At 57.9% G+C, this 140,466-nt stretch overlaps 1 protein-coding gene and 1 long non-coding RNA gene across 2 annotated transcripts; both read left to right on the forward strand.

The window, feature by feature from the left end:
- The first annotated feature begins 15,271 nt into the window (after positions 1-15,271).
- LOC141574331 (tensin-3-like) lies at positions 15,272-104,746 on the forward strand. The gene is given in 29 exon segments (XM_074349092.1): positions 15,272-15,350; positions 18,844-18,896; positions 20,217-20,388; positions 22,017-22,067; positions 24,877-24,999; positions 27,766-27,830; positions 30,503-30,658; positions 36,219-36,331; positions 36,670-36,730; positions 37,608-37,683; positions 45,396-45,525; positions 46,328-46,624; positions 56,807-56,833; positions 56,836-58,047; positions 69,375-69,544; positions 70,354-70,480; positions 70,571-70,647; positions 72,173-72,179; positions 85,287-85,449; positions 86,604-86,884; positions 86,887-87,240; positions 87,785-87,871; positions 91,158-91,289; positions 94,182-94,277; positions 94,576-94,653; positions 98,974-99,142; positions 100,567-100,635; positions 100,723-100,749; positions 101,950-104,746. Coding segments are annotated over 27 exon segments (4,443 nt in total). The 5' UTR covers positions 15,272-15,350; positions 18,844-18,896; positions 20,217-20,238; the 3' UTR covers positions 102,095-104,746.
- Positions 77,267-83,204, forward strand: LOC141574403 (uncharacterized). The gene is made up of 3 exons (XR_012501483.1): positions 77,267-80,149; positions 81,072-81,260; positions 81,429-83,204. It is a non-coding gene; the product is annotated as an uncharacterized LOC141574403 (long non-coding RNA).
- Positions 104,747-140,466: the final 35,720 nt, after the last annotated feature.

Genomic DNA, 140,466 nt, shown 5'->3' on the forward strand with positions numbered 1-140,466 from the left:
TCAGTGCAGTCCTGGCTCGGTGCTGGGGTCCCCTCCATTGTCCCCATGTGCCTTCTCCTCGGCCAGGACCTTAACTTTTATCCTGAGTATGAGTAAATTGAAGCAAAACGTGCTCCTTCACTCACTAAGACCACCGGGCAAGTTGTTTTCCACGTTACCTGCCAGACCTGACATCCAGACAGGTCCTTCCCCAGAAGCACATGGAATTCCGGGGAGCAGCGGGGGTCCTGTCCCTGCCGTGGGACACCACCTTTCAGGTGTCCTCGCCTCCCGGACCCACCCAGGCAAATGCCAGCTCGCTCCCCGCTGCAGGTGATTCCAGAGCCAGCCCTGCTGCCAGAACACGCTATCTGTGCTCTGCAGGGAGTGTCCCCCAGCTCAATGGGATGGTCTTCCTTCACTGTCCCCCTCTTGTAGGGACCTGGGTGCCCCCCACCCGCTTTATCAAAGCCGCTCCTGGTATCTCTTGGTTCATGGCCCCGCATCCCCCAGGACGTGGGATCCGCATTTCACAGCCGAAGAAGGCTGAGTTCACAGAGCAAGGGCTCCTCGAGTCAATCGGGCAGGGGCGCTCCAGAATTTAAGGTCCTCAGCCTTTTCTGTTGTATCCAGCTGACTCTGTGGCACTGGAAACTAAGCATATATTTGAAAATCAACTTTATTTAAAATTGAAGCCCGCATTCAGAAAAGTCCCATGTCCTAAGTGTCCAGCCCAACGTGTTTTGATGCTGGACGCACCTGTGTGATCAGATCCCAGGTGGAGAAATGGAGCATGCCCGGCGCCCGGAAGCCCTTTTGCGCCTCTGTGGACCCCGCCCGCTCGGACCCTGCTTCTTCACCCTGGAAGCAGGCGGGCTCCCGGGGAAGGGTGTGCGCCTCTGCCCTGAGTGGGGGTCTTTGTGTCCCCCTCCGGGCCCTGTGTCTCGTCTCTCTGGGCGGGGTGACCGGAGATGCCCCAGGGGGCTGTCAGAGACGGCCACACTCCTCCTGGAGAAGGAGCCCCACATTGGCCCTGGGGCATCCGCAGCACGGTGGCTCCCTCGGAAGCCAGGTGCAGGCTGCGCCTTTGTGGGGTGTTCACTCACTGTCACACACACAGTCACACGGGCAGACTCACTCCCATTCCCCGGGGCACGGTTGCTCCTGCCTGCAAGGCCCCCTCTGTCCTGCCCACTGGCCCACCCGGCAGCTCCGGGGCAGGCTGCTGATAAGGGCAGGCAGCAGGCACCCTGCAGGCGGGTGCGGCTGGGCGCAGCCCTGTTTGTTTGTGGTCGTCCTTGGTAACGGTGACTCGCCCCACGTGGACCTGTGATAGGGCCATGAAGTGCAGGCCTCTGGGGCCCCCTCTGCGGCTTCCTTAGTCACTAGTGGGCACTGGCTCTGCCTCCTATCCCATCCCTCAACGTCGCCTCCCTGACACCCTTACCGAGGCTTCCATTCCTGTCGGGAGGAATGTGGAGTTTGGACCCAGCGTCACGCCTCCTCCCTGTAAGACCAACCTACGTGGCCCAGACGGGACGCTCAGCAGCTTCCCAGGTTGTGCAGCAGCCAGAAGGGCCTGCAGGTGTGCCTGGACCTGTTGGGACTGGGCGGAGGGCATCCCTGTCCACACATACCGAATTGCACATCCCGGTCCGAGCGTTCGTGCAGGTGCATCCCTGTCCGTGCATCGCTTGCTGCATGTGAATCTCGATCCCTGCATCTCCGTCTGCGCATCTTCCACGCGTCTCCCACGCATCTCTCTCCTCGCGTCCCTGCAAGTGCATCCCTTCCGCTCCTCTCTTTCCGCACATCCCGGTATGCGCATTCGTGCAGATGCATCCCCAATCCCTGTATCCCCGTCCGCTCATCTCCCTCTGCGCATCCCTGCAGGTGCATCCCCGTCCGCGCATCTCCGCATCTGAGTCCCTTCTGCGCATCCCCATCGGCTCGTTGCTTTCCGCGCATCCCGGGCCTTGTGGCTGCTGGAGGAAGCTGTCCTCATCCCGCCACTTGGGCAGGGAAGGGGCTGCTCAGGGGAGGCGCCTGCCCAGACCCCGAGGGGGTGCCTGGTGCCCCCGAGCACACTGGTCTGGCGCTTGGGTGTGTGGGCCGCACACACAGGATGGGATTGAGGAACAGAGCCGCGTTGGGACCCCCACCCTCCCCGGTCCTGAATGTGTGCTGGCTGCCCCCTTGGTTTTCAGCCCCATCAGTGAGTGGGGGCGGCCCTGCAGAGGCTGAAGATACTCTTTCATGCGGAGGGTGCCCAGGCCGCCTGGAAACGCCTTAGCGCCTTGGTGTTTCTGTCTGTCCCATGAAAACAGCAGGAACCCAGACGGCACTGTGAGGCGTGTGGTCACAGGTCGCACCGGGGACCGGAAGGGAAAGCCGTGAGCTCGCGCCGCCGCTCCTGACCCGACCTGAACCCTGGACAGCCACCACATGGTTACTCGGGGCCTCCATCCTGAGAGAGCACTGCTTCCGACTGGGAGGCAGGCAGGGCCTGGAGGTCAGAGGGGCAGGTGGGGAGCCTGCAGCTGTGTGGCTCCTGGGTCCCGGGAGCCCGGTGCTTCTGTCTCTGTGGTCAGGATGCAGAGCTGGGGGCTGGGGGTCGCCTGAGGCTCCAGGAGGTGCAGCCAGGGCGCTGACTGCACTCTGCTCACGCCTGTAGTGCCTAGCACAGTGGTCCAGCTCCGGGTGCTGCCAGGCTGTGGTCAGCCACCCCTTCTTCCTTACCAGATGGGAGGACATGTCATGTGCAGGTAATTCCCATCCTGGGGTTCTTTGTGCCATGTGGAAGGAATGGGTGTCCGTGTGTCCAGTGGTCGGTGGCCTTTACTCAGTCAGGTGTCTGCAGTGCTGATGCAAACATTAGTTTTCTCCTCCTGGCCAGTGGCTTCCCCCCAGACGCCCTTGTCTCCAAGTCAGTATGTCCTGTGCATGGTCATTGGCAGGCATTCTGCCCCGAGTCCTTTCCTCAGACGTTTGCTGTCTGCCTTGCACAGCAGTGTGTGTGAAAGACAGACAGGAGGGTCGGAGTCGTTCCTCTGGCCCCTTTCTGGCAGGAACCCTGGGGAGTTTTGCTCCTCTGAGCTGGGAACCCCGCTCACCCCGCCCCACGCCCAGCTCACAGAATGACGGAGGGGACAGTCCATACGGCGGGTGGGAGAACTGCCTGCTCCCTGAGGGCTTGTCCATTTGTGTAGTAACGTGTGCCCAACAGGAGAAGGCACTCTGCAAAAGTGATAAGACTGGTGCAGCTGGCACAGCTCTCAGTGACGTGACTACAGCCCAGACTCACTGTGCTGGCCGGGGAGCAGGGGGCCCGGGGGTGCCCAGAGCACAGCACCCTGCCTCGTGTTCTGGAGGACTCCCTAGGCCGGGCCTGCACCCCTGCAGCCTCGGGGCAGGTCCCTGGCAACCTCTGATCTCCTTTACCGTCTCCACGGTTGTGCCTCTCCCAGACGCCACAAAGTTGGACTCATTCAGTACCTTGCCTTTTCAGGTTGGCTTCTTCCATTTAGTGAATCAGCAGTTGAGGGTCGTCCAGGTCTTTTCATGGCCTGATAGCACATTCATTTTTATTGCTGAATAATATTCCACTGTGTGGAATTCAGATAGTGATTTTTTCAAAGATGGGAGCTCTGATTCCTTGCACGTTCCTCACCTGTGTCAAGTGTTTAGTGAGGCACCAGGACACAAGCCTGTACCAAATGAAAACTGGACAAAGGATGGAATTAGTCATCCTGCTCCAGTAACCATGGGGCTCCTGGTCTGACTGCCAGCACCATCCTGTAACACCCTGCTTTTCCAGATTGTTCCTGCTTCCCGGGAATTCTCAGTGTCGAGCAAAGCCAACTGTTGGGTCAGCCACTCTGGGCAGTGGGAGGGGCTGTGGAGTGTGTGGGGAGGGGTCTGCTGGGTGTAGGGGAGGGGATGGGGTCCCAGGTAGAGGGCCCTGCCCCAGGCGAGAGCGTGAGTCAGAGTCCTGGGGGAGTAATGACACGCCCCAGACAAATGAATGACTGTGTGTCACGTTCCTTGAGGAACTTGGTAAAAGAAGTTCCTTGGCATAGGAACTATAAATAGTTGTCGTGGCAGGAGCCAAGGTCACCGGCTGCACACTCCAGCCCACAAGGACAATTCGTCAGATCCCTGCAGTTTCTCCTGCTGTGCACACTTTCAGAAAAGTCTCTGAGGATGGGGATGCAAGGAGTCCTGGGGGAACAGAGCCAGGAGGCAGCTCATGGGAGCTGGTCCGTCTTGCAGTGCCAGGATCTGGGCCTTCTGGAGCCGCACGAGCTGGTCCCCTCCCCTGCCGACCGCCCCGCCTGCCTAGGGAGGCTGCCCTGTTCTGAGACCACAGGCTCCTGCTCCCTGCGGCTCTCGGACCATGAAGTCGAGGCCCAGGGTGATCAGAGCCCAAGGCCCCATGGCCAGGAGGGGGTGGAGCAGGGGTCCCACCTGCTCCGGGGTCTTTATCTCCGTTAGGTCTGTCGTCCCAGCTGCCGGCAGCCGTGTCTCTCATGACCTGACTGCAGTGGTGGCCTCATCACGCTGGCCCATGTGTCTTCCTCCATGCACTCACATCTGCAGGGGCCGGTGGTGGTGGCGCCAAAGGGACCCCCTCTCACCGGCTCATGCTTGGAGCTCCAGCCTAGGGTGAAGTGTCCGTGCTGAGCTTGCCTCCCGTTTGACTCTGTTTTCAGCTCCACTTGTGGAAATTGTTCTAAGAAAGGCGGTCGCTTCATGAATGGGAGCCCTGGGTGTGTTTGTGGGGGGGGCGGGGGGCGGCTGGAAGACCCCCAGGTGGAGCCCCGCCTCCTTCTCCTGGCCCTGCTCCCCCCACTGCTGGGTGAGGAGGGCTGGCACCAGCTGGGAGTCCCCCATGTCCCCCCCATTAGAGATGAGGGTCTGTGTTTACGAGCAGTGGGCACTTCTCATGGGGGCAGGCACCCTGTTTTCATGCAGTCTCCAAAAAGCACCCCGACTTTACAAAAGAAGTGAGCAAAAGCTTGCACTCGCTAAGTCGGGTCTTTGTGTCCTGTGATGCTGGGGCTCTGGGGCCGTGCCTGTGGTCGGGGTGGATGCGGGCATGGGAGCCTCACCTGGCCGTGATGCCTCGTTTTCCCTGGAGAGAGAGGACACACCTGCTGACCATGTTTCTTCTCCCTCCAGGTGGTGAGTCCCCACTGTGCACGATCCCACCTGGAACAGGTAAGCCCTCAGCCTCTCCTGGGGCTCTTCCTGCTGTGCCCTCTCTGGGGAGCCTCCTGGTCCCTCGAGGGTCCCGTCCGTCTGGTTAGCTGCAGCTTCCACTGACGGGGCTCGCAGGGATCCCGGACCTCCCCGCACTAGTCACGTGCACACCATCCTGAAGATGAGCGAACCGTGCACACCTCCGTAAGAGCACCTTTTGGATCCGTGAGTTACCTTCCAGGATTCAGTCCCTGAGCCCGAGTTCCCCGGCCATGACGTAAAGATGCGGCTTGCCTGTTTCTCTTAGTGATAAAGGCGTGGGCAAAGCCCTGTGCCCAGGGTTCTGTGTGGGTGGCACGGTGCCGCGGCTCCGGAACAGGACGCTCTGTCAGATGGAAGGTAAACACAGCAATGACACTGTCTTTGGCAAACATGAATGGCTGTCTGCTTTTTAAGTGGAAATGTTCTTTGAATGGCCTGGTCCCTCTGGGTGCTGTCTGCTGACCCTGATGGTTGGCGACCGGGGGTTCAGCCTGGTGTGGAGGACTGAGTGGGGGCTCCCAGGACCAAAGGATGGTGGATTCCCACACGTGGAGGTGACTCACCGTGGGGGCACCTGCCTTTCCCAGCCTCACCTGTGCGGGGAGGAAACAGGTGTGCCCGTGTCTCCTCCGGGCCACCTGCTGGGTGAGTCCTTGGTGCTTCCCAGAGAGGATGCGACCCTGCGCCCTGGGCCCCGGTGTTGCCATGTACAGAACCAAAATCGTGGTGGAACTTTGCCACCTGCCTGCTTCCGGTGCCTCTGATGGCTGAGACCCTGGTGGCCTCTATACCCAGGGGGGCCTTCCCTGCAGCAGCAGTGGATGCCTTCCAAGGGGCTCAGCTCTGTGTCCTGGGTGTGGCTTCCTCCCGGAAACTGGTGGGGTGCCTGTCCCTGCTGGAGGGGGAACGGTGGGACGGGTGCGGGCAGGGTGGTGTAAGCGGCTGGCTGTGTCTGGTGGAGATTTGGGGACACCCACACGGTGTCACTTCTCGGGGCAGAAAGCACAGAGGCAGCCTTTCCCTGCCCGGCCCTGCACCGGCCAAGAAACTCCTGGTGCCGTGGGCCTGGCATTTAGGATCAGCACGGATGCACCTCCAGGTGACGCCAGCCTTCCGGATGCCACCTTGGGAACCACGGGCCCGACCAGGCCACCTGAGAGCCTGGTCCCGCTTCTTTCTCTGTTACCTTCACTGAGTTCCTGCACTGCCCCACGGAAGGCCACCTCGGCTCACCCAGAGACGGGGGCACAGGGCTGAGAAGGGTGAAGGGGGCTCCCCAGGCCGCAGACCCTGAGCGGCCATCGCCTCCGGTCTTGGCCTCTTTTGCTGGCCCCTGGACGTTCGAGGTGAGACAGGCTTGTTGGCCCTGCTTCTGAGTGTTTGAACCCCACAGGGACACCTGAGCAGGGACCACTCTGTCTGTGCGGCTGGAGAGGACGTCGGTGGTGATTCCATGTCCCCTGGGCTCCAGACCCCAGCTGCCCTTTCTTTTTATTTTTTAATTCAAAACTGTTTTGAAAACTTACTATTTCTATACCTGGAAAGACTGCTTTTTGTTCATGTTAACATCCACGCATTTTGATTTTACTTCCCTCATTTTTAGCAACTGTAGCATTTTTTTGAGTACTTTTCACGTTTGCTGAACACGGCGTGCAACGTCACCGTGTGAAAATGCCCCGCGGAGATGAGGGTGTCAGGCCTCCCCAGCCCTCAGCCCAGCCCTCAGCCCAGCCCTCTTGGCTGAGGCGCACAGGGTCCGTAGGGACCTGTCCCAGTCCCGTCCCTCCTGTATCCACAGTGGTCGCGGGCAGCCGTCCACCTCCGCCTTAGGGAGCAGGTGTCCTGCCTCCTTGACCCCCGAGGCTGCGCTCAGCAGCCGGCTCTGGGTGTGACTGTGCCTTCCCACACGTCTGGGTCGGCCCCCTGACCAGCTGCATCCCGTCCCCTGCGGTGCGGGGCCCCTTCTCCTGGGGGCGCTCCGCTGCTGTGGGATGTCGCCGCGTGCAGGGAGCCCTCCCGGGAGGTGGCGGGGCAGCTGCACCTCAGCTCCCTCTAGGTCTCCGAGCCGCCGGGTCTGTTGAATTCCTGGGGCGTTGGCTTGCGGCACGAGTGTTCGGACACCCCCAGTCACCGTTCACCGTTCCGGCCAGAGCGGAGGCGTTGGGGGTGCCAGCCGGCTTCCTGTGACTGCGTCGGGCCTGCGGTTCTGCTCTGCCAGGGTCTTTGTCAGCCAGGCGGGTGCCCTGGGGACATGCGAACCAACCAAGGACCCTTCCTCTGCGGGTCGCATCCGCACCCTTGGCCGTTTGCCCTGGTGCCCGCTTTTCTAGAATGTTCCCGGTAGCAGGCCCTTTGGTTTATTTCGATGGTGTAAAAATTGGGTGTGAGGTTCCAGGAACACACGGGCTAAAAATGGAAACCTTTTGGATCCGTGACAGTTACCTTCTGGGATTCACTCCCTCTGTGAATGGAAACCTCGCTGATGAAACGTGCTCCGGCTCTCCTTGGAGCCGCGCAGCAGGGACGCGGGGTGATTGGCACGTGCCTTCACAGCGCGGAGGGGGAGACAGTGCCCCGTGGGAAGTTATGCCCTCCAGTGTGGGCTGTGCCGGCGGGGACGGGTGCTGACCCGCAGCACCCAGATCCAGTCCAGGGACTGTTTTGGGGGGCAGCAGACACAGGCTCTGTGGCTTTACGGGGCTGGATGCTCTGCTGTCTGTCTGGGTCACACCTGGGGGCCTCGCCCGGGATGGGTTCTGCCAGCTCGTGTGGCAGGTGCATCCCTGCTTTGCTGGGTGACTGTAATCTTTAGCGATGGGTGAGGGGGCAGGGTCGCCAGGACCGAGTCCCGCGTGTGTCCTGGCCGCTCTGGAGACACGCACGCTGCTCACACACACAGTGTGCAACAGAATGAGGGGCCGGAGCCCGGCGGGTCCCCCCTGCCCGTGACCGTAGGACAGCGAGTGACCCTGGCCTCAGTCCTCTCGCTCCGGGCACCACATCCCTCTCCTGGAGAGTGGGGCCTCTCCCACGTGCCCCACGGGCCCCTGTGCGGATGGGGGCAAGTTCCAGGTGGAGATTCTCAGCTGGGGCTGGGCCCCCGGAGCTGGCACCGTGGGTGGCAAAGGGCCTCAGCTGGGGTCCGGTGGCTTCGGGAGGGCGGCCCAGGGCTCTCAGTCCCTGTGGCCTTCGGCATTGGAGGCTTGTTTTGGATCATTGCTCTTCTGCCGTCGGCCCAGACGGAACCAGTTTGGTCAGTTCCAGAGCGTGTCCTTGGCTGCGGGAGGGTGAGGGCCCTTCCAGACAGAGGCCGCCTGGAAGCCGATGGAGAGAGCCCGTGGGAAGGATGCAGTTGGTGGGCGGGGGCGATCGCAGGGCCTTTTATGACGCCGGCCTCATGACGCGCCAAACGTGGCCTGACAGCTTTTACAGACTTTCCAAAGCAGGGCTGTTTGTTTTTCCACCTTATCTTTGCCTTTTCCCTGCTGCCCGAGGGAGTTGACTCAGTGCACCAACGGAAACTCTGCTGGGGGGCAGGTGTCGCTGTCACTGGGACCCTGGGTCCACGTGTCTGAACCAGCCGCCCAGCCACACCCACGGGCCACCCCTGGGGCTGCCGTCCCCGGCAGGAGAGGTCCCCGGCAGGAGTGGCCCCCCGTAGCCGCCCCGCGCGAGTCTGAGAGGTGCACGCTCTTCAGAGCAGCCGCCGTCCTTGAAAGAGGCCGCAGGCCACGTGCAGGAGGTGGTCGGGGCGGCCCAGGGGCAGCGCAGGCGCAGCTCGGACGCAGGTGTGGGCCCTCACCTGGCGCTGGCACTGGCTCCCCCATTGTCTTTGCTTGGTCCTGGCGGTTTCTCGCACTGGAGGAGAGGTTGTGCGAGAACAGCTTCTGAAATCTGAGTCCTCCGTTTACCGAACGCTGATGGCTGTTTGTCTCTGTTTAATTAAAGTGAGGACAATGGGTAGTTTCTGCCAAAGGTGACACCTGGAGTCAGGTTACCGTCTGAGGCTGGCATGTGCAAGCTGGGTGCTGGCAGCTGCGTGTGTGTGTGTGTGTGGACTTTGTCCAGCCTGGTTTGCTTTAACTCACAAAGGCAGAGGACGTGACTGTGAGTGGCGAGGTTGACCCAAGGGCAGCGTGACTTAAGGACACGTGCCCGTAAGCACGGGCTGTCAGGGTCACCTTTCCCTCTGGTGGCCCATGACCCATTCTCTCCGAAGCACTGAGCTGTTGCAGCAGGAACACCCACCCGACTACGTGATTGGAATCGTGGGATGGAGGAGAAGGCATCTCCTCAGAGCACGTTCCCTTTATTTTATTGCAGAATTAGGTAGAAACAGCACCGTTCCCACGGTCCACCTGTCCCACCCTGATTTGTAAGGAAGTGTCCCTGGGGCTCAGGGAACCCCGGTCTCCCCTGCTGGCTGCAGCCACGCAGACTGTGCGTGAACTTCTTGTCCCCGTGGTCACTCAGTGCAGGTGTTCCTGGGGTGCTGGTTCTCCTGCGGCCCCTGCAGTGAACTTCAGAAGTCTTGAGGTGGGGTGCCTAGACGGCAGGGTTTCAGCTGAGTGAGAAGCGCTGTGTCCTGGGAATCACAGCCACGTGGACACGGGCTGTCCAGACCCGCGGCCCAGCTAGGGTGGGAGGGGCATGCTGGGCGCACCTCTGCAGGAGGGGCCCGGGTCACAGGGGTAGGAGGGGGCACATGTGAGGTCAGCGTGTGTGGGCCCCCCTGCCCTCCCAGGTGGCTGGAGGGCCTGTGTTTGCTCTCAGGGAGCCTCTGGCCATTTCTCCTGCTGCCACTTCCACAGACGCTGGCTGGTTCTGCGTCATCTCGGCAAGGACGGACGGACGGACGGGTGCACAGAGTGTCCTGGGATGCACAGCTCGGGGGAAGGGCGGGGGCGTTGAGGATCCGGTGAACCTGAGTTTAGATGTGGCCTGGGGGCTCCGTGTGCCCAGGGCCCCCTCGGTGGTGCTGACCCCCACCCCCGGCCGTCCCAGAGCAGGTGCACGGGCTCTGGGGCTGGGCTGGTGATGTCACTGCTCCACTTCATTTCTCAGTTGTGCACTGGTTGTCATGAGTCCTCTGTGGAGGTTGGGAGCTGGACTGGCGTCAAGTCCCCGTGGGCCCCGGTGGGGCAGGGAGACCCCTTCCCTTCCTTCCAGGCCAGACTGGCAGAGCCCAGCCCGTTCCCATTAGGGGAGAGGGCCTGACCTTTGCCCTGGCCTCTGCCTGCCACTGCGTGGTGGCCCCCTGCCCCCACACACCCGGGAAGAGGCACGTGCCTCTGCCCTCCCCTAGCCCCAGGCCCCGCTCCCTCCCACACCTGAAGCAACACCCTGGCCTGCGACCTCGTTCAGCCCCGGGTGGGGAGAGTTGCCCGGGTTTCTGGGAAAGGTGGCAGGGAAGGGGCCAGGCTACGTCTGGTTTTCCTTAGTGGGGCCTCCCTCCAGGTCGGCCATCTGGAGCCTGCCCTTATGTCTCACTTCGGAGGCCGAGGGACCGCCCTCCACAAATTAAGAAAAAGCCCATTTAAGCTACCCACCTTGTCCCGGGGTTTGAAGGCCGGAGGGCCACCTGCTGTTGGTGGTGGCCAGGCCCACCCGCAGGTGTGGGGACCTTGAGGAGATGCTTCAGGGACACCTAACCCGTGGGCAGCACAGAGCCCAGCTGATTATCAAATCCGCAGGGACGCTCACCCTGTCTGTTCCCATCCCGTCGGCCGTCAGCGCCCCTGCCCACCCACCGCCAGGTGGCCCACATGGCCCCGCATCCCCCATCTGCGCTCCAGGGTGACAGCTTCCAGAGTGGCAGCTCCCCCCAGTAAAGGGCCGAGGAAGTGTCCTCAGGGGACTGGTGGATCTGCCCCACATCCAAGGCTGGACGTCTGCAGCAGGTGGAGAGGAGCAGCTTGGTGGATCTTGCTTTCCCTCACAGCCTGGGTCCCGTGGCCGTCGTGGGGGTTAACCGTGGGGGTGCATGGAGACCGAGGTTCTGGGTGATCAGTGGTGGGAACTGCAGGACTTTTGAAGGGAAGCCACTGCTGCTTTTTTTAATCCCCTAATCAATCGGGTTCCCACAGCACTTGAATTACCAGAGTGTATTTTCACCCACAAGAGGTGCTCGTTCAAAAAAGCAGACAGCAGCAAGCTCCCCAGAATCTGTCTCTACTGGGGAGCAGCGGCCGGGGGCCGGGTGACCCTGCCCGTCCATCTGGGAGCCCAGAGGGGGTGGAGTTAGACACCCCCAGGGTCTACGTGCCCCGGACCACCCCCTCCAGCCCTGTCTAGTCTCCATAACTGGGTCTGGAGCAGGCGTGGAAGCCGGGATCAGGGGCCCCCATCCGGGCTGTCACAGCTTCAGCTTTGTGATGGTGAGGCGTCCTTCTCTGACCTGCACAACCTAACAGGTGCTTAAAGAAATGACAAGTCCTTGTTTGTTACCCTTGATGGGGTGCTGGGGGGCCAGCTTGTGGAATTGGGTGCAGAGACGCAGAAAATGTTTAAGCCTCATTTCTTGCACAAACAGCACTTCAGGGTTAAAAATAGATGAAGAGAGAAAGTTTTCGTTTGGTGAGGAATTCCGCCGGCTGCCGAACGTTGAGAAAGCGGTGGACTGAGACCAGCCCGTGTCTCAGACGCTGGTCACCAGACCGTGGGCTCCAGGCTGTGACCTTCGGTAGCCTTCTCAGTCACAGAAGGAAGCAGGTGAGGTCACGTGGGCCTCACGTGAAGGGCAGTCTGCCCGTCCGCTGAGTCCCTTCCAGAGAAACCAGAACTGCAGCGAGGCCAGGCCCACCCTCAGCTTGCAGGAAACGCAGGGCCGGGGTGACCTGGGAGATAATTCCGGTGTGGTCAGTGGCTTCCAGAATGGGGAAATTCTTACTCGGTGAACAGAGCCCCTGTGGTTTTCAAATAAATTGCCAGACAAGGAGGAGGAGGAGGAGGTCCCTGCATGGTAACGGGACTGAAGAGATGGATTAAATCAACATGGTGGGACTTGATTCCGAATCAGACGGTCAGACCGTAATCAAACAAAACCAGAGCGAAACTTGTAAGACAGGGACCTCTGAGCACTGATTACACATTTGTGTGCAAGTATGATTGCGTGTTTGGTTTTCATTAAAGAGGGATGGCTAATGTATTTTGCGGTTGTATTTACAAAAGAAGTCTGTTTCCTGAAGATGCAAATTGAAGCGTTTTCAGATGAAGTCACGTGATGTCCGAGGTGGGCTTTGCATGTGAGCTCTGGGTTCAGGGGCCGGGGATGGAGGCCCAGCGACTGGGAGCTGTTTCCCATTGTATGGTTTGCCCACTGTGTTTCACGGTCCACAGACAGCTCACTGGCCTGCACCATTCTCTCTTCCAACACCCGATGGCTCAGGACTCACCCGCGAGTGGCTGGTGTGGCCGCCTCAGGTTCCCCTGTCCTGTTTTTGCATAATGTCCACCCACGATGATGCCTCTAAAAGTCCCGTTTGGGCGTCCCCAGGGCTTTGTGAAAGCTTAGAGGGACCCTGGAGGTGATCTGGCTGCACCAGCCCTCTGGGTCAGCTCCCCACCCCGGGTCTACCCGACCCGATTGGGTCTGAGCTCCGCTGAACAGGCCTCCTCCCCTCCCAGGATGCAGGGCTGACCAGCCAGGGACTGATGGGGGCCTGCAGGGCTGCTTCGCTGGGACCTCTTTATTTGGTTCTTGGGGGCAAGACAGTTTAATTCCAGTCAGCAGACCAAAGGACCCAAGCTTTGACGTGGCTTTTCTGGCTGCTGCAGCCAAGACCCGCTTTCCATTTTAATGCAACATGTGTCTGTCTTTTCTTGAACGTAATCCCTTGTCATCCAGCCTTTAATTCCAGTTTCTGTTTACCAGCCCCCCATGGTAAGCATCTCAAACATGGGGAATACCCTCACCTGTCAAAAGGGAGCCTCGTTTCAGAGATTCTCCCAAATGGCAGGCCTGCCTTCTCCGGACCCCTGGTGTGCACCCGACCAGGGCTCCCCGGCCGCCCTCTGCAGGGAGACCCCTGCTTGGGGAGGGGGCGTGGGGAGGGGGCCAGCGGCCTGCAGACCCGGCCTTCGGCTCCTGGGCCTCCCTCAAGGGCCTTCCTTTATTTCCACAGACACACGGGCCCTGCTTGGGACACCCTCAGTCCTTGGAGCTGGCGGCCAAGCCCATGGGGCCTGGTTTTGATTTGTGCACTGTTTGTCCAGGGCCCGCCCGGCAGGGGCTGCCCCTCGCTGTGTGTCACTGGACAGACATGTGAGAGGACGGAGGCCCTGGTCTGCCTCCGTGTGTCCAGCGCGTGGGGCTGGCGGGGACACCTCTGCCGGTCTCTTCCCTGACCCACTCTGAGCCCGATTCCTCCAGCTGAAGTTGGTCCGTGGTTTGTCCTGGAGCCCAAGAAGGCACTGTCCTGTCCTGGGCTGCATGGCCATCCCAGCAGGGCAGGCTGGTGGGCTCCTTGGGCCCCTCCCGGGACCCTGAGCCCTGCGCTCAGGACAGATCCTGGCCCGGGGGGGCCTGCCCCTCGGCCCATGCTGTTGGCACCTGAGGGTCTCTGGCTGTGTGGGGTGGCTTTGCTGCCCCTTGGTTTCAGTGGGGCCATCCTGGTGGGAGGCCTGGGCTGGGGCAGGGTGGGCCTGCAGGGCCAGACGCTGCCCAGCTGGGCCCCCTGGAGTGGCCTCACCTCCCTGCTGCAGATGCCCTCCCTCTGCTGAGAGCTGACCTGGCCCGGGGTGAGTGATGGACGTTCTAAAGAGGGCACCGGGTCTCTGCTGGGCCACAGGTCACCCCGGTCTGCTCCGAGCATCCTGCGTCACTCACGTCAGACTGGGCCACTGTCCGGAGGCTGCTGTTGGGAACTGGGCATGTCTCTGAGAGCCGGGGCCCTGCCCCACGAGTCCTCCATGCCCAACATCCTTGGGGCACCTCATCATCGTGATGTGAAATGCCAGAGTTGGGCTGAGCCCCCTTCCCGTCCCATGCCGCGACGGTGAAGGGTCGGGCTTTGTGCTCTGGGACTGGGGCCTCTGGACCTCTCCACCCTCCCAGGAGGCCTGTGAGATGGCCACTGCCCGCCCACTTCACGGGGCTGGGAACTGATGCTCAGAGGGGTGGAAAATCCCGCTGACATGGAGGTAAAGGGACGGGTGGCCCGGTGACTCCTCGCCCCCACAGTCCCACTCAGGAAGCCCCTGCTGTCCTGCAGGGATGGCGCTGGCCCAGGTGGAGACCCCCGTGGTTTCCTCCAGAGCCCCCCAAGGCCGTCATGCCAGGGGTGGGTCTGTGAGGGCCACGTGGGACCCCCGCCCTCCCCGTGGTCCTTGTGGGAGGAAACACCCCAGTAGGAAGTACTTGATACAAAGAGAAACCTGTGTAAGATGGGATTATAGAATGAGCCATATGCATCTCCCTCTCAACTTAGGGGACAAGCCCCTCCACCGGCCTGCAGTGTAGACAGCTGGTGGGGGCAGGTCTGACAGCAGGGCCGAGACTCCGGTCTGGGCAGCTCCCTGTCCCCGCCCGCAGCTCCGGCGTCCAGTGAGCCGGCTGCGTCCGGCCCCAGGCAGGTCGGGTCACCTGCAGTCCTCCTGGTCTGACGTGCATCCAGGTGCCACCTCCCTCTTGTTTTCGCCGCCTGGGAACCCGGAGCCCGAGGAACAAGACGTTTCTGGATGTAACGGAGGTTTCACAGCACCCGCTTTTCCTTTCTGGTCCAGTGATGAGCTTTGTTCTTGTTTTTGTGTTTGCTTCCTGGTTCTGAGCTTGTTAACAAGGACAGAAGGCGGGCGGACACCTGCTGGGTTCTGGGACGCCTGCCTCCCAGGATGGGGAGCCAGCTCCCCTGGAGGCGGGGCTCCCCTGCCAGCAGGACACAGCCTCCCGCTCAGTGCGGGGCTTGTGGGTCCCTCTGGTTCCTGCAGGGCCCTGGCAGGTGGCCCTGAGCCTGACCCGCGTCCCTGCCCTGCACGCCGGGCCCCCTGCTCCCGTGTGCCTGCAGCTCCTGGTGTTGGAGCCCCGAGCCCGCGCTCCCAGCCTGGCCACCTGCCCTGGGCCCACGGCAGGGTGTGCGGGGGCAGCTGCTTCTGGACAGGAAGCCCCTCCATGCCCCCTTCCCAGCACAGTAAGTTCCACCCGAGGGGGACCTGCAGCGGCCCCACTGCATGCGCTTGGCACTGAGCCTGTCCCCGGCGCCCTCCTCCATTTGTTTGCTTCCGTCCTCGTCCCACAGCAATGGGCGGTGACGGTTTCCTGGAGTGCGTGGCCTGCCGCTGGCCCCTGCCCATCACTTCCTGGGGGCGGCCGCTGCCTGGGACCTCTGCCCAGCCAGCCCCTCTGGGGACAGAGGAGTTGACGGAGGAGCTGGTCTCCGCCACCTGTCCTGGGGACACCTCCCTTCCTCCTTCCATCAGTGTCTGTGTCTCAGAAATCTGAGTGTCTGGGGGACACATCAGCACAGACAGAGCCTCAGCCTGAACCAAACCCTCACCATGGAGTCGGGGTCAGTGAGCCATCACTGTAGCTCCCTAACTTCGGGGCGGGGCATGTACTTTTTTTGGTAACCCCCGTGATCGCTGCTCACATGTGACAGCATTAAGAAGATAATCAGTTTGGTCCCCACGTCCTCGCTCTGGGGGACACGGTCTGGCTGGCCGGGTGCCTTTGGGGACAGTTCCCCCTGAGTCTCACAGCTCTTGGCTGGTTACTGCATTTGTGGTGGAAGTTGCCAGTCCCTTCTGGCATCCACACACGGGGCGTGGTGTTTATCTGTCACGTCCCACATGCCAGGGGCTTCTCTGAGCTCTGCGTGTGTGTCTCCTTCAACCCTCCAGTACCTCCATTTCCCAGATGAGAAAACTGAGTCACAGAGGTCGCTTCCCGAGGTCAGGCTGCTCGGGCCAAGACCCAGGCATTGGATTCTAATCAGGGTGCTCGACCCCAGCCTGCGCCCCTCCAGGACATGTCGTGCGAGCTTAATTCTGGGGAAATTACAGAGCAAACCCCGAATGGTTTTCTGGAACCTTCTAGCCGAGCCAGGAGAGGAGCATTTGGCCAGATGGGGGCTTTAGGGGGCTGTGTCGGCAGTGACGCAGGAACCCCTCGGGCAAAGCAGCGGCGGGGCGGCCTGGTCACGTGGTGGTCAGTGATGGGACATCACAGGTACCCAGGCCCCTCCACTCCTCGGGGTGTTGCTGTCTCTCCTGCTTTGCTTTGTCCCCATTTTTTTGCACAACCTGCTGACGAGAGTTTGCAGCTCTTAATGAAGACGCAGGCAGTTTGGAAAGGACCAGGGGACGGCTCGGTCCCCCCGTGCTGGCCTGCCGTTGCAGGCGGCGGTCCCCATCAGTGCTGGTGGCCCCTGCAGGGCTGAGACCTGCTGCTGTCTCTCGGTGGTGGGGCCTCAGGGAGGGCCAGCCGCTCTGTTCAGTTATGAGTTACGCACAGGGCCCACTGGGCAGACGTGTTGTGTGCGCTCCTCACACACTCAGTGTAACGCAACACGGTGAGCGTGGCTGCTGGACCCGAAGGAACAGCAGACAGTAGACGGTGCTTCCAGGAGGGCACCCGAGTCCCGTGACGGCAGCGGGGAGGCCAGAGTGCCACGCTGGGAGCTGGAACTCCATCTGGGCCGACCCTGAGGTATTGTGCCGCCTCCTGCCAGCTACAGAAGTAAACTGTGCTCTAAGGAGGAAAGGAGAAAACGCCCATAGAGGAAAAAGTAAGGAAAAAATATAAACGAACGTTCAGAAGCCAACCGCTGCCCCGTCCACCCGCCGTCTGGCCAGATGTTTCCGGGTGTGTGTTCGAGTGGGAGTGAGTGTAGGTGTGATCACCCACCCTTCCCCGGGGAGCGGGCTTGTGGCCAGTGGGGGCAGGCATCACGGCCCCTCTCGGGCCCCCATGGGCCTCTCTCTCGGCCACATGGTCTGTCCTGTGTCACTGAGGCATGTGGCTGCCCTCCCAGCCATGTTTCTCCCACGTAATCAAGGCATGTGGCCGCCCTCCCAGCCACGTGATTTGTCCCATGTCACCGAGGCATGTGGCCACCCTGTTAGGCTGTTGTCTGTTTTGTGCTTGGTGCAGTGAGCACCCTGTCCGTGTGGACTTAGGGATTTTCTGGTCATTTCCTCAGGAGTATCCCTCATGTTGCTAAGTCACCAGCTTCAGGCCTTTTAAGGGATTTTTATATGTACAGACACGCTGTTTTGTAAAATGGATCAGCTTACGTTTCACCAATACTTAAAAAAAAAACAATTTAAGATTTTAATCTCTGCTGTTCTAATAGGAAAAAAATCTCATTATCGGGGCCTGTCTAACTGGAGCCCACCATGGCCAGCATTGATTGAGCACCTCCTGTATACAGGGGCAGTCTGAGCCATCAGTGGCAGAGCCAGCGTGGGGCCCCGGGAAGGGTGGTCTGCGAGGTCGGAGAGATGCAACGGGTGGAGTGCTTGGTGGTTCTGCGCCCGGCCCAGCTGTCAAGCCTGCAGGGAGCCCCCAAGAACAGTCAGCCCCGTCGGTCCCCAGCCCCCTCTGTTAGAGGAGACCACCTCGGCACATGTCTTTGCCAGGGAAGAGTGGACAGCCCGGGGCCCCTCTTATGTCTGCACGGAGGAGGGGGCTTCCGGGTCCTGCATCTGTTTGGGGCTGAGCTCATGACCTCTGGGGTTGGGGACTGGCCTGGGTATGTGTTGTGTGGTTGCAGGACAACATCTGTGACCATCGCTGAAACAGCCTTTATCTTCATCCTCCATCCCTTCATTTCACACCGTGGGGACCACATGAGCCAGGTGCCCAGTGGGGGCACTCACCGGGCTTGGGAGTGGCGTCAGCACAGAGCCAGGGGATCTGTCTACCCACCCGGAGCATGTGTCCCGGGCTGGGCCACAGAGCAGGGTGGAGATGTGGCGGGCAGGCAGGGCTCATGGAGGAAGGCATTCAGGAGAGCCATGACAGGGGCCCCAGGGTTCTCCCCTCCGTCCCTGTGACAAGACCGCACACCCCTCTGAGACTGGGCATCCCCACTTCTGACACCACAGAGGTGACTCATCCTCACAAAGCTGGGGGTGCATCTCCTGAGATACTGTGCCTGCTCCCTAGACTGTAACTAACACAGCCCTCACCACACGCACACACGCGCACACACATGCACAGGGGAGGGTGTGTGAACCAGAAAGTAATTACAACCTGACGCTTTCCCCGCTGTTGGATAAGCTTTAAAAAAAAAAAAGAGCAGATAAAATTGAAAATTCTCTCAGTCATTAGCTGGCTCATTCACGTCAGCGCTGACAATGATGATCGTCATGGTGGCCGGCGTGGACTGAGCGCCTTCTGTTTACGAGCACATTTACACGTGCTGGCCCAGGGCATCACTTCATCCCCCTTGGAATCACACGCTGTTGGTTCCCAGAATCGTGTCCCCTGTGTGTGGAGTCTTAGCACCGAGAGGACCTGCTAAGTGGGTGACCCTCCAGGTGGGGAGGTGGCTGGTAGTGGCGGCTGTGACTTAATGTTTACGATTAAGCTGCAGAGAGGCCACGGCCCCTCCCTCTCCACAGGGCTTGCAACGTGTGGGTGGCGGGAGACTCCAAGTGACCGTGTCTTGTCATTTGCAGGCTCTGCGGGCCCCCTCGCCGGCCACATCTCTATGCTGTGACAGACCGTGCAGGTGAGTGTCGGTCACCCTGGATCCTCGGGGTGCCCCTGGCCGCGGGCAGACCTCCCAGCATTACCCGTGGTCATTGAGATGTCGTCTTCAGTTTTAAGATGAATGCTTGAGGGGGCGTCACGCCATGGCGCTGTCTCTTTTTCTGGGTGTGATCGCCCAGCGTTAGAATCCCTGACTGTGGAAACGCTCAGTAAATAATTACATAGCCGCAATTTGATGGTGAAATGCAATTTGGGACGGGGGTCAGGGGTGAGTTCCAGAACGGACTCCAGCCCACGGAACACGCAGGTGCCCGGGACGGCCCCAGCCAGCACCCCACACGCACGGGCCCCCAGGGAGATGACAGTTGTCCAGGACACACTGCTGTTTTTTAACACCAGTGTCAAAAACCACGTGACTTGGTTTTCAAAAAGGAATCAAAACTCTTTCACATCCATGTCTGGGGCATAAGGTAGAGAAAAAAACCTTGGCCATTGTGTAGATTTGAATAAACCCACTTTGAAAGGTTCATGATGTTGAGTATTTGACCTTGTAGTAGATATCTCTCAAACTTGTCTTTGTTGTTTAGAAATAAATGTAAAACTGTTCATCCCTGAGGCCACCCGCCTCCCCGGGGCCTCTGCTGGGAGGCGACCTCGGGCTACGGCCCCCGTGCAGCGCGTCCTCGTGATGGGAAGCGGGGCACTGCCCGGGCTCCCCGGGCCTCCCCACACCAGCCAGCTCTGGCCAGGGGCTGCCCTCCGCCACCAGCTTCATGCCCTGGGCGTTTCTACCCCCCTCCCTCCCTCCCCAGACCCCATCCTCCGGTTCCTGCCACCTGCCCTGGTCTGCTCGCCCTTGGTTCCTGCAGACGTTAGCTCTCACCTCCCGCAGCTGGGATTCCTCCCCAGCCCGTCCCTGGGCCTGCGGCCCCCACACCTGGCAGGGGCTGGTGCACACAGGACTAGCCGCCGGCATAGATGCCTCCACCACCCACCCCACACGATGGGCTGCTTCTTCGCAGCTCCCTGCCACGGGCCTGATGCCCTAGAGTGAGGAAGGCTCCTCCCTCCAGGGTCCCGGCTTCCTGAACCCGGCCGGCCCGCTGCAGGCGTCTCCATCAGGCCCGCAGCGCTGCCGGGAGCCCCATGTCCTCTGCATACGCCCTGCCCCAGTCTGTTAAGGCCACTGAGATGCGGGCCCTCCCATGATGGGAAGTACTCAGACTGTGGACAGGAACCCTGCAGGTGCCGGCATCAGGTCCGGCGTGCACAAAGCGAACGTCCCCCCTCCCCTGGCCCTGGTCCTCAGGGCCTCTCCTGAAAGCCGCCCCTCCCCCAGGCCTGCGACGTGGAGCCCCACCATGGAGGACAGCCACGAGCTGGACCTCACCTACATCATCGAGCACATCATCGCCATGTCCTTCCCCGCCGGATGCTCCGAGGAGTCCTACCTGCACAACCTGCAGGAGGTGACATGCATGCTGAGGTCCAAGGATGGGGACAACTACCTGGTAAGCGGGGCTGGGGGGGCATTGAGCGTCGGGGTGGGGGGACGCCAAGTGTGGGAAACGCTGAGTGTGGGGACGGGGGTGGACACAGGGTGAACACACTGAGGGGAGCCCTGATCACAGGTTCAGCTGGGAGGACACTGAGTTTGCTGAAACTCAAGGAAGCCGCCGCCCCTGTGTCCTGGGGGTCTCTCTGGCCGTCCATCCATCTTTCCACAGGTTGGTGCTCTGGGACCCATGGGTCATGAGCGAGGTCCCCAGGGAGCAGGACTCACAGGGCCGTGGTGGTCCGGGCAGGGCCGCCCTGGGGGACGCCCAGGTCTCCTTGGGCCAGGGCAGCCATGGGCAGGGCCAGGCCCACCTCCCCACTGGGTTGAGGGTGGTGGTTGGCCTCCCTGGTGTGGATGCCTGCTTTCCGTCCCCCCGAGGTCAGCCTGGAGGACCGAGCATTGCCCAGGTCCACTGTGAAACGTGGGGCATCTCTGGCTGGAGTCCACGGTGAGGAGAAGTGGGGGACAGCATCTTCCCGAACCCCCTCCGTCTCCCCCAACCCTGTGCCTGTCAGTGGCCCTGTGTCTGTGTCCTTCGTGGGTTCTGATCATGACTTGACTTAAATTCCAGCTCCTCGCCTCCCTGGACCTGCCGGGTGTGGCCTCGGGTATCTCCTTGAAGCTCTAATCTTTACCCCAAGCCAACATCCTTATCAGCCCCCTCAGGTGACAAATGGCCAGGCAGGACCCAGAGGCAGCTCGGCCAGGGCCACGCATGGAGGCAGTGTCCGGTCCTCCTCCCTGCGGGCCGTCTCCTCCTGACCCCTCCCAGGCAGTGTACGTGCTGAGCCTGGTCCCTCCTTCCTCCCTGCTCCAACTCACTGTCCGCAGGGGTCTTGCCAGGGCCTGGGGCTGGTGCTGGGGGGCAGGTCCTCCCCTGATGCCAGTGGGGCCTTGTCGAGGCCACAGCCCCCCTTGCAAACAGCAAGAGTGTGGGTCCCCACCACTTTTGGGAACAAGGAACTCAGAAAAATCGGAGGAAAGACATGCAGTGTCTTCTGCAACTCTAAGGACCCCAGACTGCACCTGTCTTCCCCAGGGACATCTGAATTGTCTGCTCTGATAGGTGACTGCGGGGACAGAACGTCCCCACCGGCACACTGACCCTCCAGGGTGAGGTGTGTTAGCCCCAGGCGCTGGCCCTTCAAGGGAGGTGTTAAAGGGCACATGTCCCAGGGCATGGGAGGCAAAGAGCCAGGACCCAGGTCTGTGCTGAAGTACCCCCTTGTTCCCCTTCTGCTTTCCCAGGGGTGTGGTCGGTTCCACAGACCACACTGGTCCAGGGGCGCAGCATGTGGCCCTGGGGTCTCCCAGACCGGTCCCCTCGCAGCTCCAGGGCAAGGACAATCTCCTCACCCTGCTCCCATCCTCCCAGGAACGCCACGCCCTCTGGGTGTGTCTGCCGGCCTGAAACATCCATTTGTTTTGTTGGTTTTTCATTCCGTGACAGTTACACGCCGTACACCTCAGTCTTCCGTCCTCCTTGATATCTCAAAGGCAAATGGCGCTGAGAAGGCAGGTCTCTCTTCTCTGACCCCTGAGGGTGACAGTTTGACTAACGGCTGCTTCTTCCCCCCGTAGGTGTTAAACCTTTTGGAAAAGAGATGTGACCTGACAAAGCTTAACCCAAAGGTAGGTCCATGATGTTTGTCCTGCTCATATGAAAGTAGTTTGTGGCAGTGCTGCAGAAAACGTGTGACAGCTCAGTTGTGACAGCAACCTGGATCCAGGCGAGAGACCAAGCAGCACTGGGAGGGGTGGAGAACTCAGGTTTATTACACCAGCGGGCCCAGAGGAGTTAACACTCCAGGCTCTGGACCCCGACTGTAGGTTTACACAGGTATTTATAGGCTGCCAGTTTACACTTTGCAACATCATATGCAAATAAGGTATAACGAAAGTTGACTAATTAGGAACAAGCTTTGTAAAAATGGACCAATCAGGAGGGAGAGAAATAACCAATCAGGAGTGAGAGAAATGGACCAATCAAGAGTGAGAGAAATAACCAATCAGAAGTGAGCTCCATGCAAAAGAAATACTACACATGGACCAATCAGGAGTGAGGGAAATGGACTAATCAGGAGTGAGAGAAATAACCAATCAGGAGTGAGCTCCATGCAAATGAAGCACTACAAATGGACCAATCAGAAGTGAGTTCAGGGAACCAATAGAATTTTAGGGGTAAGTAACCTGGTTCAGAGGCAAAAGGTGAGACAGAGCCTCTGGGATGGTGCCGGCACCCAGATGGTGCCGGCAGGAGAGCAGTGGCCCTGCCTGGGGGTCCTGCCCATCTTTTTATGGGGCTTCCCGCCTCAGCAGGTCTTTGTGGGATACGACATAAGAAGGGGTGTTAGGGACTGTTCACATCCAGGACTAATTTTGTTTCATCTATTTTTTTTGAGAGGGGGAGTTAGGTTTGTTTATTTATTTATTTTTGGAGGAGTTTGTGGGGTCTGGACCCAGACCCTCATGCACGTGAGCTTGTGCTTTACCACTTAAGCTATATCCTCCTCTCTATGACTAATTTTTTTTAATTAACCTTTTTAGAGTTCAAAATAGTTATAAACTCCCAGGAAGTTGAAAAAAATAATACAGAGAGATCCCACAGAGCCCTGGCCCTGTCTTCCCCGGGGGTCATGTCTTGCATAACTCAGAGTCAAATATTAATGCCAAGAAGTGGACCTTGGTACCATCCACAGACTGCATGAAGCTTCCACTGGGTTTCCCTGCAGCTGTGTGTGTGTGTGTGTCTGAGACCACCGCCACGATCAGATCCAGAACACTTTCACCTCAAAGATCTCCCCCCTCCATCCATTATTCTTTTTTTTGGGGGGGAGATAATGAGATAATTGAGTTTATCTATCTGTTTAATATATTTAATATATTTACTTAATGGAGGTCCCGGGGGTTGAACCCAGGATCTTGCGCATGCTAAGCACGTGCTCTACCACTGAGCTAGACCCTCCCCTCAATATTCTTTGTTTTTGGTACAGTGTTCTTTTTAATAGGCAAGATTTAGGGGACATTTTGTGGATTGTTGTAAGTGTAAGTTATGGTATATATGGTGCATATATATATATATATATATATATATATATATATATATATATATATATATATATATATATATTCCACATGTTGGGATATTTGGAACCATTGGAATACAAAGCAGGGCACAGTGAGCTGCCTGTGTCACTGCTGGTCAACAAGGCAAAAGCGAGGAATTAAGTCTTAACAGGGATTCAGCTCTGCACAGTGTGCACAGAAATGCAGTGCAAGGGGGTCATGGCACCGTACAGCTGTCGGCTCTGAGTGGGGAAGGGGTGTGTGACTTTCTCTGCTCCCGGCCTGTTTCTGAATTTCGCCATCACTTGGCACAATTTCTATTGCTTTTATAAGAAGTCAGAGCTCTGCCTCCCCTCCCCACTGAAAAAAGGAGAGGAAAGCAAAGATGACACCCTTGCGCCCGCGGGTGTAGACCGGGGAGTGTGTGTCTGCGCACAGACCTCGTCACATGACGATGGCTTTCTGTGTTTCTCGGTTGTGACCCAGGTTCGGAGGCCTTCCTCTCTGTGGGGCAGGGCCCTCTCCTCTGAGGAGAAGTTATCTGCCCCGTGAGTGGGCGCAGGGGTGGCTTGTGAGCTTTCCCAAGCTGCCATTGCAGTCTGAGCAGAGGAATCTTGGCAGCGGCTGGGGCCAAGCACCCCTGACCCAGGGCCGGCCAGGTGGGGCTTCTCCCTGTGAGCCAGGCATTCAGCGGCTCCCGAAAGCCATTCCCCGAGTTGCCCTCCCAGCCGCAGAAAAACAGCTAAGACCCCGGGGGAAAACACAATCTTTCATGTTCTTCCATCCAGTAAAGCAGCCTGGCCGCAATTCCCACTACGTTTTAGAAAAGGAACAGGCAGTGTTGTTCTTGACTCTAAAATGAAATATTTTGCTAAATTAAAAAGAAAGAAAGAAAGAAACACTGTTGACTGGAAAAAAAAAAAAAGCACAACCTAATAGTTGAGAACGAGGTTTTATTCAGTGGAAGAAACTGAGGACTGAAGCCCGGGAGACAGCTTCTCAGATCTATGGGAGGGACTTCTCTGAAGAGGTAAGGGAGGAGCCAGGATATATGAGATGTTGCATCAAAGACGGGGTAGTTGGAACATGAAGCGATGCCTGTTAATTAATGAAAACCAGGCATCTCAGGTTAAGGAATTTAGTGCTTTTTTATGTACGGGAAGATACAAAGTCTGGGCTCATTGGAATCACCTTGGATGTGCACCTGAGCTCTCCAGGGCCAGTGTCCTGTCCACCCCTGTCCTGAGTACCCCCGGGCACCGCCGGGGGTGGCGCAGCGGCTGACGGCTGGACGGCCGCGGCATCCTTTGTTCACTGATGCGGCGGGGCACCCTTCTCATTCGCACCATCATCACCTTCTCTATGTGCCTCGCAGATCCTGGACGTGGGCTGGCCTGAGCTGCACGCGCCACCCCTGGACAAGGTGTGCACCATTTGTAAGGCGCAGGAGGCCTGGCTGAACAGCGACCCCCAGCACGTGGTCGTCATTCACTGCAGGGTGAGCGCCCGCCCACTGGGGTTTGTGGGTCGGTTTTCAGAACCCATCCTTAGGGGAAAAAAAACCCAAGAGTCCTGCAGCCTCCCAGCATCCAGCTTCAGCACGTGTGGGGCTGAGCTGCACGCAGTAAAATACCACAGGAGAGCGCGTGCCTTCATTTCCACACACTGTTATCAACGGAAGCCCCTTCTCCAGAAGCAGGGCACTGCTACGACACGGGCCATCTGCTCTGCACGGCCGAGCTGGCTGGACACGGCGGACAGGCTGCTTCCCCTGCAGGCTCCCGACGGGACGGGATGTGTCCACCCTGGCGTGGGCAGCATCTGGGCTGCCCGGACCCACTTCCCTCCCTCCTCCCGTGTCCTGCTTCTGCAGCTTCTCGGCTGCCTTGGAGTGTTCCCAGCGTCCCCCGCAGCCCCCGATTCCGCACGCTTGATCCTTTCCCCAGACACCATGATCTCGTGCCGCGCCCGGAGAGGAAATCTCTGCCCAGGGAAGGTGCGGAGGGCAGGCTCCGGCCCGGAGGGAGGGGCTGCCCCTGCTCTGTGCATTTTACACCGAACTCCGAGGCCATCAGCATGTCTCGTAGGTGAAGACATCTCTGCCTGGAAGTGTTTCTTCTCTCCGACTTGGCACGCTCAGAAACTGCACAAAACCCTCTGCATCAGGGACCTGCATTTAAAAGAGCCGCCCCTTCGTGTTGTGGCCCCGCAGGAGCCCTGAGACCGGCCCCTAGGGTGAAACAAAGCTCCCATGCCCCGGGCACCTGACGGTCGCTTGCCCGAAGAATAGCCGCCGGGGGCACAGAAGGCGTCTCTCTGCCTGTCTTTCTCTCACATCTGACGTGATCACTTTGTCTCGTCAGCAGCCAGGTGGTTCCAGTGGTTCTCCTGCCAAATTAACCAAGTTAAAATGGAGAAAAAACAGAGAAAAAGTAGTGAAATCAAAAGCTGCGTCTTTGAAGAGACAAGCGAAGCTGATCATCTCTGGACCACAAGGGACTTGGCATGCAGTGACCTCCAGAGCGTGCCCTTTCCTAGACAGCGCTTGGCTCTCCAGACACATCTTGTTAATGGGATTCACCAGCAACACCTTGAAGTATCTCAAGAGCAGTTTGCCCACCTCACGCTGTCGGGGAGGCCGTGAGCCCTTCCCGAGACGTTCTAGGAAGCATGCTGTGGGGGAGAAGCGGCCTCGTGATTGGGACCTGCAGGCGTGGATGCTGAGGGAAGTCGGTCACCCTGCTGCTGGCGGGATATTGCGGATGTCTGTCCAGACGTGCTGGGCCTGCAGGTGTGCCCCTCCTCCCAGGAGAGGGCCCAGTGCATGGGGCCGACGGGCCAGCCTGCCACAGCCCTGCCCAGGTGGGTACATGGGGTGGCGTTTGCGGGGATGTGTCCCCAGACCCCCCTCACTCGCCAGTACCGGTTGAGCAGAACCACCCCGCGATTCTTCCGGACGGTTTTGCCCCCTCTGCACCGTTGAGTTTGGAGTCGTTGGAGAGGAATGTTCACAGCGAATCCTGTGATCAGTGATCCGGATGAAAACTTCAAGTCCCAGAGACGGTTGTTTGTGCTTGAAGACTTCCTGCCCGTCAGCAGCGCCCCGGAAACAGTGGCTGGTGGTTGGGGACAGCCGTGCGGAGGCCCCCGCGGATGCGGACTGGGCGGAGGTGCTGTCTACGTGCAGGGATTGACAACAGAAGCCCCCCGGGGGGTGCACGGTTCCAGCTGCAGGCGCTGGGGTCCATTGTGGACGGCTGGCTGTGCGTCTGCCCGAGTGCACTGAGTGTCCACGAGGACACAGGGGTCACGAGGCCGAGGGGAGGATGCTCCTGATGCCGTTCACACGTCAGGATCCAGCCCCAAGTGTCCTCCGTCCTCCCTTGTCCAGGACGCACTGGGGACCTGCGTGCTGGTGGCACAGCCGTCTGGCACACGTGATTCTGGACCAGGTCTGTCACCCACTGTTCTGGAGAGACCCAGACGAGCACCCACAGCTCTGGGCCCCATGGGCCCGTCACACCTCCTGTCGCCGGTGGACACAGCCCCGAGGTTCCTGAGCAGCCAGGCGTGGCCGTGTTCTGACAGAGTTTCCCCGGGGACACCGACGTGTGACGTTCACGTGACTTTATGTGTCATTGGAATGGCATCCTTTCGGTTTTTCTTCAGCTGTTTGAAAGTGTAAAAACAGCTCTTAACTCACAGGTGGCCGGTGCTCCGGGCATGGGCAGAGGTGGCTGGTCTGCCGACCGCTGTCCGGGGTCGTGGCGGTGTGTTCCGGAAGGTGGTGGTCCCTGGTTCCACCAGGGGGAGGGGGCCCGTCACGGAGCCCGGGTGCCTGCAGCCAGCTTATGGTGGCAGCAGAGACCTCGGTCCTGCCGGGCTGCCCTGTCCGGGCTCCTTGGTCCTCTGTGATGCTGGCGGCTGGCTGGGCTCGGCTTTCCTGCTCCTCTGGGCCATGTGTGCAGCCCTCCAAGCCCTGGGCCTGTGCGTGGGGCATGAGTCGTGTCCATTGCTTCTGCCCCGGCTTCACTGGGACACGGGGAACCGAGTGGCCGCCTCTGTGCAGACCAGCCTGGGGGGCGTCCTTGGATGCCCGGGGAGCACCTGCTTCAGCCGGCTGCTGGCCAGCGGCCTCCCGTAGGCGTGTGCCCCGCCCCAGGGCAGGTCTGCACAGAGGACGCTCCCCTCCAGACAGGCTCCATGCTACGCCGCGGGGTGAAGGGCTGCGCCCTGCTCTGACCACCTCTCTCCCCTCCTGCAGGGCGGGAAGGGATGCATCGGAGTGGTCATCTCGTCCTACATGCACTTCACCAACATCTCCGCCAGGTAGGAGGGCGTCCTCGCTGCCCTGGGCATGGGGGGGAGGCGGCGCGGCCAGGACCCGACCCGCAGGCCGAGGCCAGCCGTGTGCTCAGCGTGTCCTGGGTGCCCAGAGACCCGGCCGCGAGCTTGGGGCGTGCGGCCATGAGAGAGACGCTTTCCTAGGTGTGGGGTGAGGGTCACCCCGGGTCCTTCTGCGGGAGATGAAGCGAGTTAGCAGAGCCAGGGGAGGGCCGTGTCACTGCTCACCTGCGCTCTGTGCACCATCATGTCAGGGCAGTCCTCGCTCCTACTTCAGAGGTGAAGACACTGGGGCCTGGCGGGCGCAGGCAGCTCGCTCGCAGTCTCATGGCCCATGAGCGGGAGGGGTCCAGGCCCCTGGGGACAATGGGGTCCACAGGGTGGGGGACCACATGCATGTCCCCGTGGGTTTGCATCTGCAGCTGAGGCTGCGTTCAGCAGCCCCTCGCAGGGCATGAACCCCTCCTTTCTGACAGGATCCAGGCCCATTCACATCGGCCCATCAGCCTCCCTGTCTCGCATTTGGGAGTGAAACCTGACTTTCCACGTGTTTTCTCTGGAAACACACTGGGGGTGGGCCATGCTTGCCAGGCAGGAAGCCCAACCCCCAGATGCAAATCAGAGCCCTTCCTGGGGACACTCAGCACCTGTGTGTGTGGACCACCTGGCTTCCTGGTCACACCGCCTCCCTCGACAAGCCAGGGACTCGGTCAGGGAGCCAGTTCCGCCCGGCGGGCTGCGGGGCACACCTCTCGTCTCTGCCCGCGACAGGGCGGCTCTGTCCGGAGCCAGCATTCCGGCTCCCTGGGCAGGCCCGCGTTTATGGAAAGCGCACACACGCAGCTTTTTCACTCACAGCACATCACCGATACCCTCCTTAAAAGCCCTGCTCTTTCCAAATAGTCAGTGCGTCTCAGCTACGCCTGTCAGGAGGCCCTCGCGGGCGGCTCCGAGCCTCGGGGCCTCCCCTGGGAAGTGGGGGCAACGCTTGTGCCTCGCAGGATGCTGTGACACTAGCCCAGTGGCCGTGCTGGTACCGGTGGGGGTGACGCTGGTGCCCCCTCCCTAAGACGGAGTGACCCACCACGCTCGCTGTAACCCGCTTTCCTCAACGAACGCTCCTTCCTAAATGTCTTTCCTGACATCATTTCAGTGGCTGCACCGTTCACCGCTCGGTGGACAGGGTGTCATGTATTTAAGCATTTACTGACACTACCTCTCCGGGTCGTTTGAAGATTTTCTTTAGAATTTCGGTTTTTTCCTTCTGTGATCTTGTGTCCCTAATGCATGCATGAGATGCATGCGTTCTCACCAGCACATCTTTTTTCCCCCCATTAAAAAAAAAAAACGAAGTGTAGTCAGTTTACAATGTGTCAGTTTCTGGTGCACAGCATCACGCCCCAGCCAGACACACAGTAAGAACATCTCAGTCATTCCTACCGCTTCCTCTTACATGTTCTTCCCAGAAGCAGAGCAGTCCTAAGGAGCAGAAGTCTGGAAGGCCTTTGCCACACACCGTGCGCATCTCAGAGCAGACACTTCAGGTCATGAAGGAGGATGAACGTTCTTGTAATGGCCCCAGGAAGATGAGGGTCGATAAAGCGTCGGTTCTGACGTCTTGAATGCTGGCCACAATGCAGTGTCAGCATTTAGTAGAAGTGAATTCCAGGGGACCGAAGGCTTAGAAATGCACGTGTGGGTATGGAACTCTGCTTTGTGACTTAAAACACATGCACATGCAGAGTCTTAGATATTCAGGGAGCCTGCACCTACCCCTGCCTCCGTGCAGGCCCCACCCAGCCCCTTGTTAGACGGACGTGAGCAGCCCGTCTGTGCACCTATCTCTGCGTGCTTGTCTAGGTCTTTCTGGCGTCCACGTTCCTGCACGCCCCGTTTTCCGGAAGGGGCACGCGCACACACACACATTCCAGGGAAGGGCCACATTGTGTGTGATCAGGGTTTCAAGGAAGCTTTGGGCTCAGGTGATCTGAGGACTTTGTGCATCCTGCCCCTTGGCTTGTGCTGAGGTCAGATCAGGAAGCTGCATGAGTGCCCGTCTGGGGTGAACCTGTGGGCCCCGTGTGGCTGGAGTATAAGGTCCCGTGGGCTGTTGGAGAACCAAGTGGCCATTGTGGCGGTCACTTCGGAGACATGGCCTCTGTCAGCTCTCCACCCCACCAGCTGAAGCCTTCTCCCCGTCTCAAGGTGTTCCTAGACTGGAACTCAGAGTGTCCCCTGCGGGTCCTAGACTTGCCTCGTGGGGCTGGTGGGCGGCACCAACCGCAGGGCGTGCGGGGCCCCTCCTGGTCCAGAGGCCTGGGTGTGCCTGCTGGCCTCCGCAGAGCCCACTGATGCTGCCCCCATGTGGTGCCCATGTGGCAGGAGAGTGGACGCCGGGCCTGAGCCCGCCTGTGGGAAGCAGGGGTGGGCGACCCCCTGCCAGCATGCGTGGGGCCCAGTGATGCCCAGCAGAAGGGACTCAGACCCTGCAGGCCTGGCCCCCTCGGCCCCTCATCTTCTGGTGGGGGAAGAGGCCTGAGAGGAGGTGCTGAGTGGGTGTGCCGGGCAGTGGGGCTCCTGAGGGTGCGGGTCCCTCAGAGCAGCTTGGGGGCCCCCGTGGTGGCCGTGGGGCTAACTCTCTCCCTCTGCCTCCCCAGTGCCGACCAGGCCCTCGACAGATTTGCCATGAAGAAGTTCTATGATGACAAAGTCTCGACTTTGATGCAGCCTTCCCAGAAACGGTGCGTGTTGTCCCAGAGTCAGAGCGCAAAGACCGACGAGGCCTCACACCTGAGGACATCGGGGCGGAGGGGGTGAGTCCTGGGAGCGGCCGAGGCAGGAGGGGTGGTGGTAGGTGCCCGGGGTGAATCCGGGGTGGATCATGACCCTCCCTGGCCGGCTCTGGCGTGGACCCAGGGCCCCTCCCTGCGCTCAGTCATCGGTCCCTCCGTGCACTTGGCTGGTGTCCTGCCTCCAGGACCAGGGGCAGGGAGCTGCATCTGAGCTGAGTGGGGGGCCACGCAGCCTCTGCCAGGGTGGCTGCGGGTGGCGGGATGCGGCCACACGCTCTCCAGGACGAGTGTGGACACATGCAGGTTTGGGGATGGTGGCCCCTGCGCCCGGCATCAGCCTCAGAGGCAGAAGCTGTGGGGGGCCAGGGAGCAGGCCGCACCCAGGTGAGCCACGCCACCCTCAGGCCCGTGGAGCAGCGCCGGGTGCCGGCAGCCCGTGCCCGGCAGACACCCTTTCTCTGCATGTGGGGCCGGGGGGCTAAGGACACGGTCACCGTGTTTTCACTGTAAAGTGAACAGTTACTGAGACGGTTTTCCTGTGTTCATGTCTGTTTCCCCAGGGCCGAGGGCTGGGCCCACAGGTGCGGGGCACAGAAAGTTCCAGCAGCACCTGGGGGGAGGCAGGGCCGCGGGTGTGTTGGTCCAGGGCCGAGTCACGATGTTTACACTGGGGAAGGGGCTTCAGGGACCGCAGAGGCTCCTGCTGCTCCATCCTGGGAGATTCTCATGGCTGGGGCATGCGTTGTGGGTGTGGGACCGCAGGACACGTGAGTCACCGAGGGAAACCAGGATTTTATTAGCCTTTCAGTTAAATGGCCCCGTGTTCTATTTTGAGCCAGCGAGTGTCATTTCTGGGCTGAGCTTTTTCTAAAACGGTGACATTTGTACATGCCCCGGCGGGAGGGTGAGCAGGGGTAGTGCAGCCCAGAGCGCAGTGCTCACTGGGGACGGGTGCTGGTCACCCTTCCCTGCAGCTTATTAACCCCACTGATGGAGGAGGGGAACTTCTCCCTCTGACATGCCCCAGTCATGGTGCATCTAGTGAGGATGGATGCCGGAGCGTTGACGAGTGGTCAGGGCGGCGTGGATTATGTTTGCACTCCGAGGCTCATCTCCAGCCCCGCAGGTCACCCCGCCCAGCGCCTGCCGGGGAAGATGCTGGTCACACCATAATCCAGCTGGTCACAACTGAGCGAAGCAATGCAGGAGCATCTGAGACCTCCAGGAGGCGCGGTGACCATGTCCGCGGGCACAGGCCAGGGTGGGAGCCGTGGCTGTGGCCCCAGATGGCCCCGAGGGCAGGCCTTGCAGGCCATTTCAGGACTGAGCTCAGGAAACCATCTCAAAGCCAGTCTGGTGGTGAGAGTGGATTCATGAGCTGAGGCTTGTGGTTCTGGAAGCTCGGAGCCTGGCAGCAAGGCTCCTCCGGCCTTCATGTGATTAGTTTATGGGCCTGGGAGGCCGGAGGCCCGTCTGACGGATGGCAGATTCTCTGTCACTTTGTGCCTTCCTCCTAAAAGCCACCGAGCAGGCGGCCTGCGGCAACAGAGGCCCCTTGGAAGTCGCTGGTTCCCAGCGGGGTTTCTGGGCGGGGGTGCCCTCTCCCCACACCTGTCACCTGAGCAGACTGAGGGCAGCGGGTGGAAGCCCCGGGGCGGCCTCCGGCAGAGGCCGACGGCCCTGCTGCGTCAGCGTGGCCCATGAACATGGAGGCCCCTTCAGTTTGATGGGGAATTAAGAAAAGAAACTTCTTCTCTGGCCTTCGTCAGCACAGCCCGGCGGGAGCAATGAGTGAAGTGGTGGCAAGCTCACCCTTTCTTCCACTTCCCTGTTCCCAGAAGGAGCGAGACGGCACACGCTTCTGGGGTCCCCCCTCCGAGAGCGGTGGGGGATGACAGGTGACCGGCTCCTTTGGGGCAGCAAACCCCTCACAGGGGTGCGGAGAAGAAGGGACCCTGGGGAGACCCCGGTGGGGTCGTTCCCATGTCCCCTCTGTGAGGCGAGGGGGAAGCCAAAAGTCCGGGTGTGCGGACCCCAGGATTCCTGGGTGTCTAGTAGCCAAAAGTTCCCCAGGCTGTAGGATTATGTGGTTTGGAATATTTCTGTCATTTTGGATGGAGGGGAGGTAGGTAGTTTTACTGAATTATTTTTAGAGGAGGGGCTGGGGATGGAACCCAGGACCTTGTGCCTGCTAAGCACACGCTCCACCCCTGAGCGACACCCTCCCCATTTCTCCCGTTTTTGACACGATGCCATGAGTGTCCGAGAGGACCTTGGATGGGAAGCAGGGAAGGTGCAGAGGGCACATGTGCAGGTCTTCTCTCCGGAGGTTTTCCTAAAAGGCCATTCCGATCCCGGTCAGGTGTCTAACAACCGGGTGGTAAAACCACAGTGTCACAAAATCCAGGCCTGGGGCTTGGGAGTTACGGCTGCATCGAATCCTGTGAACAAGTTGCCTGCAACGACTTCAGCTCCACAAGGTCAGGCAGCAGGATCGCCGGGAAGTGGCGCTTCATGAATAGGAAACACTGACTTACAAAATGACTTTGTGTTTCTTCCCGACAAAGGAAGCGCGGGGAGGAAGAACTCAGCTGCATTTCATCCTAACACTTTATGTCTTTGATTCACCTAGAAAGGTGAGAAGTCTGCATGCACAGCAGACGTCTGAAATGGGCAGGTGAGAATTTACACATGAGCTGCTTCAAGAGGAGGGTTTTTGGTGCAATGCCATGAGGAACTGGCCCCGCTGGGCAGTGCGCCTGGGGCCCAGGCAGGGGGATGCCCACCTCAGTTCCGTCTCTGACCCCTGGGAGCGTGGCCTGGGCTCTGGGAGCTTGCAGGGAAATGGTCTTCTTCTGCCGTCACCCTGACCCTTGACCCTCCTCACCCGAAAGAAGCAACGTCCACGCTCCCTCTGGCTGCTGGGTGGCAGTGGTGGCCGGGCTGTGTCAGTGGAAGTGGAGGACCCTCCGTATGTGCACAAAAATGTGAAACAAACTGACCACCACCCCTCCTTCCTGACACCAGGTCTGTGTGCTCATGGGTCCCCGAGTGAAGGGCCACCTTGTCCGGAGTGACCAGTGCGGGCAGAGCGAGCAGCCAGGTGCCCACAGAGGAGACACACTGGCTGGGCCATGAGGAGGCTGAGGGGTCAAGGGTTGTGACCAGGGCTGCCTGGCACTGCAGGGAGGACGACCGCTCTCTGGAGCCGGCGATGACCACGTCCGTGGTCCATTCTCTTGTGCTCAAGACCAGGGAGCTGCAGGGCCTGCAAACTGCAGGGTGTGCACTGGGTGATAAGCAGGCAGATGGGTCCTGAGGATGGAGACACCCATGTCCCTCAGTCTGCATGAGAGGATGGACACCTGCGTCCTCACGTCTGAACGGGAGGATAAAGACACCTGCTGTCTGGCTAGAAGGTGGGACAAGAAGCCGAGTGGAGTCACCTGGTGATCCATCCCTGCAGCCACAGCCCGGCCACGGGGCCACCCACCACCCAGGGCTTCCATCCAGCCTTGCCATCCTGCGGTGAGGTCTCCGAAAGGGAAGAGGGGCACCTGCCACCCGGAAAGTGGAAACACTGTGAAGGACACCCAAGCTGAAGCCAATGTTCTAACATTTTTTCTAAAAGGATAGATTATAGGTAGGGGGATTTTTGGTCTTATTTGTTTGTGGGGGGGTAATTCGGTTTATTGCTTTATCTTTAGAGGCGGCACTGGGGATCAAACCCAGGACTCGTGAGTGCTAGGCATGTGCTGTATCCCTGAGTTCTACCCTCCCTCTACTATAAGTGGAGGTTTTAAACTTCTGTTTTTACAGTTTACTAGAAATTTCCTTCTTGTTCTGTTTGCTTTGCTTGCAAATTCAGCAGCTTGAGATAACGGACTGCCTCTGAATTGCTGGGGTCAATCAGATACTTTTAAAAAATGTGAGTGTGCCCGGCATGTGGCGTTGTGTAAGTTTAAGGCATACAAGAATTGATGTGATGCATTCCCGTCCTGTGAGGAGACCTCCGGGACTCACTCCTCCTCTGTGCAGGTCTGTACCCTCAAACCCCTCTTGTCCCCAAGCCCCCAGACCCTGGGGACCACCATTTCCCTTTCTTTTTTTAAATGTTTGGCTCTTTAAGATTCCATATATATGACTGACACACTGTGAAGAGACGCTACCTCCCACCATTCAGATGGCCATCATCAAAAGGATGAGAAAACGAGCGTCGGCGGGGACGTGGCGGGAAGGGACCCTCGTGCACTGTGGGTGGGGATCTAAACTGGTGTAGCCACTGTGGGCGACGGTGTTGCAGGATCCTCAAAATATTAAAAACAGAACTGCCGTGTGACCCGGCAACCCCAATCCCGGCTGTACACCTGAAGGAATGAAAGCAGGACCTGGAAGAGACGCCTCCACCCCGTGTTCACTGCAGCATTGTCCACAGCAGCCGAGATGTTGGAGCACCCAGGTGTCGCTCCGGGGATGGGTGGACGAGGAAGACGTGGTGTACACACGTGAAAGAGGACTCAGCCGTAACAAACGGATGAAAATGTGCAACCTGTGACAACGTGGGTGGACAGTATGCTGAGTGAAATAAGCAGACGAGTTTCTTAGCATAAGTACACTGAGCCTGGCAGGGGTCCCAGTCATGGGGCGGGGGTCCCTGGCTCCAGGGGGAGTGGACAGGGTGGGGGGGCATGGAGGAGCCCATGAGTCAGCGGGCGCCTCCTCCCTGCACCTGGGGGGTTCCGTGTCGGCGTTGGGGTTCCAAGGTGCACGGAGGTGCTGCGTACCGTGGGCTTTTGGTTTGCTCCGGAGTGAGGCACTGCAGGGGGAGGGAGAGGCTGAGGCCAGGCTGTGTGTGAGATCCCGGCAGGTCTGCGCCCACCTGGGGTCACAGCCAGCACCTCGTGTCCCGGGAGGAGCAAGGGGGAAGCACTCCTCGGGTAGGGTCTCTCTGGACTGCCAGGTGCACCCACAGGGCTGTCGGCCGGCAGGGTCTTCAGAGAGCAGGGTGAGACAGGCCGTGGGGAGGGTGGGCACAGAGGAGGAGAAGGGAGAGGGCAGGAGGGCAGTGCAGGAGCTCATGTGGGGGCCCTCACCATCAGATGTGTCATGGAGTGCAGACCCCCGTGACTTGGGTTTCCCAGGGATAGCAGGATGAGAGATGGGTTGGGTGACTTCAGAGGTGTGAGCTGGTTCAGAGAACACATGCATGGGACCGCAGGGCTCCTGCTGTCCCGTCTCCCGGCCTGGGGACCGTGACCGTGCCATGCCCTGGCCTTGCCTGGCTTGGGGTTCCTTGGACAGAGGTGGTGCCCGGTGCTTGGGGTGCAGAGCAGGAGGTGCCCAGGGTTCTGTGTCCAGGTCGTGGGCCACGTCAGCATGGGGGCCCGGAGGTTCTCAATGGGTGTTGGGCCTGGTTTGCGCTCCAGGGCGGGGACCAGAGCCTGGGGTGCTGGGACCCCTCCCGGCTGTGAGCAGTCACATTGAGGTCTCTCCTAGGGCTCCTCCCTCCTCCCCGGGGGGCCCCCCAGGGGGTGGGGGTGGGAGGGACCTCGTGGGCACTCTAAGCCACTGCCCTCCGCAGGTACATTCAGTTTCTCAGTGGGCTCCTGTCAGGAACGGTGAAGATGAACGCGTCACCCCTGTTCCTGCATTTTGTCATCCTGCATGGGACCCCGAACTTCGACATGGGTGGAGGTGAGTGTCTCCACACCTGCTTCCCGGTGCCGGCCCTGCCTCCCGTTCCCTCCTGAGACATCCACGCCGGGGGCTGGTCCTCAGTCCCCCTGGCCCCTGACCACACAAAGCTGCCAGGGTGCGGCAGGGCTGACCTGCCTATCAGGGGCACGGGTGGCCAGTGAGGGGAGCGGGACCTGCCCCGGGAGCGCGGTGTCCCTCGCTGTGGGTGACTCCAGCACTGCTGCCCCAGGCCCCGAGGGCAGGCCCTGGCTCCCCTCTGTCCACGCATCCGTCCGTCAGACTGCGGTTCGCCTGTTGGCTTCGCATCTTTACAGAGCACTCTGTGTGTCTTTCAGCCTGCCGGCCCTTTCTGAAGCTCTACCAGGCCATGCAGCCGGTGTACACGTCAGGGATCTAGTGAGTGGGTTGCCTGCGTGGGGGCACTGAAGAGCGAGGGAGGGGCCTGGCCAGGAGTGGGGGGTGGGGGTGGGGTGGGGTGGGGGCGGGGGTCCCACTGCAGAGCTGGGGAGGGGCCTGGCCAGGGTGGGGCGGGGTAGGGGTCCCACTGCAGGGCGGGGGCAGGGGCTGTGGCAGAGCCCAGATGGACCCCCAGGAAGCCGCCCAGGAAGCCGAGGTGGGGGACCCCCGCCATACCTCTGGCAGGCGTCTTGCTACTGTCACAGTGGTTGGCTCCATCCAGGGGCCAGGACGCTGGGACCGGAGTGGGGCTGAGGGGCCCCATGCTGCATGGAAGGAATCGGATACGGCTCTCATTTGGGGGCCGACCACAATTTGCCTCTCTCTCCTTTTTGCGTTTAGACAAAGGGCAGGCACACATTTCCAGAATGTGTATGAGTTTCTAGATCTTTTTGATTGGGTTTGTTTCTGTTTGGATGAGCATTTTATGCACATTGATGGAAAATGAACAAAGGTGAAAAAAAGGCTTCTCATTGCTCGGAAGGAGCTGTTACCACATGTCTGGACTCCTGTTGGACCCGGGCGTTGGTGACACACGGGTGGTCACACTCTTAGCTTATTACAGAAGCGGGGCCGTGAACACCCCTGGGTTCCACGCTGCCTGGGGTCTCTGGTGTTGCCCCCAGGACCTTGCCGGCCCCATGGCTTTTTCGCACCTTTTGGACCCATTTCTGCAGGGGAGAGTCTAAGGATTTGGGTTCCTGGGCGGAGCAGGGTACCTTGTGTGATGTCCATCATGGGGCTGCTGTTCTCAGAATGCATTCTTCCCACTAAATCACGAACCCTGTGACAACGAACCTTTTTGTTTGTTCTGAAGCAACGTTGGCCCAGAAAACCAAGGCAGGGTCTGCATCTCCGTGGAGCTGGCCCAGCTCCTGAAGGGGGACGTCATGGTGAGTGGTCCCCTGCCCCGCTCTCCCACATCACACCCCAAAGGCCCCTGCCATCCCCCCACCCAGAGAAAACCCACAGGAAGGGTGAGAAGCAAGCCTTTCTCTTTAGGCAGTTGGTTGATTTTTTGAGTAAAGCTGTGCAGGTTTTTGTTTGCTTTTTTTTAAATTGAATATAGTTGATTCAGTGTTAGTTTCTGGTGTACAGCATAGCGATTCAGTTACACATACTTGTTCCTTTTCAGATTCTTTTTCATTATAATTTATTACAAGAAATTAAATATAGTTCCCTGTGCTGTACAGTAGGACCTTGTTGTTAATCTGTTTTATATCCAGTAATTTGTACTTGCAAATTCCAAGCTCCTAGTGTATCTCAACCCCCTTCCCCCTTTGGTGACCATAAGTTTGTTTTGTGTCTGTGAGTCTGTTCCTGCTTTTGCAGTGGAATACTATTCAGCCATGAAAAAGAAATAATACCTTTTGCAGCAAGATGGATGGACCTAGAGGTTCTATACTAAGTGAAGTTGGTCAGACAGAGAAAGACAGATACCCTATGATACACTTATATGTGGACTCTAAATAAAATGAGGCAAATGACCTTCTTTACAGAGTGAGTACAGCCTTTTTAACAAAGGGAGTAAACAAGGCTACTTGCAATTTGCACCCTTGAAGTTCAAGTCCTAACCCAGCCACTGCTCTTTCCGGGTTCCCACTTCTCGACTGTAATGCCCGTCTTTACGTGACCCAGGCCTCCCAGGTGTAGATGCAGATGGAAAGTGTTCATTCATCATTAGTAGTCTGCCCCCTGGCTCTGGGCCCCGGCTCTAGTCCTCCAGCCAGAAGGAGGCCAGAAGACCCAGAGAGGCCGAGAGAGAACGGCGAGGCTGCTGTTGTGATGGGCACCCAGCCGCTGGCTCCAGGCCTCGCCTCCAGCCCATGGCCTGGGGGAGAGCCTGCTGCCAGCATCTCCAGGCTGGGGTCCCTTTGTGATGGCCCGAGGGAGGTGGCCAAAAGCCCGGGAAGTGGCAGGTGACTCCCACACCAGGTCGTGGGGTCCTCTCCCAGAAGGAGCTCCTGACTGTGGGCTGGAGGCTGCAGGTCTTCCCCCTGCCTGGGCCAAGGGCCCGTTGTCAGCCAAGGGCCTGTTGCGGGCCTCACTGGCCCTGCCTCTGTCCCTCCCTCTCCCCTTCCTTCCTTCCCATTAATTCATTTGTCCAGCAGCCCTTTCTGAATGTTGGTAGCTTTTTGAGTGTCTGCGTGGTGCCTTGGCACTGGGGGGGGTGGGGGGACATCTTTGTCCTGGAGGAGCCTGGGGAGTGGTCATCTCCAGGAGGGGATCTGGAGAGCCCCGCAGAGATGGTCCTGCCAGACAAGGCTGGCGGGCCAGGGGCTCCAGGAGGACGTGCCCTCGGGCTAGGCGCAAGGCGCTGGGTGGGGTGTGAAAGGCGCAGTGCCGACCCTGAGGGTGCCACTGTGGGGGTTAGCTGTCCTGCGAGACTGAAGCTGGGTGGTTCAGGGCTTTTGCAGCTTGCTTCTGGGAAGTGTGGTGTTACCGAAGCTCTTTCCCGTGTCCTGACAATGCACTGAGCTACACCCGAGGGTCCCCGCCGCAGGACTGAGTTGGAGGCACGGTGGTCAGGGGAGAAAGCCCTTGGTCTCCGACTGAAGGCACGCTCCAGCCACAGCGGATTTGGCCGGGACAGGCCTCGGCCCATGCCTGGGCTTCCGCCAGGTCTGCGGCTTAAAGGGACTGGGTGGCCTCGGATGGGTCACTGTCCAGACCCGAGCCCCCCTGCTGCATGGGAACCACATGGGGGTTCGTGAGGATGCGATGGGTCAGCGTAGCTGGCGGGGTGAAGGCCACTTGATGTGACCGTGGGCCTGCTGCGGCTTGGCCTGGGGTCCTCCACCTCGGGAGACCCCCAACCCCAGGAGGCCCCAACCCACCGGTCTTACCGCTGCCCAGCCCTGTGGTGAGCTGATGGGGTGCTCCGCCCGGGGCCCCGTCCACATCTGACAGTCCAGAGCCCACCCCCGGCTGGAGTCCCTGGGCAGGCCCACAGCCCACAAGCACCATGAGCCGCTGTTTTCCCCAGGGGACCAGCCGTGGTACTGCTTTAGGGACACATGTCCAGGCCCGTCTGCATCACAGCACAAGTCGAGGTGCAGGCACCCCGGCAGCTTGAGGGCTCGGGAGCCTCCTGGGGGAATGTTTCCAACATAAAGACATCTCCGTGGTTTTCTGTTCCTGGGAGAGCTGCTGGCAGGCAGATAGGGTCTCCCAGACCCTTCCCAGCAAACAGCCCCTCCGTAGGCCAGACCCTCCCACACCTCTGTGCTCTCCCAATGCAGAGAATTTTGGGAGTGCATTATGACTTGCTTTGTACTTCCTGTGTTTACTGTTCACTTTTGCACACTCTGCACTTATTTTTGCAGCATTATCAGATGGGAGGAGGAGGATGTGAGTTACAGCTGGAAAGGCGTACTTTTCCATCACACAGGGTGGGTTCCCCTTGTGCTGTTTGTAGAAAGGAGGTTTGGTTTACTGATCGAGGAGGCCTCCAGGTAGCTGTGACCTCCCATGTTGGTGTTCCCCACGCTCCCAGGACAAAGTCCCGCTGCCTGGGGGCTCAGACAACCCGTGATCATCCTCTCCCCATCCTGGAGGCCGGAGCCCAAGAGCAAGGTGTCGGCAGGGCTGGTGTCTCCTGCAGACACTGTCTCCTCCCTGAGTCCTCACGGGGTCTCCCTCTGCGTGTCTGTGTCATCTCTGCTTACAAGGACACCAGTCCCATGGGGTTGCCCCACCTCAATACGACCTCATTTTATGTTAATCACCTTTAGGACTTCAGTGTATGAATTTGGGGGGGACAGAATTCAGATCCTAATACTTGTGTCCATCAAGTAAACCTGCCCTAGTGAGATCAGCAGTGAAATTGGGCTCATTGTTCCCCCCTCCCCCCGCCCCGGGCTGTGACCTGACTGCTCGTTCATTCTTAGAGGACGAGAGGGTGAGTCACACGCAGCCCCCACTCCCACGAGTTTAGATTCCAGCTGTAGAGTGGGACGAGCCGGCGGATCCTCGTGCGTGCTCACCTGTGCACAGAGACAAACGGGAGGGTCGCGCCGGGACGGTCACGGCGGGAGTGGTGATCCCAGCCTGGGGAGGAAGAGGCACTCGGGGACGGGCCCTGGGTGTCAGCGCAGCCACACTCAGAGCACAGTCCATTGGCTCCTTGCTCGAAACCCCAGGGCTGTTGGCTCCACCTGAAGACAGCCCGAGAAACCGCACGGGAAGGGCAGGTGCCCGGAATGTCCCTCGCGGTGGCAGAGTGTCCTGGGGGCAGCCTGAGCTGCCCTCCTGCACGTCTCCTCCCAGCCTCTCCCAGCTCAGGTGAACTTTGGTTTGCCTGGTCCTGCATTCTGGCCAGTTAGCGCCTGGCGTCCTCCTCTGTGGACCCAGCAGACGGCCCTCGAGTGGAGGAAGCTGCATCGGGGGAGGGGACGCTTCAGGGCCTTTTCTGTGTAAAGGTTCAAATACACAGGCGTTTTCATCTCTCAGCGAGAACCTGGCAGAGGCCGGGACTTGGACGGACTCCTAGCTGCAGGGAATGAGTGTCTGAGTTCCCACCGCAGGGGCTGAGGGCTCAGCCAGGATGTCTGTCTGGTGTGTGCTGGGCTCTGGATGGCAGGAGGGGCTCCCCGGGCCGGCTGGCGGCCCTGGCCACCGTTCTGAGATGACATCGTCCTCGGATTTTTCCCTCCTGGAGTTTGGTGAATGCATCCTTGTCACAGGTGCCGTCTCCTCCCCGCATCCTCACGGGGTCTGTGGGCTCATCTCCTCTGCTTACAGGGCCGCCCACTTCCCACCCCTGGGATTCTGTGTCGAGACCGGTTAACACGGGTCTCGGGGGTCAAGTTCCGAGAGGTAAGGCCGCGTCCGCTCTGGTGGGTTGGGAACCCTGTGTGGGAAGGTGGAGGGCTCTGTCCTTCCTCCCTTCCCCTGGGGGGCTGGCAGGAGGGCTGTCCCTCCCTCCCTCTGCACACCCCCACCCCACCTCCCCGTCTTTGCACTGTGCTCCCCCGAGGGCCAGATTTTCGAGGCCACCCCCTCGGGCGCTCAGCAGACTTGCTGCCATTGGGGTCTGCCGGCATGTCAGTATGTAACCTCGCTGAGGAATCCGCGTGGGCGCGGCCGCCGGGAGCCTGGCGGAGGTCCAGGCCCTGAGGGCTGATAAACACTTTCTCAGCCACGTGCCTTGTCTTGCTGTCTCTGCTGGTGCCCCATGGCCACTGAATCCTGCCGCCTTGGTGGCAGCCCCAACCCGGCCCCAGCAACCAGCCTGTGTAGCTCCTGCTTCCTACTCAGGGCACTTGGGTGACGTCCGGGCGGAGGACGCGCCCGGGGTCCCCGGACTTGCTCTTGCGGGGGCTGTTGTCGGAGGCGGTCGTGTGTCTGTCTGTGTATCGCCCTGCGAGTATGCGCTGTCAGGCGTCTTTCTCCCCCGCTGGGCCGCGGGGCCCTGCCACCCTCTGACATCACTGTGGCCTCCATCTGAGTGAAAGCACACTGGCCCTGGCTAACGCAGGCACTCTGATTCACCAGGGCAGCTGACAGGCTTGTGAAACCTTAGGGTGTGTGGCTGTGGCTGTGTCTTTGAGGACACACGTTCCTTGGGGCTGTCTAGACGGCCACCGGGGCCACCAGCAAAGTGGGTGGAAACAGGTGACCCTCTTCCTGGAGGGGGCACATGGCAGCTTTGATGACTGAGGGAGGATGGAACTGAAGAGGGGCCTCCACTGACCAGGCTGGGACCCCAGAGGGCCGACCTCTGACCCTGAGGCAGGTGCTCCGGGGAACCCGTCCTCTGGTTTGGAATTTCTAGAACGCATCAACCCTTGGCCTTCAGATTTTAGAATATTTGCATTTGAAACAATTCCAAGAGCTGGGTCTCAATTTTGCACGCAGGGAAAATACCCCTTGCTCCAAGGTGCTTTTCCTCCTGTAGGTGGAAAGTGTGAAATAAAAACACACCAGTGCCACCTCAGGATTAAGCAGGTCTGGTAGTATATCAGTCATTTAAATTTTTTTTTAATTTTTTAAATTAAAAAAATTAAAATGTGTCAGTCTTTAGGCTCCAGATTGTTGGAGAATGTTTCTCTCAGGGCCGTTGGTAACAAATGCATAAAACCCAGCAGATACAGCGAATGTTTGGATTCACATACTGTGTTCCTACATGGTGCTGATTTGATCCTTGTCACAAATTCACAAGGCCGTCATTTTAATACAGAGAAAGTCGTGTCGTCAGAGGAAGTAAGGGTGTTCCCCGAGCCTCAAGCCCACCCCGCCCACACCGTGTGTCTCCACTGTGGGCTTTGGAGGATGGCCTGTGACAGCCGATGGCCTTTGGTGCCCCACTCACTGTTTCAGTTTTTCCCTCTGTTTTCCCACTGTTTCACTGTTTTCCCCTTGTGCAAAGTTGAGCACTGGCTCTTGTGAGTGTCCTTTCAAATGCAGATAGTCTAAAATCTGAAGGCCAAGGATTGCTGTGTCCTAGAGACTCGCTGGGGAGACCTAGGTAAATAAAACTGCTAATGTAGATGGATGAGGGGTAAATTGCAGACCTCGGTGGCTCGAATCTTTATGCAACGTCACCAACACTTGATATCTTCAGCAGTTCTCCCATGGCATGTAGACAGGTGATTCTGGTCTCTTGTCACCAACGCCACGGAGGTTGGCCGTCGTGGATGGTGATCAGTCCAGCTCTGCGGAGGCCCCCAGGCAGGGCTCCTGTAGGATGGGTCCATCCCTTCTCCTGTCAGAGCCGCCCAGACCCCGAATGAGGGAGATGCCCGTGGTCTTCTGTGCCTTCGGGAGACAGCCGGGGTCATTCCTGAGGTGCCCAGGAGCAGGACAGGTGGGGGGTCCACCCTAAGCAGCGGGGAGGGAGGTCCATCCTCCATGAAACAGTGGGAGGGCTTCAGGGGGGCTCAGGTCTCAGGAGGGGGCTGTTCTTGGGAGGCTCCCCCTCCCTCCCCCTGAGCCCTTCTTGTCCCTGGAAAAACTAGGTGTCTTCAGACACCGAAGTCTCGCTGGGCCCAGGGAGGTGCCCGGCCCCGGGTTCCCCAGTCTCCACCTGCCCATGGGCACTGGCCCGCTGCTGGCGGTCCGGGGTGCCATCTGCGGGCTGGCCTGGCCTAGGGCCGCCTGCTTAGGGGAGATCAGTGCCTGGAGGCCGTGTTTTGGGCAACTGGGCCACACCTCAGTGTTTATAAAGACTTGAGCACCCAGACTGGGGCATCTCTGAACCCCTCTTTCCTTTTGTCCAGCTCATCCCTTCTCGTGCCCTAACTTCCAAGGCACCACGGGGAGAGGGCAGGTGGGTCACGTCAGCCCATGGACACAGGCTCGTGGGGGACCACTGTCCTGTGGGGTCTCCCCTGCGGCACTAGGGTGGGGGCCTCGGCCGAGCGGTCAGTGCAGGACGTGGGCCCCAGTGCAGTGAGGGGCAGGCAGCACATTCTGGAAGGAAGCTGAGAAGTCAGCCTCTGATCCGACCCTGCTAAGGGGCCGGAGGACTTGTGACTGGCAAGCCATCTGCTGTTAGCAAGCAAGTTGAAGTTTTCAAGTTTCTGCAGAATTCTTGTTGGCTGGTTCCAGATGGCTGGGCAGGGCCCTGAAGCCTCCAGGTGCCCCTTCTGCTGGGCACGTGGGATGAAGGGAGTGCCCCCTCCATTCTGTGCATCTGAGAGCAGAATCCAGGCTGATTCTGGCCACAGACCCCTGGGGGCCCTGGAGAGGAGCCCCCGCCCTGCTGTGGGAGGGAAGAGGGGTCCCCTCTCTGCAGCACGCCGCCCCTCTGTGGCCTTCCAGCCCTCCCTGTGGCCAGCGCTGCCCAGGTTGGGGTGGGAAGTGATGCTCAGGGCCCCTCCCCTGCCTGTCCTCCCCTGGTGGTACTAGGTGCCTAGAGGGGTGCCTCCACCCTGTGCGTCAGTGCGGTCACCCCGGAGGCCTGAGCTGCACCCCGGGACCCTGGGCCGCCACAAACAGCCCAAGGTCAAATCACATCCCTGGTGCTTCTGGAGGCTGGTCTCAAATGACCACTCAGGACGCCTGGACAGCCTGGCACTGGAATTTAAGAGCCAGGCCTCTCTCCCCTCCCCTCCACCCCACGTCTCCATCTCTGTGTGAATTACAACCTGCAGAGAAGCATCGAGCACGTTACAGGAGGTCCTGACCAGCATCTTCTTCCCCGAGGACAGGGAGGCTTTAGGTGAAGCACGGAGAGTTCAGGTCAAACTAGGAAAAAGAGGCCACAGAATTTCATTCTGTGGATGTCTCTCAGAGTTAGAGGTGCAGTGCACCCAAGTTCACAGGGCTGCTGGCTTCCTGCCCTGCTGGGACAGCTCGGCGTCCTTCAGAGGGACCCACACCTGGGGCAGTGATGCCAGCAGCCCGACTCGGGGGCGGGGCGCTCCCCGGGCCCTCCTGCAGTGCTCCGCCTGTGCGCCCCTTGAGTGTCACCTGTGGTCTAGTGTCACCCATGGTCCAGTGTCTGTGGTCCAGTGTCATTCGTGGTCCTAGTGCTGTCTGTGATCTGGCTGTTGTCCGTGGTCCCGGTGTCGTCCATGGTCTGGTGTTATCCATGGTCAAGTCTCGTCCATGGTCCATTGTCATCCGTGGTCCAGTGTCCACAGCGTGCCCTTGTTTCCAGGTGAAGTGCTACCACAAGAGATACTGCTTGGCCACCGGCGACGTCGTCTTCCACCTGCAGTTCCACATGGGCACCATCCAGGGCTACGGCCTCGTGTTTGGAAAGGAGGACCTGGACAATGCCTGCAAAGGTGAGGCCCCCCCACCAGGTGTGTGCAGACGTCCCCTGCCGCCACCTTGTGCCTCCCTTCCCACCTCTGTAAATTAGCCCATTGTTAAGTTATCCAGTCCCACAAAAGACTGATTGATCCAGCAAGGAAAAAACTCTTGCACAGTGAAGTTACCAGCACCTTCTCGGCCGTGAGCGCACTGCTGCGGATGTGGGGGTGGTGCTGCCCAGGCTGGCCTGTGAGGTCAGAGTCAGGCCCACTGCGAGTCCGCATGAACAGCAGCGCCTGGGCGCGGGGGTTGTTCACGCATCTGGCTGTTGTGACTGCTGCCGCGGGATGCTCTGTGCACGGGTTGACCCCACGCTGTCCCCCGCCACTGCTGGTCTTCCCTCCCACGTTGTGAACTTTCCACCTCTTGTCCCGTCGTCCTCATGAGGTTGCGCTATCTAGGTGCCTTCTCTGTGCTTTCGGGCCCCGCCCTGGGGATCGCTTGCCACGTGCCGCAGGCCTCCCGTCTGCAGGGTCATACGGGAGAACCTCCAGGTCTGCTCTGGGTTAGCTGCGGAGGCCTGGGCACAGAATCCCCCCGTGCAGCATTGGGAGGCCGGAGGCCCTTCGGAGCACGGCGCCCAGAGCCCCCCGTTGGCCACACAGACCCCACCTTTGCAGGGGAGCTCAGCTGTCACCGCCCGCCCGTGTGGGCTGCATGGTCAGGCCCCGCCACTGGGACCCGGGGACAGGGCAGCGTTCCCAGCGCGAGTGCCCGGAGGCCGTCTGCAGCGGCACCGCTGAGACCTGAGGCCCGCTGGCGCCCCTGCCACAGACTCCTGGAGGCCATCCCAGCACGTGTGTGACGCCCCCGCCGCAGGAGGAAAGCGCGCCCCGAGCCCCAGGCAGTGGGAGATGAGCTGCAAGGCGGACAGGCTCCCTCTGACACAGCTGGAAGTGGAGAGAAGAGACCAGCCTGCCGTGATTTCGTCCCTTCCTCATCATGGGTGCCTTAGCTGGTGTTTTCCGCACGGCTGTCAGCCTTGGGATGGAAGGGTCAGCTTTGAGGACTCCGTCTTGCAGGAGGTGGGGGACCCCACCCGCTCTGGAACCCCAGTCCTCAAACCTGATCGTTCAGAGTTCTGTTTCTAATCTCGTTTCTTTTTCTTTTTGTTTTTTGGGAGGCAGAAGTAATTAGGGGTCTTTTTTTAACGGAGGTGCTGGGGATTGAACCCAGGACCTCGTGCACGCTAAGCACACGCTCCACCGCTGAGCTAGCCCCTCCCCCATCTCGTTTTTTCCTACGTGAGCTCTTTGGAGGAAAATGGATGTGGTCAGTCCAACCCTCCTTTACTTGCAGTGGCACTGTTATTTGTGAAGTGGGCCAGTTCCCTGGAGGGGAGGCGGGCTGCTCAGTCTCCTCCACCCAACACCAGGCGGAGTGGACCCTGCCCAAGAATTGCAGTGTGTCCCACAGCAAAAGACACTTTCTCCACTGTGCAAACGTGCCGCATGCCGGGATGGCCGTTCCAGGGGCGGGGGGCGGGCCGTGCTGACATGCTGGCTGTGCCCCATGTCCCTGACAGGTGCCAACGTCTGTGAAGTTCCGGCGTGTTCTGGCATCAGAGGGGGTTCTGCTGTTTGCTCAGTGTGTTCTGTGCATTTAAAGACTCGGAGCACCTGTTCAGCCGCTGGCTGGAGCCCCCTCAGCTGCACAGACCACAGCCCCAGCAGGTGCCGGGGCAGGGCATGCCCTGGCTCACTTGCTGAAGAACCAAGTGAGGCTAGAACTGCATCGGGTCAAGCGATGGGCTGGCTCTGGCTCCTCCGGTCAGCCTCTCCACTCGGGGAGGGACACGCTGGAGGGAAGCCCTTGCCTCGCCTCCTCCTCTGCCTCCAGGGTTCAGATTGCACTCCACCTGATTGCAGGGAGCCCCACCCTCCTGTTTATGTTGCCCTGGCTTTTTTTGGTGGAACCAAAGTCCGTCACTTAGTGGATCTTCCTCCTTCTGCCCAGACTAGAGAGGGAGGCAAGGTCCCTGGGAGGGAGGGGGACACGCCCCCGCCCCGGGGATGCTGTGTTCTGGGCTGGAAGGCTTTCCTTCGTGGAAGAGAGGGGTGAGCTGTTGTGGGCTGAATGGGCTGCCAGGCTGGTTGGAAGGAAGGTAAGCAGGGAGCCTGTGTGCATGTGTATGCGTGTGTGTGTGTGTGTGTGCATGCGCCCACACACTTCTGCTAGGCTGTGTCCTTGAGACCAGAGGGGCAGGACGGCGCCCCGGGACGGCAGAGGGCATCTGATGACATGCAGTGAGCTGAGGGCAGTTTTCACCTGGCAGCGGGGAGGTCAGGCGGCCTCGGGGAAGACAGTTTGCAGGTCAGGGGCATCGGGACTGCTTCTGCCCTTGGAGGTCAGTGATGGCCAGAAGCCTGTGGCTGCTCCGTGGCTGGCTGGCCAGCTGGCTGCTGAGTCAGCCCCGGGCACCCCCATGTCCCCGGCCGGCCATGGCTCAGTGTGTTTGCTCAGTTAGGAGTGCTGTTGACGGGAGACCCGAGCTTGGGCGTTGGGTGGGCAGGACAGGCGCCCATGGGAGCGGCCCTGCCAGCGTTCCGTTTGTGTGGGCTGTCCGGGCGTGGTCACTGGCATGGGGACACACCTTCCCCAGCCCTGCTGTGAACCCCAGCGGCCCTCCAGCCCGTGTCCTCAGCCAGGGTGCCAGGAATCTGTGATGCTGGTGGCGCCGACCCCCCTTTCTGGCTGGAAAACCCCACTCTCGCCCTAGTTTTTCTAGTCTGGGTTTCTCAAGGCACTTCCAGCCTGCTTTGTTTTTAGGAAACTTTTACAAGGGAGGGAGCACTTTCCATCCACCCCCTGGCAGGCCAGGGGTCTCAGGGTGTGAGCTGGCCAGTCAGGAGCAGTGAGTGGTTTCTGGAACTCGGCCCTAGCAGAGGAAGGGAGTCGAGGTGTCTGGAGGTTCCTGGCCATCCAGCACCATGTTTGGCCTTTAATTTCGAGGAGCAGGCACTTTGCATCTCTCCCAGTCTCTGCTGCTGTAACAGGACTAAAGATCGTAGGCTCAAAGGCCCTGGCATGGCCATCACTTCAGAGGTCTCGATTTTCTTGGGAATAGAAACTGATTCAGTCCACGTGCAGGGGAGTCTGTAATTAGCACAGAGGCAGATTCCTGCTGCAAGAAAAATAAAAGCAAACCTCGTTTCCCAAGAGGTTACAAACACCACACTTGCAAATGTCCAAGTGGAAGAAATGAGAGAGAGATCTCAGTGTGAGTGACTTGGTGAGATGACGGGTCTCCCCTAAGAGGGACACCGGCCAAGCCCAGGCGTTTCCCATGGTTGCGAGGCAAGCCCCTCCGCCCCCGAGGGAGGAGGCATCTCGGGACACTTCCAAAGCCACCTGCAGTTCCACACCTGGTCAGAGGGCGTGCAGGGCCACTCACCCCCTGGAACAGCCTCCTCTCTGGGCCCACACCCCTTCCAGCTGCCTGGTCGGTGATACCCCATCCACGCCTCAGAGGCCGGGACCCCTCGGTGCATGAGACTGCGGGCACTGAGATGCCTGCCTGCTTCTGGGCACCTTGCAGGGCTGGACCAGTGCCACTGGGCCTGTTCTCAGAACTGAAAGGTGGGCAGTTTGTCGCTGGTCCTGCAGCTGGTCACTGAAAGCAGCAAGCCTGGGAGAAACGGTCTCTGACCCCTAGGCTGAGGGTTCCCAGGTGCACTGAGGGGGCGAAGGCGTGGCTGACACCCTCCCCCTGAGCCCTGTGGGCCGGGGCATGGCCCCACGATCCCCCGGGTCCAGCAGGGGCCAGTGAGTGTTGAAGCTGCAGGCAGTGCAAAGGCCTGGGGTTCGCTCAGGGTCATCGGTCCCTGAAGAAGCAGAGACGGCAGACTATGGGGCTCAAACGGTGTCCCAGCTGGTGAGAGCTGGAGGGGGCTGTCTGGGGCCAGAGGGCCACCCTGTGCAGATGTGCAGGACAGTTGACACCTGGCAGTTTGGGTCACTAGAGACAATCAGTGACATAGAGAACTTTCCGAGAGGGTTTAAAGATTCCATTTTTTCTTTACATTTCCATGAAAAAGCAATTCCTCACCATAATCCGTCCCAGCTAACGAGGCTGAGTTAAGAACAGTCATTGCCTGGGCACCATGAGGCATTTTCGTTCCTGGGCTCTGGGCCAGCGGGAGCACAAGCAGGAACCGGTCACAAGTGCAGGTGTGGGGACACACAGGAAGGGGGTCACACAGTGCCCGCCCCTGCTATTCCCTTTGCCTTGGCCTCTCCAAATCACCACGGCCACCCCAGGACAGCCCTCGTCACACACCCCGTCACCAGGCAACTGCTCTGCCAGTTAGGGGAGTGAAGCACAGAGAGGTTGAGTAACTCACCCAAGGCCACACAGCTGTGAGGAGTTTTAATCGGGACTCACGCCTGGGTGGGACTCTGCCAGAAAGTCTAGAAGGGGACAGAAGATGTGCCCATAAATCACATTGAAGAGAAAGTTAAAACTAGCTCTGTTCCACAAGGTGGGCACAAAGGGACCACAAAGCTGCCCCGAGGAAGAGAGGCATGCACTGTCTCAGAGTCCAGGAAGAGGAGGCAGGAAGGCCCTGGGAGGGAGGGGGAGGGTGGAGGGATGGTGGGGAGGGGGACACGGCAGGGTGGGCCATTGGCACGGTGAGTTTCATTTCTGTCTTGAAGTCATCATCCTTTTTAAAGTCGAGGCATGGTTCACAAACAGCAAAGTTCACTCTGTTTACCGTGCACTTCCAGGAGTTCAGCGTCCTCTCCTGAAACCCCCGCTACAACTAAGATACAGAATGCTTCTGTCGCCCACACAGTCCCCGATGCCCGTCTGCCGCCTCCCCTCCCGCCTTCCCGGCACCCATCTCTGCCCACGGTTGGAGCCCGCAGTAGAAGCCTTTGGAATGTGGGTGCTTCCACTCAGTGCTCTGGGGGCAGGTGCAGGTGGTGGTGTCATCTGTGTCCTCATCTCGCACCCTTTCCCTGGGAGGACCCTCCGCGGGGCTGGTGTCCGATATGGGCATGTCTTGCTGCTGCCTGGGTTTAGCCGGGTGGCCCCGGGCCATGAGTTATTTCAGGGGCGAGCGGGAGGCGGTGTTGTAGGACCAGAAGTGAGCACAGTGGTCAGCAGTCTGTGTCCAGAGAAACAGCCCGGCTGTGGTGAGTCAGGGCGGGCCGGGAGCCTTCCCGTTACCAGGCCCCCACACCAGGCGCAGTGGGCGTGGTGTGCGGGAACCCGGGAGCAGGCCGTTCATGGTCAAGACAGAAACACACAGCCCGCCCCGGACTCCCAGCAGGCGGACAGTCCTGCCACCATCTCCCAGCAGCCTCACCGCCCAGACCGCTGTCCCTGGGCCGTGCACCATCTCAGGATTTAGGGAGGAAAACACAGCGTGCTTAAGTGGTTTCTGAGGAGTGTGTGTGTGAGAGAGAGAGCTGCAAAGAAAACATTCAGGCAAATTCCTTTCCAAAATTAAACTGTTAATTTCACACTGAAGTAGTTGGTCAGGTTTAGAATTCCAGCGTCTTCAAAAAGGAAAGCGTGGATGGCGGAGGGGGTGGAGGCAGGCTTGAATTCCAGGTGATCTATTCAGGAGACTTTATTCTAGGGAATACTCTGTTTTCTCCTCTGAGAAATGGGTTTGTGGGTGCCTGCTTCATGAGAGGGCTTCAGGAGTTGGGTGAGGCCATCCCGGGAGCAGAGCGATCCTAGCACATCCTTCAGCAGAGCCTGGCTCCAGGACGTTGGCCACATCGCAGGAGTGGGTGTTCCCCGCAGTCCCTCTTCCTCTGATGATGGGCGTGATTCCTGCTGCCTCACCTGGATGCACCCCTTCCTGCAGTCCTGCTCCCCTTTTCTGCCTCCGCTGACCCACCAGAGGCCAGGAAGCATCCCTGCCCCCCTCCACCTGGCCCTCCTTTCCCGGATCCCAGGCTGGTCCGCTCGCACAGTCAGGACTCTGCTGAATATTCCTCGTCCGCCTCCTTTCCCAGCTAACTAGCAGCCGTGACCAGTGCCAGGTAAACCTTTCTGGAGAGGATTTTTCTGTTTTCCTCCATTGAAGACTTGCAGGGAGGCTGTGGTGAGCGCTTTTGAAATGAAAAGTTGCTTTTTAAGCGAACCTGTCACAAAAGTACAACATAAGCTTCTTAGACTCGATACGTACAAGAGAGGATGGTTACAGGGAGCTTAATGAACCCCTCAGGTTTTGCATCCATTTTTTTGTGGGAAGTGGGGCCTGGGCAGCTGAACGTATTCCAGGTCAGTTCTGCACCTTTTTAGTGGCTGAGTGGCTGGTGCATGCAAGGAGGTGGAGCTGAGATGCAACCCTTCACACACCTGTGGGCTCACACCCGTGAGCACACCTATGAGCACACCTGTGGGCACACACCTGTGAGCACACACCAGTGAGCACACCCGTGATCACACCTGTGAGCACACCCCTGTGAGCACACCTGTGGGTGCACACCCGTGGGTGCACACCTGTGAGCACACCTGTGGGCACACACCTGTGAGCACAGGTGCACATTTATCAGTCTGTGTTCAGCTAGAATGGGGATTTTTTTTTTCATTTTTGTTGTTTTGTTTTTCCTGTCTTCCCCATTGTCTTTGCTTAGTTTTGCCGTATTTTCTGGGTGTCCCTCTCCCTCCTGGTGAGATCACCCCCTTTCAGCAGTCACGGGGTGGGGGGTGGGAGTCTGTCCTGCAGCCCCTCCTGGGGCAGGACCGTCCACTGGTTCTTTTCCAGACAAGAACCTCCCTGGTGGGTCGTCAGCAGAAGTGGCCAGAGCTGTCACGCTGTTTGATGGTGCACTGGGCTCTGGCTGTAGGGAAACCATTACCAGACAACACGCAGGCCTCCCCTGGAAGGGCTGGGGCTCTGGTGGTGGGGGCGGTGGGCAGGGGGGACGTGGAGGGAGGGGTCCATCCCGAGCTGAGATGGGCAAAGGCTCCCGTCCTGTGTCTGCAGTGGAGAAGCTGGGGTCTTGGGCATGTCACTTCCCTGACTGGGGACCTGGGTCCTCATTTGCAGAATGGGGATCAATTCAGACTACCCCACATGCCCCTGAGCTGGACACATGGTGTTCAAACAACTAGTTCAAATGTCCGAAAGGATGCCTGGGGCAGGAGTGAACAAACCCACTTTGCAGAATTCACATCCTGGCCCCACACCCACACCATGGCTTCCACCTCCCCCTGAGTTCTGAGCTGGAGCAGAGCTTCGCAGCACCGAGCCTCCTTTCCCTGAGGGAAGCCCCTGGGGCGGGTGGTGGTGGCAGGACCCCAGCCCCAGCCATGCCAGGGACCCCAGAACGGGGTTTGAAAGTTAACCTTCTGCATCAATTTTCCTGAGCTGGGCCACAGTATAAGGGGCACTCCACCATCAGGTAAACCAGGGTGCCCTTAATGACTGACCAGAGTTCTGGGGGGCTTCGCATGGCAGGAGTGGGTCTCCTGTCCCGTTTCACATGGAGGGCTTGGCAGTCGGCTCTGCAGTTACCCCCCCCAGACCCCCCCAGGCTCCCCAAATAAGTTGTGCTCCTGGTTGTGATTCTGGCCTCGTTGCTCTCACCCTGCAGTTCTCACGTGGGGGTCTCAGAAGACAGGACCCCAGCCTGGGTGGGCCAGCTCATGCCCTGTAGGTGTGGTTACAGGTGGGTGGGCCACGCTCAAGTTGGGGGACACGGGTGTGGGTGGGATGGGCGTGCCCCCTGCACACTGGTGCCCGCCATGTGCCTGGGCCTGTCTGGTCCCCATCACACCCCCGGGGGCTGCACAGAGTGTCCCGACACCCCTCAGACCCTTGGCCCCTCTGCCTGCTTGGCAGGCACACTGGGCTCACATGTCACGTACATTCACAGCATCCATTTCCTTCGACATCTTGGAACCTCGCGTTGAGGGGCTTCAGCTCCTTTCCAGTCTTGTTCGGGGCATTTGAGTACCAGCCAGGAGGGTGGGGAGTGGTGGCATCCCTGGAAATGCAGCTGGCGGGGCTGTGCCGCCCGCCGTGGGGAGAGCTTGTTCTGATGTCTGGTGGGGAGGCCCAGGGGCGGCAGGGAGAAGGGGACATGGGGGCGTTGACCTTCGGGAAGGGTGGGCTGGTTTTAGCTTCCTTTGCCCGCCTAGGCAGCTGCCCATCTTTCCATAGTGGCTCCTGGGGCTTTGCCACGTGAGAACACGCTAGAACGTTCTGCCTCTCAGTGACTCGGTGCCCCCAGGCACAGGGCTGGTCCCTAATGATGGGGACACCATGGGGAGTGAAAAGGGGACTTCGCTCCCGGAGCCCACGCTCCTGTGGGGGTGACGTTGGACACATATGTGGGATGTCACACGTCAGGGTGTGCCACAGACCAACACCCCGTGGGCGGGAAGGAAGGTCAGGAGAGCCCATCCCGAGGAGGCTCAGGAGTATGCCAGGACCGCTCTGGAGGCAGGGCACGGCTCGGGCAAAGGCCCTGGGGCAGGCGCGCCTGCTGTGGTCTGGGAGCAGCAGGGTGGGCCAGGCGGCGGTGAGAGCAGGTGGGACATGCCAGGCCTCGTCCACCCCGGGAGGAGCTTTTAGTAGTTACGGCTGTGGGCCCAGGACCTGGGGACATCGTACGTGTCCTCTCATTCTTGTAACTGCACTGAAGGATACAAATAATCTTTCTCTGTCATAACGGGAGAGTTGGGGGCTTGAACATTCATGTTGTGCCCAGGAAGGCAGAGCCAAGGCAGAACAGGACCCCCCCACCCGAGGCTGTCGGGGAAATCGGGCATCTCGTTTGTCCATCGGGAAAGTCAGTCGGACTCCTTTGGCCAAGAATGCAGGGCGGGGGCGGTGGGTGATGGAGGCCCTTTCCTCCTCACACCCCCCAGTCCGACTCCCCCTCCCTGGGGGCGCAAAGCATGGACGAGGCCCCGACAGCCCCCCCCGGGGCCCTGTGAGCTCCTACAGAGAGCTTTGGAAGGTTGGGCTGGCCTGTTGCGAGGGTTGCCTGATTTGGTTCACACTTTGCTGTAGATGTGACATTCACTGGGCGTTTTCTGCTGCGGGCAGTGATCTGTGTGCATGGTAGGAAGTTGGGAAGAGTCTGTGGAGGCATCTGGCTGGGTCCCGAGCTCCCGGGGATGGCAGCCTGTGCCCGCCTGGCCGTGCGGGCCAGGGAGACCCAGGTCTGGACGCTCAGCCCCCTGCTTACTCCGGGCAGCCGTCATGTTTTTATCCTGCGTTCACTCTTATTGTAAGATTTCTCTTAATGCAAATATCAAGAATGAGATTCCTTGTGGCTCCCCAGACAAGGGACTGTCCTGTTCTGTCTCCTGCAGGAGCTCCCGGGCCTGCCATCTTCGGCCTGGGGCTGCCCTGGGGCCCCAGTCAGACTGGTGACCCTGCACTTGTGGGCACCGCCCTAACTCAGATCAGAGGCATTTTCACCCCGCTCATTCTTGGCTTCTTTTTTTTCTCTTCTTAACTCATTGTGACAGTCCATTTTCATTCCAATTCAGGGAGAGGGACGTAGACGCCCAGCCTTTGTGCTATGACATCTGTTTCTAGAAATCGCAGACTCCCACCGACCCCACCCGTCGCCCATCAAGCTGTGAGACCGGTGGTCTGTCCTCTGGCAGCCCGCCCTCCCAGGCCTGGCGCTGGTCTGACCCTCCGTTCTGGGGTTCTCAGGGAGCGGAGTGTCGTCCCCGCTCACACTCAGCAGAAGAGATGAGAGAGACCTGGCTGCGCGCTGGTTGCATTTTCCTGGCCACCCTAGCAGGTCCCTCTCCAAAGCCAGGTTAATCTGGTGTTTCCTCAGGGCTAGAAGGACACTGGTTCACGAGCTGTGACCTCTGGGCCCACGCTCAGCAGAGGCAGGGTGGTGGCCCCAGGGCGGGGTGGGGTCGAGCCAGGATGTGAATGACGGCTGTCTGATCTTCAGCTCCAGCCCTCCTGCATGACCCAACAGCGACCTGAGTGATGACCTGGAAACACACATGCAGGTCCACGTGGCACCTTCACGGTGGTGGGGGTGACACCGGCAGGTGCTTGCTCCAAGTGCTCAGTCCAGCTGCTCCCCTGAGGCACGCACATCACAAGGTGCCCATCTATGGCCTGGTTTATGGACAGCGCTGTGTGCGCCATTTCTCTGCCCAGCTCTCCCTGCCAGGCACGGCTTTAGGCTGAGTCACTGAGATTCCACCCCAGCCGGGACCCCAGTGTCCGCTGTCCGCATCACTTCTCACCCTGCTTTCCCTGGGGTGCAGTTGAAACGGGAAGGAAGCCCGGGGTCATGCCTGCCCTTGGCCCTGCACCCTGCAGACCCCACAGGTCTCTGTGCTCAAGTGTCACCTCAGCGCCTTCAAAAAAGCTGGGGCCACTGACGGTGCAGCACACCCAGCACACTGGGCCTCTGCAGAGTAAGTGGCTCCAGGCCCCGTGGCCGCTGGGACTCAGCGCCCCCCAGGGCCCACACGGCGTGGTTCAGGCCCTTGCTTGGAATGCAGTTTCATGGTTGGGGAAATGGGGACAGAGGAGGGTGGCGGGGAGGTGCTGATGGTAAGCCTCCTACCTGTGGGGCGCCCTCCCTCCCAGTTACCAGGGACTTCGGCAGCAGTTTGGGGCTTGGGGGGATGGCTGACTGAGCGGCGCAGTTTCCCATCAGAGGCCGGACTCTGTTTTCCCGGCCATCCCGATGCGTGGAGGTCTGTGGTTCCAGACCTGGTCCAGTGTTCTCAGGCCCTGCCCTGTGTTCATGGCACCTTCCGGGCCCAGAGATGCTGCACTTACAGGAAGGCCCGAGGCCTTCCACTGAGTTCCGTTTTAGATTTCAGCAGCTCCCGACTCAGAGGCTCTGTTTGCTAGGACTTTGGTACCCAGCGCCCAGGGAGGCGCTCAGCAGAGTTGGCAGGAGCTCCCTCTTGTCTGACACACGCCATCCATGCCTGAATCCAGGGGGTTTGTGAGCTGAGCTGAGCTCAGCATTCAGATGAGGGGTGACATTAATAGTGAGTCCTCCAGTCGGGTGACGCCGAGGGTGGAGAATCCCATAGATCTCTAAGGGACCCCGTGCCCTTTGCATGAAAAGGTGGAGACGAGTCTGGGGCTGAGATGTGTGAGTGTGCTAACTGCTTGGCGTTCACGTCGCAGGGGTGTATGCAGAGCTTTGGGGAGTCTCCGGGCCTGACTGTTCTGGATTGTCTGCTGTGAGATTATTTACGTCTTCAGTCAGATGAGCAGACCCCTTCCAAGAGCCTGGAGCGCCTTTCATCCCTGACTCACCTCGTTTTCTCCCCACCAGTGCTGCACATGCAGGGCCCCGTTGATGGCAGCTTTACGCCAAGGTGAGAAAAAAGAGCAGCTCGGACCCCGGCTTCCCTGGTGGGCCCCCGGCTGTCCCCGCCACCAGCAGCCCGGACCACAGCGACCACACCCTGTCCATCAGCAGTGACTCCGGCCACTCCATGGCCTCAGGGAGGACCGACAGGACCGAGGAGCACCCAGGCCCAGGACCCAAGAGGGGCCTGAGCCCCGAGGAGAAGGCCGAGCTGGACCAGCTGCTCAGCGGCTTTGGCCTGGAGGACCCCGGAAGCCCTCTGCAGGACATGAGCGATGGCCACAGCAAGTGCGGTGGGACCCACCACATGGTGCCGGCCCAGGTGCACGTGAACGGGGACGCTGCCCCCAAGGACTGGGAGATGGACATTCTGGATGATGAGATACCCGGCCACGACCTGTGCAGCGTGGAGAGCACGGGGACGCTGTCCTCCTCAGAGGGCCACGCATCCGCCCACTTGGGACCCTTCGCCTGCCACCAGAGCAGCCAGAACTCGCTCCTGTCAGACGGGTTTGGCAGCAACACCGGCGAGGACCAGCACGGAGCCCCTGCCCCCGACCTGGGCCTGGGCGGGGACCCCCTGTATGAGCGCGAGTGGGCCTTCGGGGGCCGCAAGCCCAGGCCGCCGCAGCCCGTGCTCAGGAAGCCCCACACGCCTGCCCTGACGCAGGCCTATGGGCAGAGCGGCTACTCCACGCAGACCTGGGTGCGCCAGCAGCAGATGGTGGACGCCCACCAGTATGGCTTCGCCCCCGACGGGGAGGCCAGGCTCGGCGGCCGCAGCCCGGCGCAGACCCAGCCCAGGGTCCCGGTCACCCCGACCCAGGGGGCCAGCAGTCGAGTGGCCATCCAGAGGGGCGTGGGCCCCGGGCCACATCCCAACGACACGCAGAGACCCCCTCCCGGCAGAGCGGCCTTCAAGCCCAGGGCTCCGGACGTTAGTGTTGTGAACGGCGCCGTCCCAGAGCTGAGCGCAGACCCCTCCCCGGGCTCCCCAACCCTGTACATTGACCAGTCCATCGAGCAGCTGAACAGGCTGATCTTGGAGCTGGACCCCACCTTTGAGCCCATCCCCACCCACATGAGCGTGCCGGGCAGCCCGGCCAATGGCCCCGTGCCCCCAGATGGCGTGGGAGGTGGACTGCGGGCCAGCAGCCACCTGCAGGACATTGGGGGAGGCCCTGGCAGGGGCCCCTTGAGACAAGGTGAGCTGGCATTTCACGGGATGTGTGCTGGTCAGCGTCTGGGTTTGCAGGATGCCTGGCTCCTTACTGCGTCTGGAGCATGGGCTTGTTGGGGCAGGGGAAGAACTGCCCCAACTGGGTGTGGGAGATTCTCTGAGCCAGGACTGGGGAGGCTGTTCCTGGGGCAGCAGCCTACAAGCCAGAGGAAGAGGGTCTCGGGAGCGTTGACCGAGGGGCAGGTCCAGAGAGTCGGGGCTGAGAGGTGCAGCGGAAATCCAGGCCACAGAGCAGTGGGGGCTGTGCTCCATGGTGGCCGGGGCTGGCAGGCTGTCACCCCTGGGACGTGGCAGTGCGGCAGCAGTGCCAGGCCTTCCTGTCCTGCTGGGAGGCCTGGAAAGGCCAGGGTGGCTGTGGTGGACAAGGTGACCTGGGTTCGTGGCTGCATGGACGTGGGGGCAGGCACTGGGGTCTGAGACAGGCTCTTCAAGGTGGGAGACACAGGCCATGGGGCCCAGGAGAGGTGGCCAGGGTGGCCTGGAGGAGAGGGCACTGGAACAGAGTGGGGGCATCTGGCTCTAGGAATGGTGTGAAGTCACAGGGGAAGGTGTGTCTAGAGGCTTCCACACAGAGGAGAATGGGGCCGGGTCGGGTGTCCAGGCGTGGGTGCCCTGAGGCCTGGGGAGGTGGAGGGAGAGGGGCTGTGAGGACCCAGAGGCCACCTCAGGGCTGGATGTGGGGCGCCCGGTGAGGCCAGGCCCTCCCTCCAGTGTCAGTGTGCCCGTATATCCCCACCTGGGGCATCACTGGTTCCTTGGTGGCCCTGCCTCTAAATCTGAGGACAGGAAGGGTGAGGAAGGAAGGGCCCCACGGCTGCCTCCTGCTCCCAAGTCTGCCTGCATGCCGGCCGAAATCCGAGCTGGGATCACCGATGGGGATGGACTGCGCTGCCTTGTCCTCAGGCCCTTTGTCCTCTGAGGCCCCTCGGTGCAGGGACCTCCCATCTCACAGTGGAGCCTCCGGAGGTGTCAGTTAGTGGCCTGCCCAAGGTCACATGGGTCATTGGCAGAGAACAGGAATAGGCCCCTGTGGCTGCACCCAGGGACCCTGCCCGCTTGGCAGTCCAACGGGGAGGATTTCAGACCCTCCCGGGTCCAGGTGGCTGGGGGAACCTCAGCTCTGCAGACCTGGGTCCTGTTTAGGGTCCCCTGTGTGACTTGAGTAAAGAACTTCTGTTCACTTCGTCTGTTAAAAGAAACCCTGTCCCGTGCCCGGGTGATGGGCGGGCCAGGGAGCGCGGGTCTGCACGCAGCATCCTGCACCTGCATCAGGAGTGACATCCCGGGCCCCCGAGCACCTGAGACCCTGGGTGTTGGTGCGCAGAGCTGGGCGAAGCTGGAGGGGTCCCCGGGAGGAGCTGACCACAGCCGTGATGGCAGCAGCTGAATACGGCTGGGCCCGGGTGGGAGGGTTTGCCTTGTGGACTCGCTCGGTCAAGTACGTTCAGGAGATTCTGAGTTTAAAACACGCTTCAGTGGGAATAAAACTGTCTCAGCTCACTGAACCTACTTAAAAGAAAGCACTTGGGAAAGTTAAAACCAGAAATCTTATTTTTCCTTCGATTGAAACCTCCTTTGAGACCTGGAGGAGGTCGGAAGCATGCGAGTATATTGGGGGAAAGAAGTCCAAGGCTCCGGTTACTGTCTGATGGCCTCTCTCTCCCGTGATGGGTGTCAGTCCTCATGACGACCATAAAGCAGAGAGCCCGGGGTTTGAGGAAGTCCCTCATCTCCTCCCCTTCCAGGTTCTCATCTCCCCCCGTTCCAGGTCCCTCATCTCCTCCCCTTCCAGGTTCTCATCTCCCCCCGTTCCAGGTCCCTCATCTCCTCCCCTTCTAGGTTCTCATCTCCTCCCCTTCTAGGTCCTCATCTCCTCTTCTAGGTCCTCATCTCCCCTTCCAGGTCCTCATCTCCCCTTCCAGGTCCTCATCTCCTCCCCTTCCACGTCCTCATCTCCCCTTCCAGGTCCTTATCTCCTCCCCTTTTAGGTCCCTCATCTCCTCCCTTTCCATGTCCTCATCTCCTCCCTTTCCACATCCTCATCTCCTTCCTTCCCACGTCCTCATCTCCCCTTCCAGGTCCTCATCTCCTCCCCTTCCATGTCCTCATCTCCCCTTCCAGGTCCTTATCTCCTCCCCTTTTAGGTCCCTCATCTCCTCCCTTTCCATATCCTCATCTCCTCCCTTTCCACATCCTCATCTCCTTCCTTCCCACGTCCTCATCTCCCCTTCCAGGTTCCTCATCTCCCCCCTTCCAAGTCCCTCATCTCCTCCCCTTCCACATCCTCATCTCCCCTTCCAGGTCTTCATCTCCCCTTCCAGGTCCTCATCTCCTCCCCTTCCAGGTCCTCATCTCCTCCCCTTCCACGTCCTCATCTCCTCCCTTCCCATGTCCTCATCTCCCCTTCCAGGTCCTCATCTCCCCTTCCAGGTCCTCATCTCCTCCCCTTCCAGGTCCTCATCTCCCCTTCCAGGTCCCCATCTCCTCCTCTTTCCAGGTGGCCATGCTTCAGTGACTTGATAAACTCACTACTGGAATTACTGGAATTTTTATTTTGATTTTTAGATCTTCTCCAGTTCCTTTTATCATAAAAATAATTCAGTGTCATTTTTGAAATGAAAGGACTTGAATACATCAACAAATCCGTAACACTCAGCATGTTTGGTTATTAATTATGCAGATCCAATTGGAGTGTTTCTTAATCCATTTCTTGCCTGGTAGGAATCTCGGGCATGCGTTGGGTTTTTTCCCCTGTGCTTTTAGAGCTCTGGTGGTGTCTGGGGAGTAGAGGTGAGCAAATTGGATGCTCATCCTCAGAGACCTTCCTGAAGTTTGGAAGTGAGCTTCTGGTAGGAGCACGAGGGTGGCTCACGGCTCAGGGACTGGCCTCCCACCCCAGAGCCGGTGTTCCACCCACAGTGAGCTCCTGTGTGAGGGCAGTGCCAAGCTGGGAGGTGCAGTGCATTGGGACTCACACGGCATCTGATGCAGCTTGTGGACAGTGCGGGGGGCTCTCAGAACAGCCTGCACGCTGACTTCTGGTTCTCCTTCTGGGACATCTTTTCTTGATAGAGATCCTGCCAAGAATGCACACATCTGTAGCTCTCAGCTATTAGAACTGAGGGGGCAGGAGACCGTCCTTCCCTCCCTGGCAGGTACAGAGAGATTTTTGTTTGATTTTTAAAATTTTTAAATTGAAAAAAATTTTTAAGTATAGTCCAATTACAATGCTGTGTTAATTTCTGGTGTACAGAATAGTGATTCATTTATACAGATAAATATTCCTTTTCATGTTCTACTATTATAGGTCATTACAAGGTATAGAGTGTAGTTCTCTGTGCCATACAGCAGGACCTCATTGTTTACCCACTTGATTTTAATACTTAAATGTCGGTATTTACATCTCTCAGGTGCAGAAAGCTAGATCAGCCAGGGAGAGGAAAAAAGTCATTGATGCAAGGGAAGTCATAAAACTGTAGAGCTGCCCTGCTGACCCTGAGGCGTGGAACATTGCAGAAGGCTTGGGGGTGCTGGAAACCTGTGCTTTGAAGGCACTCCAGCCCCAGCAGGTTTCCTTCCCCCAGATCGGGGAGCCAGGGCTGTGCAGCTGAGCCGGTCCACACATGGCTCTCAGTCCAATCTTACTGAGTTGGAGGGCGCAGCGAGTCTGAAAGGCCCCATGACACGCCGAGGACGGTGGCTGTCACCCCCACAGGTGTCGTTCCATGTCTGTGTGCCTGAGGCTCAGCCCTCTTGGGATGGGATAGTGTCTGATCAGAGCCACCTCCAGTCTTGCTTACAGATGGGAAATAGGCTGGAAAGTTCCAAGACGCTGGCTCTTCTGCATGAGACCCTCCCTGGCCTGCCTGGCATCTTGACCCCAGGTGCTGACTGCCACACGTGTCTTCATTCTGGCTGTAGACAAGGGGTCGTCACAGAGACCCCAGTGTCATGAAGTTAGTAAGGATCATACAGGTCATGCCCTGAGGTGATGATGATGGTGGTGATGATGGTGGTGATGGTGGTGATGTTGGTGACGGTGGAGATCATGGTGATGATTGTCAAGACGATGATGGTGATGGTGATGATCATGGTGCTGATGGTGATGATGATGGTGGTGCTGATGGTGATGATGATGGTGATGATAGTGGTGATGATGGTGGTGATGATGATGGTGATGATGGTCGTGATGGTGATGATGATGGTGCTGATGGCGATGATGATGGTGATGATGTTGGTGATGATGATGGTGATGATGATGGTAGTGATGGTGGTGATGATGGTGATGGTGATGGTGATGGTGGTGATGAGGATGCTAGTGGTAAATGTGCTGGTAAGCCCTGCTGCTCTGAGCACCTGTACTACTCCAGGCACTACATTGAAGCTTGTTGGCGTCACCCTGGCCTTCACACTCACCATGATGTGTAAACTGAGCTTCTGTGTATCTGACTCTGCATCCCATGGCTGTGTCCTTATTGCACAGTCTCATGTTTTGCCACCAGCCGTATAACCCCTCAAGGGCAGTGCCAGTGACGTATTCATCTTGTTTCCTGGCACGTGCTGATGTTGTGAATAGAGGGTGCAGTGCTGGCAGAAATGCAGAGGACTCTCCCGGGTCCCCTGTGGCTCCACTGGGTTGGCATGGGGACCTCAGCGAGATTCATCATGGGACAGTTCAGGGAGCCAGTCTCCCCACAGGACAAGAGAGAGGCCCTGCAGAGGTGGGGTCTGGTCTCAGAGAGCCTCGGAGGAGCTTGTAAATGGGCTGAGATGTGGGGGCATCTCACGGTGCCCCCATGGCTACCCGGCTCTGGTCTGGGCGCCCTGGGACCTGGTGCCACCCCACACCCCAGGTCTCCCCACTTCTCTGCCGCCCTGCCCACAGGGGTTTCTTCCATCACATCCTCTACGTGGGGGGAGATTTCAACGGATGATACCCAAGAAACAGAAGAAGTCTGTGACAATTAAGGATGGATGGCAGGCAGCCCTCCGTTTCCCGCATACCTAAGGGCAACTTGCCTCCTGTTGTCCAAATACCGTGTTTCTGTTACATCAACCGCCGCCAACAGTCGCAGGGCCCTGGCAGCCCCGCGTTCTGCTTACAGACACTCTGGGACGTCATGGCCAGTGCTGCCTTTGAGGGCTTCTGCAGACACAGGTGTCTTGCCTGTGTCCAAGGACTGATTTATGCTGCAGGCAGTTCAGAGCAGTGACAAGTACCGACTTCAGCCGCTGACAGTGGGAGCCCATCAGTTTAAATTACATAAAGCTACATGTGCCCCGCCACAGGGATCCAGTGTGGAAAGCAAGGATCTTAGCTGTGGATTCCCACCGTGTGGGTCTCCGGGGGCATGTGGTGGGGAGGTGGCGCGCACGAGCCCCAGGTGGTGGGTGGGGCAGAGAGCCAGGGGCACTGGGGAGCAGGAAGCATGGACTTTCCTGGAGGATGGCTGCCCCGGGCTGTGCAGACGCGGGGAGAGCCAAGGTGTGGGGAGTGCACGGGTGTCCCAGGGCTGGGGGGCCAGGTGCCCGGACAGGCCCCTGACCCGGTCAGGAGATGGAACGGCTGCCCTCGGGGTCACCTCCTTTCCCCAGGGATGCAGACTCTGCAGGCATCTCAGAAAGGGCACCTCAGGCCGACCCCACAGCAGCAGGACCCCCGCCTGCCGGGGACCCCAGCCCGATGCCGCAAGACTGCGCCCCCTCTGCAGCTCTGGGGAGCAGCCTCGTGCCTGCCCAGGCATGGGACAGAGGAGCTGGGCTGCACAGAACCAAGGAGGTGCCGTGCGTGGGGCGCTCCTGGCTCCTCTGGGTAGATGCGCCCAAGGATGGGCTGTCCTGTCCATTCAGACAGGAAGTACCAGGTCAGAGAGGGTGGGTGACTCAGGCTCAGACCCGGCTTGGGGCACTTCCTGCATGGCCACCCTGTGTGTGTTCCCAGGCATGTCCGGGAAGAGGGTCCCAGCTCAGGGGCAGAGCCTGAGGTCTGGGGACGTGTGGGGCCAAGAAAGAGGGCTCCGGCCTCACCTCTCCACCCTCAGGCCTGTCCTCCTTGCCATTCCAAGTCCAGGCGACCAGCTGCAGACGGGGCTGCTCCTGGGTCCCGGGGGCGGGCCGGCCCGGTGTCCCCACGCGGCAGCTCTGTGTCCCGCCTGGCAGAGGCCCAACGTTGGCAATGGCAGGCGGTCTCAGGGATAAGAGGGTGGAGGTCACGCCCCCGGTCACCCGGGAGACAGCAAGAGCTCACCCCCTGGAGCCACGGTTCGGTTCTCTTGGTGGGTTTCAGACCGTGAGGGGGCCTGGCCACAGACAGACCTGTCTTGAGATGTCAGGCTCTCAGGCCTCATGCAGCCTGGGTTTGGGCTCATTCATGCCATTTTAAGAGCTGAGCAAGTCCCCAGGGTCAGCCCAGGGTCACGTTCTCTCTGAGATGCCTCCCGACCCGTCTCTTCCCCTTGTGCCCAGGGGTCCCAGCTCCTCCCAGGCACCACTGTCCCCGCCCCCATCAGGAGCTCCTGCAGAGCAGGGGGCCCTGGGAATATGGGGGGGCTGCTCCTGCCAGGCCCACCAGGGACCCAGGATGGGGGAGGTTGCGGGCTGAGGGCCAGCGACCAGGGCCAGGGGGTCGGTTTTGTTCCTGTGAAGGACTCTTCCCTCTGTTCGTGGCCGCAGACGAAACTGGAGTTTCTCCAGCTGAGCTCTCATTGCCTGAGATGAAGTGGTGGGTGGGGTGTGCTTGTGCCGTGAGATCTAAAAAGACACTCCTGCCTGGGGTCAGGACGCCGGGCGCCCCACGTGGCTTCAGACGGATTCTTCAGGACTGTGAGCAGGGGCCGTGAGTCGGGTGCCCGCAGGCACACGGAAGCTCCGTGCTCCGGGTGGGAACATCCTTCATGGTGGGAAGTAGGGTAGCTCTTGTTGGAGCTGCTTTCTGTTTTTCTGCAGAAGCGCCCTTTGAATTTGGGGTGAGTGACTCAGTTCCTTTTGCCCCCAATGACCCTCGCTCCACACACGGGTTTCAGGGCCCCACGAGGTCACATTGACGGGCGTGTTCCCACGTCCCTGGATGCTGGGCTGGCCTGCAGCTCTGGTTCTGAACCCTCCCGGGCCCGCGGTCCTGCTTTTAGAACTTCTGTCTCCTGGCACCGTCTTCACCATCGTGAAACCAAGGTTGTGGCTCCCGTAAGCTGCTCACACACGCAGCCATCAGAGATCTGTGGACCACCCTCACATTCTCACTGCAGAAAAATACATGTGACATAAAATTGACCATTTTCACCATTTTCAAGTGCACAGTATTGTGACATCATGTGCCTTCCATGTTGCGTAGCTGTCCCTACTGTCTGGGTCCAGGACACTTCTGTCATTTCAGGAGGAGTCTGCACCCACTGCAGTCGGCCCCACTCCACACTTCCCCAGATCCCACCACCCCCGGTCTGCCTTCTGTCTCCGTGGATCAGCCTCTTCGGGGTGTTCCGTGTCAATGCAGGCATAACTAACATTTGTCGGGCTCATCCCTGCTGTGCTCAGGGCTGAGTGGCGTTCCTCTGCATGGCTGCACTGCGCTGTGCTCCGTCCGTGGGTGGGGACCTCCAGTGTTTGTGAGCAGGGCCGTGTGAACGTTCGTGCACAAGTGTTCATTCCATCACCACTTCTCAGTTCCCTGGGGCACACACATGGGAGTGGGGCTGCTGGGCCACATGGCAATTCCTTCTTTCCTTTTTCTTTAACAGTTCTTTTCTGCTGGGGATTGAACCAGGACCCCGTGCCTGCTAAGCTCACGCTCTACCCCTGAGCTATAACCCCCTCCCCCGGTGGCTCTTTCATTGACGTGCTGAGGAGATGCTTCCTCAGGTGCTGGCAAGCCCTCTTTGGAGACCCCGGGCGTCCGGTGTCGGGGGCGTGTTTCTGGAAGCTCTGTCTCGGCGTGGTGGACACGAGCTGGTCCGCACGGACGTGACCCCCGATGCATGATGGGCCTTCACAGGCGAGACGTGGAATTTGCCTCATCCCGGGGTGGGTGGTGGTGAGCCCCCTGGGTCAGGACAGGGAAGAGATGATGGGAAGATGGCCCGGGATCTGAAGTCCTGTGCTGTTCCTCCTCACCGCCATCAGCCGTGCGTGCCTGGGGCTGCACCTTCCTGGCTCACCTTCTGTGGAAGGAGGCCCCACAAGTGGACAGTCCTTGTGACCGTCCTGAGGTGTGTGGTGGAAACATCATGCTTCCTCAAGTGTTTGAGGAGGCGGCCGGTGAGATCCAGGGCTCTGGGGCGGGGGCGGAGTGGGCAGGTAATGACAGAAAAGGAAGAGACTCAAAGAAGCAGAAAGGAGTGGAAAGTAGGTGCAGGCCTCTGCCGCTGGCGCCCTGAGGGCAGCAGTCCCATGGGGTCTGTGCCGTGAGTCACAGGCACGCCTGCGCAGGACACGGTCTCCTGCACTCCTCGCAGTGCAAGGGTGCGCCTCCTAGCTTTCTGGACATGATCATTTCCATTAAAAAACGTCTTTAGAGGAGAGGCTCCCTCCTGCTCAGCTCTTCTGCGTTTCCCGGTGTGGAGGACTTCCAGTCCCACAGTCCTCAAGGCAGCTGCCCTCCCTGGGCCTCTGGGCACAGATCTGCGGAGCCTGCTGGCCTGGTTCCCACGTCCCCTGAGGCCCTGGGGTCGGATGGGGACTAACTGACAGATGTCCCCGCTCCCTGGGAACACGCCCTGTGGGGGAGTCCGTCTGCATTTCCGCATCAGGGAGAGCAGAGCCGCTTGAATCAGTCTGGAAGCGTGTTTGGGCGTCTCCTTGTCGCTCTGCCCTTCTCCCATTGACACTCGCTCTGCAGAGGAAGCACGTTTATCCAAATGGGGAGCCTGGAGCTAACTCAGGGGCAGGCCATCTGTGTGCATCCCTGGTGTTGGCCTTTGCTCCCAGGAATGCGAGGGAGTTTCCAGAACCCGTGGGCAGGCCCCCGTGTGAAGATGCTGCCCCTGGCAGCCACCCAGATGGAGGCGAAGGTCATGCGTCCGCCCGCTCGGCACTGCCACCTGGGAGTGTGTCAGTCGCAGGAGCTTTGCACATGCCTGCGGGCTTCCCCCAGGAGGTTGGGGTGAATTGGCCTGGATCCTGCTTGGCGTCAGAATGATTTTAAACGCTCCCCCATGCGTGACTCTATGCTGGAGACTGGCCCTGGTCCTCCTGCTGGTTTGTGTGTTTGGAAACGCTGGGGAATTTTACGAAGACGCCAGCCTCCTGGCCTCACTCCACAGGCTGTGACTTCACAGGGCAGGGTCGGCCCGAGGGTCCAGACCATGAATGTGATTCCCGTGCACAGCCAGGTGGCCTGAGTGTCGCCTGGAGCCTGTCTGTGTTCGTCTGTGTCCTGGCCACCTGGAGCCTGGCCGCTGCCCGGGGACGGGGCACTTCTGCCTGCTGGGGGCAGTTCCAAAGCTGGGAGGACTCAGACGTCGTTACCCAAAGTTCACAAGAGGTGAAGGACATGAGAGGTGGAGGGGGCGTCCACGGCCGCGCTGGCATGTGTGCAGAAGAAGGGGTCCCCGATCTCAGCCAGGGGTCCCCGCTAATCCATGGTCCACATAGATCATTCCTTTTTGGTTGTATTTTTGTGTTTGTTACATTCTTTATTGAAGTGCGGTCAGTGCACAACGCCGTGTCAGTTTCTGGCACGCGGCACGGTGATGCAGCCACACATGTGCTTAATCACTGACGTGCCTACAGCACCACCTGGCTGTGGAGGTGTGTCCTGCCTCCCAGGGGATGTTTCTGGGGCCTGGAGGAAGCCCAGGAGCGGGGCCACCCACAGATCCACACCAGCTGCAGGGACGGATGGCTCCTGAGACTACCTGCTCGGCTCTGCGTGTTTCCTCGTGGGCCCTGGTCCCACCCGGATGTGTTTTCACAGCAGTGCCTTTGAGTGCATCCTTGAGGCTGGTCTCATACACAGGACCGCACGCTGGAGGGGGCCTCGGTTCCTGAAGCCCTCTGGCTCAAAGGTCAGGGCTGAGGTCACATCACGTGGAGGTCAGGGTGCAGGTTGTCCTCCGCAGGCCAGCAGCAGACCCCTGGGGAGCACCCACACCCTGCTCCCAGTGCGCTGGCATGGCCGCAGCAGGCCACGTCTGCAGGACACCGTTTCTGCCCTGCCTGTCGGACAGAGGCCATCTCCTGGTCCCCCCGTCCCTTCTGGGAAGGCCTCTGCATTTCTCAGCTCTGATGGGCTGCAGGAGGCAGGTCAAGGGCTGCCCCGCTGCACACCATTTCAGAGCAGCGCATTTGGGTGTCTCCCTGGGTGACGTGCTTTGCGTGCTGTGACCCGACAGCCTTGGGGGGCATCAGTCGTCCCCTCCTGGGGTGGCCAGGCTCACAGGGTCCTCCTGCCCATCACTGACTGACAGCCACGGGCGTTTCCACCCCGATCCACCTTCCAAAAGCGCTGGGCCCCCACCATGCACCTGTCCTGCCCTGGGAATGGCGTCTGGGCCCTGCCTGTGTCGGGGTGGGGGCCAGCCTCCCTCCGGGGCCCCGCACCCCCCTCCCACACCCTCTCTGTAAAAACAAGAAGGGGTAAAATGTTTCTAAAAGACGCAGTACAACATGTAAAGAAGGCGACCGACCATGTAGGCAGGTGGAAATGTGTACACATTGGTGACCCAAGAAAAAGACGTCTGTGTCTGGTCAAAGTGGCTGTTCCCTCTGTGGTGGTCCTGAAGCGGCACGCAGGCCCTCTGGCCTCAGAGGTGCCTGCAGGTGCTGCAGGAGGGGGCGCTGAGCTCAGGCAGGGGTCTCAGACTGTGAGTCCCCATGCCTGCGGCCGCCGGGGCCTTTCCAAGCTCGACCACCACGGAGAGTCCTTCTTGCTGACTCTGGGGGTTGGGAAGTGGGCTCGGTCCAGGGCCCCGGGTTCCCCCACCCCGTGCTTCCTGAGCCCCCACTGGGTGCCCGGCCGGCTCTCCATTCTGGGGAGCCCGCTGGACACAGGTCCTGGTGGAACCGGCGGTGGGAGAGACTGACAGTGGGTGGTAACCGGTCATGCCGGGGGAGAGCGGCCGGAGCCCTGGGGTTCCCTGTCAATGAAATGTCCAAACAGGCAAACCCGTCAAGACGGAAAGTGGGTTAGTGGTTGCTGGGGCCGCGGGAGGGGGCGGGTGAGGAAGGTGCTCTGGAACCAGAAAAAGAAAAAATAATGAATCGAGTGTCTCTGAGAGGTTTAAAGTCGGTCGCAGTTACGGGCTGGCGGTCTGCCCCGCGCGGAACGCGCCTCCAGCCCACTTGTTTCCCTCCCTGCAGGTGACGAGCCCCCGAGAGGAAGGTTCCAGAAGCTGAGCGTTGGGCAGTATGACAATAACACCGGGGGGCCCCCAGCCTTCTCCAAGTCCAAGTGCGGCTGGGGGAAGCCCACCAGTGTGGAACAGGCCCCAAGCCTGGTGTTCTTTCTCTCTCCAGCCAGCGCCAAGGAGGTAGCCACAGCACGCCCGGGGCCTGGCCCGAGGCAGGGTGTGGGTGCAGAGCATGGGTGCGCGGTCGCTGTCCCGAGCGGGCCCTGGGTGTGTGCCTCGCTCCGGTCATCGGACCTCTGTGTTCTGACCCGTGGGAGGGATGAGGGCCCGGAACTCCGTGGGCGGACAGCAGCCACCAGCCGCAAACAGACTTCCTCCAGGTCCCCGCAGGGGGGCCCAAGTCCCCACCCAAGGCCTCTCGGGGTCCCCAGGAGGGGGGCAGGGAGAACGTGTGGGTCAGTGTGGACATGGGACGCCCGCCCCACCCCCTGGGGAGAACATCAGAGCATCTTCCGGGAGGCATGGTTCAGGCTTTTAACCAGAATCGAAGTAAGACGGGTCGGCAAGCCCCCAGACCAGGAACCCTTTCATGTCAGGTTTCATGTGCTGTCCAGGCGGGAGTGCTGGGGCCCAGAGCAGACGGGGAGGAGAACGTCACCGTTAATGTTAATCCAGGCACCGAGCCAGGGCCCATAGAGGAAACGGGTCCAGGCAGCCTCTTCCCTGAGCTGTGGGTTCAGTGCGCCGTGTGCGTACCTGCCTGGGGACACACTGCGGGTGAAGGTCACTCACCTACTTCGTTCCCCGGGCGCTCACCCCTGCACAGACTCCCCACCAGCTCCACTCACCACGTGGCTGTCACCGGCTGGACCACCCAACGCTCCCCCACCTTTATGGCCACAGCACTTCCTGGGTTTCCACCCCTGCCTCCTGGGCCCACGCTCAGACCAGGGCTGGCTCACCTGACCCCCACCCCATGCCACTTCCAGACGGCGATCCCCGTGTACCCCCAGGACCTGGACGGGGTCGACAGCAGGGTCTTCTCGCCCACTGGCAGTGGCAGTGAGACCCTGCCCCTCACGCCTGTGTTCCCCATGTCTCCAGAGACGCCGTACGGTAAGGAGGGAGCAGAGCTGGCCGCCTGCACGATGGCCCCTCAGAGAGGACTCGGGGATGGACGGCGCCTCACTCTGCTTTATTCTGCAGTGACGACCCCCCGTTACCCTCCATTCAGCCCCCCAGGGCCCCTGATGGGTGGCAGCAGCCTGTACAGAGGAGCTCAGGTTAAGACCCCGCTCTCTTCTGCCCTGGGCGTCCTCTCATGCAGGAGCACCGCCACGTGCCTGGGTCGCACCGCAGCAGCCTGGACAGCAAGGGCAGCACTGGCCATGGGGTGGAGGGGTGCAGGGGTGAGCTGGGGTCTGCTGGGGCGTTGGACCTCTGCCGCCTCCGGGGCCCTGTCCTGGCTCCTACGTCCTGGGTGTGGTCCCCATCCTGGGTCCCCCAGCACAGGGGTGGGTCTGCTCCCTCCTGGGCACCTAACACACCCCTGCGCCCACCCCACGGAGGGAGCGTGGATGCGTGCTGGTTGGGCTACTCAGCTCCGCCTCCCGGGTAGATGCCACTTGCCTGGAGAGTCCATAGTCAGGCAGTGGAGGGGCTGCGGCTCAAGCCGTGTTCCCATTTAAAAATTGCTCTCCTCAGTCATCGTGGGTTCTCCATGTCGCTGCTTTCTGCCCCGGAAAGCAGGGAGGGGGTCCCTCAGGTGCACCTCTGGGAAGGTGGGAGGCTGACTGTGTGTTTAATCCCACTTCTTGTCCTGGGGACGATGGCCGCTCCACTGCCCCTCCCTCCTGAGGAACCCAGATCCCAGGTCGTTTAACAGAAGGGCCGTCTGTCCTGCAGAGTTTCCCGTGTGGCCCAGTGTGCACATGCAGAGACCAGCTCCTTAGCAAGCATGAGTGCGTGGAGGGTGTGGAGAAGCGTGTGCTGTGTTGGCGCCTCTAACGTCGAATGCAAGGACGGCGGACAGGTGCCCATGCTGCCGTGTGTAGCCTCGTGCGTGTTCTTCTGTTTCAATAACTCAGACGCAAAGGGATGGCGTCTCTGTCTCCACACAGCCCCGTCCCCTGTCCCCCACGATGGGCAGCTCACTGGAACCCAGTTAGTGGGTTTGGGCCAAGTCAGTGGGTGCCATGGCGCCACAACCGGGTCCACTGGAGACACGCTGGTCTGGCTGCCGTGTGCAGAGCAGTGCCAGGCGGGTGGAGTGCTCGGGCCACAGTGGTTTCTGGAAAGAGGGGAGGACGGGGCTTCACTTGGGGGAGATGCGGGTGGTTCGAGCAGCTGACCTGACTCGGGGCTCCGTGGCTGTTCCCAGTTTGCCTGGTTCTGATGTTACGGTCTCAGCTGGGCTCTGACTTCTGACTAGTGTGTCTTCCCACATCGGACTGAACCGGGTGCTGGCTTGGCGTAATCCAGACGTGTCGGGTTGTCCCCCAGCCAGCCAGCCGATGAGGTCAGGGAGAAACAGAGCCGGACGCTAGTCAGCGGTGCGGGGAGAGGTTTACTTGGGGCTGGGGTTGTGGGGGCATCGGGCAGGGCACGGCCAGGTCCCAGGGTTGGGCGGAGCCCCGGGGATGCCCCCCATCATGTGAGGGTCCCTGGCTCCATGCAGGAAAGAATTCAAGAGCAGTGGAGTGAAGGTAGATTTATTCAGGGGGACGCAGCCCACAGACAGAATGCAGGCTGTCTGGAGAGGCCAGAGGTGGCCCCGGAGCACGGGGTCATCCAGGAAACTGAGATGAGCCCCGAGGTGCCCCCATAACTTCATATGCTAACAGGCAGGACGGTTATTCCAGCTCCTTGGGGAAGGGGTGGGGTTCCCAGAGATTGGCCCCCCCGTGGTTGCTGCCCCCCACCCCTGCCGCGTGTCACGGTCTCACGTCACCACCGGTGTGGCTGCGGTGTGCAGTGGGTCAGGAGGGGCGCCCAGCCCTGCCTGTCAGGGTGGAGGGGTGGCAGGCTGTCCCCGACGGCCCTCCTGTTCTCAGGGGCACTGGGAGGGTGGGCTGGCGGGGACGAGCCTGCAGGAGGCAGAGGCCTGCATGGGGTTTCCGTCTCTCCCCCCCTTTAACTTCCAAACTGTCCTCCGTCTGCTCCTCACTCACCCTTACGTTCTCAGCATCCAGCGTCCAAGAGGTTCTAGGTGAAAGTCTGTGTTGTTTTTAAGGCGTGAGCACCTGTGAGTGAGTGGGAGGGAGACGCTGTTCCTTTGGGGAGCCCGGCGCATGGTGGCTGCGGACATGGGCGGGAGGGTCGGCGTTGCTGATGGGACACTGTGTCTGCACTGGGTGGTGACTGCACAAGGGGTGAGTGGGCGCCCGCCTCCCTCTGACCCAGGTCCTGGATACTTCCTGGGGGCAGCACGGTTTTAGGGACGAGTTTTCTGAATGTGACCTTTCATGGGAGTTGCTTCCACCTGGAGCACACCTGTGCCATCAGCCGAGTCCCCGCTGCTCCCACCCCGCCAAGCAGAGGGGACAAGGAGGAAGGGCAGGCCAGTCTGCAAGCGTCCACACCAGAGCTGCCCTGGTCACAGAGAGGCTGGACACAGCACAGAGGTGGCATCTCAGAAAGCGGGCCCGGCTGTCCCCTCTGCCCACCCCATGGGCTGCCCCGCCTGCACCAGGGGAAGGACCCACCCTGGGGAGCGCTGTCCATCTCAGCCCTTCCTGGGCCTGGCTGCCCTGCCAGACGGCCGCCTTCCTCTCTGTTCGGGGAGCCGTGGGCCACGGGAAAAGCCCATCTGTCCGCCGGCTGGGCCTGCCCTGGGCTGTGGCCGGGCATTTCCTGCAGACCCTGCAGGCCATAAACAACCCAGAGGAAGTGCCCTGCGTGGCCCTCAGGGTGGAGGGTCCTTGGGGCCTTCCTGGCCTCGAACTTGGGGAGGTGGGCCAGGCATCCATCCTGTGAGAGATGAGTGCCTGTGAGCTTCCACTGGCTTGATGAGTGGGTCAGAGGGTCACGGCAGGGCTGGGCAGGGGTGACTCTGCACGGCGTGGCTAGAAGGTGTCCTGGAAGCCTGCCACGTGCACCGTGCCCAGTGCCTCCGTGCAGCCCTGGAGGCGGGGCGAGTGCTGGCCCCCCGGACTCCCAGGAGGGTCATGGGTCCCTCTTCCAGGGAGGACTTCAGGGAGTGTGGTGTCCGCACTAGGATTTGGCGGACAAGTGGGACTGTGCCTGGCCCGTGAGGCAGGAGAGGCGAGGGGTGAGCACCCACTCTGTGCTGCACTAGGTGGATGTAGACCTCATGGTACACTGCCTACCACCCTGGGCTTCGATATCAGAGGCCACACCCAGGACAAGTCCCTTCTGCTCTGCTGAACGGACTTCTTATGGTCAGATCTGAGGCCATGAGGGACGGAGCATGGACTTACCTGACTGAGGGGGGACAGTGTCCCAAGTGTAGGGTCATTTGAAATGGGCTTTGACGAGTATATAGGAGCTCACCAGATTGCTTAGGTTCAGGGATGGGGGAGGTCTTCCATGTAGAGTGAAGAACTTGAGCAGAGCAGAAGAAAGGGATCTAGTGTGTTTGAGCTAAGCCACCGGCCAGGTGAAGCTGGCTGATTGGTTGGAAAAGAGAGTCAGCCAGCAGGAGGGTATGGGAGCCACTGCTGTGGGAGGAAGCCCTGTGGGGTTTGAGGAAAGCGCTCACCCCCGGCTGCCCTGGGCAGGGGATGGAGTGAAGGCCTGGGGCTGGTGCCTGGGCGATGAGAGGCGGTGCCCTGGTCCCAGGGAAGGGGACAGGGCAGGAGGCTTCGCTGTGAGCCTGGGATCCCAGGGAAGCGCATCTGCCTCTGTCAAGGTGCAGGTCCTGGATGGGGGCCTTGGGGGGCTCGTTCGGGTTGGCTGTCTCCCTGGGGTCCCAGCCCCAAGGACACTCACGCTAGCCGCTCGGGTGGCACTGGCCATGGGCTGGAGCCCAGTGGTGCAGGGTTCAGCCGGGAGCCTGGAGAGATGAAAGGGAGGGAAAAGGAAAAGGGGGCAGAAATGGAGAGGAAGCAAACCAGGCAGGGAGCGGGTGGGGCTGGCCGTGCCATCGGAGGGAGGCACTCGCTGGGCAGGCCGCCGGACAGCCAGATTCTTTCCTCGGAGGAGCTCTCCTGCCGCCCTCTGAATGGGCCTCCTCGGAGGTGGCCGCCCCGCGACCCGCCCCGACTCCCCCAGGACACCGGAACCAGAGTCGCCCGGCCCCGGCGGGTGGGGGCCGCCTCTGGGGACAGCCCTCCTGCGGTCGCCTCCCGCTGCCCGGTCTCCCGGCCTATCCTAGGACCGCCCGGTGCCCGCGGCGCCCAGGTACACACCGGTCCCCTCCCAGCAGCCTCTGGCCATGTCTCTGCGAGGCTGAGAACTGACCTCCCAGAGGTGGGGGAGGGGCGGAGGGGAGCGGGAGGGGCTGGGATGCGGGCACAGGGCCCGATGGGGGACCCGGCTGCGGAGGGTCCCGCTCTTCCCAGTGTCCCCGGGTCCCACAGCTGTGGGACAGGACGCCCGGCCCTGCAGTCCGGAGGCACCTCCTTCCAGAAGAAAGCTCTGCTTTGTCTCAGCAGCCAGGGCTCCCGGGGCAGAGGGAAGCCTGCTTACAGATGTGCGGTCTGGAGCCGGCTGCTTCCCTGCTCAGATCACTCCTCCGCCTGCCCGGTTCCTCCCCGGCCCGGAGGGGTCGCCGGCTGCCCCGGGAGGACGCAGGGCCCAGGTGCTCCTGCACCTTCCTGGGAGAGCAGTGCTTCACTCGGCGCCGAAAGCCGGCCTGGGGGTCAAAGTGGGGGCTTCTGAATGAGCCTCGCCTTGCCTGCTGGAGGGATTCAGAGCCCAAGACTTTAAAGCAGAATACACAGTCAGCGAGGTAACCTGCCCGGTTGTCACCAGGGCTCCCGGAGGCTCACCTCTGCAATCTCCAGGTGAGCCTGGCGGCTTGTGGCCCAGGCTGCCGCGGCGGGCGGGTAGGCACGGGCCTGGCCAGAGTGATGCGGCCTGTGTGCGTGTCTCAGCTGGAAGGATGGGGTGGGGCGATTCCTGGGGAGGGGACAGTCACACTCAGTGCAGCAAGCCTGGGCTGGTGCTCCCGCTGCCCGCTTGCCTCTCCAGCCTGAACGTCCTGCGAGCAGTGCCTTCCAGATGTGGGAGACTTAACTTATCCGTGGCTGAAGGGAAGATAATGTCTCTCCAGACATCTCCCGTCACTTTAATGCCATCTGTATGCATGGCAGTAATTTTCCACATGCTTCAGGTGGGTGTTGACATATTAGAAACTGTCCGGGTGGGACAGAAATCTTTTTCCAGCTCCAGAGGTGAATTTAAGAGCATTTTGGCCCCTGTACATCCAGGGAGAGAGCGGTCTCTCTCTGCTGCTGACGGTGGCTGGCGGGAGCCCGGGAGCCTCGGTCCCAGGGCTGCAGGCTACCCCAGAGGCCCCGGGCCCCATCCACGTGCGGGAAGCTGGCTGGCAGGCCCCTCCGAGGCAGGCGTTCCTCTGTTTTTGGAGCAAAGAGGCAGTTCCTTTAGGACAGGGCTGTTTTACTGCGTTGATTCTGCTGACTTTGAGATTTCCCTGATGGAGGGGCAAGGGTGTCTTGTTGGAAAACACAGCTTTCAGGCATAGAGATGAGCTGACCGCCTTTGAGCAAGCTGCATTCTTTCTAAATGAAGTGTAGCTAATTTACAAACTAGTGTTAGTGTCCGGTGTATAGCACAGAGATCCATTTATATATATATTCTCATATTCTTTTTCATTACAGGCCATGACAGGGTATTGAATATAGTTCTCTGTGCTGTTCACCTTACGTATAGTAAGTTGTTTGAACAACTTTGTTTTTTCCTTCTTAATTCTTAACACCTTTGCAGTGGTGTGGTTCCTGTCTGCAAACCACACATTTCAGATGCTCAGGCTGATGGATTTGGTGGAGGCGTCCGCACCCAGGAAACCACCACCACAGTCATGACAGCCAGCATTTCCATCCATCCCCAAGAGCTGCAATTCCCCGAGCAAGTTTCTTGAGCTCCCCTTTCAGCACTGCTCTCCTCGTCTGTAGGAGGGGGCGACCCTTTTCTGTACAGCAGTAGGCGCTCCGCAAAAGCCGCTGTCTCTCCAATTTCTGTTACTGTCCTCGCTGTAAAGGAAGTTGGTATATGTGACGTTGCCCAGATTTAAAAACGTCTGAGACACTCATGATTTCAGAGCTGCAGACACTCCGATCGGCGCCTGGGGACGGGGGGGGCGCGGCTCTGAGAGCAGGAGGAAAGTGAAACCGGGTGGAGTTTGGGTGTGATGGTCAGTGTGCATTCTAGGCAAGCAGTGCGCGCACTGAGGACCGTTAATCGACAGTCATTCTGCTGCCGCCCACTTGCCCCCTTCAGCTTCCCCTCCCTGTATTTGAAGAAAACGGTCAAATGACATCCAAAGGCACGAAGCGCTCAGCTGAGTCAGAATCCCCACGTGGGGGTGAGGGGGGTGTGGCCAAAGGGTGTTAAGGTCAGTCAGGGGTTGGCCCTGGCCCTGGGGTCCCACCTGCTTTGCAGACGGCCCACCTAAGCGTCGGCACCGCAGGTCTGATCTTGGGATTCAAAGGTAACCTAGTGCAGTTCATGGAGGCGCTGTGTGTCCAAAAGCCCCTCCCCCAGACCCCACTCTCCCGTGTCCTGCTTCAGGCTGGTCACTGCCTTGTCCCATCCTGAGGGGGCCGGGAACCAGTTCACCTTCCAGCTCTGCTGCTGAATACCAGGCACCTCTGGTATCTGATGTGCAGGTCGCCTCAGGCAGGGCAGGGGCTGGATTGGCTACATGAAGGCCAGGTGGGCCTCACAGACGCGGTGGGAGGGGGCGGAGGGGTGGGAGGACTGGGATGACGGTGTGACGGCTCTGGGACGCACTGGGCAGCCAGCTCTCCTGGGTGCCCGGGCACACAGAGACACGCTCCTAGAATGCCGGGGGTCCCAGGCAGCCCTGTGAAGGTGAGCGCACGCTCTGGTCCTGGAAGGTGTGGGTCTCGGGGTCCCTCCTGGGTGTCTGTAGGTGTCTGTACCCCGCCATCCCGTCCCTCTGCTCCCGAGGTCCTGCCACCTGTGGGTTTAGGTTGTACCCTGGACTTCTCTGGTGTGCGCGCCCGAGCTCTGGTTGCCCCCTTGTTTTCAGGCAGCGCACCTGCCTGGCGGTGGTCCTGAGCCATGTGGGTGTTTGGATGTTCAGACGCACCTTCCAGCCGGCCGTGACCCTGGGGCAGTGGGGTGGTGGGTGCAGGGCTGGCCCTCGGACTTGCAGCCCTGCACTCGGTCTGGAGGCTCAGTGGGGGGCGCCAGCTCTCCCTGCACCCTGAGGACCCCGCCCCACTGGGCAGCCAGGGCCACTGCTCCTGTGACGGGGTTGGGGGTGCTGGTGACATGAAGGGTCCACTTTCCGCTCGGTGTGGTATGGTGGGCTAGGCTGTGGGTCCCCTGGGTGTTGGGTCAGAACAGGGCAGGTATTGCCGAGGTTTGCTGCTGTTACAACACTGTTTTTGTTTCTGTTTTGGGTCTTTGGTTAGCCGCAGGCTTTCCCTGGAGCTGTTTCTGTCTGACAGTCCGGGATCCTGGGAGGCAGTCAGGGCACCTCTCCAGCCTGCATCCTTCCTTCTGTCTGTCAGCATCCCCATGCCCGTGGCCGTGTGGTGCCCGGGGCTGTGGCTGGACATGGTGGGACCCGGGAGGAGCGGGCTGCTCTGTTGTGGCCAGAACCCAGTTCCCAGGCCTGATACTCGTTTTTTAAAGATCAGTTGGTGGGGGGGTTGTAGCTCAGTGGTAGAGTGCGCTTAGCACACGCGAGGCCCTGGGGTTAGGGTTTCATGGGGATGGTGCTCCTGTTTTGCAAGAGAGTCCCGGAGAGCAGTGGGCGGAGGGCTGCCCCACATGTGAGCCGTCTTCACACCCATGACTGCTCACAAGAAGCGTGTTGTGTCTGGTTTGGCTCAGCTTTTTCTAAAGAGGAAAGCATACGAGGGCCCCAGAGGGTGGTCCTGCCTCAGGCTCGGAGACACGAGGGCCCCTTCCCCGGCCCCCGTTCTGCAGCCCCGTTTGCAGGCTTTGGGGGGCCTGCAGCCCCGAGGCCATTCCTCCTTACAGCCCGCAGGAGAGCAGGGGTGTGTTTTCCTGAGCCCGGTTTGCGGTGTGCTCATTCCTTGCCAGTTGCCAAGTGCCCTCCATCATCAGTGGAGAAGCTGGCTTCTCTCCGGGCATCTTGCAGAGCAGACACTGCTTGGGCAAGACTCACTGTGAAGAGAAAGCTGTTCCCACATTAGGATTCCCTGCACAGCACCCGTGGAACGGGGCCCAGTGTGTTTTCTTCCCAGTGTGTTTGGATCGAAACCTCTGAACAGAAACGGGACGTCGTCAGAAGACGAGAAGGAACAAGGTCCCAATTGCATTGGGTGGTTTTGCCTGCATTCTCGGGTTCTTGTGTGTTACTGAGTGAAAGGAAGGTGGTGGTGGAGTGTTTTTTGGAGGGATAACTCCAGTTTGGATACGGGGACTTCACAGAAGAGTCCCCGGCTGTGGGCAGCGCAGGGCGCCCGACGTCTGCGCTGCTGGCGCCTTGTCTGGCTCTGTCGGGGGTGATGAGGGCGTGGACGCTGCGACAGGAGGGAGCGGGTTCATCCTTGGGAGGGCCCCCCGCTGGCCTTCACCCACAGGGCACGTCCGTGTGATGTGACTGTTTGACATAAGGATTCACAGAGGAGAATTTTCACTCAAAGCCAAGGAAGTGTGTGTTTATCCATTGGGGACCATTGATCATTTCCTTCTTACTCCTTTAGTAATTGAAGTGCAGTCAGTTACAGTGTGTCAATGTCTGGTGCACAGCACACCGTCCCAGTCATGCATAGACACACATGTATTCGTTTTCATATGCTTTTTCATTATAGGTTATTACAAGGTATTGTCTATAGTTCTCTGTGCTGTGCAGAAGGCATTTGGTTTTTTTTAAATCTATTTTTATAAATAGTGGCTAACGTTTGCAAATCTCAAACTCCCAAATTTATCCCTTCCCACCCCCTTTTCCCTGGTAGCCATAAGTTTGTTACTATGTCTGCCAGTCTGTTTCTATTTTGTAGCTGAGTTCACAGTGTCCTTTTATTCTCTTTTTTTAGATTCCACATGTGGTATTTTTCTTTCTCTTTCTGGCTTCCTTCACTTGGAATGATGATCTCCAGGTCCATCCGTGTTGCTGCAAATGGCATGTTTCATTCTTTTCTATGGCTGAGTAGTATTCCATTGTGTAAACACACCACACCTTCCTTATCCAGTCACCTGTCGATGTGATCATTTCCTTCTGTGAGGTCTTTGATTTTCATCAAAAAACAGCTGTGGCATCACTTTTTCAGTCTTTAGGGAGTTTTCTCTGCTAAATTGTCTTTATATCTGGCTGCCTGTGCCTCATTCCCCTGCTTGAAAGAAGGTTGGTGAAATGGTCTGTTGTTTGTAGACAAACGAGAGGATTATAAGCTTCCCTTTAAAAAAAGATCACTGCTATCAAACTTCTTGTACGCTCTTGCTTTTAAAATAATACTTTAAATTTGGAGTTTGGCAGCTGGAAGAGGACTGTTTTACCTACGAGATGTTTTGTGGGAAACTCGTGGTAACCAGAAGGCAAAAATCAAGAGCTCAGACATGAAACACAGACTGAGCGATTCCCCGTGGACAGAAACCTCTGATTTACAAAGGGAGATGGAAGGAGAAGGAAACAGTGGGGAGGTGAGCTTGGAGCCAAACCCACCCACCAATGCGTCAACTCTGCTGATGGGATTCTGAGGGTGAAGCAGCTGGGGTCCCAGAGAGGGGCACCATGCTCCCTGGTCCACGACCGGAACCTGGAGGTCTGGGCTCTCCTTCCAGCAGCCCCGAGGTTCACACCTGGAACTAGAGAGAAAGGAGGAGACCAGAGAGGTGTTACCGCTTCATTTCGCAGAACTCTCTCAAGTGGTGAAGACAAGAGCTTCCCAGTTTGCTGCCTCACCCCAGAGTGTGACCAGGAGGAAGGGGTGGAGGGATGGAGACAGGGGGTGGAGCATAGATGTGGGAGGCAGATGGACAGCAGTCGATGAGAGATAGATGGAGAAGATGGATGGATTATAGGTCGGAAGACGGATGGATTATAGGTCAGTAGACGGATGGATAGACAGTCAGACAGACAGACAGATCGGTAGATGGTTGGATAGACAGATAGAGAGACAGAGAGACAGACAGACAGACAGATGCAGGTGGTCTCACTCACTTCTAAAAGTTTACCGTGAATTTGTCTGTTTATTATGGGCCAGAGGTGGAAGCTGACTTTCCAGGCAGTTAAATAACAAAACTAAAGTTTCTTCACCTGGATGGGCAAGTACAGTCTTGACCTCAGCTAAATTTATTTTCTTTTTCGCTAAGTCATAGAAAAGATTGAATGGCAATTTGTAATTATTGAGAGTAATTTAATGCACAAGTGAATACTTTTTATGTTTTTAAGATTTTTTTAAATGTAACTAGGAAGACAAGGAAATGTTTTTGTTTTGTTTTTTGTTTTTTTGTAATGTCACGTGCCTGACTTTTGTTAAAGGTGGTGGGTTCTGCGTCTCAGAGAAGAGCTGCGTGTGGGTGAAGGGTGATGTTTGGCCCCCTCTGTCATTTTTTCTGTCAGGCCACTCCCTCCAGCCAGCACCGGGCTGTGGAGGACCTGGAGTCGGGGCCCCGCCTGCGAGCAGCGCTAGTCCCCTTTCTTCCTGGGAACTGACGTGTGATGTAAACTGTGGCGAGCAGACAGCACACACGTCAGCCAGCTTCCCATGGAGCCTCGGTCAGCGTTCGGACCCCTGCCCGGCCTGACTGGGTAAAGGAAGTGCAGGGAGGGGGCTGGACATCCCCGAGCCCAGCGGGAGAGGCCCGCTCCCTCCTTCCACCCACGGTGCCCCAGTACCCCGTCTGCTGGGAACCAGGAAGGGGGATGAGGCGGATTTCCAAACTGAAGGTGTCATCGTCTGTCTCTGGGCATCACCAGGGAAGGCACAACGTGAGAACATGGTGAGGAGGAGCCAGGAGATGCCGGGACTGAGAAGAGGCCCAGAGCAGGTTGGCCCAGAGCTGTGACGGCCGTTAACGGAGGAGGTGATCCCAGGAGCAGGGGCTGCGCTTGCCCTCCGGACCGTGACCTCTCCATGTGGCCCAGCAAATGCTCTCACATCCCTGAAGCAGGTGCACCAGACTCGATGGATAAACGTTCTTCTGATGCCACAGTTCTGTGCTGTTTCTTGTCGCGGGACCCTGGGGGCTGATCAGCTCCTCTCCTCCACCGCCTCGGGCCAGCCCCCGACCCATATTTGCACATCGCGCCCTGAACTTTCCCCTTTCACCTCTTGGCCTCTGTGGACTCACTCACTGATTCACAGAACCATTGACCCAAAGCCCCCGCCAGCTGCCAGCTCCTGTTCTGTGAGCACAGAGCCCGGGAAGCTGCCCATCGCACCCCTACCTGCACAGCTTTTGCTCTGTCAGAATCCCGCCAACCTTCCAGGCTTCTAGCAGTTACCACTTCCTCCAGAAAGCCTTCCAGCTCCCCAGACAGAAGCAGTTCCCCCCGCAGGCCTTTCTGAAGCTCATGGGCCCCTCAGTGTGATGCTAATGCCAGTCTCCCCATGTGGACAAAACGCTCACCTGGCAGGCAGGGGCCTGGTTTCCCACAGCACCCAGCATGGTGCTGGCAGGTAACCACTCGGCAGACACACCTGAGGGGGAAGGTGGACCCAGGCAGATGTGAGGGAGGAGTGCAGGGGCCCTCTGTGACACCAAGCATCCGGTTTCCTATCCCAGCTTTGATCAGCAGGGCTGAAGGGTGGGCTCTGAAGACCATCTGGTTGGCTAATTAATTCAGCACACATTTGTTTTAGAATATATATATATGTGTGTGTGTATTGACCGGGGGTGTCACCCTGGCTTGCGCTCCACCCCCCGCACGAGCCGAATGGCTGTGTCTGCTCTGGGGACTCATGGGTGAGTCTGGGCAGCAGGCGGGCACCGAGCGCAGCCTGGGGTGCCCATGGAGCATTTGCAGGGGGATGCGGGAGGCAGTGCCCGACCCCAGGGCTCACAGAGTGGGTTGTACAAATGAAACACCAGCCCCGGGCTTTCCCATGATGAAAAGTTGACTAAATATTAAAAAAAAAAAATCATGCTGCGTTGGGCTCCCCTCCTTGAAGTGTCTGTCTTTGGTTTCCCTAAGTTTTACGACTAAGTGAATATGCGTACTTTCCTGTTCATTGATCCTGCTTAGAAGCTGTAAGTTGGTTTTAAACCTGAGGCTTGATATCTTCGGTCTGTTTTGGGAAATTCTCTGGGAAAATCTTTTCCAGTCTGCTTCTGCCTCATTACGTTTCTCCCCCCTCTTCTTGGACTCCAGTTACGCACATGTCAGCAACTTTCACCACGTCCCCTGGGGTTTTCTGCTCTTTTCCGTGTTTCCATCTTTTCCCTCTCACTGCTTCAGGCTGGAGATTCACATCTGACTTACTTCCCAGCTCACTCATCATTCCTCCTCGTCTGATCTGCCCACGGAACCACCGACCCTGTGCTCACTGGCGTTAATTTTGTTTTGAAGTTCTGGGGTTTCCACTGGATTGTTCTTAATGGACTTCAGTCCTCTGGTGAAATTCTCCTATCTGTTCTTACATTTTCAGCTCAGGTGTGTTAGAGGCTGTGTCTTTTAACTCCCATGTTTATACTGGTTGTGGGCATTTTTTATCTTCTTTTTTTGTGTCTTTTTATTTCTTTGTTTTGTTATGTGGCATGCCTGATCAGGTTTTCTATTAAATATTTGAAATATCAAATGCCTAAAAATGATAGATAGATGATTTGATGGGTGGATGGATGGAAGGATGGATGGATGGATGGATGAATGGATGGTTATATGGATGGATGGATGGATGGATGGATGGATGGATGGATAGATGGATGGATGGATGGATGGATGGATGGATGGATGGATAGATGGATGGGTGGATGGATGGATGGATGGGTGGATGGATGGTTAGATGGATGGATGGAAGGATGGATGGATGGCTGGATGGATGGTTAGATGGATGGATGGATGGATGAATGGATGGAAGGATGGATGGATGGGTGGATGGTTAGATGGATGGATGGATGGATGGATGGATGGATGGATGGATGGATGGGTAGATGGATGGGTGGATGGATGGATGGATGGGTGGATGGTTAGATGGATGGATGGATGGATGAATGGATGGATGGATGAATGGATGGTTAGATGGGTGGATGGATGGATGGATAGGTGGATGGATGGTTAGATGGATGGATGAATGGATGAATGGATGGTTAGATGGGTGGATGGATGGATGGATAGGTGGATGGATGGTTAGATGGATGGGTGGGTGGATGAATGGATGGATGGATGGATGGATGGATGGTTGGATGGATGGGTAGATGGATGGGTGGATGGATGGATGGATGGGTGGATGGATGGTTGGGTGGGTGGATGGATGGTTGGATGGTTAGATGGATGGATGGATGGATGGTTAGATGGATGGATGGTTAGACGGATGGATGGATGGATGAATGGATGGTTGGATGGGTGGATGGATGGATGGATGGTTAGATGGATGGGTGGGTGGATGGATGGATGGATGGCAGACAGACAGACAGCGGCAGGCTCTGGATGGTGGTGTATTCCCCAGAGGACAGGACCATCTCTTGGGCAGACTGTTTAGCCCTAGGCAGGCTGACTTGTGACTGGTGCCTGTCCTCCGGGGCTGCAACCTTTGGGGACCTGCCCTGGAATCCTCGCAGTGTCTGCAGAGTCCTCTCTTCCTGCTTCAGTGCCTTGAGCTCCCCCACCCCCTGGGAAATGCCGAGCTCCCCGCTTAGCTTTGTTTCCTCAGCTGCTGTGTTTGTGTTGGTCACCAGGCAGACGCCTCAATTCCTGGCTGCCTGGGTCATTCTGGACCCGTTTTTACCTCCCCAGAACTGTGGGGTTTCACAGGCCTGTCTGGCCTCTGTTCCCCCTGCTCCCAATGGGTCCAGGGCTGGGGACAAACCACCAAGGACAAACCACTTGCCTCGGTGCCGTCCTGGTCCTGGAACTGAGTAACACGAGTGAGATGGAACTTTGTAGTATTTTCTGATCAGTCCCCCCTTGTTCGAAGGCAGAAAACAAAATAACCTGTTCTCAAAATATTATTTTCTTGAGTGTGGTGGATCTGTCGGGTTCTCAAATCTTAGTGTTTTTCTTAAAAAAGGCAACATTTAAAAAAATACCCAGAAGTAGTGGTGATGCGGGGCCATCAGCCAGACAGACACCTGTCAGTGGGACGTGAGATGGCTGGGTGGTTAGATGGATGGATGGACGGGGTGTGCGGGCGTCGGGAGGCAGGCTTTCCTGGTTCAAGGCCTCTGGCTCCCCGGTGGCGGACGGGGGCCAGGCAGGGTGGTCTCTGCCCCTCTCTGGGGCGAGGACATCATTGGCAGGGCTGTGCTGGAGGTGGGAAGTGTTACCCCAGAGCACGCGGCCCAGCCTGGGGCACAGAGGGAGGTCAGGCACCCCCGGCCCGCAGCCGCTGTGCCAGCACTTTATGCGAAGTGTGTCTTTCCTTTGGGGGCTCAGTGGCTGGTTTGCACGGGGGCCGTGCCCTTCTCAGAGTGGAGGCAGCCGGCCTCATCAGCGTGGCACCTGCGTCAGGGTAACTGGGGCCCATGCTGTCACGGATGCGGGTGCCCACTGGGGTTGTTCCTTGTGCTTGGAGAGAGGCAGCGCGCTCAGTGGCACTTGTCACCTTCTGCAGCAGAGAGCTTCTGCAGGGACCCCGTTCCTCACAGCCCACCCTGTGTCTCGCCCCAGAACCATGAGGCTGCCCTGAGATTCTCGGTCACTCCGTGGGGATGTCACAGAGCCCAGCTGGACCCACGCCCGTGTGGTTCTGGGCCGACGTGCCCACGGCGCCCTCCTTGCAGCGGGCCTTCATGTCCTCCTGCACGGTGTCCGGCGGCAGCCCTGTCCAGCGGAGTGAGAGGTGAGTGGGCCTTGGAAGCCAGCACAGCTGCCCCTGCCAACGCCGAGCACCAGTGCCATGACAGGGAGGCGGGTGGCCCCCACATGACACCACCATCAGTCTTCAAAGGGGCTGTCAAGGTACGGACTCCTGGGAGGGCACCCTGGCAGTCAGCAGGCGGGGTGCCCACAGGGGGGCCCTGCCCTGAGAGTCCGGGGACAGTGCCAGCTAGCAGCTGGGCATCCGGAGGGTGTGGTCTGAGCTGAGGCTGGAGAGGGGTGTGGGGGCTAAGCCAGGGCTCCGTCTCTGGGACGCGGAGGCCAGGCCGGGAGGGAGCCCACCTGCCCAGGGCTGCAGAGTGCTGAGGCCTGCTTTCCCCGGGGACATGGAATTTGTGCTGGGGTGTGGGAACACCCCCGCCATGGGATCCAGGGAACAGGAAGGAGGGACCATGTACAGAGGAACATCCTGTTTCCACTTCTGGAAGGACTGCCGTTGAGCAAATTCAGATGCTCCAGGTGGGACCCACTTCTTCATGTTTCCCTTGTGTGTGGGGGCCCGGGGCTCAGCCCTAACCCCCCTTCGTCCCTCCCCCTTTCTCTTTACAGAAAGGGGGGATCCTGTCAGGACTTGGCATCACACACAGAGCACGTGTGTGTCTGCTAGTGAAATATTTCTGTGTTTCTAAATGCAAGGGGATTTCTGAGATGCTTAATGCCAGCATTTCTGATTTCCGACATGGAAATCTCCTGTTCTTATCGGTACCCCTTCATCAGCTGGGTGTCCGGCAAGCACGTGCTGGAAACTGACTGTGCAGGCACCTCTGTCGGCATCGGGGGAGAGCGGGATGGGGGGTTGAAGCAGACACGTGGTCGATGCCCGTGTGATGGGACCAGAGGGAGTTCCCACACACGTGGACGCAGTGCAGCTTTGTCTTGAAGAAGAGAAGGGTCTGCCAGGTGAGGGCTGAGGGAGGCGGAGGCAGGGCAGGTGTGGAGCTGGTCAGGGCTGCCCGGGGTCCCCGAGGCTGCACACTGTGCCTCTGGGGTGAAGGGTCGAGTGGGGTCCAGAAGGTGGGCCTGAACCCTGACACTGGGGTTTGCAGGGTGGGGACCCTGGCTGGTGTCAGGGCCTGGCCCTGGACTGGTCCTTCTCTGATTGCTTTGTCTGTCCAGCAGCCCTCCCGCCGAGCACCCGTGGGCGGAGAACAGCCCCAAATCCTCGCTGGCCCTGCTGGGGAGTGGCCGGCCGGCAGGCAGCCTCCTGGGCACCAGCAAGTTCCCAGGGCCCGGCCAGGACGGCTCCGGGAGGCCCCACTTCCTGCCCGCCGAGCTCCAGATGCCCTTCCATGGCCACCAGCTGTCCCTGACGGATCCCCCGGAAGCACTAGGGCCGCCGAGTGGCCAGGCCTTCCTGAGCTTCTGCTCGGCCCCCGGGGGAGCTGGCCTTCCTCCCGGGGGGACGTGGGGGCCTTGCTGGCCAGTTCCCATGGAGCATCCCCGGCCCTCGGCCCCCCGCGGGCTACCGTGGAGCCTGCCGACGACGGCTTCCTGTCTCACGGCTTTCTCACGGTGGTGCCAGGACACAGCGGCCACCACAGCCCGGTCCTGCAGGGCCCGGGGCTGACCCTGCCAGGGCAGCCACCCCTTCCCGAGAAGAAGCGGGCCTAGGAGGGGGACCTGTCCTTCGGCTCGGCCTCCCCATCCTCCAGCGGCTTCTCCAGCCCTCACAGCGGGAGAACCATGAGCATTCCTTTCCCAAACGTCCTCCCGGACTTTTCCAGGGCCTCAGAGGCGGCCACGCCGTCCCCAGGTAGGTGCGTCCCCACTGGCAGGAGGCTCACCTCTGCCCACGCTCGCACGCGGCGAGGGAGGGCCCCGGGGTTGCAGCTGGGCTGCCCTGTGAGCTCCTTGGAGGAAAAATCCAGAACCTCTGGGGGTCCTTCCCGTGTCGCCAGCCCAAAGCCAGAGACTTCAGCAGCAGAAAGTGCAGACATTCGTTGGTTTCTTCCTCTCGCTTGGAATCCCTGTTCTGCTAAATTAACGTCAGAGACACATGGGATGGAGCCACTGGAAACTTAATTGTGAAATGTTCAGACGTAGAAGAGGTGGTCAGATGCTGGCAGGAGGGAGCAGCGCCCGCCACGCGGTTTCCTGCCCGGCCAACTGTGTGTTTGTGCCATGAGGCGGGCACGCCCTGCTCCATGCCAGGGCCTCCCCTGTAGGCAGATAGAGTGCGCTCCCCAGACACCCCGCCTGTGCCCCAGTGGGACTGTGAACTCCCAGCGCCCTGCGGGGTGAGAGGCTGCTGGAAAGAACGCCCTCCGCAATGACTGTCGTTAAATTCTGTTTTGCAGATAATCCAGGTGAGAAGCAGGTGACCGTGAACTTTGTACAAGACACATCCAAGTTCTGGTACAAGGCGGATATCTCCAGAGAGCAAGGTGCGTGGGCAGGATGAGGGCTCGGCGCTGAAGGAGGAGGGACTGGGCTGGGGACCCAGGGAGCTGTCGCCCAGACAAATGTTTCCCTGCCTTGGGGAAATTGCTGGGACCTTGGCATCAGGACTGGAAGGTCTTGGTCCTAACGAGGGAGGCGCTGGCCATGAGCGGCCCGTGGTGTGTGCGGTGGAGTTTCTGGTGGCTTCTGTCAGCACAGGCTGGGCGGTGTCACCAGTGACGACTGCAGACTGGGACAAGAAGACAGCCAAGGCCTCGAGACGTGGGGGCCAAGGGCCGGGGGGGCGTCTCTAACACTAGGCCTCACACCCCTGCCTTTGTCCATGTGGAAGACCAAGCACCCGACAGGTGATGGGGCCTGCGGCCAGCGTCTCCCGCGCAGCCCGCGCCCCTGGGTGCAGTCTCAGGACAGTGGGAGGAACTGAGAGCAAGTTAGGGTTGTCAGGCGCTATTTCCCCAGAACCCGAGTGGAAGTGGGGGCTGGCAGCCTGTGGAGCCGTGGGCCCCCTGGGCGGCCCCTGGGCAGCGGACTCCCTCCGAGAGAATGCTGTGGCCCCTGCTGGGGGGCTGGCAGGTGCCCGGAAGGATGAAACTCCTCAGGGGCTTCCCGGGGGCTCTGGGCTGAGAAGAGGGTGGCCTGGCTTCCACTGCTGCTCGGAGCCGGCCCTCAGCCTGGGGAGGAAGTCACCAGCTCTCGGGGTTACATCCCCAAAGTGCCTGGATCTGAGGGCTTAAACAGGTGAGAGAACAGCTCTGTCCAGCTTTTTATTCAAAATTCTTCTACTCAATTAAGCAGATCATAAAAATGCTAAGAATGTCCCTTACTTCCTGGGAGCTCAATGGACCCATTGTGGTTTCATATGGGGAGCCCGTGGCCTGGGGGGCTGCCGAGGCACTGAATTGGCCTTTGTGCCGGACTGAGCTCACGGCCGGGCTGCGCTGTGGCCAGATGCCCGGTCCAATCCCCTCCCTGCTACGGTGGCAAGAGTCCCCGTGACCGTGGCCCTCATCCTGCCCACAGACTCTGCGGAGTGCTTGTCGAGGGCCCTGTCCTGGAACGTTCTCAGCAGACCCTCCTATGGGTCTGCGTGAGCTCAGCCCTTCATCCCAGGGCGGAGGGCTGGCCTGCCCCATTTGGGATTGGCACTCAGAAGAGGCAGGCGTGGCTGGTGTTTGCCTGACAGTTCCTGCCTGGGGGGGCCTGGGGAACAGTCCTGGGCAGAGGGCACCTCCTTGCTGGCCCTGCTGGGCACACAGAGGGTGGTGGAGTTACTGTGATCGTCATTCTGAGCCACAAATTTAAGAACATTTCTTCTGGGCCGTCCCCCCACCTCAAAATAGCTGATATGCGGCCTGGGTGTTGATTTTTTCCAGCCGAACCCCAGGAGCGGAGCTTCCTCTGTTTCCTGGGTGTTTTGTGTGGACCCCTACTTGCTCTGTCGGGGGTGCCACTTCTCCCAAGGGAAGAAAGCCACCAGAGTTTCTGTTGTAACCTCTGGAATATGCCTTTTCCTGGAAAAGCTGCTGTGAAATTTCAGGAAGGTGGAGGAGGGGAAAGGCCCCGGGGCTGTTTTCGGGCACAGCTGGTCACATGACTGTGGCACTTAGGGCCTTGGCATTTTTTAAAGGTGGACATAGAACTGGCGGGAGTTCAGGTCTCTCAGCCTCTGCTCCCTGTCCTTAAATGCAGCAGCTGCACGGAGACAGGTGGTGAGGGCATGTCTTCTGCAGCCTGGCGGTGCCCTAGTGGGTGTGAGCTCCTGTCTGCTTCAGGAAACAGTGAGTCCAGCACAGACCTCAGGCTGCCCTCCACATGTGGCCCCCGTGTCCCAGGCGGCCTGGCCTCTGGGGAAGGGGCTGGGAGCCGGGAGCCACCCGGATCAGCCCCAGCTGGCAGTCTCTGCCCCCCACGAGTCTGGGCTGCTTGTCTCCACCCCCATGGGGTGGAGTCATGACTTAGAAAGGCAGAGCTAGTGAGGTTGTCACAGTGGAAAAAAATACGACTTCTGTGAGTGAGATTCCCTTACTTAAAGAATAACAGTCATACACGTTCAGCCCCAGATCTGGAAAACAGCCTGTGACCCAGACCCTGCTCCGTCCAGTCCCCAGAGCAGGTGGGAGAGGCTGCCGGTCCCTCCGCCATGTCAGGGTCACCCCAGACCCGGTCCCTCCACCCCTCCCCGCGTGCCGTGTGCAAGCCCCCGCCTGGGGGCCCCGTCCCGCCTGTGGGGCTGGGGGCAGCCCCACAGAGAAGTGCAGAAGGAACCCCATGTCTCGCCAGGCCAGGAGGTTGGGGCTGGAGTCGGTGCGTACGGGGCTGGGACAGGGCATTTCCCAAGATGAGACAGGCTTCCTGCTCTCCCGGGTTTGTGTCCTGGGCCCTGACCCACTGCAGACAGGGCTGCAGGCTCCACAGAAAGGCAGTGTTACAGCTGCCGTTTTGCGCTGCATTACGCTTCAGATTGCTAGTTGTCTTTCTATAAAAGGTGCAGGTCTGTGAAGGAAGCTCTGGGCTCTGCTCCTCTCTGGGCACCATCAGGGTTGCCTGAAGTTACCACCGCCCTGACCCATCACTCTTTCTTCCTGTGTCATCAGTGGAAGGCCTGCGAGAGCCAGGCTTCGACCCAGAGGCGAGGCAGGGAGGGATGTTCTTGTTAAGTGACAGTCAGTGCTCACCTGGGGCGGGTGGAGAGTGAGGGGCCAGGCTCAGCCCTTGGCCCTGACCGACAGGTGACTGCCACAACGAAAAGGGGCTCACAGCCCCACCTAGGTGGGAACCGCTGACCAGAGCAGCCACATCTTCCCCGACCACCGGATGGAGGCCCACCCGTGGCCACATCTTTGCCGTTCCCTGGGGCAGAGAGGGAAATTTGTAGTAAACATGCAGTGACTTTGGGGTCACATGCGCAGACTTGGGAAGTGCGATCAGAAACTTCTTTCCTTCTGTTGAAAGTTGACAGTGTCCTTTCTAATATCGCAAGAAATGCCAGGCCGGGAGACGGCCCAGGTGGCCTCCCTTGGTGCTAGGCACCACTGCTTGTGGGGACGTGCAGTCTGGGCGTGTGTGCCTGTTTCCTGGTGGGGGTGCTCACGGGGGCTTTGCAGGTGCTGTGGGGTTGACGGGGGTCATGTGTGTAGTATGTGTGTGTACATGAAAGCCGCACCTCCGTCTGGTGCCCCTGCAGACCCCGGCCATCACCTGGCGCGGCCGTCAGAGAGGCAGGCCGTGGTCCCCGCTGCGCACACACTCACGCCTCTTCCCCTCCTGCAGCCATCGCCATGCTGAAGGACAAGGAGCCCGGGGCCTTCATCGTCAGGGACAGCCACTCCTTCCGGGGCGCCTACGGGCTGGCCATGAAGGTGGCCATGCCACCGCCCTCCATCCTGCAGCTGAACAAGAAAGGTGGGTCCCGGATGGCTCTGCTCAGCCCCACCTGCCGCTTAACCTTCCCGCCCATGAGGCCCTGGGGACAGGAACAGCCCTCACGGGTCTTCTCAGCATTTCCTGTCTCGGCTCTCTTTTAGGAAGTGCTGCCCAGCTCAAGAACAGAGGTTAATTGTCAGCTTTATTTTTCTGATTGCTTTGAGCAAGTGACCCAGCCCATGGGTCAGATGCCGGACACGGTGCCCACTCTCAGCCTGTCTGCCTCGGTCCCTCTGACTTCCGAGCGTAAACGTCTAATAAGTTCCCCTGTCTTCTCCCTGGCTCTCTGTCCAGTGCACACAAGCACACGTGTCCTCCCCTCTTACACCAGAGGCGGCTCACCACATGCCTGGCCTTCGTTCCCCCTCCCAGCCGAGCATTCTGGTGGATTGAATGCAAGCCGGTGCGGGCCTGGTGTCACCAGGTCACCCCTCGGGGGAGAGGACGGAGCCTTCCGCCCTCCGGGCCAGGGCTTTGGCCAGTGCCGAGGGCCAGCGGGTACCATGTGGTTCACTCGGGCCTCTTGCTCTGTAACGGGCGCTCCGTGGCTTGATATCATCACGCCCAGGGAAGTGCGTGGTGCCTGCGCCCAAGGCGAGCGTTGTCCTGCACCTGGTGGGTGTGCAGCGGACCCAGGCCACGGGCCTGTGGGGAGCCCACCATGCCCTTCCCTCCCCGGGCATCGTAACCCAGCACCACCGTTCCTTCGGGGCCCCAGGTCCCCCGGCTCCGCCCTGCGAGGCCCGTCCAGCTGGCCCCGTGTCCTGTTGGCTGCCCCCGGGAGCCTGCAAGCCACCAGCTCCCGGGAACAGCAGACGCGCTGTGCTCGGCCCGGCCTCTTCCCCAGAACCCTGGTTCTCTGCCGGGAGCAGTGCCTAGAAACTGAGCTCCAATCGCCAGGTTGCCCTTCGCTGCTGACTCTTGGCTTCCCTCCAGACCAGAGCTGGGGAAGACACCATTTTTAAAAATTCCTGAACTAAAGCTGATGCCACCAGCTCGCATACAGGGTCACGAGGTCCTTCCTCGCCTTCTCCCTCGGGGACAGGCTTGGCTTCCAGCAAATCAGTTTACTTCCTCCCTTCTCTGACCCCTAACACTTACTCTCATTTTTCTTTTTCTGTCAACCTCCTCTTTGCCTTTTTTTTCTTATCGTTATGCTGCAAACGCTAAAGAATGGGAGTTTTTTGTTTTTTGTTTTTTTTTAATGGGAGTATTTTTTTACCTCTCTTTCCCCCTAAACGGAGATTGTGGACGTCAGCACGTCACATGGCTCTTCCGGGGGGCACCTGGGCTCGCCTGGGGGCAGTGGGCATCAGAATAAGCAGGTTCTGAAGCCCTGGTGTTTAAAAAAGGTGCCGCTGCCCGCTTCCCTCTGACTCATGCCCAGCACCCAGTCCTTGGGTGAACACTTTGCTTAAAGCTTCCTGGTGGAAAAGCACCTGGAGTGAGTTACACCCTGCGGAATGTGAGACTCGGTGGCCCAGGGGTTATCAGGACGCAGGTGGTGGATGTGTGCACAGCAGCGGGGAGGGGCTGGGAAGGGGTGAGCCCGGGGCCGTGGTTGGAAGTGAGGGAGGGAGGTGCTGTGTGCACACCAGCCAGGAGAGGGGAGCCTGGGATGGGAAGGAAGGAAGGAAGGAGGGACCACCACACACTCACTCCTGAGTGGAAACCAGGGCTTCTGGAGCTCAGGAGCTGCATCGGCTTGACTGTGGGGGATGCAGGCGCTGGGCTGCAGGGAAACCCGTGGCTGACGGTTACAGCAGGAGTCTGGAGGCAGGAGCCAGAGCCCCGCAGCTGCCCAGCTCCTCTGTCTCCGCTGAGGCTTTTAAAGCGAGGCCACCTTTACCCCTCCTGCGTGCATCGCCTTTCAGGGAACACAGACGGTGGTGTGTAACTGTCCCCTCCAGGTGTGCAACCCACCCATCTCTCAGGCTGACCTGCCTCAGCCTTGAGGCAGAGGCCACAAATAGGAGCTCTTGCAGGGGCAGACATCAGGGCTCACCGGCTTCGCCTGGCCCCTGGATGTGGCATTTGGATTTCAGAGCCCAGGGACAGATCTGAGAGGAGAGCTGGCCAAACCCGGAAAGAGGCCCACAGGTCCCCACGCCCCGCTGGTTTCCCTGGGAGTGGGCAGCCATGGCCGCACGGCTGGGTTCCCGCAGTCACTTCGTGCCCTGGAACCCTTCCTGCCAGCTACCTGTCCCGCGCAGTGCCGGCGCTCAGATGGCTGATGCTGTCTCTGTGTGTAACATGCATCACGGGAGCCAGCTGGTCCTGCGTCAGAAGCATGAGTGGTCATGCAGGCTCGTCCCCATGGAGGACCAGGAGCGCCGTGCTGGTCAGCGCAGGGCGGCGGCTCCTGTCCCTTCTGCTCATCTGTGCTTTCCCTCCCTGGACCACCTGCCGTTCCCTGGCGTTTCATGCTGTGCTTTCTCTCCGGGCTCGTGGGCTGGGTGAACGCAGGTGTGCGGGGGCCCGCCCTCCGGGGGCTCCTGCAGCTGGCTCGGGGCTCAGTTACCCAGGAGACTGGCACCACCTGGCTCTTTCCTACAATGAGTTCTGGGGCATCATGCAGGGTCTGGGTCTCCCTGGCCTCCCACTCAGGAGGGGAAGGAGCTGGAGTCCACATCCCTGGCTCTTAGCTGCTTGTCTGGTCCCTGGGGACGGTTCTGCAGGATGTTGCAAACGGTCCCCCGGGGACTCCCCAGCTCCAGGCATGGTCACTGGAGGGGTTCTGGCCGCCCATCCAGGCCATGACCCCCCCCAGCTCAGCTGCCTCCCGCGGGGCCGAGCTCTCCTTCCCATGTCCCCACCTTCCCAGGCGCTTGGTCTGTAAAACTTCTCTTCCTTTTGAATCTCTTGCCCCAGCTGGAGACTTGGCCAATGAACTGGTCCGGCATTTCTTGATCGAGTGCACCCCGAAGGGAGTGCGGTTGAAAGGATGCCCCAACGAGCTGTATTTCGGTGAGTGGCCGAGAGCCCGTGGTTTGCGTCCTGAACCCACAAGCCCGTTCATAGTGGGAGCTGCCTCGGATCCCGCAGGCGGTTTGGCCGGTCCTTTACAGATGGGCGGGGGGTGTCTCTGCCGAGAACCAGCCGCAGTCCCCTTCCCCCAACCCTTCCCCACCTGCCACGCTCCTCAGTTATTGAGACTTTGCCCAGAGCCCCCCAGTAACAGAGCGTGCGCGCTGCTGAAGATAGAAGGGCCCCCTTTCAGAAGGTGCAGCGTGCTAATGCCTCTTTTGTCTTCGCCCGTCCGCAGGGAGCCTGACGGACTTGGTGTGCCAGCATTCCATCACGCCCCTGGCTCTGCCCTGCAAACTGCTCATTCCAGACAGAGGTACGCTGCCGGCTGCCCCAGGGCCGCTCTGGCTGGCTGGGTGGGCTCGCCCGCCCGCACAGATGCAGTGAGAACTATCAGACCGGAAGTTCCTTCTGCTCCCACGCTGGGGGTCCTCCCTGAGTAGCCCACCCCAGTCACGTAAGAGGTGGTCCTTCTGCACACACAGCCCTCGGTCGTATTTTCACATCGTGGGCTTTGGGAACAGTTTCAGTGGAGCAGAGTCCCGTGGCTCAAAATTACAACATGCCTGGACTCAGGGACCTTCAGGGCCATTTACGTGTGAGTTTTATAATTCTGCACGATCACCAGCTGTTGATATTGTTGGCCAGAGGTGTGGGAAGGGCTCGGCTCTTTCCCTTGGTGTCTGTCTGAAAACACCCACAACACAGATTTAACACAAAGTGGCGTCCACTTCCCCGGACAGCCTCGAGGTCACAAATTGCATCATGGTCCAGAAAGACGATTCGTTTAAAATACAGGCAAAGCTGACTTGCTTTCTAAGATGCAGTTGTTCATCTCCATTCACCCAGAGACGAGGAGGGTGTTTCACTGGGCTGCACCTGCCCCGGACATGGTGACGGTTTCTCCAGGCTGGGCTATTTTCTCCTGGGGAGACCCCTCTCTCCGCGAGCTCAGTCACGGGCTTCCCCGCTGTCACGAGGGTTCTTGCCGGCGAGCCAGACCCATGTCTGTGTTTTCTTGCTCCTCCCGGCTGATCCATTGGAGGAAATAGCAGAAAGCTCTCCCCAGACCGCGGCCAACTCCGCGACGGAGCTGCTGAAGCAGGGGGCAGGTGGGTCCCTGCTGCGTCCCCCACACCTCCCGGTCCTGGGCACTGCCAGGCTCCTTTCCTCCCCGTGCATCCCGGGAGGTTTCCGTTGGGAAGCTGCACTGGGGCTGGGGGGCCCAGGGGTTGGGACAGCAGGGCCAGGACTCCGCAGGCTGATCAGGACCAAATTCTGTGGAATCAAGGTCGAGTCCTGGGTTTTGTTTGGGGGGTGTGGTGAGGCAAGGCGTGGTGACCTGCCCCTCCAGCTGCAGGTGTGCAGATGTGCACGTGACCAGTGAGTCCACAGAGGGACTCACGCTGCCCCTAGCCCAGGCTAACCCCAGGCAGCGACTCCCCGGAGCACTGTGTTCTTAGTAACAGGCTTTATTTTTCAGCACAGGTTTAGGTTCACAGCAAACCTGGCAGGAAGGTACAGGGATTTCCCATGTGGCCCAGTCCCCACATGTGCACAGCCTTCATCCCAGTCCCTGAGCATGCAGGGGCCCGTCATCATCACCAGCTCCCACAGTTTACACGAGGGCTCCCTCTCGGCTGTGTAAAGACACGTGTCTAGCATTGCTGTCCCACAGAGCAGTGTCTCCACGCTCCACCCACTCGCCCCCCTCCCTCACCCTGGCCACCCCTGGTCCTTGATGGCCCCGTGGTTTTGCCCTTTCCAGAGTGCCGCATAGTTGGAATCATACAGCACGTAGCTCTTTAGACTGGCTTTCTTCTCTGGGTCATATGCATTCAGGACCCCTCCATGTCCCTTCACGGCTCTGTGGCGTGGTTCTTTTTATCACCAAATGATATCCCATCGTCAGGACGGACCACAGTGTATTTGTCCATTCGCCCCCTGAAGGACATCTTGGTTGTGTCCACGTTTTGGCAGTTGCGAATAAAGCTGCTGTAAACAGCCACATGCAGGTTACGACGTGGACGTAATTTTCATCTCCTTTAGGTAAAGACCGGGGAGCCCAAATGCTGGATCGTAGGGTAGGAGTGTGTTCATTCTGTAAGAAGGCACCAAACCGTCTTCCAAAGTGGACACACCGTTTGCATCCCCACCGGCAGTGCTGAGTGTCCTGTGGCCCCACGTCCTCCCCAGCGTGTGGTGGCGTCTGTGTGCTGGGTCATGGTCCCTCTTGTTGTTTTGATGGCATCTCGTTGTTTTAATTTCACATTTCCCTGGCAACATTTGACGTGAAGTGTCTTCTCAGGTGCTCATTTGCCATCTGTGTGTCTTCTTCACTGAGATGGCTCCGAAGGCTCTTTGTCCATTTTTAAATAAGGTTGTTGTTTTCCTATTGTTGAGTTCCGAGGGCTCTTCATATGTGCTGAATACAGTTCTCTGTGCGATTTGTCTTTTGCAAATACTTTCTCCCAGGTGGTGGCTGGTCTTCCCGTTCCCTTGACAGTGTCTCTCTTGGGGCAAAAAACGTTTTGTGGGAATGAAATCCATTTTTCATTACTTCCCTCCATGGATCGTGGCTTTTGTACTGTATCTAAAAATCATCACCAAACCAAGGTCATCGAAATTTTCTCCTTTGTTGTCTTATAAGAGTTATAGTTTTTGGTTTTACACTTAGGTCTACGTTCTATTTTGAGTTAATTTCTGTGAAGGGTGGAAGGTCTGGGTCCAGATTCATGGTTTTGGACGTGGATGTCCAGTTGTTCGAGCCACATTTGTTGAAGAGACTGTCTTTGCTCCTCTGTCAGAGATTGGTTGGCAGTGCTTATGTAGGTCTGTTTCCGGGCTGACCGTCCTGCTCCATTGATCTGTCTGTCTGTTATTTCACGAACACCACACTGTCTTGATTGCTGTAGCTTTTGAGTAAATCCTGAAGGCAGGTAGTGTCAGTCCTCCAACCAAGGTCTTCCCCTTCAGTCCCGTGCTGGCTGCCCTGGGTCTCCTGTCTCTCCATAGACACTTCAGAACCAGTCTGTTGACGCCCACAGAGTGTTGGAATTTCAGTGACTCCACAGATCAGCTTGGGGAGAAACGACACTTTGACTCTGTTGAGTCTCCCTGTCCATGAACATGGGACATCTCTCCATTTAGTTCTTTGATTCCATTAGTGGGACTTTAGCCATTTTCCTCATATAGATCTTGTACCTATTTTAGCAGATTTACACCTACCTATTTCATTTTGAGCGAGGTGCTAATATGCATGGCATTGTGGATTTTTTTTAATTGAAGTATGCTCAGTTGCAGTGTGTCAATTTCCAGTGCACGGCATCACGTTTCAGTCATACACGTACATATGTATATTTGTTGTCATGTTTTTGTGCATGATAGGTGTTTATAATTCCACATTCCACTGTCTTCTGCTGGTGTCCAGGAAAGGGACTGACTTGTGTGTGGTCACCTTGTACCATGTTGTGTGTGGTCACCTGCAGCCTTGTGCAGTAGCTCACTCTTCTCAGGCCAGGTCACTCCTGCAGCATTGGGTGCCCAGCTAGTGACCCCAGCTTGAGAGGGTTGTGGATGAGCCAGGGACCACAGGGCTGTTGCGGGTCTGTGGCTCTGAGGGATGGACATGGCTGGAGAGGACTAGGGGCCCCGTGACCTGAGATCCCCGGTTGGAGGCCTTTCCCACTAGTTGGACATTGACTCTCAGAAGTGCTGGTGAGGGAATCCCTGTGTCTGCGGGAGGCTGGACTAGGCTGCCCCCGTTCTCCACCTTTCTCTGCCTGTGGAGTTCTTCATAGCTATGACTCCGGAAACAAAGGAATATGCAGGAAACAGGCATTTTCTTGTTGTTTCCTCTGCCCAATGTGCATCGTTCTTCTGTGCCGGTTTTCTCAGCAATGCTGCTCAAGTAAAACCTCTCTGTTTTCAAAGGAGACTTTTAGTGCTGTACTCTCTGTAGACCATCCTTAAAGGATATGCTCTCCGTGGCCAGAACAAAGGTGACAGGAGTTTGCCCAAAATAGCGAACACTCTAGAACCGAGACCCCAAAAGGCAGCAGGGGTCTGTGTCAGTCCCAGTTCCGATCCAGGCCTGCTGCCCCCGCAGGACCCTTGGCCTACAGACATCAACATTATCGTGATAATCTCTCCCCAAGTCAGTAGCCACAAAGGCCAGATGAGCAGGTGCTGAAAAGTCCCTTGGGGACCAAAACATGGTCACATGAACCGCCATGCCCCTGCGGTTCTGCTTTTGTGTAAAAAGGCTTCTCCTGGCCCAAGAGGAATGGCCACCCTCTCTGCAGGGCCCAGTTGAAAGGGCCAGTCCTGGGTGACAGCCCGTGGCAGCTTGGAAGCTGCGTCCCCATGGCAGAGGCCATGAGCTCGCCGCCTGCGCCTTGTTGCCAGGGTTCATCCCCACCCAGGTGCCAGGGCAAATTACGCAGCAGGTGGACAGTCGTCCGGGTCTCCTTGGCCCCAGACAGGGTGACTCTCACACTGGCCTCGGGGCAGGTGTGTCTCTGGGTCGCCACTGTCCACGCTGGTGGAATTAGGAGCAAAGGGCATTGGCCTTGGCCGCACCTCACCCAGGCCGCGGGGATGTGCGGTTCACATGCCTCCCCTCTGTGTCTTCCAGCCTGCAACTTGTGGTACCTGAACTCCTTGGAGGTGGAGTCCCTCACCGGACACCAGGCCATTCAGAAGGCCCTGAGCATCACCCTGGTCCAGGAGCCGCCCCCCTTGTGCACGGTTGTGCACTTCAAGGTGTCGGCCCAGGGCATCATGCTGACGGACAACCAGAGGAAGTGCGTGTGCAGGGCGGCAGGGGCGGGCGTGGAAGGTGTCATTTTTGCAAATGCAAACATCTTTCAAGTCGTTTCTGAGGAAGACTCAGACTGTGATAGGAGCCACTCCCCTGCCCTTCAGTGTCACTGCTCCTGGCTGGAGGTCATCCCTTCCAGGCGAGCCTGTGATCTTTACATCCACGTAACATCAGTGATTATGTAATAACATAGTAACACAAGGATGCTTGATGCTAACAGGAAGCATTCATTTCCTAGACGTGAGAGCGCGCCAGTACCGTCTGAACGCCCAGATGGCAGGCACCACCTCTGCCCCCGGGGCTTCCCTCTGAGCAGGGCTTCCGGCGGGACACCAGGGAGGGACACCGGGGAGCCTGGCCCGAGTGTGGGGGTGCAGACAGAATGGCGGCAGATGCGTTCCTCCCCTGGGCAGGGCCTCGGACCAGGGTCAGAGGCATTTCAGAGGAAGTTGCTCTTTGTTATGCAGATGGCCTCACTGACCAGGGGGCCATGCTGTCAGCCCTAAAGGTGGTGGCAGGAGCTTCATGGGGCAGTGGTGGGTTGGGGGGCCGGCAAGGAGCACAGCTTCTTTCTTCAGAGCATCTCTGTTGCTCCCAGCTGCGTGCTCTTCCTGTGTCTCCGGCTTCCCTGTGCCCTGATAAAGCTGCGGGGGCAGGCTGCATCCACTGCACTCAGAGTCCTTCCTGTGGCAAGAGACAGGACTGAACTCACTGGCTGATGTGGGCAGAGGGCCTGGGTCCCCGGTGACAGCCAGCCTCGGGGTCCCCAAATGCCTGGGCTCCGCCTGTGCCCTCCCTGACACTGGCCCCTCCTCTCTTGCCTTCTCCTATGAGAGCACAGCCACCAGCCTCTGGGGACACCACCATGCTGGACGGGGTCATGGAGCCTCATGTCCCCAGGCCCATAGGAGCAGAGCAGGCTGTCAGGGAAACGGGGACCCAGGACCATGGACAGAGGGGTTCCCTGGGGAAATGGTTAGCCAGGACTGAGGACAGAGAGAGGGGTCCCCTGGGGGCTCCCCCACAGCTGTGCAGGGCCCCTGTTAGCAGCACATCCCTGAGATTTCCTGAGCACAGCCCTCGACAGTTTGGCCCCTGTCCTGGGGCTGCGGCTGGCTCTTCACATGCTGTTTCACAGGCCAGCATCCAGATTGGAGACCGGGGTGGTCCCCGGGGGTGAGGGCAGGCAGTCGGGCATCACTTCCTGTGACCTGTCCCCCACACGCTCTGCAAAGAGCCCCTCACCCAGGCCCTGCCCACTTTCCTAGAGTGCCAGCTTCAGGTCTGCTCACTTCCAGCGGGTGAAAACGCAGAATATGCTTCTGCCCCAAATCTCCTCGCGGGGGCCCCAGTGCCTCACTGTCCCTGGGATGCCCAGTGACGGGCTCGCCCACCTGTCCCCCACAGGCTCTTCTTCCTAAGGCACTACCCCGTGAGCAGCATGATCTTCTGCGAGCTGGACCCCCAGGACAGGAAGTAAGGAGAGTGTGTGTGTCAGCCCCGCGCCACACCCGCCGGGCCAGGGGCCTGAACCTCACTCTCCCTTTCTCTCTGACTTGCCAGGTGGATCACAGATGGCCCCTCCTCAAGGTATGTCACCAGCGGTCTCCACAGCCTCTTAGTGGATGGTCGCCTCTGAAGCTGAATTCTTTCCCAGATGCCCAAAGAGGAAATGACCCCATAACGCCAACGGGTTGGGGTCTGGCTTTAAACAGAAATGAAAGTGTTTGTAGACAGAAAGTGTCCACAAAGGGTTACCTTTTCTGCTTGCTCTTTGAGCAGTAAGTACATCCAGCCCATAAGATACGGTACAGAGAGCATGGGGCGGTTGGCACAGCATTTCCAGCCTGGCCGCGGGGCCTCGGACCCTCCAGAGCCGTCTGCGTCATTCCCCCAAACATGACTGCCACGGCCTCCAACCTCGGGGGTCCCCTTCCAGGATTCCGATTTCACACTCCTCATTTGTCTGGGCATCTGATAAAGTGCCAGGCAGGTGGGGCGTGACCCCCAGCTCTGGCCCACAGGGTGGATGGCACTCCACGCTGCGTGGACGGGGCCGCCCCAAGGGGGCCACTTGGCACCATCGGCCAGTCCCTCCCTTGGCGTGGAAGCCACTCGGCTTATACAAAAAGATTCCCCGTTTCCCTGAGAAGGAGGAGAAGGACTTTTGCCAAGGATTTGGATTCAGATAATGGTAGTTACTGTGTTAAGTCAGGGCTTGAGAAACCCTGTTCAGATAAAGGCTTCAATTCTAAGGAAAATAGTTTGACCGTGCCGTTCTCTCAGTGTCCTCTCCTGTGTGTAGCCTGTAACTCAGGATCACGCGGCCTGAGAAGGGGGCCCTGCTGTGTTTTCACCCCCATCCTCTGGCCCAGGTGTGGGAGGAGTGTGGGCATCGGGCAGAGCCCACAGCATCCATACCATCTCAGTACCAGAGCTGGGATGTTGGCACTCACGAGGTCTGTGAGGAGAGACCAGGTGGCCCCTTAGGAAGAGCCGGGTCCTCCCCTCCAAGACTCAGGAGAGGCGCTCAGGAGCCGTGCAGCGTCTGGAGGGCTCTGGCCAGGCCTGGGGTAGCCACTGCAGTGCAAGTCCCAGCCCTGTCCCTCGGGCTCCTCCCCTGTGACACCTGGGCTCAGCCCCACCCCCACAGGGTCTGCGAGGTGGAGGGAGGCAGGGCAGGTGGCTGGCGGGCTGGCGCCTGGGATGATGCAGTGGCCGGGAGGGGAACAGAGGCTGGAACCCGATGGGACGAGGCCCGCTGCTCGCTGACCAGCGTTCCTTTTGCAGGGTCTTCGGTTTCGTGGCCCGGAAGCAGGGCAGCACCACGGACAACGTGTGCCACCTGTTCGCAGAGCATGACCCTGAGCAGCCCGCCTGTGCCATCGTCAACTTCGTGTCCAAGATCATGATCTGCTCCCCGAGGAAGATCTGAGCCTCTCACCGGAAGACCCCAGAGGGGCCGGCTGTGCCCCCGACCTCCCCGGCCCAGGAGGGAAGGGGCCCCTCCAACTTACACACCAGAACAAGCCACCCCACGGCCCAGTGGCCTTCCCAGAAAGACACGTTTCTGCCACCCAGGGCCCCAGCGGAGGAAGACGGGCGCCGGATGGGCTCCCAAAATTGCATTCTTACGTCTACGAGGGGAGGGGAGCCCAGCCCAATTGGCAGTGGCCCGAGTGGCCGCTGTGCCTCGGGATAGCCGTTTCGGGGGGCTTCTGTCCAGCGGACACCCTGATGCCTCTGTCCTCTGGCGATCACCATGGAGAGGCTGATTGGTGGGCCTGAAAAGTGGTGCATGCCTAATGGAGGTTCGTGCAGGTCAGGCCCTCCGGATCACTGGGGCGTGAACAAGGGGTCGGTGTGATGGGTGGTGAGGCCAGGAGGTCCCTGGGTCCCCGTGGAGGGACTGCCTCCGCCTCCGCTCACCCAGCTCTGAATGGCACACTTGGCCGTGAGGGGAACGCCATTTCCATAAAAGTTACGTTTTACTTCTGCCAAATTATTTATGGGAACACTTTGCCAGTGCTGTGCAGTACTGGGGTCCAGTTACTGCCACCTCCCCAGCTGGGTTCTCGGCGGAGCGTCTGCCCTGGGGCGGGTCACCGAGATTCGGAGGCTGTGGGTCCCCACTGGCGATGCTGTGGGCAGTGGCTGCTGCCCGCAGCCTTTCCGAATTCCTGACCATCCGCGCGTCCTTTCTGGGGAGGACGGTTCCAAGGGGTGGGACGCGCTTAGTTGTAGCCTCAGTCCCCACGCCGCACCGTCGTCTTGGGGTGGAGACTGCCCTGAGGACACTGCCCCGGGGACCTCTCGGTGGTCTTGTCTATGCCTGTTGGCTCCTGCCCGGGTCCTGCATTCTGGCAGGAGGATGAGACCGGACGAGTCTCAGTCCTTCCAGGGAGCTCTGACTCAGCTCTGCTGAGTGTCCGCGGCCCGGATCAGGTGCGCTGTCTGCGCGGATGGGCGGGCTGCAGTGCCGTGGTCCGTCCGCCCGTCGGGCAGTGGTCCAAGGTTCCACGGACGCCGCGGAGCGAGAGACGGAGCTGGGCACCACCGTCTCCTTCCCCGTCACCTGGGTGCTCACCCCCAGGCTCTCCCTCGAACAAGGGCCTCCCGGGTGCCTCCGCATCCCCAGTCAAGCACCAGCCCTCAGGTCACCAGGAATCACTGCAGCCAGCGGTCACCACACAGGGCTTTGGAAATGTGCTTTGTGGACTGTTTCAAAGTGGGCAGAGACAGACTCTGCCGCAGCAGAGGTGGGATGGGCCGAACCGCAGTGGGCATCGAGCGTGTGCGCCTGCATGTGTGGGTGTGCGTGCCTGTGTGACTGTGTGTGCACGAGTGTGTGAGTGCAGGCACTGAGTCCACTGTGTAGCTCCTATTAATACACCAAACGCAAGTGCCTCATTTCTGTGCCAAATGTTTGCCTTGGTCTTCGTGGACCACCTTCCCCGCTGCGTGGCTGTGTGGCCGGTAAGAAGATTGTACCGGCATCTTCGGAGGCCCGACGCCTTGGTCCTCAGCAGGGGCCTGTCTGGCATTTCTGTTTTCCATTCTCAGCAGGAATTCAGCCCAGGGGGCAGCAGTGTGCGCTGCCCCCAAGACCTGACCCCTCCCGAGATGCTCGAGCCCAAGTCTGACCTAAGGGCCCCAGGCAGGTGCCTCGTCCTTCTGATGAAGCAGGAGCGGGGAGGATTGAGAAGCACGAACCCTGAGTCAGAGAGAGCCGGGACTCCCCGGCCGAGCTTGTCCAGAGCATGCAAGCCACAGCATTTGCTTTATAGACTGACCGGCCGCTGAGATGCGTGCTCTCAGCACCCAAGGGCATCGGAATGCTTCCCGCCAGCAAACGGCTCCCTCAGAGGTGAGGGACTGAAGGGAGCCAATCCCTGGTTCCCGAGGAGCTGGTACAACAGTGTTATATACTCAGCCGCGAACTCTGCGCTCAGGCCTCAGGGAGCCCCGCCCCGGGGCCCACGGGGAGGGAACGGCCCCCAGCATCCAGACTCCAGGTGCCGGCGGGCACAGGGGCACTGGCCCAGGGCACGCACGAGGCCCGCGCCCCACAAGTGTCATAGCCAGGGTCCCTTTACCCGCCCGTTGACCCACACTGTGTCCCTCCAGTGTTAACCTGTAATCTCCTTGAGTCACACCATGCCTGAGGGCCCCCTGCCCGCGCATCCTCCCTGTCTGACCTCACCACGCCCCCTTATCTGCCCTGCCAAGTAGTGGGTGTTTCTACTTCTGCCTTGTAAAGAGTGTACCCAGTATGTAAATGAACGTTCCACGATAACCCTCTGTATAGCGCTCTGCTCTGCTATTTAAATATCGCTTCTATTCAGAGTATGATAAAGTTATAAACTTGGTAAGCCTCGGGGAGGCAGGTGCTTGTTTGTGGTGTCAGATGGAAGCTTCCGGAAGGGTGTCTGGGGGTGTGGACGTGTGTGTGCACGCCTGGGTGTGCCTGCGTGTGTGTTTATTTGGGAGTTTTATTTGGGACTGTTTATGGGTCAGTAAATTCAGTTATACATTCGTGTGTGTTTTGCCTCCAGGATTATAGTCTGAGATTTCTGCCCAGCGACTTCAGAAAATTGTATTTGTAGGTTTTAAGTAGTGAATGATAGTAACTGGTTTTGATCATGGGTTCTGCTATGTTTTAGGGTTTTTTTTTTTTCCTTTTCTTTTCTTTTCTTTTCTTTTTTTTTTTTTTTTTTTTTGCTGCTACATTTTTGATGTTGGTATAAAGCTCGCTGTTCCAGTGGCTGTGGGAGAAAGGTCCCTGCTTAGACCAGTGTCTGATGGGACTTCCCAGATGTCTGCTGAGTTTGTTGGTGACCCAGAATAGGAAAAGCCTGGTGGGTTCACCTAATCTTTCAACGGATGCTGGTGACAGTCTCAGCCAGCTCTCCTGGGCTAGCAAGGTTCACCCCACAGCAAGGCGGGGGCCCACTGTGCTGGCTTTCTGCCCGCTGGGGTCTGGAGCCATCCTGAGCTTGACCTGCCTCTCCTGTTTGGTGAGGACACGGGACCCTGCTGCCTGCCCTCCCTCTGTGTTCTGGAGCCTGGAGCTGCTCTGTCCCCATAGGAGGCCAGGTGACCCCTGGGCGTGCCTGGACCTGGTCTGCGAGGGTGGGCAGTCACTGGGCGGCCCAGGCCCGCCTGCCTCTCCCGGTGCAAGCTCTGCCGTGGAGTGGGCGCTGTCCTCACCAGGCTCAGGCTTGGGGTGACCCTTCATATGGCTTAGAGCGGGCTGCTTCTGCTCCCACTCAGGAGAGAAACTGCCTGGCCCATGGCAGCCGTGGACAGATGGCAGCTGACCCCACCCGCAAACCTCAGGTCTCCACCCACAGTGCATGACTGTGCTGGCATGGCCTTCTGGGCGCAGGCTCCGAGGACACTGTACTGAGGAGGGTGCCCTGCAGTGGTCCCCATGTCAATGCCAAGCATGGAAGGGAGGGCAGGTGGGGAAGGGGGGCTGAGTCTTGTCCACAGGAGGGTTCCACTGGGTCCTGGACCCTGGACCAGTGTCACAGCAGGGCTCTGGGCCTACTGTGTTTATGGGCACACTTTCAAGGACACAGTCTGGATTTGTCACAGTGGCTCCAGGCTGCACAGAGGACCATCGGAGACCCAGTGACCACGAGGCCTTGTGGAAGGACCCCTGCCTCGTGCCAGAGTGTCATGCTCCCTGTTCATCACTGAGCCATCCACCCGTGATGCCCCCGGCCCCGCCCACTCGGGTCATGGGCCCTCCCGTGATGCCCCCGGCCCCACCCACTCGGGTCTGGATCTCTCAGGGACGGCCGGTCGCTGGGGGTTAAACGTTGGGTTGGACCTTTATCATGGTTTTTTTGTCTGCTAGAGGTTTGTGTGTGGTCTCGTGTCCTGGGATGAGGGGCCCATGGACCTGGGGGTCACATTTCAGAGCAGGGGCAATGGAGCTGGGCTCAGAGCTGAACTGAAGTGTCCAGGTGGACCTGGGCTTCAAGGAAGGGACATTTCATGATGTATCTGAACACACTGGAGCCTCAGGGCTATTGAACAGATAACAAGAAAAATGATTCAAAAGCAAATGTCTTTAAAGTTCCCCAGGAATCAGAGGCCATGGTCCCAGCCTGGGCAGGGGCAGCAGTTCAGGTGGGGTGGACTGTCCCTTGTGGGGATTCTGCCAACTGACCGAGCCCCTGCAGCTTGTCCCCAAGGACCTAAGACACCAGGGTGGTGCTGGGGACTGCCACTCTCTCCCTACTGAGACCCTGTCTGCCTCTCAGGCAGCCCCGCAGGGGCCAGTGGGAGACACACCCCCAAACTGTGGAAAGACCAGGGCAGCCGACCCGTGTGGGAGCACAGCCCACAGCTGCCTGGATCCTGGGGCTACACCTGCCCAGGGCAAGCCCTGCAGACACCTGACACTGGGACCCAGAGTCTTCTAACACAACAGCCAGATCCCCAGGATACAACAGAAAAGGACCTGCTGAACCAGGAGTCAGGGAGTTTACAGCCCAAATGAGAAAAGATGGGAGCTGAGGAAGCGGGTGCTGGGATTGCGTGGCCAGGGAGGGGGGCGTTTAAAGCAACTGCAGAATCCATGCTTCAGTGAGCAAGTCTGAATGGAAAAGCAAAAACAGAACCCCAGCACAGTCACGAAGTCACGTAAAAACCGAAGTACGGAACTAAAATGCAGAAAACAAACTAAAAACCCACTGGGAACTCCGTAGCAGAGTGGAGATGCCAGATGAACAAATCCGTGACCTTGAGGACCGATGGATAAAATCCCTGATCTGAACAACAGAGGCTTAAAAAAAAGTGAGGGGACCTGGGGACAATCATGTGAGTCACTGAGTTCCAGGAGGTGGGGAGAAGGGAGGGTTGAGGAGTATCTGAAGAAATGGCCCCAAACTCTCCAAATTCAGCCAAAGACACAAACCTGTAGATTCAAGGAGCTGAGTGAACCCCAAACAGGGGAAACCACAAAATCCATGCGAGATTCACCAGAATGAAACTTCTGACAAGTAGAGATGAAGGAAGAATCTGGGAAGTAGCCAGAAAGAAGCGATGGTTTCCGTGCACTGAGTGAAGGTGAGTTTCTCACATCAAAACACAGAGGCCAGAAGGAAATGACACATTTTTCGAGGCTGAAAGTAAAAGAAATGCCAGCTGTGAGGTCTCTGTCCAGTGAAACCGCTGTCAGGAATGAAGGGTCCATAAGGGGCCATTCTCAGGTGAAGGGAACCTGCAAGAATCGTCTTCAGCTGGCCTGCTCTTAACAATCTGCCTAAAAGACGTTCTTCAAGCAGAAAGGAAACGGTGACGGGGAAACCTGTAGGGTCAGGAAGGAAGGAGGAAGGAGGGGGTACAGTGGACGCTGCTTTTCCTGGCGGGGATTACAAATAAGGCATGGCTGGCGATGGCAGCAAGAATTCCAGCTCCAGCCAGCACTCAAGCCTGGGACGTCCCAAAGTGAAGGAGGCAAAGGGACCTCAGTGGAGGTGGCACCTCCACACGTCAGCCCCAGTGCTGAAACCTGCTGACAAGGACAAATGACATTTGTGTATGTTGTGAGATTCCACTAAATGATTGAATTAGCGATTCATCCCAGCCAGCCATTCCAGGGCCTGTGTCCTCCCGGTGGCCCTGAGAAGCCGTCCCTGCGCACTGCCCCCCAGGGAGCCATCTCCTGTGAATTGGTCCCCTCCCCCTGCACTGTGACCTCCATGGGGACAGGAAGGCTATGGCGGAACTGATGCCCGGGTCTCCCAGGACTTGTGCGGGAGGCGGTGGGTGAGCGCTCGCGAGCAGCCCCGCCCCCTGGTGGTCAGTGTGGCTTCACCGCAGCAGGCGGAACGCCGCGGACCCGGCGGAGCGGGAAATAGAGACAGCTGCCTTCATGCTGGAGTGTGGATGCTGCAGCCCAGCTGCGTTCACCTGCAAATCTCGGCTCGCGGGCGTAGTCACCCTGTGCCTTTGACAAGCTACGTGACCAGGCCAGTCTTCTCCTTTATCAGATGGGAACACTGCTTACGTGCTGTATCTTGAGGTCCTCTGTGCTCCCAGGAGCAGGCCGTGTGCGGGGCAGACACCGTATCCTCCTGGCTTTGCGGGAGCAGCCTCTGCCCCAGGAGAGGACTGTGCCCCAGGCTCAGAGGGCTGCAGCCCCGCCCGTATTTCTACCCCCTTGGCCACCAGTGGGCTCAGTCTGCTCTGCAGGGTACCCGTGAATGTGCTGTGCACAAATGTGTATGTGTGCGTGTGTGTGTGTGTGTGTGCATCTGAGGCCTTGCACCCTCAAACCCCTGCTGGGTAGTGACTATGTGGGTCCCCAGTGACAGGCACCACGAAGTGTAAGGGCCTCCTGCTCCTCAGCGGCCCGCAGGCTCACCAGGGACCCCAGGGGTTCCCTGCTACTGGGCTGGGGTTTGGCGGGGTGTCAGGAAGGTTCGCAGAGCCCGCACCTCGCAACGACCAGGGGGCTGCAAGGTGAAGCCACATTAGCTTCGCCTTAGAGAAAGTGGGCAGTGTCTTTGCAGAAGCGGGTTGGAAACTGCAAACTCACATCAGCTCCTGGGGTAGGCACGCTGCTGCCCTGCCCGCTGGCGCTTTCCTGTGATGCCGTCGCCAAGTGGGAGCGAAAGATCGTGGAAGGAAGGCTTGAGAGAGGAACACAGAATGGGAACTGTGGTTGTGCCAGAGTGGATTTCCTTTTTTCTCCCTTTTTTCGTAATTTTCAGAATTGGCCATGATGCTAAGATCTTTTATATGAAGGGAAATGTCTGCTGGTAGGTGCCTCGCAGCCGGGTATGCGCAGGGACCGGGTGGCCAGCAGGGGGAGCGCGCCATCCGGGACTCGTAAGGGGCGGAGGAGGTGGGGGGAAGGAATCTCTGCGCAGGAGGCGGGGCCGGGGGGGTGAACGCGGGGAGGGGCGGGGATCCTCAGACAGCCCGGAAGGGTGACCGTGGGGTGGGCGGGGTCCCGGCGCAGGAAGTGGGGCCTGGAGAGGGAGTCTGCGTGTTGGACACGGGGGTCGGTGGGGGAAAACCGCAGGGAGGGCGGGGTTCCGCAGACCGCCCTTGGGGCCTGGGGGCGGGGGTCTGTTCGTGGGATGCGAGTCAGGCGCGGAGGAAACCGCCCGGCCCTGCAGGGTCTGTTGGCCTGGGCCAGGGGCTCCCTCAGTGTTCCCAGGGCTGGGGAGGTGGGATGGGCTGGGGAGGCGGGATGCGCTTGGGAGGGAGAGGTGTGTATCCGGGATAGAGGGGGCCCCAGGGTCTAGCCCGAACCCCGCGGGAACCCACCCGAGTCGGGGAGGGGGCAGGGTCCTCCGGAGGGCGTCCTCCGGCCGGACACGTGGCAGTGTTTTGCACGACCGCCCGGTAAGTATACCACCCCGCGCGGTCCTGGGGGGCACGGACCCCTCCTGCCGGGCTCCTCCCCAGCGCTGGGAAGAGGGACCGGGGTTTAAGAAGAGAACCGTGAGGGAGTGCCCTGAGCGCGGGGGCCGCGTGGCTGTGACGCTGTAGGGCGCTCGCTGCGCCGGCAGACCTCCTCTTTGGCGGAGGTCGTTTGTTGGGACCCACAGCTGAGCTTTCTGGGCACAGAGGCCGGATGCGGGTTGAATGTCAAACAACCAGCAGAGTTCCTGGCATTTCTGAGCATCAGGATGGAGGGGAAAAAGGAGGGGAGCAGGGAGGGGGGAGGGGGAGGGCCCACCTGCCCTTTCAGAGCATCCAGGGTCGCAGGTTCCAGATTTTCTGAGACAGTGGCCTTTTCCACGCTAAGGACGGGCCGCCATGGATTTGCAAGTTTTGTATCAGGCACCACCAAGTCCCTGAAAGGTTGAAACAAGCAGCCTTCTCACGGGTCTCAGAGCTGCGAGTCTGTGATCAGGGTGTCGGCAGGGCTGGTTTCTCCCCAGGCTTCCTCCCGAGGCTTGTGGAGGGCTGCCCTCTCTGTATGCATCTCTGCTGTCACCCTTCTTATAAGGGTGCCAGCCCCACCCGTGCAATCTCACGTAACCTTAATCACCTCCTTAGAGGCCCTGTATCCAAGTACAGTCCCACTGGGGGCTCGGATTTCTCCCTATGAATTTAGGGGGCATCCAGCAGTGGGGTGCCTGCTGACCTGAGAAAAGCCCAGTGTCCTTGCAGTGGGAGGGAGGGGCTTCCGAGTGGAAGGAAGCAGGAGAGGTGGGGCAGCCCAGAGCCCACCTGCAGAGCATGGGGACTCCCCAGGGTGTTGTACCCAATGGCTGGTAACCACCAGCCGGGGGCCCCAGGGTCTCTCTGGGGCCAGAGCACCGTGTGCACCTGTCAGGCAACGGCCAGAGGCATCCTGCGCTGTGTCTTCTTGTGGCTGCAGGAACCACCTCCTCACCATTGTCAACTGGAGCAGGGACCGTGGTTCCCCAGCAGCTTTTCAGGGACTTTGCCCAGTGTCCTGAGGCCTTGTGGGAAACCAGGCCTCTCCTCCCTTCCTTTTTTGTAAACAAAGAAATTGCCAGCATGGAAACTGCATCTCCCTTGTTCTTCCTTCAAAGGGCGATGATAACCTGGGTCATCCATCATTTTTATTTCCAAAGGATGGACGCGCCTGCTCCACTGGCCCTGGAACTTTCCTCCCCTTCAGCCGTTGGCTCTGGCCTCTCCCGATGTTTATTTCAACCTCACGATTAAAGAAAAATGTTAAGTGTGCAACAGCTCTTTTCCAAATGCTGGAAAGATCTGGAACCAGGCAGTCCCTTGGGAGAAGCTTCGAAAAGGGGGGAAAAAAACCCCACGTTTACAAATAACACACTTGGAAATAACAGATCATCTCAGTTTGGGACACATGCAACTTTCCTAGACTTTTTTTTTTTTTTAACGAGGATCTTCTGAAAATCAACAGAAAGAGGTCAACCGTAATAACAATTTCAGAATAACCATTAGAAACCAAACAAAGAAAAACATCTGGAGATGATAAGTAGGAAGCTGTGACAATCTGTATAAGGGTCATTTCCTAAAAGTGACTGAGCAGGTACAGAAGTGCAACCGCAGAGCTCTCCCGTGTCCTCACAGGTACCCAATTAACAGAATTTTAGTGCAGGATTTTAGAGGGAGATTCATTGCCTGTTATGGCTGCATCGTTTCATTAAACTGCGACAGCCCAGGAAGACCGGGTGTTCTAGCCTTGCTGATAGGGAAGTGCAGGAATTCCCCCGAATTGCAGGGGTGGTGGGTCTGAGACGGGAAGGGCGCAAGGCACAGCTATTCAAGGACCGCTACTGCAATTAACGTCAAACTGATGGAAGATTCAACCCCCAGGAGGCATTGGGGCTCAAGGTGGTGGGAGATTTGCCATCTAGGAGACATTGAGCTTCATTATACGCCCACTGTAATATATCAGCATGGTGAATAACACGCCCACAGGCACCATGGCGGTCCCGAGGCTATCCACAGAAAGTCAAAGAGTGGGAAAAGGCCAACTTCCTGGGAATCCCAGCCCCTGCCCCAAGCTAGTTACACTGGTCCTTCTACTTCTTTGCATATGAAGACACCAAGCCCATAAAAATGAGCAACACTGCCCCTCACGGCCTCTGTCTCTGTTTGGAGATGGCCGGCACTCTGTCTATGGAGTGTGCACCTACTTTTACTCTAACCTGAGCCCCCAACCCCCACACCTCATGGCCTTTCTCTTGCCTTTCGATGTATCTCTCTGAATAAATCTACCTTTACTCAATGGTGGCTAGCTCCTGAGTTCTTTCCTGCATGAAGCCAAGGACCCACACTTGGCGGGGCACGTCCCAGGGGCTCCACCGAGACCAGGGACATGGCCCCCCTCACGCCCCACGTCTGTTTTTCCTGCATCAGGTCCACAGCTCTTTGGAATCTGTCTCTCTTGGCTGCCAAGCAGGTGACTCCCAGCTGTGCTGCCCTGGCGGGCCAGGCCCTACCAAGCAGGTCACATGCTGAGGGGGTACCTTTGGGCTCTGTGATTCATGAAAGGGGGCACTTGGGGGCTGGTGATGCTCCTCCCTGGGGACCTGGGAGGCGGGCTGTTGTGACGGGGAACATGTAAATGAGACACAGGCAAGGAGGCTGAGCCATTTCCCACAGTCCACCACGCATCCCTCTGTCTCTTCTATCCCAGGGTATTAGCTTTTCCAGGGGAGAGGGCAAAGGAGCGGTAATTCAGCCCTTCACCATCAAAGTGCCCACATGCACGTCCCCAGCCCAGCTGGGAAAGACTGCTCAGATGCCTTCAGTCTGACAAGCCCAAGACAGACCCTGGTGGCCCTGTAACCAGACCACCCCTCCGGAATTGCTGTGGGCGGGACGGCCCTCACGTGGTCAGATGCCGGCATCCCCGTGGCAGCTCACCCAGGTCTCCTCCAAGCGGCCACTCCCTTGGGGAAACCTGTGTCTCAAGAAATGTCTTCATGCCGATGGCTGTCGTGGAACCAAAGGGTGTAAGGTGCCGGGGCAGAGCAGAGGATGCCAGGGACAGCGTGTCCTTAGGGTATCCCCAGGTCCGTCAGCAGATGGGGGAAGGAGGGGTGGTGGGGGCACGGGGCCCTGAGCGATTTTCATTTCAGCGCTCAAGGAATGTGACCTCACAGGGTTGGGGATTTGGAGAAACACAATAACTGATGCCGGGGGTTAGAAATAAGAAAGAAAGATGGACATCTTATCTTCTGTGTGCACAATTCTGACTCAGAATCCTCAGCCTCATTGCGCCCCAGGGGACAATTTTTTGTGGGGAGGGAGCAGCCCTCGTAATCAAAGCCGATGGCATCAGAGCTGCAGCAAAAGCACAGGGCAGAGCACAGAAAGCTGTCTGCAACACGTCCCAGCGGGAGCTCTCCCGGGCTCCCCCCTCCTGCCTGTGGTTTTGCCCTCTTGCACCATCTGTCTCTCCGAGGCCTCTGCACCTCTCCCCAGCAACACTTACAGGCCGTTCAATCTTAGCAGCAGCCACTTTGCTTGGCCACAAATATGCCTCGATGCTTTCAGAGTCCCATGAGAAAAGTGGCTGACCTGGGTGTTCCAGGGATGACTCACCCTGGGGTGTGGATAAGCACCGAGGACCAGTGGAATCACAGGGTTTGAGGAGAGCCAAGGGGTGGGGGAGAAGAGGGAGGGACGGGAATGGAAGACAATGCCCACTGGTCCAGAAATACAAAACTTCTGAAAGTATGCATTAATAATGAACTTAAATTTTTTTTTTACCTTTGGTTTTCAAATTTTTTGGGGGGGTTGTTTTTGAGGGAGAAGTAATTAAGTTTATTTCTTTATTTTAATAGAGGCAGGGGGGATTGACCCAGGACCTCATGCATGCTAGGCCTGTGCCCAACCCACCTCGAATTTCTGAAATGGCAGCATATCTCCTGGTCTCCTTAGAAAAGGGTGGAAGGGGTGACTTTCCAAACACCATGAACAGGAACGTCTCGGGATCGTCTGCTGGGGGTGACGCGTCCCGCACCCGCCCACGGAACCTGACGCCGGGCTTGGAGATTGCTGCGAATTTAGCCCTGTGCTCACAGAATTGCCGTCAGACAGAGTCAGCAGAGCGTGTCCTCTGTGACTTTGCCTTTGGCAGTTATTCTGGGCAGAGTCTTGTCCACCCCTCCTCCAAGTTTATACGTCCAAGTCGTAACCTCCTGGACCTCAGCATGTGACTGTATTTGGAGGCAGGATCCTTAAAGAGGTAACTAAGGGGAAGTGGACCCTGAATCCCACGGGACTGGTGTCCTTGTAAGCACAGGAGCTCAGGACAGAAGGAGACCCTGTGAGGACATGGGGAGGAGTCGGCATCTGCAGCCAAGGAGAGAGGCTGTGGGAGACACCGGCCCTGCCGTGCCAGCACCTCTCGGACTGCAGCCTCCCAGGCACTAAGGCACATAGCCCTCTGTGGCGTTTCTTACAGCAGCCCAGCAAACTCACACAGCAACATAAGGTTGTTAAGAGCCCTTGGTGAGAGGTCTGCTTTTGAAAGCGAGTGCCCCTAAAACCCAGTCCCTCTTCCGAGTCTATGATTAAGCCCTCTGCTGAAACCTCACACCCTTTCTTTCCCTGAACCCGTTCCCCAAAAGACTGAGGGGTATCAAAGAAAAGGACGTGGAAACTACATACAGGGCCCTGGGACCCTGCCCTTTGATGTGAGAGGCTTCTGCTTCAGTTTTCCAGGCCTCCCCTGAGTCTCAAAAGGCTGCTCAGCAGTGAATGACTAGGAAGCGAGAAGATGCAGAAACAAAGACTATTTGTTGGGAAGGAAACTGGTAACAATCCAGACTATAAACTGGCCACACAGCCGAGTCACCAAACTCCCAGTTCCCTGAAGATACAGATAAAGGTCTGGCCCACAGCCCCAAGGTGTTTTTGCAGGAAACAGACCCCCGACCAAAGGAAAACTGCTGGCCACAGGCACGTGCAGCCCGGACCACCTGAGGCCAGAAGGCTGGCTGGTGATGCCTGAGACTGGACCTCGGTGCCAACCTGAGAACTGCGCCCGAGATGATCACTCCCCCTCGGGCCCTCCTAACCCCTTCCCTGAACCCCGTCGGGAAGTCGGGGTGCCCCTCCCCACTGGGCATCTGCGGCACATGCTGCCCTTTCCTGCACCACAACCCGGGTCAGGAGACGGGCTTCCCTGCGCGAGGGCTTGGTGATGCTTGGATGGGGCTGGGAGTGACGAGAGGTCACGGGGAATCAAGGGGATTCCTCGCCTCGTGGCTGTTTATACAGGTTGGAAGAGGAGGGAGGGGACCTATTCCTAGAGCTTGGCCCCACCTGCTGTCTCTCTCTTTCACCAAATAGGATATTCTTGGTACGTCTTTTGTACCCTCAGCTCCTCGTGAGGGGCCCAGTCTAGGTCCCGACCAGGCATCTTGAAGGTTCCAGGAAGTGGCCTCGATGTCGGTCCAGGGGCCTCTGTGTCTGACGCTCACAGGCTCAGCAAGCTCTTCAGGGCTGGGGAGGGCCTCGGGTCAATCATGTCTGCACGAGTCCTGGGGTCATCGTGGCCACAGCCTCACTCACACAGTTGCCCGCCCAGGACTGGATGAGAGGACACAGCTCATGGTGAGGCTGCCCCCGGGAACCTCCCGCAGGCTCCCTGCCTCCCCTGTGGGGCCTGCCACGCCCTGGCCCCCACCCCGGGCCATGAACGTGGATGGATGGGAGTTCAGGTCTCAGCTCCTTCCTCAGGGACTCAGACCAGAGGACACCCGTGTCAGCAAGAATACAATCTTGCTGGTTCAGGATCCCCTCTGCGTGGCCAAGATCTGGAACATTCTGGAAAAAAGATGCCCACGCTGAGGGCTCTGGAAAGGCCAACAGGAGAGGGGCCGAGTGGGGCAGGTAACTTGCAGGAGACGGTGGGGCAGGCAGGACTTTCAAGCAGGGACCTCGGATCCAAAGGGCTCAGGGTTTCTGGGCAGGCATGTTATCCGGGCAAATGCTGTGGAGGTGCTGGTGCAGGAACAGCCGAGTTTGGCATCCTCCCGGAACCCCCCTGAGAAACACTGCCTCAGCCAGGCCACCTCCATCGTGGTCTCTTCGCCTGCGGGTTTCAAAGCTACGCTTTGCCTATTCCCAGGGGATGTAAATCTGTGACTTTAGAAGAGCACAAAGTATAAAAGAGCAAATTTAAGGTGAAAAAACATAGAAAACACAAACGCACCTCCTGCCGCCGCTCGCACCCTGCAGAGGGTCCGAGTGGAGACCCAGCTGCATGGGAAAGAGGTGGACGGCTGGCCTGTGAGAATAAAGGGAAGAAAGAAATGCTAAGAGAGGAACAAAAGCATTGTTGAAGCGAGAAGGCTTTAAAAATTGAGTCTCTGAAAAGAAGACTCTAAAATACACGATAAAAAGGAAGAAGTGTTCGAACAACAAATTAAAATAAGAATCAGCTATGCAAACAGGTCCACAGAAGAAGGAAATAGCGAAACAGAAAATGGGCCCAGGAAGCCATCATGAAGGGGAAAGTCGACCAGGAGGCTGCGGAGAAGGGAAGACCCCCATGGGGGCTTGAAAAGGAGCTAAATGGGCAGAAAACAAGTATGAACGGAGGCGGGTGAACACGGACAGACCACGGGTCTGTGACTCTCTTCTTTTCAAAGAAAAACGGGGCAAAGAGGAAACCCAGCAGACCTGAAGGTTGGGACGGTGGGTGGTGGGAAGGCAGAAGGAGAGCCCTGAAAACCACCATGAGCAGAGGTGTGGGATCTCCAGGACAAGGCAGGATCACGAGGGCGTCAGCGTTTTGCAAACAGAATAAATATATCCTCAAAGATTAGGAAACAAAAACAAACAAATTGGAAGAAAAAAAAAAACCCCAGAGTTGAAAGCCAGCAAGTGTGGGTGGTGGGGCTGTCCTGGGCTTGTCCCTGAATGGGGACGGCAGGGCGTGGGGCTCGGAGCAGGGCTGGACCTGCTGAACCGGGCTTGCCCGGGGCTCTCCTGGTCCCTGACACTCGGTGAGTGCCGGTGCTTGTCGGGGAGGGACATCTAGAGCAGAGGAACACTTTCCACCATGTTGCTCTGTCCTCCGAGTCTGGGAGCAGTGATGATGACGTCTCCGCATCAGCCTGCCCAGGCCGTGGGCTCAGTTACTGGCTCAGGCTCCCATCTAGGTGTTGCTGGAAAGGGCTTCCTCCACGTGATAGACATCGCCAATCAACTGAAGTTGACATAAAACAAATGACCCTTCATAATGTGGGGGGTGGGGAGTGCTTCATCCAGTTTGACAGGCAACAAGGAGAGGTGCACCCAGTGAAACTGAGGCAGCAGAGGGCGCCCCCAGAACAGGCTGAAGAGGACACGGGAGGAAACCCACAAGCTTTCCTGGGCAGCCACAGTCCCTCTCTGCCGCCCTCACTGTGGCTGCCCCGTCCCCGCTCCTTTCACCGCCCACTGAATGCAGCCGCACCTGCCTCCAGGGAGACAGCCAACAAGGAGATGTGCACCCAGTGAACCTCGAGTAGCAGATGGCGCCCTCAGGGAAGGCTGAGGGGAACAGGGCAAGAAATCCAAAGGCTTTCCTCGGCAGCCACCACACCCCGCTTTCCCCCTCTATAGAGCCGCCCAGCCCCTGCCCCTTCCACTGCCTCCAGGGCGCACCGACTCCGCCACTCAGGAGGAAGCCAACAATGAGATGTGCACCCAGGGATTCTGGTGTACCACAGGGTGTCCCCAGAGTAGGCTGAGGGAGACACGGGAGGAAATCCACTTGCTTGCCTGCACAGACAACCCGCCCCCCACGGTACCACCCTCTCTGCAGCCGCCCCACGCACTCCCTCGTTCCCGCACCCTGGGGATACCTCCCTAGCATCCAGGTAGCCCGCCTACACCGGGAAGTGCACCCAGTGAACCTGGGGTAGCATAGGGCGCCCGCAGAGCAGGCTGAGGGTGACACTAGAGGAAATCCAAAGCTTAACTGCGCCGCCCCCACCCCCGCTACCACACTCTCTGTAGCCGCCCAGCCCCCATGCCATAGACGGACCCTTGAGCACACCTAGCCCTCTTCCAGAGAGCCAGCCAACAAGGAGATATTCACCAAATGAACCTGGGGTAGCACTGGGCGCAACAAAGTAGGCTGAGTTGGACAAGGAAAGAAATCATCAGGGTTGCCTGGCCATGCCCCATCTTTCTGTGCTGCCCTGTCTGAATCCGCCCAGCCCACTGCCCCGAACACGCCCCCTAGGCGAACCGCGCCAGTTACCCGGGAGCCAGCCAATACGGGGAAGTGTAAAAAGTGAACCTGGGGTAGCAGTGGGCGCCCCCACAGCAGGCTGAGGGGGACAGAGGAAGAAATATTCTGGCTTCCGTTTGCATCCCCCATCTTTCCCTGATGCCCTGTCTCCAAACGTCCCGCCCCCTCCCCGGACACCGCCCCCTGGCAATACAGCGCCGGAATCCCGGGAGCCGGCTACACAGGGAAGTGAAGCACGTGAACCTGCGGTAGCAGAGGGCACCAGCAGATCAGGCTGAGGGTGACACGTCTGGAAATACCCAGGCTTCCGTGGGCAGCCCCCATCCATCCCTGCTGCCCTGTCTTCTGCCGAGCAGCCCCCATCCCCGACCCCGCCCATTGGCCATACTGAGGCAGCATTCCAGGAACAAGCCAACAGGGGGAAGTTCACCCGGTGAATCTGGGGTAGCAGAGGGCTCCTCCAGAGCAGGTTGAGGGAGACACGGAAGAAATCCGAATCTTACCTGCGCGGACCCCCCCCCTCGCTACCGCACTCTCTACCGCCGCCCCTTCCCCGCCCCATAGACGGACACCTGAGTGCACCGCACCTGCCTCCAGGGAGCCAGCCAATAAGGATTTGTGCACCCAGTGAACCTCAGGCAGCAGAGGGCGCCCTCAGAGCAGGCTGAAGGGGACATGGGAGGAAACCCAAACACTTCCCTGGGCAGCCTTTGCCCCCAGCTGGCGCCCGCTCAGTAAAAGCCACGTCCAAAGCATTTCACCACCCCCTGAACGCAGCAGAACCTCCTGCCGGGAGCCAGCCAACAAGGAGATAATCACAAAAAGAACCTGGGGTAGCACTGCGCGCCCTAGAGCAGGCTGAGTTATTCAAGGGAAGAAACCATCAGGGTTGCCTGGGAAGCCCCCATCCTTCGGTGCTGCCCTGTCTGCATCCGCCCTTCCCCCTCCCGCGAACCCGCCCACTGGGCAAACCGTGCCAGCATACTGGGAGCCAGCCAATACGGGGAATTGTACCCAGTAAACCTGGTGTAGCAGTGGGCGCCACCAAGTATGCTAAGGGGGACGGTGGAAGAAATATAAAGGCTTCTGTTGGCATCCCCCATCCTTCGCTGATGCCATGTCTGCAATCGCCACGCCCCCTCCCCGGACAAACCCCATGGAAATACCGCGCCGGAATCCCGGGAGCCGGAAACACGGGGAAGTGTAGCACGTGAACCTGCGGTAGCAAGGGGCACCAGTATAGCAGGCTGAGGGGGACACGTTTGGAAATACCCAGGATTCCATGGGCAGCCACCATGCATCCCTGCTGCCCTGTCTTCTGCCACCCTACCCCCTTCGGCGACCCCGCCCATTGGCCATACTGTGCCACCATCCCGGGAGCCAGCCAATAAGGATATGTGCAACCAGTGAACCTCAGGCAGCAGAGGGCGCCCTCAGAGCAGGCTGAAGGGGACAAAGGAGGAAACCCAAAGACTTTCCTGGGCAGTCTTCGCCCCCAGCTGGCGCCCTCTCTGTAACAGCCCCATCAGAAAAATTTCACCGCCCCCTGAGCACAGCCGACCCTCCTGCCCGGATCCAGCCAACATGGAGATATTCACAAAATTAACCTGTTGTTGCACTGCACGCCCCAGAGCAGGCTGAGTTGGTCAAGGGAAGAAACGATCAGGGTTGTCTGGGAAGCCCCCATCCTTCTTTGCTGCCCTGTGTGCATCCGCCCTGACCTTCCCGCGACCCCGACCCCTGGGCGAACCGCACCAGCAACCTGGTAGCCAGCCAATACTGGGAAGTGTAAACAGTGAAATTGGGGTAGCAGTGGGCGCCCCCATAGCAGGCTGAGGGGGACAGTGGAAGAAATATTCAGGCTTCCGTTAGCATCCCCATCCTTCGCTGATGCCATGTGTGCAATCACCACGCCCCCTCGCCGGACCCTGCCCCCTGGCAATACCGCTCCTGTATACCGGGAGCTGGATACACGGGGAATTGTAGCACGTGAACCTACGGTAGCAGGGGGCACCCGCAGATCAGGCTGAGATGGACAAGTCTGGAAATACCCAGGCTTCCGTGGGCAGTCCCCATCCATCCCTGCTGCCCTGTCTTCTGCCGCCCCGCCCCCTTCCGAGGCCCCCGCCCATTGGCCATACTGCGCCAGCATCCCGGGAGCCAGCCAGAGTGAGGAAGTTCACCCAATGAATCTGTGGTAGCAGAAGTCACCACTAGAGCAGGTTGAGGGAGACATGGAAGAAATCCGAATCTTACCTGCGCGTACCCCGTCCCTCGCTGCCGCACTCTCTGCAGCCGCACATCCCCCGCCCCATAGACGGACACCTGAGTGCACCGCACCTGCCTCCAGGGAGCCAGCCATTAAGGATATGTGCACCCAGTGAATCTCAGGCAGCAGAGGGCACCCTCAGAGCAGGCTGAAGGGGACAAAGTAGGAAACCCAAATGCTTTCCTGGTCAGCCTTCTCCCCCTGCTGGCGCCCTCTCTGTAACAGCCCAGACGAAAGCATTTCACTGCCCCCTGAGCACAGCAAACCCTCCAGTCTGGATCCAGACAACAAGGAGGTATTCACAAAATGAACCTTGGCTAGCACGGGGCGCCCCAGAGCAGGCTGAGCTGTTCAAGGGAAGAAACAATCAGGGTTGCCTGTTTAGCCCCCATCTTTCGGTGCTGCCTTGTCTGCATCTGCCCTGCCCCATCCCGCGAACCCGCCTACTGGGGGAACCACGCCAGCACTCTTGTAGGCAGCCAATACGGGGAAGTATACACAGTAAAACTGGTGTAGCAGTGGGCGCCCCCACAGTATGCTGAGGGGGACAGAGGAAGAAATATACAGACTTCCGTTAACATCCCCCATCCTTCCCTGATGCCATGTGTGCAATCACCACGCCCCCTCGCTGGACCCTGCCCCCTGGCAATACCGCTCCTGTATACCGGGAGCCGGATACACGGGGAATTGTAGCACGTGAACCTGCGGTAGCAGGGGACACCCGTATAGCAGGCTGAAGGGGACACGTTTGGAAATACCCAGGCTTCCGTGGGCAGCCCTCATGCATCCCTGCTGCCATGTCTACTGCCGCCCCGCCCCCTTCCCCGCCCCCGCCCATTGGCCATACTGCGCCAGCATCCCGGGAGCCAGCCAGAACGAGGAAGTTCACCCAGTGAATCTGTGGTAGCAGTGGTCACCACTAGAGCAGGTTGAGGGAGACACGGAAGAAATCCGAATCTTACCTGCGCTGACCCCGCCCCTCGCTGCCGCACTCTCCATCGCCGACCCTCCCCTGCCCCATAGACGGACACCTGAGAGCACCGCACCTGCCTCCAGGGAGCCAGCCAATAAGGATATGTGCACCCAGTGAACCTCAGGCAGCAGAGGGCGCCCTCAGAGCAGGCTGAAGGGGACACAGGAGGAAATCCAAAGGCTTTCCTGGGCAGCCTTCGCCCCCAGCTGGCGCCCTCTATGTAACAGCCCCGTCAAAAAATTTCATTGCCCCCAGAACACAGCCGATCCTCCTGTCCGGATTCAGCCAACAAGGAGGTATTCACAAAATGAACCTGGGGTAGAACTGTGAGCCCCAGATCAGGCTGAGTTGGTCAAGGGAAGAAACCATCAGGGTGGTCTGGGAAGCCCCATCCTTCAGTGCTGCCCTGTCTGCATCTGCCCTGCCCCCTCCAGCGACCCCGCCGCCTGGGCGAATGGAGCCAGCAACCTGGTAACCAGCCAATACAGGGAACGGTACACAGTGAACCTGGGGTAGCAGTGGGCGACCCCACATCAGGCTGAGGGGGACAGTGGAAGAAATATTCAGGCTTCCGTTGGCATCCCCCATCCTTCGCTGATGAACTGTCTCCAAACTTCCTGCCCCTACTCCGGATCCCGCCCATTGGCCATACTGCGCCAGCATCCCGGGAGCCAGCCAGAACGAGGAAGTTCACCCAGTGAATCTGTGGTAGCAGAGGTCACCACTAGAGCAGGTTGAGGGAGACAAGGAATAAATCCGAATCTTACCTGCGTGGACCCCGCCCCTCGCTGCCGCACTCTCTACCGCCGCCCCTCCCCCGCCCCATAGATGGACACCTGAGCGCACCGCACCTGCCTCCAGGGAGCCAAAGAACAATGAGATGTGCACCCACTGAACCTCAGGCAGCAGAGGGCGCCCTCAGAGCAGACTGAAGGGGACACGGGAGGAAACCCAAAGGCTCTCCTGAGTAGCCTTCACCCCCAGCTGGCGTCCTCTCTGTAACAGCCCTGTCCAAAGAATTTCACCACCGCCTGAACGCAGCCGTCACTCCTGTTCGAATCCAGCCAATAAGGAGATATTCATAAAACGAACCTGGGGAAGCACTGCGCGCCCCAGAGCAGGCTGAGTTGGACATTGAAAGAAACCATCAGTGTTCTCTGGGAAGCCCCCATCCTTCGGTGCTGACCTATCTGCATCCGCCCTGCCCCCTCCCGTGACCCCGACCCCTGGGCGAACCGCGCCGGCAACCTGAAAGCCAGCCAATACGGGGAACTGTACACAGTGAACCTGGGGTAGAAGTGGTGGCCCCCACAGCAGGCTGCGGGGGACAGTGCAAGAAATATTCAAGCTTCCGTTGGCGCTCCCCATCCTTCGCTAATGAACTGTCTCCAAACTTCCTGCCCCCTCCCCGGACCCCGCCCTTTGGCAATACAGCGCCCGAATCCTGGGAGCCGGCTATAAGGGGAAGTGTACCACGTGAACCTGCGGTAGCAGGGGGCACCCGCAGATCAGACTGAGGGGGACAAGTCTGGAAATACCCAGGCTTCCGTGGGCAGGCCCCATCCATTCCTGCTGCCCTGGCTTCTGCCGCGCAGCCCCCATCCCCGACCCCGCCCATTGTCCATACTGCGCCAGCATCCCGGGAACCAGCCAAAAGGGGTAGTTCACCCAGTGAATCTGGGGTCGCAGAGGGCGCCTCCTGCAGGCTGAGGGAGACACGGCAGGAATCCGAAGCTTACGTGCGCTGACCCCGCCCATCGCTGCCGGACTCTCTGCAGCCGCCCCTCCCCCGCCCCATACACGGACACCTGAGCGCACAGCGCCTGCCTCCAGGGAGCCAGCCAGCAAGGATATGTGCACCCAGTGAACCTCAGACAGCAGAGGGCGCCCTAAGAGCAGGCTGAAGGCGACACGGGAGGAAATCCAAATGTTTTCCTGGGCAGCCTTCTCGCCCAGCTGCCGCCCTCTCTGTATCAGCCGCGAGCAAAGCATTTCACAGCCCCCTAAGCACAGCCGACCCCCCTGCCGGGAGCCAGCCAACAAGGAGATATTCACACATTGAACCTGGAGTAGCACTGCGCGCCCCAGAGCAGGCTGAAGGGGACACAGTAGGAAACCCAAAGTCTTTCCTGGGCAACCTTTGCCCCCAGCTGGCGCCCTCTCAGTAACATCCTCATCCAAATCATTTCACCACCCCCAGAACACAGCCGACCCTCCTGCCGGGAGCCAGTAAACAAGGAGATATTCACACATTAAACCTGGGGTAGCACTTGGCCCCCCATAGCAGGATGAGTTCGACAATTTAAGAAATAATCACGGTTGCCTGGGAAGCCCCCATCCTTCGGTGCTGCCCTGTCTGCATCCGCCCTCCCGACTCCGAGGAACCCGCCGCCTGTTCGAACCGCGCTGGCATCCTGGTAGCCAGCCAATACGGGTAAGTGTACCCAGTAAACATGGTGTAGCAGCGGGCGACCCCACAGTATGCTGATGGGGACTGTGGAATAAATATACAGGCTTCCGTTACATCCCCCATCCTTCGCTGATGCCATGTGTGCAATCGCCAAGCACCCTCCCTGGACCCAGCCCCCTGGAAATACCACGGCCGAATCACGGGAGCTGGATACACGGGGAAGTGTAGCACGTGAACCTACGGTAGCAGGAGGCACCCGTAGAGCAGGCTGAGAGGGACAAGATTTTAAATACCCAGGTTTTCTTGGGCAGCCCTTATACATCCCAGCTGCCCTGTCTTCTGCCGCCCCGCCCCCTTCCGCGACCCCGCCCATTGGCCATACTGCGCCAGCGTCCTGGGAGCCAGAAAACACGAGGAAGTTCACCCAGTGAATCTGTGGTAGCAGAGGTCACCACTAGAGCAGGTTGAGGGAGACACGGAAGAAATCCGAATCTTACCTGCGCGGACCCCGACCCTCGCTGCCACACTCTCTACCGCCGCCCCTCCCCGCCCCATAGACGGACACCTGAGTGCACTGCACCTGCCTCCAGGGAGCCAGCCAATAAGGATATGTGCACCCAGTGAACCTCAGGCAGCAGAGGGCGCCCTCAGAGCAGGCTGAAGGGGACACGGGAGGAAACCCAAACACTTTCCTTGGCAGCCTTTGCCCCCAGCTGGCGCCCTCTGAGTAACAGCCCCGTCGAAAGCATTTCACCGCCCCCTGAGAGCAGCCGACTCTCCTGTCCGGATCCAGCCAACAAGGAGATATTCACAAAATGAACCTGGGGTAGCACTGCGCGTCCCAGATCAGGCTTAGTTGTTCAAGGGAAGAAACCATCAGGGTTGCCTGGGAAGCCCCCATCCTTCGGTGCTGCCCTGTCTGCATCCGCCCTTCCCCCTCCCGCGAACCCGCCCCCTGGGCAAACCGTGTCAGCATGCTGGTAGCCAGGAAATACGGTGAATTGTACCCAATAAACCTGGTGTAGCAGTGGGCGACCCAACAGTATGCTAAGGGGACAGTGGAAAAACATTCAGGCTTCCGTTGGCTTCCCCCATCCTTGGCTGATGCCATGTGTTCAATCGCCACGCCCGCTGCGCAGACCCCGCCCCCTGGCAATACCGCGCTGGAATCCCAGGAGCAGGATACACGGGGAAGTGTAGCACGTGAACCTGCGGTAGCAGGTGGCACCCATAGAGCAGGCTGAGAGGGACAAGTTTTGAAATACGTAGGCTTCCGTGGGCAGCCCCCATCCATCCCTGCTGCCTTGTCTTCTGCCGCGCAGCTCCCATCCCTGACCCTGTTCACGGGCCATACTGCGCCAGCATCCCGGGAGCCAGTCAACACGGGGAAGTTCACCCAGTGAATCTGGGGTAGCAGAGGGTTCCTCCAAGCAATCTGAAGAAGACACGGCAGGAATCCGAATCTTACATGCGCTGACCCCTCCTCTCGCTGCCGCACTCTCTGCAGCAGCCCCTCCCCCGCTGGTAGGCAGACAACTAGGCACACCGCGCCTGCCTCCAGAGAGCCAGCCAACAAGGAGATGTGCACCCAGTGAACCTCAGGCAGCAGAGGGCGCCTTCAGAGCAGGCTGAAGGGGACACAGGAGGAAACCTAAAGGCTTTCCTAGGCAGCCTTCGCCCCCAGCTGGTGCCCTCTCTGTAACACCCCAGTCCAAAGTTTAGATCCTACTGCACTTAAAATATTTACATATATTAAGGATGGGAACTCCCAGGGATGCTCTGGCCCTGCACTTCCAAAGGTCCAGGGCAGTTATGTTGGCTCTGCTGAGACTGCAAGAGGCAAAGACCACCTCCAGAGAGGAGGGGCTCCTGCTTCACACCCCGAAGGCAGGAGCTTCTGAGCAGATGAAACAATGGACACTGAGACCCTCGAGTGTAAGTTGGTTTCGAATGACGTCAAAGGTGTGTGTGACGTGTGTGTGCGTGTGCGCACGCGTGCACCTGGGGACGTGTGTGGTACATGACAGTGACTTCGCATGTGTGCGTGCCTGAGGACGTGTGTGGTTGTGTGTATGTTATGGGTGTGTGTGGGGTCCATGAGTCCACGTGTGTGTGCGTGGGGATGTACGTGGAGCAGAGTCACTGTGTCCTCACGTGCATTTGTGTGTACGTGCATGCGTTCATTTTAAGAATAGTAGAAGTTGTCCTTTAGTAGTCTGAAGTTGTAAAAATTGTATGGTGTCCCTCACTGTACAGTTCAAAATGAAAATAATCTTCAATCACCAGAAATGTAGTCCCCCCCAGATTCTGAATTTTTCCCCTCATATTTATTATGTCTTCATTTTACTGATGAGGAAACTAGCTTCGAGATCTTAACTGACTCACCCAAGGGCATGGAGCTCACGAGCCCAGGGCCAGGACGCTGTCCAAGCGGTGTGGCTCCAGAGGCCTGGAGCCCTGCTCACGACCACGCGTGGCCTCTTGGCCGGGGGATCAGATTCTGATGGGCCGGGGCCAGCGTGCAGGCTGCCCAAGCCGCTGACTCTGCAAGTTGGGTGGCGAGTACCAGACAGCAGACGAGGGTAAAGGGATGCTCAGACATCAGATAGGTTCCTAGATGTTCGGTGAGTCAGGAGGCTCACTGCTCATCCTCGATCCCTTTGCTGGTTGCTGAAAGGGACCGAGGCCCTCGAGAGCGCTTCTGGGAGCTGCCTGCCGAAACCTGCAACAGGACTGCTCAGGACGGGCTCTGCAGCAGGAGCAAAGGGAAGCAATGTCGCCACCTGGTGGGCATCCTGGGTAGTGGCAGTAGGAGGCCTAGCACCTTTGGTATGGGGGTGGCAGGACGAGGTCCTAGGGGATGATCGTGTTCACGTGTCTTAAAAATCATTACTTCATATATGTTATCCACCTTGGGGTTTATTCTAGGATGGTAAACATGGTCTCCGTTACTCCTTCTTAGCTGGATTGATGAACTCTTTCTGAGGTTAATATTCTCTTCCATGATTTGGAAGCTATATTGCCTTTCAATGAAAATTCTCTCTAAATGTTTCTAAATCATCTCTAAGTTCATAAATCTATATGTAATTGGACCAGTAATGCTAGAACAGTCTGAGAAATGAAATCATCTATTAGATCTTGTTTCTCAATCATGATACATTTAGCATATTTTACCTCTCTGCTCTTCCCAATTGTGCATGTGAGTGAGCACGTGAGCTACACTTACTACTTTTTAGACAGTTGCTTGAAGTTTGTTACATTTACAATGAAAATATAGGTATAAACATCTTGGAATCAATCTCACATTCAACCTATTTTATAGAGGAGGAGAAAGAGTCTATTAAATTTGGCTAACTATTATCTAATGGAGGAGGAGATTATTGTGTCTCTGTACATATGTAATTGAGAAGTAGGAGGAGGCTAGTGTGTGTATGTGTGTGTGTCTGTCTGTCTATGTATGTACCTGTGTATGTATATAATGGATGAGGAGGAGGAGGTTAGGATATACATCTGTTTCTAAATGGAGGAAGAGGCTAGTGTGTCTGTCTGTCTATTTGTTTGTCTCTCTGTCTGTATAATGGAGAAAGCCTCCCAGTATTCGACCCACCTGGAGGGATGCTAATTGATACTCTGAAGCAGCAGAGGGCGCCCCCATTGCACGCTGAGGGGGACACTGGGTGGAAATCCACAGGCTTGCCTGGGCAGCCTGGGCCTCCCGCTTCCACCCTCTCGGTAGCCGCCCCAAGCCCCGCCCCCACCCCGCCCCCTGACCACCCTGCACCCACCTACGGGGAGCCGGAAAACCCAGAGATGTGCACCTCGTGTACCTAGGTTAAAAGAGACCAGCCCTTGAACCGGACAAGGGGGAGATCTGAGCAAATACCCGGGCTCAGTTGGGCAGCCCTCCTCCTCACTGCAGCCGCTGACATCACCTGGCCCGAATCCGCGGCGTAGTTTCACCTGGAAACATGCATACTGTGAACATGGGGCAGGAGAATCCGCCCCCAGGCCAGGCCATTGTGGAGACGGGAGCAAAGTGTTCGCCTCACCCTAGGCAGTTCGCTCCCCACGACATCCCTGTCCCCTGAACTCATGTCACCAGCATCCCAGGACCTTGCTATAAAGGAGAATTAAATCCCTGAATCTGGGGTACCAGAGGCTACCCCAACGCCACGAGAGGGGGAGATGGGAGGAAAATGACCAACTCGCCGAGGCATCTCCCTTTGCTGCCGTGCAGCCTCTGTCTCTGTGGCGGAACTCGTCCTCTCATCTCACCACGCCCGGTACCAAGTGCAGGCTGACTTTAAAGATTTGAATCCCGCATACTTGAGGGAGGGGAGGCCGACCCCAGGCAAGGCAGCTAGGGAAAAGGGAGAAAATCCTCTGGCTCGCTAGGGGCACCCTATTCCCCTGTCGCCATCGCGGATCTACGTGCCGAGACCGTTCCCATCCAGTACTGTTTCGGTCAGACTGACTGCCTGCATGAATGACTATCTATTGGAGAATGGTAAAAGCTAGATTATGTGTGTGTCTGTCTGTTTTTCCTAAGAAGGAGGAGGCGGCTAATATGTCTCTCTATTTGCCGGCCTTTCTATGTATCAATTTATCTGTGTATGTATATATAAATGTATATATGTATGTATGTATGTATGTATGTATGAATGTGTCTGTCTGTCTATCTATCTATCTATCTATCTATCTATCTATCTATCTATCTATCTTTCTATGTATATAACTAGCAGAGTTATCGCAGTAGGCTAGTGTGTCGTTTATGTCTGTCAGTTGGAGGAGGAGTTTAGTGTGTTTATTTAACTACCTACCTATTTCAATAAGAGGAGAAAGCTAGTGTGTGTGTGTGTGTGTGTGTGTGTGTGTGTTTGTGTGTGTGTGTGTGGGTTCTGGTCTGCCTAACTATCTATCTGTATCTAAAGGGGTAGGAGCTATTGTATCTATCAGTCTATGTAGGCATGTAATGGAGGAGGAGTAGGCTAGGATGTCAACCTTTCTATGTGTCAGATATCTATGTATGTACATGTATCTAATGGAGAAGAAGGAGGAGGCAAGAGCATCTATCTCGCTGTCTGTCAGAGGAGCAGAAGACCAGTGTGTCTGTCCCTCTGTGTGTCTGAGGGTTTTCTCTATCTATATCTAATGGAGAAGAAGGAAGATTACCATTTGTCTGGCTATCTGTCTGTCTCTCAACAGGAGAAGGTAGAGGCTAGTGTGTGTATCCGTCAATCTCACATTCTATCTATTTTATAGAGGAGGAGAAAGAGTCTACATTGTTTGGCTAACTATTATCTAATGGAGGAGGAGATTATTGTGTCTCTGTACCTACGTAATTGAGAAGTAGGAGGAGGCTAGTGTGTGTATGTGTGTGTGTCTGTCTGTCTATGTATGTACCTGTGTATGTATATAATGGATGAGGAGGAGGAGGTTAGGATATACATCTGTTTCTAAGTGGAGGAAGAGGCTAGTGTGTCTGTCTGTCTATTAGTTTGTCTCTCTGTCTGTATAATGGAGAAAGCCTCCCAGTATTCGACCCACCTGGAGGGATGCTAATTGATACTCTGAAGCAGCAGAGGGCGCCCCCATTGCACGCTGAGGGGGACACTGGGTGGAAATCCACAGGCTTGCCTGGGCAGCCTGGGCCTCCCGCTTCCACCCTCTCGGTAGCCGCCCCAAGCCCCGCCCCCGCCCCGCCCCCTGACCACCCCGCACCCACCTACGGGGAGCCGGAAAACCCAGAGATGTGCACTTCGTGTACCTAGGGTAACAGAGATCAGCCCTTGAACCGGACAAGGGGGAAATCTGAGCAAATACCCGGGCTCAGTTGGGCAGCCCTCCTCCTCACTGCAGCCGCTGACATCAACAGGCCCGAATCCGCGGCACAGGTTCATCTGGAAACATGCATACTGTGAACATGGGGCAGGAGAATCCGCCCCCAGGCCAGGCCATTGTGGAGACGGGAGCAAAGTGTTCGCCTCACCCTAGGCAGTTCGCTCACCGTGACATCCCTGTCCCCAGAACTCACGTCACCAGCATCCCAGGACCTTGCTATAAAGGAGAATTAAATCCCTGAATCTGGGGTAGCAGAGGCTGCCCCGAGGCCAGGAGAGAGGGAGATGGGAGGAAAATGACCAACTCGCCGAGGCATCTCCCTTTGCTGCCGTGCAGCCTCTGTCTCTGCCGCGGACCTCTTCCTCTCACATCACCACGCCCGCTACCAAAAGCAGGCTGACTTTAAAGGTTTGAATCCCGCATACTTGAGGGAGGGGAGGCCGACCCCAGGCAAGGCAGCTAGGGAAAAGGGAGAAAATCCTCTGGCTGGCTAGGGTCACCCTATTCCCCTGTCGCCATCGCCGATCCACGTGGCGAGACCGTTCCCATCCTGTACGGTGTCTGTCAGTCTGACAGCCTGCATGACTGACTATCTATTGGAGGATGGGAAAAGCTAGTCTATGTGTGTGTCTGTCTGTTTTTCCTACGAAGGAGGAGGCGACTAGTATGTCTCTCTATTTGCTGGCCTTTCTATGTATCTATTTATCTCTGTATATATATATTAATGAATGTATATATGTATGTATGTATGTATGTATGTATGTATTTATATAAGTATGTATGTATGTATGTGTCTATCTATCTATCTATCTATCTATCTATCTATCTATCTATCTATCTATCTACCTACCTATCTATGTATCTATCTATCTATCTATGTATATTACTAGCGGAGTCATCGCAGTAGGCTAGTGTGTCATTTATTTGTCTGTCAGTCGGAGGAGGATGTTAGTGTGTTTATATAACTACCTACCTATCTGAGGAAGAGGAGAACGCTACTGTGTGTGTGTGTGTGTGTGTGTGTGTGTGTGTGTGTGTGTGTGGTTTCTTGGTTTCTTGTCTGCCTAACTGTGTATCTGTATCTAAACGGGTAGGAGCTACTGTATCTGTCTTTCAGTCTATGTAGGCATGTAATGGAGGAGGAGTAGGTGAGTATGTGAATCTGTCTATCTGTCAAATATCTATGTATGTACCTGTATCTAATGGAGAAGAAGGAGGAGGCAAGTGCATCTATCTGTCTGTCTGTCAGAGGAGGAGATGACCAGTGTGTCTGTCTCTCTGTTTATCTGAGAGTTGTCTCTATCTATATCTAATGGAGAAGAAGGAAGATTACCATTTGTCTGGCTATCTGTCTGTCTGTCAACAGGAGTAGGTAGAGGCTAGTGTTTATATCCGTCAATCTCACTTTGTATCTATTATATAGAGGAGGAGAAAGAGTCTATTTAGATTGGCTAAGTATTATCTAATGGAGGAGGAGATTAGTGTGTCTCTGTACCTACGTAATTGAGAAGTACGAGGAGGATAGTGTGTGTATGTGTGTGTGTCTGTCTGTCTATGTGTGCACCTGTCTATCTATAAAATGGGTGAGGAGGAAGAGGTTAGGATATATATCTGTTTCTAAATGGAGGAAGAGGCTAGTGTGTCTGTCTGTCTATTTGTTTGTCTCTCTGTCTGTATAATGGAGGAAGCCTCCCAGTGTTCGACCCACCTGGAGGGATGCCAATTGATACTCTGAAGCAGCAGAGGGCTCCCCCATTGCACGCTGAGGGGGACACTGGATGGAAATCCACAGGATTTCCTGGGCAGCCTGGGCCTCCCGCTTCCACCCTCTCGGTAGCCGCCCCAAGCCCCCCCCCGCCCTGCCCCCTGACCACACCGCACCCGCCTCCGGGGAGCCGGAAAACCCAGAGATGTGCACCTCTTGTACCTAGAGGTAATGGAAACCAGCCCTTGAACCGGACAAGGGGGAGATCTGAGCAAATACCCGGCGTCGGTATGGCAGCCCCGCCTCCTCACTGCAGCCGCTGACCGCACCGGGCCCGAATCCATGGCGAAGTTTCACCTTGAAACATGCATACTGTGATCTTGGGGCAGGAGAGGTCGCCTCCAGGCCAGGCCATTGTGGAGACGGGAGCAAAGTGTTCGGCTCACCATAGTCTGTTCGCTCCCCGCGACATCCCTGTCCCCTGAATTCATCTCACAAGCATCCCAGGACGATGCTAAAAAGGAGAATTAAATCCCTCAAACGTGGGGTAGCGGAGGCCGCCCCGAGGCCAGTAGAGGTTTAGATGTGAGTAAAATGACCAACTCGCTGAAGCATATCCCTTTGCTGCTGTGCAGCCTCTGTCTCTGCCGCCAACTTCTTCCTCTCATCACACCACGCCCGCTCCCAAGAGCAGGCTGACTTTAAAGGTTTGAATCCTGCATACTTTAGGGAGGGGAGGCCGACCCCAGGCAAGGCAGCTAGGGAAAAGGGAGAAAATCCTCTGGGTCTCTAGGTTCACCCTATTCCCCTGTCGCCGTCGCCGATCCACGTGCCGAGACCGTTCCCATCCTGTACTGTGTCTGTCAGTCTGACTGCCTGCATGACTGACTATCTATTGCAGGATGGGAAAAGCTAGTCTATGTGTGTGTCTGTCTGTTTTTCCTAAGAAGGTGGAGGCGACTAGTATGTCTCTCTATTTGCTGTCTTTCTATGTATCTATTTATCTCTGTATGTATATATTAATTAATGTATATATGTATGTATGTATGTATGTGTCTATCTATCTATCTATCTATCTATCTATCTATCTATCTATCTATCTATCTATCTATCTATCTATGTATATTACTAGCGGAGTCATCGCAGTAGGCTAGTGTGTCATTTATTTGTCTGTCAGTCGGAGGAGGATGTTAGTGTGTTTATATAACTACCTACCTACCTGAGGAAGAGGAGAACGCTAGTGTGTGTGTGTGTGTGTGTGTGGTTTCTTGGTTTCTTTTCTGCCTAACTATGTATCTGTATCTAAACGGGTAGGAGCTACTGTATCTGTCTTTCAGTCTATGTAGGCATGTAATGGAGGAGGAGTAGGCGAGTATGTAAATCTATCTGTCAAATATCTATGTATGTACCTGTATCTAATGGAGAAGAAGGAGGAGGCAAGTGCATCTATCTGTCTGTCTGTCAGAGGAGAAGACCAGTGTGTCTGTCTCTCTGTTTATCTGAGAGTTGTCTCTATCTATATCTAATGGAGAAGAAGGAAGATTACCATTTGTCTGGCTATCTGTCTGTCTCTCAACACGAGAAGGTAGAGGCTAGTGTGTGTATCCGTCAATCTCACTTTGTATCTATTTTATAGAGGAGGAGAAAGAGTCTATTAATTTTGGCTAAATATTATCTAATGGAGGAGGAGATTAGTGTGTCTCTGTACCTACATAGATGAGAAGTAGGAGGAGGCTAGTGTGTGTATGTGTCTGTGTCTATCTGTCTATGTATGTACCTGTCTATCTATATAATGGATGAGGAGGAGGAGGTTAGGATATATATCTGTTTGTAAATGGAGGAAGAGGCTAGTGTGTCTGTTTGTCTATTTGTTTGTCTCTCTGTCTGTCTAATGGAGGAAGGCTCCCAGTATTCGACCCATCTGGAGGGATGCCAATTGATACTCTGAAGCAGCAGGGAGCACCCCCATTGCACGCTGAGGGGGACACTGGATGGAAATCCACTGGCATGCCTGGGCAGCCCTGGCCTCCTGCTTCCGCCCTCTCTGTAGCCGCCCCCCACCCTGCCCCCACCCCGCCCCTGACCACCCCGCACCCGCCTCCTGGGAGCCGGAAACACAGAGATGTGCACCTCGTGTTCCTAAGATAGCAGAGACCAGCTCTAAGTCCACACAAGGTGGAGATCTGAGCAAATACCCTGGCTCTGTGGGGCAGCCCTGCCTCCTCACTGCAGCCGCTGACATCACCGGGCCCGAATCCGAGGCGCAGGTTCACCTGAAATCATGCATAATGTGATCATGGGGCAGGAGAGGTCACCTCCAGGCCAGGCCATTGAGGAGATGGGAGCAAAGTGTTCGGCTCACCCTAGGCAGTTCGCTCCCCACGACATCCCTGTCCACTGAATTCACCTCACAAGCATCCCAGGACCATGCTTAAAAGGAGAATTAAATCCCTGAATCCTGGGGTACCAGAGGCTACACCGACGCCACGAGAGGGGGAGATGGGAGGAAAATGACCAACTCGCCGAGGCATCTCCTTTTGCTGCTGTGCAGCCTCTGTCTCTGCCGCCGTCCTCTTCCTCTCACGTCACCACGCCCGCTCCCAAGAGCAGGCTGACTTTAAATGTTGGAATCCAACATCCTTGGGGTAGGGGAGGCCGACCCCAGGCAAGGCAGCTAGGGAAAAGGGAGAAAATCCTCTGGGTCTCTAGGTTCACCCTATTCCCCTGTCGCCGTCGCCGATCCACGTGCCGAGACCGTTCCCATCCTGTACTGTGTCTGTCAGTCTGACTGCCTGCATGACTGACTATCTATTGGAGGATGGGAAAAGCTAGTCTATGTGTGTGTCTGTCTGTTTTTCCTAAGAAGGTGGAGGTGACTAGTATGTCTCTCTCTTTTCTGGCCTTTCTATATATCTATTTATCGCTGTTTGTATATATTAATAAATGTATATTTGTATGTATGTATGTATGTATTTATATATGTATGTATGTATGTATGTGTCTATCTATCTATCTATCTATCTATCTATCTATCTATCTATCTATCTATCTATGTATCTATCTATCTATCTATGTATATTACTAGCGGAGTCATCGCAGTAGGCCAGTGTGTCATTTATTTGTCTGTCAGTCGGAGGAGGATGTCAGTGTGTTTATATAACTACCTACATATCTGAGGAAGAGAACACAAGTGTGTGTGTGTGTGTGTGTATGTGTGTGTGTGTGTGGTTTCTGGTCTGCCTAACTATGTATCTGTATCTAAACGGGTAGGTGCTACTGTATATGTCTTTCAGTCTATGTAGGCATGTAATGGAGGAGGAGTAGGCGAGTATGTCAATGTGTCTATCTGTCAAATATCTATGTATGTACCTGTATCTAATGGAGAAGAAGGAGGAGGCAAGTGCATCTATCTGTCTGTCTGTCAGAGGAGGAGAAGACCAGTGTGTCTGTCTCTCTGTTTATCTGAGAGTTGTCTCTATCTATATCTAATGGAGAAGAAGGAGGATTACCATTTGTCTGGCTATCTGTCTGTCTCTCAACAGGAGAAGGTAGAGGCTAGTGGGTGTATCCATCAATCCCACTTTGTATCTATTTTATAGAGGAGGAGAAAGTGTCTATTTAGTTTGGCTAAGTATTATCTAATGGAGCAGGAGATTAGTGTGTCTCTGTACCTACGTAATTGAGAAGTAGGAGGAGGCTAGTGTGTGTATGTGTGTGTGTCTGTCTGTCTATGTATGCACCTGTCAATCTATATAATGGATGAGGAGGAAGAGGTTAGGATATATATCTGTTTGTAAATGGAGGAAGAGGCTAGTGTGTCTGTCTGTCTATTTGTTTGTCTCTCTGTCTGTCTAAAGGAGGAAGGCTCCCAGTATTCGACCCACCTGTAGGGATGCCAATTGATACTCTGTAGCAGCAGAGGGCACCCCCATTGCACGCTGAGGAGGACACTGGATGGAAATCCACAGGCTTGCCTGGGCAGCCCGTACCTCCCGCTTCTGCCCTCTTTGTAGCCGCCCCCCACCCCGCCCCCGCCCCCCCCGACCACCCCGCACCCGCCTCTGGGGAGCCGGAAAACCCAGAGATGTGCACCTATTGTACCTAGGGTAATGGAAACCAGCCCTTGAACCGGACAAGATGGAGATCTATGCAAATACCCAGGTTCGGTGGGGCAGCCACTCCTCCTCACTGCAGCCGCTGACCGCACCGGGCCCGAATCCGCGGCGCAGGTTCACCTGGAAACATGCATACTGTGAACATGGGGCAGGACTGGCCGCCCCCAGGCCAGGCCGTTGTGGAGATGGGAGCAAAGTGTTCGGCTCACCCTATGCAGTTCGCTCCCCGGGACATCCCTGTCTCCTGAACTCACCTCACTAGCATCCCAGGACCTTACTATAAAGGAGAATTAAACCACTGAATCCTGGGGTATCAGAGGCTGCCCCGAGGGCAGTAGAGGGGGAGATGGGAGGAAAATGACCAACTCGCCAACGCATCTCCCTTTGCTGCTGTGCCGCCTCTGTCTCTGCTGCTGACCGCTTCCTCTCACCTCACCTCGCCCGCTCCCAAGAGCAGGCTGACTTTAAAAGTTTGAATCCCGCTTGATTGGGGGAGGGGAGCCAACCGCAGGCAAGGCAGGTAGGGATAAGGGAAAAAATCCTCTGGCTCGCTGGGAGCACCCTATTCCCCTGTCGCCTTTGCCGATCCACTTGCCGAGACCGTTCCAATCCTGTACTGTGTCGATCAGACTGACTGCCTGCATGACTGACTATCTATTGGAGGATGGGAAAGTCTAGACTATGTGTGTGTCTGTCTGTTTTTCCTACGAAGGTGGAGGCGGCTAGTATGTCTCTGTATTTGCCGGCCTTTCTATCTATCTATTTATCTCTGTATGTATATATTAACGAATGTATATATGTATGTATGTATGTATGTATGTATGTATGTATGTATGTATGTATGTATGTATGTAGGTATGTATGTGTCTATCTATCTATCTATCTATCTATCTATCTATCTATCTATCTATTTATATATCTAGTGGAGTCATCGCAGTAGGCTTGTGTGTCGTTTATTTCTGTCAGTTGGTGGAGGAGGTTAGTGTGTTTATATAACTACCTACCTATTTGAGGAAGAGGAGAAGGCTAGTGTGTGTGTGTGTGTGTGTGGTTTCTGGTCTGCCTAACTATGTATCTGTATCTAAAGGGGTTGGTGCTACTGTATCTGTCTTTCAGTCTATGTAGGCATGTAATGGAGGAGGAGTAGGCTAGTATGTCTGTCTTTCTATGTGTCAGAGATCTCTGTATGTACCTGTATCTAATGTAGAAGAAGGAAGAGGCTAGAGCATCTATCTCTCTGTCTGTCAGAGGAGGAGAAGACCAGTGTGTCTGTCTCTCTGTGTGTCTGAGAGTTGTCTCTATCTATATCTAATGGAGAAGAAGGAGGATTCCCATGTGTCTGGCTATCTGTCTGTCTCTCTTCCAGAAAAGAAGAGGCTAGTGGGTGTATCCATCAATCTCACTTTGTATCTATTTTATAGAGGAGGAGAAAGTGTTTATTAAGTTTGGCTAAGTATTATCTAATGGAGGAGGAGATTACTGGGTCTCTGTACCTACGTAATTGAGAAGTAGGAGGAGGCTAGTGTGTGTATGTGTTTGTGTCTGTCTGTCTATGTATGTACCTGTCTATGTATATAATGGATAAGGAAAAGGAGGTTAATATATAAATCTGTTTGTAAATGGAGGAAGAGGCTAGTGTGTCTGTCTGTCTATTTGTTTGTCTCTCTGTCTGTCTAATGGATGAAGCCTCCCAGTATTCGACCCACCTGGAGGGATGCCAATTGATACTCTGAAGCAGCAGAGGGCACCCCCATTGCACGCTGAGGGGGGACACTGGATGGAAATCCACAGGCTTGCCTGGGCAGCCCTGGCCTCCCGCTTCCGCCCTCTCGGTAGCCGCCCCCCCATCCCACCCTGCCAGCTGACCATGTCGCACCCGCTTCCGGGGAGCCGGAAAACCCAGAGATGTGCACCTCGTGTACCTAGGGTAGCAGAGAGCAGCCCTTGAACCGGACAAGGGGGAGATCTGTGCAAAACCCGGGCTTGGTGGGGCAGCCCTGCCTCCTCACTGCAGCCGCTGACCGCACCAGGCCCGGATCCATGGCGAAGGTTCACCTGGAAACATGCATACTGTGAATATGTGTCAGGAGAGGTCGCCCCCAGGCCAGGCCATTGTGGAGATTGGAGCAAATTTTTCGGCTCACCCTAGGCAGTTTGCTCCCCGTGACATCCCTGTCCCCTGAAATCACCTCACCAGCATCCCAAGACCTTGCTAAAAAGGCGAATTAAATCCCTGAATCCTGGGGTAGCAGAGGCCGCCCCAAGGCCAGGAGAGGGGGAGATGGGAGGAAAATGACCAACTCGCCGACTCATCTCCCTTTGCTGCTGTGCAGCCTCTATCATTGACGCCGACCTCTTCCTCTCACCTCACCGCGCCCGCTCCCAAGAGCAGGCTGACTATAAAGGTTTGAATCCCACATAATTGGGGGATGGGAGGCCCGACCACAGGCAAGGCAGCTAGGGAAAAGTGAGAAAATCCTCTGGCTCGCTAGGGGCACCCTATTCCCCTGTTGCCGTCGCTGATCCACGTGCCGAGACCGTTCCCATCCTATACTGTGTCGGTCAGACTGACTGCCTGCATGACTGACTATGTATTGGAGGATGGGAAAAGCTAGACTATGTGTGTGTCTGTCTGTTTTTCCTTCGAAGGTGGAGGCGACTAGTATATCTCTGTATTAGCCGGCCATTCTATGTATCTATTTATCTCTGTATGTATATATTAATCTATATATGTATGTGTGTATGTATGTATGTATATATGTATGTATGTATGTGTCTATCAATCTATCTACCTATCTATCTATATATCTATCCATCTATTTATATATCTAGCGGTGTCATCGCAGTAGGCTAGTGTGTCGTTTATTTGTCTATCAGTTGGAGGATGAGGTTAGTATGTTTATATAACTACCTACCTATTTGAGGAAGAGGAGAAGGCTAGTGTCTGTGTGTGTGTTTGTGTGTGTGTGGGGGGGGGTTCTGGTCTGCCTAACAATATATCTGTATCTAAAGGGGTAGGATCTACTGTAACTGTCTATCAGTCTATGTAGGCATGTAATGGCGGAGGAGTAGGCTAGTATGTCAGTCTGTCTATCTGTCAGATATCTATGTATGTTCCTTTATCTAATGGAGAAGAAGAAGGAAGGTAGAGCGTCTATCTCTCTGTGTGTCAGAGGAGGAGAAGACTAGTGTGTCTGTCTCTCTGTGTGTCTGAAGGTTGTCTGTATTTATATCTAATGGAGAAGCAGGAGGATTCCCATGTTTCTGGCTATCTGTCTGTCTGTCTATAGGAGAATTTGGAGGCTAGTGTGTGTATTCATCAGCCTCACTTTCTATCTGTTTTATAGAGGAGGAGAAATGGTCTATTAAGTTTGTCTATTATCTAATGGAGGAGTAGATTAGTGTGTCTCTCTACCTACTTAATTTAAGAGTAGGAGGAATCTAGTGTGTTTATTTGTGTGTGTGTGTCTGTCTATTATGTATCTGTCTATGTATTTTATTAATGAGGAGTCTGAGGTTAGGATGTATATCTGTTTCTAAATGGAGGAAGAGGCTAGTGTGTCTGTCTGTCTATGTGTTTGTCTCTCTTTGTGTCTAATGGACGAAGCCTCCCAGTATTCGACCCTCCTGGAGGGATGCCAATTGTTACTCTGAAGCAGCAGAGGGCGCTCCCATTGCACACTGAGTGGGATACTGGATGGCAATCCACTGGCTTTCCTGGGCATCCCCCGCCTCCCGCTGCCCCCTTTCTCTGCAGCCGCCCCCCCTTCACCTGACTGCTCTGCAGCTGTTTGAAGGGAGCTTCCTGACCTTGAGATGTGCCTCCGGTGAACTTGGGCCAGTTGAGGCTGCACCCATGCCAGGTATTCATGGAGATTGAAGCAAAATGCCCACCTCACCGGGGCAGGGCCTTTGCTCCCTGTACCACTGGCTGTTGTTGTTACATATTATTAAGGGTTTCTATGTGTCAAGAATCCAGGCGTTGCTTAGTTGCGTCCTGCTTCATGGTCTGTCATGAATTTGTAACTAAGTTTCATCCAGGGCTTTTGTCTTCTGTGAACACTCAACTTGGGACGTGTACACCTCCAAGCTTACATCATTGTTGACAGGGTTTAATTCCTCTAGTTCTGTTGGACTGAGGGCCCAAAACAGCTTGTCGCTTTGTCAAAGTGCGCAAGTCTAGAATGCATTAGAATGTCTAATTGTAAAATGCAAACCACAGTTTTATGATATACAATCATAAAAGTGATAACCTCTCACTTTTGCCACAGTCTATGGATTAGGTCCCACTCACACTCATAAAGTCTAGGCGTTACACAAATTCATGAATGCCAAAAGGCAAGAGTAATTGGTGGTTATTTTTAAAGTTGTAACTACAACTGCCCTTCCCACCTGTGTGTCTCCCACATCTGGGTTAGGAACTACCTTTGTATGCATTAAACTCACCCAGTTACTGGGTATATCAATCACATTGTAATTATACATATTTTTTCCCTGCTAGCATATAAACTCCATGAGGACAGAAATAGTCTATCTCTGTCATTTCTTTATGTTAATTCATGTAAAGTAAACTTTTATTGACTGTTTATTTGTTCCTTTGAATAGGAATCATTTATCTCTGTTTTCAGTGCTTAGTACATTAGCTGTTACATGGTAGACATTCAACCCAGGTTTGTCAAAAGACTGCTTAGATGAAAAATGTTATTATTGAGATAATTCAGAAGAATTTTATTCAGAAAAAAAGAATTTCAGTGTAAATTTAACATTCAGAGTCACTCCTTAAAATACCAGTAACCAGGGTTACAAATATCCAAATGTAAAGATAATAGCACAGACAGCATTAGACTGCAGGGGCAGAAAGGGATTTCCCGAAGAACAAGAGCTATTCTGTGAATCCCATGTCTCCTGCTTCTTTGATACAGCTGCACATATTCTGGATTATGACGAGGGCTGTTGTACACCTCAAACCACTGGCTTAACTTCTCAGTAGACACCAAGGCCAAGCAGCCATGCCCTGTGAATTGAAAACAAATGCCATTGCTGGCATTCTGCTCTCCATTCCCTCCCATTTACCAGGCAGGCTGCATGGCTGCAGCTTGGGCACTGCCACTTCTGGAGTGGTTATGTTCCCTTGTCCCTGAAAACTGAAGATGGTACTTTCCTATAGAAATAATAGTATACATTTTGACTGGCTTCCTGGGCCAGCCTACAGTATAGATCTAACTCAACAAATGGCCATATTAACTTTTTTGCATTCAAAGTTCTGGAATTCAACATTTGGCAAATTTATCTGAACTACCATATTCTGT

Source organism: Camelus bactrianus, chromosome 21 (genome assembly GCF_048773025.1).
Source record: "Camelus bactrianus isolate YW-2024 breed Bactrian camel chromosome 21, ASM4877302v1, whole genome shotgun sequence".
Lineage (NCBI taxonomy): Eukaryota > Metazoa > Chordata > Mammalia > Artiodactyla > Camelidae > Camelus > Camelus bactrianus.